The sequence below is a fragment of the Peromyscus eremicus genome, chromosome 12 (genome assembly GCF_949786415.1).
Source record: "Peromyscus eremicus chromosome 12, PerEre_H2_v1, whole genome shotgun sequence".
NCBI classification, from domain to species: Eukaryota; Metazoa; Chordata; class Mammalia; order Rodentia; family Cricetidae; genus Peromyscus; species Peromyscus eremicus.
In genome coordinates this window covers 40,373,427-40,517,605 of record NC_081428.1, presented here as the reverse complement: position 1 = coordinate 40,517,605, position 144,179 = coordinate 40,373,427, and the positions used below count along the sequence as shown (strand labels likewise).

At 37.0% G+C, this 144,179-nt stretch overlaps 1 protein-coding gene across 1 annotated transcript; it reads right to left on the bottom strand.

The window, feature by feature from the left end:
* Positions 1–54,616: 54,616 nt before the first annotated feature.
* On the bottom strand, positions 54,617–94,110 carry Zpld1 (zona pellucida like domain containing 1). Its single transcript, XM_059277762.1, has 10 exons — positions 94,002–94,110; positions 77,324–77,544; positions 74,260–74,441; positions 72,738–72,810; positions 68,404–68,501; positions 66,621–66,701; positions 62,103–62,274; positions 60,835–60,943; positions 55,201–55,230; positions 54,617–54,792 (listed from the first exon to the last, which is right to left on the bottom strand). Exons 1-10 carry the CDS (start codon positions 94,105–94,107, stop codon positions 54,617–54,619), a joined length of 1,248 nt encoding a protein of 415 aa, XP_059133745.1. The 5' UTR covers positions 94,108–94,110.
* Positions 94,111–144,179: the final 50,069 nt, after the last annotated feature.

The window sequence follows — 144,179 nt, the reverse complement described above, 5'->3', positions numbered from 1 at the left end:
TAGAAAGGATTTGATTTGACAGAAAACAGCTAGCACTTCCAGAAACACCAGATCCACACAGTAAAGAAGATTAGCCTGGTGCTGAGAGATGGAAACAGAAAAGCCACCGAGGCAAGCCACAAAAATAAATCTGAGCAATGCCCAAAACATGTAATAAAATTCTGAGGATGGCCAACATAAGTACGTGAGAGAGACAAAGATCAGTCTTTGTCTAGGATAGTAGTAGTTCCACTGAAAACAATGAGTGAATTTAAGAAGATACTAGGTACAAATCCCAATATAAAATAAGACTATATAGCTAAAGGATTGTAGGGAATGTGCTGACACCTACATGGAGGTAATAACTGAGAGAAGAAAATAAAATGAAATGATTCAGCCAGCCAATTTGGAATTATTGCAACTCCTGTGTTTAGTGACTAGGAAACACTGATACAGAAAGACACAAAGAGTAGTAAGGCATAACACTAGAAAGATAGACAGCCTGAAGCATTTATAATATTACAAAATAAACTCTCCATCCAATGAACCAGTGAAGAATTAGAGAAACTGTGAATCAATAATGCAGAGGAAGAAAAAAATGACATCATCTTAAAGCAGGAAGATACTCCTATAGTCTGTTCAATTCAAAATTAGAATGGAGAATACTAAGGACTTTAGAAACAGAGCACTTCCTGTCAGAAGGACTCACATATGTGATTGCAAACAGATGTAAGGGTATGCTCTGCTCAAGGAAGTGTTAATATTTGAGATGCATGGAGTGGTGAGAGACAGACTCAGGAAAGAAAGTCAAGGAAACATGAAAGTACTGAAATAGTAGAAAATCCAACTCCATAAATAAAAGACATAACAGATTGTCAAGAGAGAGGGTGGAGTCCTAGGTGCTGAGTCTTGCCTCCTTTTGTGGAGAGAAGCAAAGGAGCAGAACTAATGAGAGAGAGAGGGAGACAAGTAAATGAATGAAGTAGATGTCACAGAGAAAATATTGGGTAAAAAGGAGAGAGAATTGGAGGTATGGATGAAAGGAACAGAGTTTTATAAGAAATAAGGAATGCATGATTGTGGTGCTTATAATTGTTTTCAATGTTGTTTATATAAGTGTAGCTACCCATGGTCTCTACTAAGCTATTCTTAAAAGATATACACAGATATGCTTCCTAGTAATCACGACTTTGTTCCATCCCCTCCCACTCTGACCTAGTCTGCTCTGTGACATCCTCTGACAAAAGTATATACCACCCCTATTGTGACCATTTGGGGGTCTAGATCTTAAGATGAACTGCAGTTGTTGTCTCAAATTGCATGTCTTAAGTAGTTCTAACCTACCACGTAAGAAATCAGCTCCCATTTTCCAGCTACCATACAGAGAGGTCACACATGGAAGAGAAGCTCAGAGGCCACACAGAAAAAGAGAGCAGTCAGCCACCCTAGTATCTGAAACAAGTTGTAAGACCACGCCTCCATCCAGTAGATGATACAGAGCTGGGGTTCTCAGCTCTTGCATTCTTGCAGAAAATAATTCAACATAGAGACACCATTTAAGCATGAATTTACTAAGCAAAAAATAAAGCGATAGTATATGTGAGAGAGCTTAGACAGACTGACCCAAGGATAGGTAGCAGTGAGAGATCTTGAACTTGCCTACTTTTGTGAGAGTTTTTATGAATATTTATGAGATGGGTGGCATATTTAGGGGGTAAGGTGAACCTTTCCCTTCTCCCAAACCACAGTGAAATGAATCTCCCAGGGTATCCCTACTCGTGATCATTTTGAAAAACCCACAAGGGAATCAAAATGCAAATGATATAATGAAGTCCTTTCATTAATTCACTGGGAAAATCCTCTGTCAACTTAACAGGGATAACTTAACTGTAGCACAGCAAGTTTAACCACTCATGGTCATTGTGGAATGGTCAGCAAAGAAGATACAGCTGCAGTTTCCCTGGTTACTAACTCCTTGCATATGTGATCTCACAGGTAGTCATAATTTGACTCTAATCACTTGGGAAAACTGAAGCAAGACCAGCTGAGTCACGGCCAGTAGAACACAGTAAACCCACGGAAAAATGGAAACATGACAGATGCTAAAATGACTGCAGCATTGAGCCACAAAGTCTTACAGTAAAACCCGTCCCTGTGAAGCGTGGCACATTATGCTTCACAAGCCTAAGCCCTTGAGATATGAAGAGTAAACACTTGATTTAGGTGACTGCTGCCCGAGAGAAAGTTCTAACCATTTGTAGGAGCCATAAAGCTCAGCAGAGATCTTTGGAGAAATAAGAAGACAAACAAAGACAACGAGAAGAGAACATGGCGAAAAGTCGGAGATGAGAAGAAATTATGGAAATAGATTTCTCTTATTAAAATAAAACCTCAAATCTCCAGGATTTTATGCAGGGCAAAATAACCAACCCATCAGTTTTTTTTCCCCCTTGGAAGTCCTGGCTTTCCTATGGGGATTCTCTCTTTTCTCGTATTGTGGTCACCATCTCTATCCCAGAAGGTATGATATGTCCTTTCTTCATTTAATCTAAAAACCTCTGATCTCCTTCTCTCAGTGTAATTTAGATATGGAGGTCTGAATTTAAAAAGAGTTCTCACAAAATAGCAAGGTGGAGAATTAGACAACACAGACAAACATAATACTGATCCATCATTTAAAGATTGAGAGAGCCGGGCGGTGTTGGCACACGCCTTTAATCCCAGCACTTGGGAGGCAGAGCCAGGCGGATCTCTGTGAGTTCGAGGCCAGCCTGGGCTACCAAGTGAGTCCCAGGAAAGGCGCAAAGCTACACAGAGAAACCCTGTCTCGGAAAAAAAAAAAAAAAAAAAAAAAAAGATTGAGAGAGCGAATCTGGTTGAATCTTCTGACTGACTTAGAAGGCTCTGTTCTTAGGCCTCTCACTCTTCCTTGGCATCTGTTTTACCCCACGTAGTGCTTCAAGGAACAATGTATCAGATACCGCAGAGCACTACAGAAGGAAGCAGAAGTTAACATTCCCGTGTAAACGGAACTTAGAGGGGCATAGGTGATTGTAAGGGTTGACGTTGATTACCAATTGATTAAATTGAGAAATACCTAGGAGACAACCACAGTGTCCTTGTGGGGTATTTTTCAGAGACATTTAACTAAGGACAAGGACATGTCTTGAACATGAGTGATATCATCAATAGGCTGGGGATCCAGGTGGAATGACAGGGAAGAAGGAGGAAGCTCACTAGCAGATAGTGCCTTGCCCTCTGCTTACTGTCTACCATGAGGTAATGATCACTGTGCTCCAATGTGCTCCCATCACCATGCTACCCATACTACTCTGCCTTTCCTCAGGCCAAAGCCATGGATCTAGCTGACCTTGGAGTGACATTGCCTTTTTCATAGAGATGAAAAACTGACTAAAACAATGATGGTTTAGTGAATAGGGATATACAGGAAGTCCAAAAATCTTAGGTTGTGGCAGGTGGTAGTAGAATATTAGGGAAATTTCTCTGGTGGGACAATTAGATTCTAGAAAATGGATAAGAGTTAACAAGCTAATACGTGGGGGGAAAGTTTTGTCATAGTGTGATTTTGTTAATTTGACACAAACCTAGACATTTACAAGACATTTACAATTGCTAGAGCATGTTTAGAAGGTATAACACCAATCCACATTAAAAAAAAAAACTTCAGAAAAGCAGCAAATAAACTTATAAAGGAGTTTAAAATATGGAGAAAATAAGGTGTGAGAGGGTCAAATATAAAAGATGGCAATGAGAAGGTAGTCAGAGGCCTGGAAAGGAAGGTTTCGAGTGTTCTGATTAATACTTGGGATTTTATCCATCTGACTACCCTGAAGAACCATCTTAGATAACTGACATAACTAAATGAATTCTTGTGGGAAAAGATACCCGGGAAGGAGGATACCATACAAAGTATCGATGACTCAGTCATATTTTCATATCTGAGAATTCATATTTATGATTTGGTTGGTTACCTGCCTTCCTGATGGGACAACTACCTAACAAAAGAAACTTAAGGAAACGTTCATTTTAGCTTATAATTCCAATCCATACAGTACCTTGTGTTAGGGAAGTTATGGCAGCAGGAACAGAAGTAGGCTAATCACTTAACATTCATCATCAGGAAGCAGAGAACAATGAATGGTGTGCTTAGTATGCTGGTTTGAACAGGATGACCCATTTAGGCTCATATGTTTTAATGCTTGTCTCCAGTTGATGTGACTGTTTGTGAAGGATTAGGAGAGGTGGCCTTGTTGGAGGAGGTGAATCACTGGGGGTAGTCTTTGAGGCTTCAAAAGCCCACCTCCTTCCCAGTTCTCTCTTCTCTGCCACCTCAGCCTCCAGCTTGTGGTTCAAATGTAAGTTCTCAGCTACCACTGCAGCCATATGTCTGCCTTGTATCATGTTTCCTATCATGGTGGTCATGGACTTACCCAGAGGTCTTGAAAATTCTCTCCTAACTCATCAATACAGAACTAAGTTTCAATATACAATCACAGTCACACTTCTTAATTTTTTTTTCTGAGAGGGAAGATAAATGTAAGAAATGTTGTATTTACCATTGTCCTATGAAGTGCCCTGGGGCAGATGAATCATTATGACATTACTCATCTAGGGCTCTACATTGTTTCCCCATTTCTTTTTTGTATGTAGCCCTAGATAAAGAACACAACAGTGTTTCATCTGCCCAAAAGTTTAAGTGTTTCATTGTGCTGTCTTCATAAGCCCCCAATTTTTAGTTATTTCTCAATACCATTGACACAGGTTATAGGTCTTAATCATAAGTGACCACCAGGCCAACCAAAAAGGGCTGGATATGCAAAGTGCTTACTCTTCCTTCCAGTCCAAGCTCTTCCTAGCTACTAATTAGCTTCAGGAAACATGAACCATAAATTAATCTTTTGAAGCTAGTACACAGAATATCTCATCCATAAAAAAACCACAGGTCTATGTGGGCAAAAAAATGGAAATCATGTATTTCCATTTTCCAACATTGTTTGACAGAGGGACTATTTTCCTGGTCATGACTTACAGATGTCAGTAACATGCAAAGAGCAGATGAGAATACACAAACACCTCTGTCAGTTCGGCCCCAGTGAAAGATACTCGTTCCTTAGCACATTCACATAAAACAAAGATGCTGGATATAATTAGTTGAGCCCTAGCTCCATCACATGAAAAGACAGATCTTCAAACTACCTTATTTTGGAGATTTTTTTTTCTTTCTTTTGGAATCTGTCACTTTATGAACCATTCATCTTCACACTCCCTTTGCCTGGGGTATGATTAACAGTCACTTCTATAGAACTTGTTCAATTTTTCTTACATGAAGAACAAAATGGGAGCAAGCCACTTAATGGGATTTTAGAAAATTTAAATATTTATACCCTGAGGAAAATGAAGTCAATTCTATATGGTAATGTTGTAAATGAAGTCCTAATAAACAAACGACTGCATCATCTTACTGTCTCTTATGACAAATATTTGACAAAACTCGGCTAACTCTGCATTTTAATACAGTAGATCAAACTTTGAAGGGCAGCTCTCCTGTCATGGGAACTTAGTTTTGGATGCTTGGTGGAAACAAACACAATATTACAGTTGAGTTATGATTACAATTGACTAATTGCAGTCCGGCCCCCTAAAAATCTGTGTGGCTTGGCAGAGCTCCGGTGAGGCATGGTGTGAAGGTGGAGAGGAGATGCTGAAGGGAATCAGGCTGCAGAGGACTTGTTGACTTCAGTGCCAGCCTCAAGATTTGTGAGGTCAGGAGATCAGAGTAAAATATGAGGCTCCCTGACAGCAAGCTGTTTAAACCTGACCTTGCTCGCCTTGGAGGATAACCAAGGAACTGATTGTGCTGCTGCACTCTACAACTGTCAACAGTGAGGAGAAACAACATCAGGCTGGCTGGCGCAGGCAGTTCCCACCAGGGAGAGCTATGCCCACAGCCATGCCAGACAGCAGAAAATTCATCTACTCGCTGCCTTGTTACCCACAGGCCTTCCTTCACCGAGGACGCAGTGTTTCTTTGAACTTGGCTTTTCCTCCCCCCCCCCACAAAATTAACATATTTCTGCCATTCACTTTGGACACAAAGCCCCTCCTATCACAAGCCAGCTTAGACAAGGGTTGTGTGCAGCCCATTGTGGTTCTCTCGTTAACAATGCCTCCCTTTGTCCATGGTGTATCCTGGGTGAAGAAAGACACCAGGAAAAGGCCGGCAGGATTTTTTAAGAACTCTGAGCAATGGAGTAATGAAATGAAAAAGAAAGCATACATTGTTTTCTTTCCAAGGATAATGAAACAAAATAACACTTTCAGGAGAGCTGATAGATGTCATATAAATTATCAATTTAAAAGCTAGATTGAAAGATTGAAAGTTGGAGCTGTAATGGGCCTGGTATTGAATTATTTTATTATACAAATGAAGGAAATGGGGATCCAAAAGCACTAACCATGCCAAGGTTACAATGGTCATAGTAGATTCCAGCCCTGATCAGCCCTTCTGACTCCCAACTCAGGTCTCTTTGTAATGCATTACTATACTGGCAATTTAAAATAAAATGACATGCAAGGCATTTATATGAGCCTTGGTGATTCATGTTAATCAAGTCAAGATCCCTCTAGATGAATTACATGGGCCATTACTCACTCCACTGATTTTTGGATTAGAAAAATAGTAATCACTGAATTGTGCTTGGAAGTCTCAGGAACCCAAAACAGTGCGCTTTGAGAGCTTGGAAGAGGTATTCCTACACAGATAATTAATGATCTGTCTACTGAGTCAAACTGGGGTAGAGTAGGCCCTGTGCCTGAGCTCTCACAGCTTCCTCTAGGAGAGTCCAGGGAATGAGCTGACCATGACAAACACAGCCCATGGCCACCACCATACATTGTGAAATCCCCCTAATGAAAATGACTAAAGACTACATTTGTTCACCTTCACAGAATAGGCAGACTTGTTGTCTCAGAACTTTTCCTGGATGATATTTACAACTTCATGCCTGAGTCCCATCCATTGACCACATAACACCAGGAAATTGAGGCTAGGCAATAGAATTATTTCCTAATAAGTTAGTCTATAGCATTCATGGTCACTAAACTTCTCTCTGAAAGTCAGGAAGAGGGTTTAGTGCTGGAGGAAGCTTCACCTACCAACCAGTGGTTATCAGAAATAAATAGATCCTAATTGTTCCCCTGGAATGATTCTATAATGGCAAAATAAGGGGTTTTGTTTTGTTTTGTTTTATAAATCTATGGGAATTAGAGTGTCTTCTGCACTGGAAGGGGTAGATATATTCACTGTAATAATGTGACTCTATTATTGTCCAGAATTCTACATACTGGGTAGGGATCTTCTAGTCTCGTTTTCTCTCTGCTCAGAGAACTGAGCCGTTATGAGTGTTTTTCCAAATGAGGAGACAAAAAGCAATTATATCATTTCTGTTTCATTTCAGCTTACTTAATAAAGGAGAAACAAGAGAGTTTGAAATTAATTGCAAGAGCTAGCCTAGTTCTGGGTAAGTTAATGAGTAGCTTTTATGAGCCATAATTTTTATTTATTTATTTGTCCAATTAATTATTTATTATATACATTGGATATTGCCAGTGTGTAATAGCCTTCTGGGTGCTTTTAAAGCTGTAATTACCCAAAAATGAGGTCTTTCCTTACAACTTGTAACCTAATCAGACTCTGGAAACCAGAGCATCTACATATGGAGCAAATAAAATTGCTGAGCTCTCGCTCTCAAAGTGAGATTTCAAGGAAAGTTTTCACTCAGTCGAAGCAGCTAATCAAGTCAACGAGCAATCAGTCACCTGCTTCTTTGAGGACACTGTGGCAAGAAAGTCAAGAAGAGGAAGAAACATAAGAGCTGCTCACATATAATCAGCAAAAAGGATGACTATCCTCCAAAGGTTCAAAGGTCAAGCCTAGTCCAAGGGGAGCACTGGGATACTACTTGGGTAGCACTTGGGCTGTACTGGGTGCTGTGGGATGTTTTGTATGCTGTGAATATGTGTTGCTCTGATTGGTTGATGAATAAAATGCTGATTGGCCAGTAGCCAGGCAGGAAGTATAGGCGGGACAAGCAGCTGGAAAGAAGAAGGAGTATGAGTCAGGAGATGCCAGCCCACTGTCCAGGGAGCAGCATATAATGGTACACAGGTAAAGCCACAGAACACCTGGCAACATATAGATTAACAGAAATTGGCTGAGTTTAAGCGTAAGAGGAAGTCAGTGGTAGGCTTGAGCTAATGACCAAACAGTTTTAATTAATATAAGCCCCTGCATGTTTACTTGGGTCTGAGCAGCTGCGGACCAGGTGGGACACAGGAAAACTTTCAGCTACACTAGAATGTAAAAGAGTAGGACCTAGTAAAAAGTCTACACAATTTAGGATGTGCTCTCTGAAGGAATTATAGGCCTCCAGCTTGTGCTCCCCGCTATCACCAGTCCTCTCCTCTCAGTCTGTCTCTCTCTTCTTCCTGGCTTGAGTTATGAGCACTCATTACTCCTACTGACACCACCTGGGTTTGAGTTCAAACATGCAAGCTATAAGATAAATGAACTTTTTCTCTTTGTAAATTAATTGCCTTGGGTATAATATTTTGATGATAGAAAGAAGATTAGCATATTCTCAGTAGCTACCTAAATATATTCTGTTTCAAAGCATCATATTAATCCACAAACAAGGCCTTCTCATCTCCATTTCCCCATTCTACAGATAACAGAGCTAATTAATGGCTTAAAACTTCAGTTGTTTTTATCAAGCATTTCCCTATTAGTTATATTAACCAGACATAACATGTGGTTCCTATTTTAGATAATATTAAGAAAATCAACTTACATTTACAATGGCAAAATGAAGTAGTGCTTTTTATGTTTTTCATTATTTTCTCATTAAGGAAAATTCATGTAATATAAATTAATCATTTTAAAACATTGGTTCTTCCACAAAATTTAATTTGGTAGTTTCCACATTTGTGATTCTTAACAAACTTAAGACCTACTGGGATACATAATTTCTAAGGCTCCTTCATTACCCCACATCCTATTATTCTGTGAACCATGATTTCACAGTAAAAAACTAAAGTAGAAAAAAATTCCTTTTAAAAAATGTAAATTAAAATATAAGAACATGAGATTTAAACTTGCATAATGATACAGACACACTTTAATGAGTGTAATTTTTAATAAAATAATTTTTTAAGCACAATTCTTCCAAGGAAGGAGAAAGGAAAAGATTCCAATTGAGGCAGCAGATAGAGCATAGAGAATCCAAAGCCAATTGATAAAAATGAGCATTTTCTGAAAAATATAAACTGAAATCTTTATATTCTATTTTGTGACCAAAAACATCATCTGTGTTTTGTCTTCATAGACTGAATGCATGTCCCTGCTTCCTACAGTCAGAGTACTGGCTTCTCTAAAGGTTACAGACCAGGTATTTTCCATAAGGAGCCCCATTCAAAAAATTGTCCCAATTAAAGTATGTATATATGAATATATATGTGTTCATATGTATGTATATAAGTATATATATATGTGTGTGTGTGTGTGTGTGTATGTGAGTGTATGTCTGTGTATAAATATATATGCGATAATGTTTCCCCCAAACACCTCAGTGCCAGGCATTAGAAATCTCTTTTTGAGCTGTTGTTCAAGGATTTTCAAGAGTTAGAGATTCCCTTTCTCCGAAACAACACATACCATTGCCACGCCCTTGGTGCCTTCCACAAAAAGAAAAGGCTTATTTCAGAAGAGTCACCATATGCTTCAGAAATAGGATTTGGAGAAATCTATCTGGGTATGTCCTGGAGCCTCTTCTCTGAGGACTAGCTTTCATAGTTTTGGAATGAGCCATGTAAGTTCCCAGCAGAGAAAAGCAATCAACTGTCCTATGCAGCAGTGATACCAATGAACCAGGGCAGTGACTAACATGATATTCCAAAAGATGGATTGTAGATGAATTTCTAAATAGTCTTATTAAATAAAAAACACAGAGCCAAATATAGGGGTGAAAGCCTTAGAGATTAGGGAAATAGTGAGAGCCATCAGCTAACCTTAACTCACCATGCCACCATAGCCTCCCAAAAGAGCTACTTCCTGTCTAACCAGGCTTTTATTGCCTTGCTGTTGTGCCCTCTCATTGGCTCTTAGCCCAGCTACCTCACTTCCTTGTTACTGCCTGTCTGTACAGACCTCCAGGTCTCTATGGTTGGTACTGGGATTAAAAGCATGTGTCACCACACATGGCTTTGTTCCCTAGTGTGTCCACACAGCGACCCTGCCTACCAAGTGATCGGTTAAGGGCATGTGCTACCACTGCCTGACTTTTGTGTTAATGACTTGCTATTACCTCTGATCTCCAGGCAAACTTTATTAACATACAAATAAAATATCACCACATTTCAGCACAAATAAAAGATCACCATGCCGGGCGGTGGTGGCGCACGCCTTTAATCCCAGCACTCGGGAGGCAGAGCCAGGCGGATCTCTGTAAGTTCGAGGCCAGCCTGGGCTACCAAGTGAGCTCCAGGAAAGGCGCAAAGCTACACAGAGAAACCCTGTCTCGAAAAACAAACAAATAAACAAACAAACAAAAAAAAAGATCACCACATTTTAGCACAAATAAAATATCATCACAGTGGATGACAGCATTTATATCCTGGGGTAACCAATAGTCACTTAATTGGATTTAAGACCTACTCAATGGAGGGAATTCATGCTTGGCAGTATAAATTTAACCAACTACCCATGACTGGTGAAACCATAGAACTTAGAGGAAAAACTACCACGTTAAGTTTTCTAAACCAGTATAATCTCTAACTTCCTTCTAAACATTTATTCTTAGATCCACATATACATATAGCTCTCATCCTTCATAAGGGAAGATTCTTTTTGCAGTATATAAAGACCATTATTGAAATCCACAATATTGGTCAAGACACAGAGATAAACTGACCATGGGTTGCCTGCCCCAATAAATACATTCACAACAAGACTCCCACAGGTTAAAGCTCAGAAAACATTGAGGAAGAAGGGGCAGAAAGAATTTTAAGAGTCAAGGATGTAGATATTTTTTGTGAGATAGTCCTTCTTAGAAAAGAAGTTAAACTTTGTTGAGTAGTTGGCCAAAGGGGTCCCATAGACTTTCCCCCTGCAAACATCACAGACTATTGCCAAGGATATTGATTATTCTCCACAACCTGATGATAAGGCCTTTTGCTGATGACACTACTTACTTGTGTCACTAAGTATGGAGAAATTGAGATGGTATGCAACACTCTAATTCTCTAGCTCCATCCTACTGACTAATGTTCATGGTGTTAGAAGGTACTTTGCATGCAACCTGAAGAAAACAGTAATAATTAGTATCACCTGGCTACAGACACTGTGACATACAACAAATAACAGTAAAGACCTGCCTGCATGCTATACCAGTGTGGTAGTGAAGCAAATTTTATTGGAGTAAATAGCCACCTTTGTAAACAATTGAGTTTGGGGACCATTCCTTGAGCTAGAACCCATATCTGACACTGGTAAAGTGTCCAAGAATCTAGGATTCAATAGTTTGTGAGCTATAGGGGAAACCAATTACTATAATTCTCCTAATGGAGCATATCAATAACATGAATCCTAATAACATATTACTATACCCTTAGATCAGTACATCTTTCAGGCCTCATAAAAGAAATTTCTTCTTGAAGTAAATGTTAATTAACACAGAGACCCACAACTGGGCCACGTTCAGAGAATGAGAAACTTTGGAGTACTCAATCCTAAATGGTATGTCTTTATCAAACCTCAAGTCTTAGGAATCTATACAGAAGAGGAAGAAGAAAGATTATTAGAGTCAAAGATTGTGGATGACTCCAAAGAAACAGTGGCTTCAAGATACAACAGGACTGATACAGATGTGAAGTCACAGACACTGGAACAGCACGCACATGATCGGCACAAGTTCGAACCAGACAAAATTCCAGCACAGAGAAGGGAGAGTAAACACAAAACCCTGCCACTTAACAGAACCTATTTGCAACTGATACCTGCTGAGAAAGGAAATTCAGTTCTCCAGTGGAGTGACACTGGGTATATCAACCATAATCCCAGGCCAGTCCTATGCCCAGGAATAGTTGGTCAACACAAAATGGATTCCATGTTGCTATTGTTTATGTGAATTTTGTTTTGATTTTGTTTGGTTTAATATTTTCTTTACCTTTTTTAATTTGTTTGTTCTTATTTTCATTTCACTATGCAGTCTATGATTCCATGACTCTGGCTAAGCTTTGGACATCTCCAGCTAGGCTGCTGTCCAGGAGCTCCTGCTTCTGCTTGACCATCAAGACCTACTCACTTTTCCTAGTTTTGAGAACTGGAGAGCAGTTCCAACAAACCCAAAATTCCTACAGGAGTCATTAGGTATCCTCTTACTCTGCCCAAGAAAAATTTGATTAAGTGTCTCCCATTGCTTACGTCATGGCAGTGGCAGTCTAGTGGAAGGGCCATTTTCTGCTACCATAATTATACTCTCACTCTTTCAACCTCCATTTCAAGACTTTTGCTATGTGTTAGTTATTGGTTTTTTTCCAAACAAAAGTACAGAAGAAGGGTACAGGATATGAGACATGGCCACCACTGAAGCATGCGCTCATCATCTACTTCAGCATTTGCCAGCAATGGAAGAATTTTTAAAAGTCAGACTGTATAGGGAGAAAGTTGTCAAGTGGTAGTCCTATATTAAATTTTGTTCCAGTAAATGTGACTAATCCATTGTTTGTTTATTTGATAAGAGCTAATGTGAGAGTGGTCACTGGAGATCAGAAAATTCAAGTCCATAGTCAGTTGCATACCCAATGAATCACATAAGATGAACAAGAAAACTTTTCTCATGTGAGTAGTTAAAGATGGATCAATAACTAAATGCTTTTCTTAAATGACAGAAACTTTTTTTTTGTCTAAAGTCTACAAAAGAAACAGAAGGACTCAGCCAATAAATAAGCTTTAGGAAATGAGACTGCTCACTAAACCTGGTTGTCAGGTGAAAATTTCTTGTACTTGACAAAGTGGACATGTTTGAAATGTTTCTAGTCCAGTAACCAGACTGACGCATGAGCTCTTCTTCATGATCATACCATCTCTTTTAGGGAGGGCTCAGAGAAAACATTTCAATGGGACACAGTGAAGTCTCCAAGGCTGAAATGCACCTGGTACTTTTCAGAACCTAGAAAGCCAATGTGTTTAGGATGAATTTTGTGAATGAAGAGCAGTTGGTGTCACGATGGATTTACATGTCTATTTCCATTAAATTCTCAGTCAAATGGGAAAACATTGATAGTTTGTGGTTTCTGTGAGTAGAACAAAATAAAAAATGGCAACAAGAGAATGACATATGATCAAGCTGGCCAAGGTCATTTGTATTTGTTTCTAGGTACGGTACGTATTCGTCTTTTGTGTTGACTACCAAGACACTCCCTTATTTAAGTATAAGCAGTATAAAGCACTCTCTGGTATGTTCCCTCTTCATGCTATTTGCTTTCTTCATTTGACATTGTATATTTATCTATTTCTAATAACAAATTAAGTACAGCGAGGTACTGACCACTGTGTTTGACATAACATAACTCCAAATATTAGTCTCTTCTTTCTCTTGAGTTACATATTCTACATTTTCTCTGTGTTACAGAGAAGACTCCTAAAGGTAACTTTAATTAGAAGAGACAGTCAGTCCTTCAAGGGAACTTACAGAGCCAGGGCAATAGGCAAATGTGAAAGATGGGAAAATGTTGACGAAAATGGGGTACCGTTCTTGGACGTTAAAATTCAAGTAAGTTTTTCTCTGCTGAGTAGTATTCCATTGTGTATATGTACCACATCTCTGGGAGTCCAATTAGCGAGAATGAGGAGGGTTTATATGAGCGAGAATTGTTGAGACCAAGGTCGGATAAAGCACAGAGACAAATAGCCAAACAAACGGAAACACATGAAATATGAACCAATGACTGAGGGGTCACCAACTGGATCAGGCCCTCTGAGTGGGTGAGACAGTTGATTGGCCTGATCTGTTTGGGAGGCATCCAGGCAGTGGGACCGGGTCCTGTGCTCATTGCATGAGTTGGCTGTTTGAAACCTGGGGCCTATGCAGGGTCCCTTGGCTCAGCATGGGAGGAGGGGACTGGACCTACCTGGACTGAGTCCACCAGGTTGATCTCAGTCTGTGGGGAAGGCTTTGCCCTGGAGGAGATTGGAATGGGGGGCGGGCTGGGGGGAAGGTGAGGGGGGCGGGAGGGGGGAGAACAAGGGAATCTGTGGCTGATATGTAGAACTGAATTGTATTGCAAAATAAAAATTAAAAAAAAAAAAATTCAAGTAAGTGCACAGATTTAGCAAGTCAGGGAAATGAGAGTCTCAAGACTGTGAAAATGGAATGAGAGAAAATGGTCCTTGGCAAATTCTTGGGACCAGGTGAATTTACATAATAAATTTAAAAGGGATAAGCAGCCCAATATCTTGTCCATCAACACATTCCCATGCTGTAGCTGAGGGATACTTAGGAACACTTAAGTATATTAGTGTGTAATGATAAACAGTAGATGCTTCAGAGAACAGCAGGTGATAAACCAAGCTATAATTATCAATCTCATGAGAAAACCATAGAGAGAAGCGAGTCTACATTGTTTTGTGTTCTGTGAAGAATTAGAGTGTGGCTTGAGCTTATACTCATCACATGTACACCAACATGGACAAAGAATAGTCATTGCTTAAATTTTTGGAATGTTAAGTAGGAAAACAATGGTGTAGGCATGTCTAGCATGGGAGAGGGCACAAAATGCACTATGGTAGACCAGTGCAATGGCAAAAGGCTCTTTCCAAATTATATCAACAGTCTGTGTCAGATCTGATGTGGCTTTAACCTTTGGAACATTTTTCTCTGTTCCAAGAGCCCTCCCAGCCTTGTCGTGGCATTGTTCTTTATAATTTCTACTTATGACATAGGCCTAGCATTAAATTATTTTTTTCTTACCAAAGTCTATTTGAACTAAGGGTCAAATGGCTCGTTGAACCATTTAATGAATTATTTATTCATGTCTCCCAACTTCAGATAGGATTGGAAGTTCATTCGGTATTCATTCATCACAACACTACAAAAAAATAAAGAAAAAAAAAACCTTAAGTTTCCAGCAGCTTTAAAGAAAAGGTATCTTCCAAGTGCTTGCTCAACTCCCGGGTAAACCTCAGATTTATCTCAGAACATTACAAAGCCAAATTCTGTCATAGGAAGTCTGAAGACACAGAGTCCACTTGATTCGCACGGTGTGATTGCTAGGCTTAAACTGAAGTTCATCCCCAAAAGGGTTCACAAAGAAGGATGTGTTAGCTACTTTTCTCATCACTGTAACAGAATACCCAACAGAAACAACTTAAAGAAGCATTGATTCTGGCTCACAGGCCAGGGAATATAAGATACACCCCATTGTGTTGAGGAAGGCCTGGTGGTGGGAACCAGCTCCTGTCTGGCATGGTGAGAGTGTGCAGGAACAGCAAACACTAATCAGGAAGTAGAGTTCTGGGTAGAAATGAAGTTGGTCAATAACTCTCAAAGCTTTCCTCTATGGTTCTATTTCTGACACATAGGATCTCTGTCCAAGAGGTTCTGTAACCTTCCAAAATAGTACCACCAACAGGAGACATAAACCAGTGGGAACTTTTGCTGCACATTCAAACCATAAGAAAGGACAATTGTAAAAGATAGGTTTTCAGCCTTTTTGTCCTCACACTCAGGTAATAACTGATTTGTTCCATGAATCATATGATAAAACATAGCACATGCTAGTATGAGACAGCATGTTCTTATGAAGAAACATTTCTGGCTTTGATAAGAAATGATTGGATAATGTGGGTCCTGGTAACTGCAGAGCAATCCCAGAATTTTGCTTTCCTATATCTTACAGGTGAAAAGTAGGTTTTTTACCTATAACCACTCTTCTATTTGAGACCTTTCTATCTTATGCACATAAATAGCTCTATGTGTGTATGTGTGTGAGTGTGTACTAGCACATGTGTGACCACACACACACACACACACACACATACACCAAGGTTTGTACAAGACAACAAACCTTTATCACTGAGGCAGACAGCAAGTTAAACGGATAATTGTAACAAAATAGGAAAACCTGAGAACAAATCATGCAATGTGCTTGGATAAATTAGACTTCTGTAGAATTTTTCTGAGTATATGGTTTCCAGTGAGATGTCTTAATGGTTTTGTTGGACAATCTCATTGTCCAGTAATGTAAGATGAGATAAAAATCACCTATAAAGAATGACATAGTGTGGGGAAATGTGGGCCAGTCAGTTGCACAACATTCCTCTCTTCCTGTCTTTTCTGTCCTCCACAGAAAGCATACTTCTTTTCCTGCTGGCAGGGAGTCTCCAATTCTCTGCTCACCCACCAAACAGATGAATTAAACACCAGAAACCTCAATATATACTGATTTTCTTATTATATTCATAAGTAATAAATAGTTTGAATATATATTTGGACCTGCTAGTTTTTCACCATGATGGATGAAATTATTTATTTCCCTTTGGTGAATTAAAGGCACACAGTTCCTTAACAACCTAGCCTGAATCCAGCCTCATAAACATTCACTATAAGCCTTATTTGGAAAACTCTAGTGTTTTCCCTTCCTTAACCAGGCTATAAAACTTGGCTCTCTCTTATTTAATGCAACTCTTCATCGCATTACCATATCCTGTTCACATAAACAGTATAAATAATTTTTTTTAAAAAGAAACATTACATTTGTGGCTTTAATTCATAAAAGTTTTATAAAAACATAGCTAATTAATACATGAAAAACTCGAAAATGCCATGTTTTCCTTACGTTAGCAAATGTAATTCTTTGCCAAATCTGCGTGAGAATTTTTTTGTGACACTTTAACCCCATGTGTTAATTATTTTGTATTAACACAAGTAATGTAACCACTAGCCACCTCCAACTCCAGAATAGAAAACATCAAGTCCTTGCTGCATTAGGAATGATGAATTTGATAGTCAACAACCACCATAATTTTTTTGTCCCATAAGCAGAGACAAAATTCAAATTCTTTAAGTAGCTGAGACATAAACATTTTGCCTAAGATTACAAGTAAAATATTTTTTTTTAAAAAAATAAGCATCTCAAGTGTGTAAAGCACTTAAAGATTTTAATCAAACCAACCTCTAGGATATAGTGCATTGATGCAAATATCCAGTGGTAGCAGAGTTGAGACCAAGCGGTCCTCATGACACTTTACTCCTCCTGACAGTGTCCCCCCACATGTCTTGATGGCAGCTTCGTTTTCTGTGGTTCAGTTACCTGTGCTCACCCGAGGTCCAAAAATATTAAGTGGAAAAAATCCCAGAACTAAATAATTCATACATTTAAATAGTGAGCTCCTCTAAGTAGCGTGCTGAAACCTCAGGCGTCTTGTTGCCCTAACCTGGGACGCAAATTGATCATTCTTCTGTCCAGCACATCCAGCTTATATTTGTTTCCCTGCAGCCACTTATTACCATCTCCATTATATCTCTATGGTGTGGCTGTAAAAGTTTCTGTTTGAATAAACTTTATGCCAGTTAGTGACCCCAAAGTATAGACACAATGAGACTGGCCACTTCCACATCCTGTAAGTAGAGAGGCAGAAGTTTTCAATTTAATAAAGAAAGATACAAATGTGTGCTGAAATTGCTACAGCCTTTCTTTGATAAGAAGAACCAGGACAAAACGTGATCTGTGTAGGGGTCAGGCCTATCCAAAGTCTCAGACATCCACCAGGCAGCCCTAGACTGCAGTCCCAGAAAAGACATTAAGACTATTTTGTAGTTAGTGAGAAATCTAAAGGAAATATTAACCAAAGCAAAGGAAGCCTATACCATACACTGCCTATATATCATTTCCTTTCTAAAGGGTGTGACTATGAATGAAAAAAAAAAACAGATAAATACACACTTAACTGCAATCCTATTAAACAAAACAGCAAACAGCAAGGTCTAAATTCCCCTAAAAGAAATTTAATTAGCACATTTTGAGTAGCCCTATCCATGCGTACTAAATTCTCTCTTGAATCATTCTTGATTTCCTTCAAGTATTTATTGTCAGTATTAATTAATATTCCTCTTATGATCAGTGACAGGCCCCAGATTAACCTGACAAGAGGGAAAATGACATGGCTTGAGCCAGCAATCATTGTGACATACATAGATGCTGGGCCATCGAACTGCATTGTTGAACATAATAGGGAGTTTCGGTCTCTTCTGCCTCTGCCTCAGTCTCCCTCTCCTCACCTCTCTCATGTCTGTAATTGAGGACTAATATTTCGTGTATTGCACACAGCATAAAATATATAAGCACAGTATTTCTGTTAAATATAACACAAATGCCATTACAGAAACAGTTTTGATTGATTTAGAACAAAAAAAAAATCTGTTTTTTCTAATGTCCAAGAATTTGTAAACTAATCCTCTCCCAAATGCCCTATTTTGACCATGCTAAGAGGCCCTATAGTGACTGATATGAGTATGCGATTAAGAATCTTCATATACTAAAGAAACAAAAACGCCAGAAAAAGATAAAGGAATGCAGTCAAGAGAAAAACTTACTCCTTAGTTAATAGAAGAAGGAAAATGGGGCTTTTAAGTACATCTTTGGACATTTATACAATGACACTGTATTGTCTTTTTTTTAACTAAGTAGAGAAATTGAAATTCTTGATAGGATGAAGTCACTCCTACTGGAGAATGCCTTCTGGTGTGCACAATTATAAAACTGGGCAAAGGTATGAAGCCACTGCTTTTAGGCATTGGGGAGCAGAAAGTGTGCTGTAAACCTTAAGGAAAGGCAACACTCTTGAGACAACCTCTCCCCTCATCACCTCAGTTTTCTGTCTGAGTATAATTTTCTTAGCATAGCTTGCCGAACTAGAGGCCAAAGAAATACGGAGGTACCACTAAACTAAAAAGGTAGAAACAATGGTATGATGGTAATCAAGGAAGCTGGATTATGAGGGCCAAGCTATCAGTCCAGAAGAAGCTGTGTAGGAAAAACCTGTTTGAGGGTCCTTGACAAGTCTTTTTGTAAGGTCTGAGCTGCATATCTGCTAAGTGAAACTTCATCAGACTGACCATGGGTTCAGCTGACTAGACAGCTGCAACAAGATTCGTAGTTCAGCAGTAGAGGCTGAATGGCACTGGGAGATAAATTTATTGAGCAGTAAGAACCCAGATTAAGATTGTCCTACAAGGTACCATATGGACTACCCCAGACCAGATTAATAAAACCTGAAATGAAGCCCTACAAAGACCCTGTAGGATAAATGTATAAAGGAACTCAAGTCTTAACAAGTAGAAGGCCTTGAGAAAACTTTTCATGTTATTGCCAGATCTACACTTACCAAGTTAAAACTATTCTTATGCAAATGTAAGGTATTCAATGAATAATTAAATTTCTTACAAAAGTAGACATCAAGACACCTAGGGAAAGTGAATAAAAGTATTTTTAATAATATATATTCCAAAATGCTAGTGTGAACTAGAAAGAATAAAACATATGGCTAAAAAATGTGGCAGCCAGGGGATAAAGCAGCCCACGGAAACCAGTCTGATGACATATTTGATGTCTACCTTATCAGGGATGCTAAGGGAGCTATGAACAACTCTACATATAAAGGGTTGTTTCCAAAATGTCAAGAGCACTGTGTCACCAGTACTAGAATGAAAAGAATGTGAGCAGAAAGAAGAAACCTCAAGGGAAGGTGGAAAAATTAGCCAGCTGGAAATTCTAAGGCTGGGAAGCCAATGCAGTGAGAAAGTATATTCACTGAAAGAACTTAAAAAAAAATGGTAATTCACCAAGAAGGACTCCATGAGTCTGAAATAGAACATATATCATCTGAAAAATGGTAAGAAAAATAATTAGAGAAAACTGAACACAACATTAGTGAGTGGTTGGATGACATAAGATGTTTTTATTCATGTACAATTTAAGTTCCAGGGGCAGAAAAGATGATGTAGGTAATGAACAAATGGTTAACAACGGTCATGTCCTGGGATGTGTGCTGGTAATCCTGGAGCCAGGACAGGAGAATTACAAGTCCAAGGTCATGAACTCAAGAAAAGAACATAAAGAGAAAGGTGGGAGAACTGGAGGAATATAGAACAAATAAGGGTTTTCCCAATTTTATTTTAAAAGACAGATTTACAGACAAAAAAAAAAAAGAAGAAGCTCAGCAAATACCAAAAAGAAGAGATACAAGTAAAATACTTAAGTATTCCTTAATGAAACCAGTGAAAAGCAAGTATAAAGTCTTGACAGAAGAAAATACAACTGAATACCTTAAAATGATACAAACCATAGTTAATTTCTTGTGAGAAATATGAACATCAAAAGACAATGAAATAACATTTAAAAAACAGAAAGAAAGAACAACAAACATAAAAGGCCAACTCAGAATTCTATACCCAGCAGTTTAGAAACAAATGAAATAAGGCTATTTTCAAATGGGTACAATCTCAGATTTTAAAATGTCTTTAACTTCTATCAGACTATTACTTCTGGAAGCATAAAAAGAGTTTGCCTTGAGTAAAGGAAAATAATACTAGACCAAACTTAAATTTGTAGGAAGGAATGAAGTGCTGTGCAATCATAAACATGAGGTAAACTCTGAATCCCTGGTCATGGTCTCAATCTATTCAGGCTGCTGCTGTCACAGACTACCAGACGTTGGGCAGTTTATAAACAAACAAAAAGAAATTCTCAGAGTTCTGGAGGAGAGGAAGTCCAAAGTGCAGGCACTAGTAAGTGCTCATTGTTTGGTCCTAGTGAGGATTGGCTTTTCTATAAACCTCTCTTCTCACTCTATCCTACATAGCATGGGGGCAAAGGGACTTCTCGGGCTGTCTGAAAAAATGCTTGAGGACTCTGCCACCAGAGAATAAGCGCTATCGAATATCTGGTCTCCAGAGGTTAGAATTTCAGTGAACTGGAGATGAGTGTGACTATGACAACTGACAACACTGAGTTTCTCAAAAAACAAACTCTAAAATAAAAAATGTGGTACTGTAAGACAGTGCCCACATTTGCAGAAGACAAACCAGTGTGAAAACAACAGTACTGGTGATTGTGTGCTAGGCAAGAAGTATACTGTTAAAAATGTATGGTATTTATAAAGTAGGAAACTGGAGTTTTAAAACAGTTCCAAAATCAAATGTAAAAAGAAGAAAGCCATTACTAGTAGCTTTACACAGACTCTAAAGTGCTATTTAACATATTCTTCAGACCAGAGCAACAATAAAGTAAAAATAGGAAAAGCTCTGTATCCTTAAGAAAATGAAGATAGAGAGCATGTAAGCTTTAAACTGGACTATTGAATTAACCTCACAAAAATCAGTAGAGTAATACCAGAAACTAGAAAGTGAAGGGGAAAACTGAACAACACATGGAAGACACCCACCCAGTCACATTAGTCTCTACTGTACTTAATGTAAGCTGAGCATTCTAAATCAAAACTGGGATGCCACTTAGTATAAGATGCTAGGCCCAAGAGAATGCACAGAACCCTTCTCTACATATGTATTCAAAGGAAAAGAGGAAAGAGCAAGGAGAAGAAACATTATAATTACACTCCAAGTTTAAGAAAGCTGGAATAGCACTGCTAGCAACAGTAACATAGCATTGCAAGAGACAGGTATTTGGTGATGGTCAGAAAATAAATGTAAACCCATTATTTTTGCAGCTGAAGAACCTGTCTCTGACACTTATGGAACATCACATGCAACTTTTCCATAACATGCAGCATGCAGCATGAAAGATCTTATGCTGGGCAGGAAAATGGTTCTCAAACATTTCTTGTTGGATATTATTAAATCTAAAACTTCTTGGTGTATATGTTTGGTGAATGCGTGTATATAAATATATGTGGATGGGCTCGTCCCTGCAGGTACACGAGAATAACAGAAGTTGATGTCAGGAAGTCTTCCTTAGCTGCTCTCACCTTATTTACGGAGACAAAGTTTCCCACTGAACCCGGTGCTCATAGTTTTGACTAACCTGGCTGGCAAGTAAGTCCTTAGAATCCTCCTGTGTCTGCCCACCAGAAATGGGTTATGGATGTTTGCCTCTACCTCTAGCTTTAATGTCGGTACTGGAGCTCCAAACACTGGTCATTGCGCTAAAATCTTCATAAATACTTACTAAGTAGAAATGTACAGATTATCAATCATGAACAATTAAAGCATGAGAGCCAAGTACAGAGGCTCACACCTGCAGTCCCAATACATGGGAGAGTAAAGCAGGAGTATCACAAAGTCTAGACCAGCCTGGGCTCCACAGTAGGTCCCTGTCTTGGAAGAACCAAAAATATAAACTATAACTATAAGTATAAATAAGATATAACAATGGTTGCTATAAGTACATTATAAATATAAGTAATAAAATGAATAATAAAGGTTGTCATGTTAGGTCCTGTAAGGCATTAAATTGATGAGAATGCCATGAGCACTTTTATTACAATTAGTTTTGTAACTTTGATAGAATATGTACATTTGTAATAAAATAATAAATTAAATAACAAATTAAAATGAATAATAAAAAACACAGAGGTGGTTTTACTGGTGAATTTTACCAAATATTTATGGTATAAATATTAGTTTTCCTTCCAGGATTTTGTTGGAAAAAAATAGCAAAGAAAACATTTCCACGTTATTTTGCAAGGTCAACATAACATTTATGAAAAAATAAACAAACAAGAGTATCATTGTAAGAAAATAAAACTACTATAATTGCCTTCACGGCATGGACACAAAAGTCCTCAACAATCTTCAGAAGTCAAGTTTACCCACTCACAGTCGTGTCCTGCCTGAAGATGTGTGAGTGAGTGGCAAGTGACAAATGTAAGATGGTCCTTAATAGTCGAGAAAATATCCTGTTGTTTAATGATGTGGCTGACCCCACAATATCATAATCTCAATAAATCATAGAATCAACTTTTCAGTGTTTACAAAAGAAGAAAACCTGTTAAGAATATGTTTGCGATTATTTTGAATCTGTATGTCATTTTTTTCAGGACTGGACACCCTAACAATGCAGTTTGTGGAGTTCTACAGCAAACAAACCTACTGGGTTGCAGCTGTATAAATCTGCACACACCAAACAATTGTGTATGGAATGTAATTCTCACTAATAGGAAACATTTAGGAGTTAGTTTAAAGAAAGTTGCAAAATCCTCTGCAACTTGAAAACACTGTTCAAACGAAAGAAGATGTAACTAATCATGGATTAGTGGACTCAATACAATCAGGCTGCCCAGCCTTGGTAAATTGAACTATAGATTCAACATAATCACAAACACAACCCAATGGGCTTTCTCCCCTCAAACACTGAAAAGTTGATTCTATGACTAATATTGAAATACAAACTCCCACAAGAAGCAAAAAAATCCCGAAAATAAAGTTGGTAATGAATTTAAAGGCACAGTTATCAAACTGATGGCCTGAGCATATACATCGTCATACAGATCAATGAAAGGGAATAAAAAGGAAAAATAGACCTATACGTACAGTATCAACTGGTTATCCCAACAGATGCCAATCTAATTATGAAATTCAGACATTAATTGATGAAAGCATATTTATCATTTTCCAAGCTCAAACGGGAATTGGTAGAAAGTAGGAATGGTATGAAATCTGCAAAAATTTTTGCCTATTTCATAAGGACTTTTGTAACTGACAAGAAGTGGTAGGTAATTAAGCAAAACTAAGATTTCTCCTGTGACTTTTTCACAGTTTCCAGTCTTTTATTGACTCCACAGTCACTCTGTCCTGCTATTGGACCTAAAATACCAAATTAAAGTTTCTCCAGTTGACTTCCAGACAACTGAGAGTCAAATTGCTGATACAATGGAGAAAGGGAATGCCTAGTATGATAGGAAGAAGGGAAGAGAAACTCACTTTTTTACAAAGCAGATGGATTTAGGCCCCACTTACACACTTTCTTGGTTGGTGAGAGAACCTTCTAACAGGAGAAAAAAAGTGTTTCACTGAATTAGATCTAACCTGCTTCAGTTATGTGTGAAGGACCCTTAACAGAAAATTGATTTTTGTTTCATATCATAAGTAAGTGTGAATAAAACATGCTCTTTTGTCAAATAGATCATTTCTAATCTAAGTTATTTTTAATTGCAGGAGCTCATTCTGGTAGAGTCACTTCTTAATGAGATTTAACTTGATTTGAGTAAGAAAAAAAATTACTCCATGGTGCCTCATTTGTTCCCGCTCATTTGAATAACAGCCAAAGTAATATTGTCTCTGTGAGATTTTTTTTCCAAATGGTGTTTATGCAGCAATAAGTTATTGATGTTAACATTTTCTGTTAGTTATTTTTACTACAAAGCTAGATATTTCCGAAGTCCATTCATTCCTATTCGATAAACAGGATGGGGTCAAGGTTAGGAGGACCAACATTGAACTTACTCAATTTTTTTTTTAATATCTCCCCATGAAGCTCTCACAATTTAATTTTCATCTCATCATTTTGTTGATAGTGTGACAACTTTTTAAAATGTGCTTCTTCCCCAACAACTAAAACACAAAGCCAGAACAGAGAAAGAACGCTGTGTTGCCACTGGGTGCTTTTGAAACACAAAGGCTGCTACTGATGGCAGATGGATTTTTGTTCTGAAGAGCTCCATCTCTCTCCTCAGCCTCCTGCCAGCACAAAATTAAGTGGAGCTTTGGTAATTAAATATTTCAGTGAATTTAGGTTGTGAAAAAAATCTAATTTCGACCCTGGATCATTTAGCATTTATTGTCCGTGTGAGATAAAGGTGGGTGCTTTAATTTGAACTATGCTAATCAACTTTAAAAGCCATTTCAGAAAACAATTGTAAATCCTCTACAATAACTCATCCCCTCAGGACCAGGCAGGAATCTCCTGCTTCCTTGACATTATTTCACCAAATACATGAACAAATGCTTAGAACATTTTCCTCTCCATTCTTCACTTTGTGCAACTCAGTTTTATAAGAACCACATTGGATTCAATATTCACTGGTTCTTTTACTTCATTCTTTATTAATGGGCAATGAGTCATAGAGCAAAGCACAGTACATAGAGAGTCCATCAGATGTAAAGTCATTTACATACTGTTGAAAGTAAGCATCTATGCACTGTGGGTCCTGGTGCGCCCCCACCATTGCCATCATCACTTAAGGAGAATCAGCCATCATCAATAAAATGATTCAAAACTTAACTATAGCAGAGCTAGGACATTTTAAAAGAAGGATTCAGTTCCTGGAACCTTTGAATTCAAATACAAAATAATGAACTGTGAGTTTGAAAATTAGTGTGTACATCCCACAGTAACTTTTAATACCCCCACAATTAGATTGTAGTGGATAGCCCTCCATATAAACTCAGAACTGGAGGGAACCCATTGCAAGAGAGTCAAATGGAAGAGTGAAAACTGTATAGTTTAGAAAAAATTCTGCCCAGAACTTGACTTTCAAAACCACAAGCCTTCAGAATCTGAAAGCCATCCTTTGCCATGATTGTAAACTCTCCCTTGTACAGCTGCTCTAGGAATTCTGTAGCCCTAAAGCCATCCTTTCAACTGCTGATCTTTATGGATACCTTCCCCTCCCTTAAGTGTGTGCCTGGATTCTGATGGCAAGGGAAGTTGGACCCATGCCTAAAAGTGGCTGTAATGGGCTTGCTGTGTATGTGAGAAAGTCCTCTTTCCCTCAATCTTCTTCCTCATTAAAAGTCCCTGTTACTAGCCTGGATATGACATTACTTAATTATAGATAGCTTATTATAAAGTGGTTTTTTTTTTCCTTCCAGAATTTAATCACCAAAGTTGCTTAGTCAGCAACCAATATAATATGATGATGCATTTTATCTTTTATAGCACAATTAACTATGAAAATACAGACAATCCTTGGGCTTTAAATATTTTGTAAATACCAGCACCTAGAGACTGTACCAAATGTATCATATTATGCCAGGAGTTTTGTGTGGGGACTACTATTGTGTCAAGTTCTGGGACAAATTTTTTAATACATCCTCGACTACCCTGTGACATTGCTAAGTTGAAAGAGGTGAAGACCTCTCTTCAGATTTGTCAATAACTTGGGCTCCTCAGAGCAAGAAGTCATGCTGTCTTGGGTGGCAAATGTTTTCAGGTATTGTCTAAGGACACCTGCTCTCCCACACAGGCAATCATCTCCTGACATGCAATATTCTTGGCAGAGTGAAGTCACTAGTCAAGAGGGAAGCTGAGCTTGGGTGTGATGCTGCCCTGATTAACAGGAGAAGGAAAGAGGCCCCGTGTGCACACAGTCCCATTGTCCAGTGAGTACAGAGTGCCCAGAGACTCATTTTAGAAAGATCTTCTCACTACACCCCAGAGTCTATTACTTTGAACTGATTAGGAAAAAAACAAATAAATTTCATCTCAAGACTAGATTCCAAGGTCTACTTACCCTGAACCTTCCACGAAAACACTATTGACACTCAGTTATGTTTTCTCAATGTAATGATAGTAAGATGATCATGTGAGGTGTACAGACTGTGGTGAAGGTGCCAGTGGTGGTAACTGTGTAAAGTCTCTAGGTCACAATATTATGTTTAAAATACAAGGCCTTCTGCTTATGTATGTGGAGTTTCTAGTACAACTCCTAAAAAAAACCTGCCTAACATAAAGGTCATATATAGGGTGACAGTTCCCCTCTTTCATAGTCTGCACCAGACCAATGAAAGTTTGTCATGTTTTACTACTTTAAAAACTGACTAAATGTATTATGTACAGTAAGAGAGTTCATAATCATCCTTTTACACTGCTGGATTTTGTTGGGCATCATTTAAAATGTGTTCTATGTTTCTTTATATTTGTGTGTACAGCGTATTCTTGAATAATGACCATTTGTCAGGATTGTGAAAATAAGTTACTGAGTATTGTTCGTTTGTATTTAAAAAGAAAAACAAACACACTCAGTTGCTTTTGTGGTTTGGTTTTGTCTGGTTCTGTCTGGTTTAATGCTATAAATGGAACCTCCGTCCCTGTGCATGTTAAACACGTGTTCTACCACTGAGCTATCTTCTCAGCCCTCCACTGTTTTTTATTTGGTTTCAAAAACCAGGACACTCATGAAACTTTTGTGGCACTACAATTAAAATGTATTAATCTTTGTTCCATGATAATTATTTTTATGCTAGTACATGTCTGTCTCTCATTAGAGATGGCAGTCTTGTTGGAAGGTTGCTGGTGTAAATGCTTTCATATTTCTAAACACCAGTGGATAAATCTTAATTTAGATATGTCTCCAAAGAAACTTCAGGAACACTCTGAAGGTATTCTCCTCATGTAAATAATTATGGAAAGAAAATACCACTTACAATTTGTAGTGGAATGATGTTTTCTAATGTAACAGTCTTCGTGTTGTGTGTCATGAGAGCAAAATCACGTCTTTCACAGTGAAGAGTTCTAAATTTGAAATAGAATTTACAGAATCCTTTTATGCCATGAGTGAAAACTGGAATCATTATCTTAGCAAAGTTAATGACTGATAGATACAATCTATGTCTTTATGCTTGAGCTGTGCTATTCCAGAATCATTGTGTTTCTGTGAAAATATACTGTAATATGAAGCAGTGCTAAGCTGATGATACTATATGTTAATGTTCACAGATTTACTGAGATGTCACACTGCTGGAGTGATTAGGGTTGCTGTACATAATGTCATGGTGTCAGCAATGTTGATGTTGGCTCAGAAGCCATTCAAATTAACATTGCTCATGGCATTTTTACATGTAACAAGATGTTACTCATAATGGCAATGTTGAAGAAAATACTTCTTCTGTAGGTGTCACACAACATCCCAAACTGTCAACAAAACAGATGAAGTAGAATTTAAAGTCAGTTTCTGGAAAACAAAAAGATGAAGCATTAGAAATTATGCAATTATTCACAAATGACTGTTCCAAAACATGTGTGTTTATATCTTTACTGCAGTTTCAGGCGGTGTTTACGTTATGAAGACATAACTCCGGTGTATGCCTTTGGGTTTTATAGTCTTCTTTCCGACATTAGCATCAGGAATTCAGTTTTGAAATAAAAGTCATTCTCAAATTAGGCTGATGTTGTTTGTTAAAATTAAATTCAAGTCCAAAGCCCTAAATGGCTCTGATAGCAATTACCCATAATCAAGTACTAGAATGGTGCAATTTGTAGAAACTAAGATGACAATTGTTTTTAAAAAGAGACAGTTGCCTAAAACAGATAACATTGTAATGCACATACACAGGCTACCGCCATTTTGAGAACTTTGTCAACAGTCTCCTGCTTTCCCCGTTGAAGCAGAACAGGAAAACATTTAAAATAGGCATTCATATAATGATATTTTTTGCTAAAACATGTACTTATATCAGCTCATTTACAAGAGCTCTTATTTTCAAAAGCCCATTTTATAATGTAATCTAACTTGGTAACCAGGGCATCTTTGTAGCACTGGTAAGTAAAAAAATAGCATTCCCATATTCCAACTGAATTTAAAATAGATAGATAGATAGATAGATAGATGATAGATAGAGAGATAGATGATAGATAGAGAGATAGATGAGGACAAGTCATTTCTCTAAGGTCACTCAATGAGAAACAGCATGAAACTCAATCAGAATTCACAGCTCAAACATCTGGAATTCTGGAAACACATCCCATGACCTTTCTGAATTTTTACTTCTCTAAGTATGTGTAAATAAAATCCCATCCTTGCACAGCACTTCAAGTTCACAGAGAACTCAACGTGTAACATCAACCACAATCTTCACTCTCCTGTGAAGACATTTTTATCCCACTTAATGCAAAAAAAAAAAAAAATGAGACTTTTAAGAGATGAAGATACCTTTCCTTTGTTTTTCAAGACAGGCTTTCCCTGGGTAGCTCTGGCTGTCCTTGAACTCACTCTGTAGACCAGGCTGGCCTCAAACTCAGAGATCTCCCTGCCTCTGCCTCCAGAGTGCTGGGATTAAAGGCCTGCACCATCACCACCCGGCGAGATAAAGAGACTTTTCCAAAGTCACAGCCCTGCTCATTGGCAGAGGTGCAGCATCCTTCAAAGGCATCATTCTTTCCTCTCCTCCATAATCACAGCTTGCTTCTCCTAGATCCTTTCTGGTTCCACCTGTACAAAGCATATTTTCTCCATAAAGATCTATCTCAACACTACCAGGTCCACAAGATCCCTGTTGCCTAAAGTTTCCCTAAGTAACTTTGAGTGGAGGATACCTGCATGCAACTATAATACAAAACTTATCTGTATCTCTAGAATAAAGCTGTTAAGAGAAAGTTCTAGTGAGCCTTGTACAGCAATCATTCAAAGAATGTAATCATTCAAAAAAGATGAATTAGTGAATGGAATAACTAAAGGAAAGAATATATATGTATATAAATATAATTTTCACATAGAAAACTTATAATATAGTAGTTAATAGAATTTAGAATATTATCTTCTTCTCCAGGCTAGAATAGAAAAAAAACTGGCACATCTATTTTGGCCTGAGCATAAGAAAAAGCAAGGCTAATGTTCAGTTGTGGCAAATAACAAGGTGAGAAAGACATTCAATTCCAAATGAGTGTAAACTAGACCAAGAAACCTAGCATTCTCAAAATTCAGGACAAAGGGAGCAGGCAGAGGTAAAACCTAAGTTCTATGAAACCTCATGTGCTGTAGTCACATCACAAACCCAGTTTCCAATATTTTTTTATGAACCCAGGGATGTTTCTTTCTCTTTAGCTACCCATCTCAGACCATCCCAGTGCACTCCCTGAATAAATTCCCTTAATGTTTACATTGTCAGTCCAGTAGAAATTAGGACAGAAAAAAGTATTCCATGTTTGTGAATTCACTAGATATTAAGTTCTTCAAGAGTCAGACCTTGATCTTCAACATCCATTTGTCTCTAATAATTCCTGATTACTCAAGACGTGTTTGTAAAATGAAATTCCAAATCCCAGAGTACTACAGAGGGAAGGGGTCTTCCTTAACAGGTCAGTGTGTTCTCTTCCCAAGATGCTTTATAGGATGACATTAGTTAAGTTTTCCTTGAAGAGGTGAAGCCTTGTATGACAGTGTACACAATGAGTGCTCTCTGAGATAGATTCACACATGCTAAACTCGAACTGGAAAATAAAACCTGTTACAACTGGTTAATTTTAGTGTAAAATATGCCTGATTTAATTTCCTCGATTTTAGCCAAAACATTTCTTCTCTGAAGACAAAATAATATATGGGAAGTCCAACAATAATCAAAAGGTTACAGGGTGAGAATACAGCTGAAAATTGGATAATGAATTGACATCACTATTGCCCTGTAAAGATGGTCTTGACAAAGAGGAACATTGACCATCATTATTATCAGGTCTCCTTCACTCACCAAACTGTACCAGTTCAGGTCAGGTCTCTACTTGCCTCCTTAACTCTCCTTTCATATGCCCTGGAAGTTGTTAATGCTCTTTTAATAGAGTCATTTGATTTTTGTTTATAAAAATACGTCTTAATGTAGTTCAGTGAGTTGCTATCAAATCTTGCAGGCCTGGGAAGGACTCTGCCTCTTTGGCAATTTTATGCTTATCTCTACTCTGTTTATTGACTTTAAAATATAACTCTCAGAGCAGGTAGGGCAATTAGAATTTCTTTACCTCAAAGTTCCTTGGAGAGGCCCTCCAGTATGACAATGTCATAACAACAATTAGATAATAAAGCAATTAATAGAGAGAAGACTGTTTACCCAGAGGACTTGGCTGAATAGCAAGTCAAACTCTGTCAATGTCAAGAGAAACATGATTGCTCTTGGGTCTTATCTGGGGCCATACAACTCTCCTGATCCCATGAATGATATCAGCTTACTCTATTTTCAGTAGAGACCCAGCCGAGCTAGGTTCATGTTCACAGACAAAGAGAGTCAAAATGCCTTTGCCCTCCACCACAAATCAAGTGTCCTTGTTCATCTGTAGAACTGCTACACTAACACAGTGAGTTAGTTCATGGAAATGTTGGCCAAGCACCTAGTATCTAGTGATGGCTTATATGTGCCCTCTTTCATTGTTTCTAGTCCTACTATCACAACCATGACCCAATCCACTCAAAGTGTATTCAGAGATTCACTTTTAATGACCTTGACAGCTAAATTCAGTATTCCCAAGACTGGGATCATATCATGGGCGCCTTTGGGAGTCCAAGAAATCAAGACTGACATATTGCCTTCTACCTTCATAGATTCCTCACAACTGGAGTCTACTGATCATTCTCACATCTGTGCCTTCACAGGTAAACATTGATTTCTTGATTTATGCTGTGATCTACAGTGCTATGCATACTGTGTGTTATAATGCTCTTGCTATGCAAGTAAGAATAGAGGTTGGGACAGGGTTAACCCCAAGATCTGATATTTTCCAAACCTATTTTATTGTTCCCAGCTGTCTGTGGTCAATGTAATCAAATTCCAAGTTATGACAAGGACAAGACGGTTTTTAATGTCTTAATGTTATTCAGAACTGTATGCATTACCGTAGCATTTAAGAGTGACATTTAGAGAATGAAAGGATGCACCATTAGGAATTATGGGTCTGTATACAAATGAATACAAATGCAAACAGAAAATGCCTTGGCCATTCCCTATTTCTTTCCCGAGTCTCTGGTTTATGGGTGAAAGCTTCATTGGCCACAGAAACCATTTTGGAGGGATCATTACCAATTGCATAAAAGTCTGACAGTCAAAACATATTAGGTGATTGTTGGCCATAACTTACAGAAAAAGCAAGCATAAGTGGAACAAAGCTGAGATGTGTAGATTATTGCAAGACCCTGGATATCAACAACGTATTTGAATCCGGGAGTTTACTGTTGCCAGTTTAGTGTGGCTCTGAAAAGCACTTCAAACTCTGCTGCTGGATGGAGTGCTCATTTGATGGGTAAAAGATTTTTGTGTTCTTTCCTAACAGATTTAGAATATTTTGTCTTTCCTTTGCTGTAAAACTGTTCTGTGCCTCCTTTGTCCACCCACGAAGCCATATGCTCTTCTACCTCACCTGAGGTGTTAGCAAGTAACTGGAAAATACTTTTATCTTTACTCTGGAACTATATCTCCCCAAACCAGCAGAAATGCTAATTTGTTTTCTTAAAGAAAGAGTCTAATAGAAAGATAAATTACCACAGGGGTGGATAAGAGTGGCCTTAGGAGACTGTATAGCATAAGCCTGATATGGAGTATCTAAGTGGACATTAATTACACCCCAGAATTCTCCAGCTTCATTTAATTTCTTGCATTCCAAATGGTTTCTTTAATGTGGCGCCCTGGTTATATTCCTTATGGAAAATAAAAGCATAAGATTATAATCAAAAGCACATAAATCATATAATTAATGGGGACTCAGAAGAGGCAACATGCTCACTGTCATGTGCTGATGCTTGTCTTAGACCTGGCCCTTACATGTGGTCCTTAAATTCAGCTGAAGTTGAGGTTGGTAATCGTGACTTGAATTACTACTATAATTAATGATAAGATTCAATCTCTTGAAAACCATAAAATGGCCATATGAAGTGTTTTTAGTATTATGTAAACAAAATGGACTTTGGGCACTCAGATTCAGGAAAAAGAAAAACAGTTGTTTAAGTCATTTGTCAGTATCTCGGGCAAACTCTGTGGTTGTTCCATGATCTGTTGATTGGGGCTCATAAACAGTGGAACAATCATGTGAAACATAGGGTACCAGAGTGTATGCATGAGAGATGCTTAGAGTGCTTTAATAAGACACAGAATCTGGGGGTGGAGGAAATGTTTTCTTGGATGTTTAAACTTGTTCTTCATAAAGCAGTTCAGGGTAGTGAGCACTGTGAGATGACGGACCTCACACTGATTTACTTCAGCAATAGATAAAAGACCTGTAGCCTTCTAAAGTATGTACTGAAGACTTTCTGCAGAGTGGCAAGACAGACAATAAGATGAACTCTACTCTCAATCTTGCACAAATAACGTTTCTAATTTTAACAATTTTGCACTGAGTTTTGGGGTGACCCTGATTCTTTGAGAGATAAAGAGATATTCTTTCTTGAAAGTCACATTTTTATCAATTTCAATAAATATAAAAAGAGTGCTAATATTACTTTTATAAATGTTTGAAAGCCATTCTTGTTTCTTCCTTCTCAATAGATATCTTTCTTTGATGTCATTCATCAAATTTCTAGAATTTTCTAGACACATTTCAATGCTAATAAGTGATTTAAATGATTCCAAAGAACCAAAATTCAGTTCCAATTCATATACGGCAGTGTATTTCACTTGAAGCATCATTAGTAGAAGGACACCAAGCCTTGCTATGGTACACCAAGCCTGTGGCATATGTCCTAAACTTACATTTCTATTGTTACAGATGCTTTATACTGGAATATACTTATCTTTCCTGGTTGTACTCTTTTCCCTAAGAACTTGGATATAAAGCACAGAGTGTTCATGCATCACACAGTAGGAAAGAAAAAAAGGGCTTTTTTACTAAATGGAAACCATGCCTATGAATAATTAGAAACCCGGAAATAGCCCAAGATATAAAGAGCAGTAGAAATAGATGTAGAGAAAGAATTACACAAAGAGAGTGAAACTGAGTTAGAAGCAAATTTTAAGGTTGTTATTGGACCACTGGAGCAGTTTGAATGCCTAATGACTTCCATTTCTCCACAAGACCTGGTCCTGTGTCTGCTAGAAGTTTTCAAATACTTCCTGGCTCTTCTGAATTCTGATCAAAACTTCGTAGTGCCTGAAGAAACCTGTGTACCCAGTCATTTCATTTGTGCATCTTGAAAGAAACTGAATGACTAGGAATGCATCAATAGAATCTACCTGTTGGTATCTGATTTAAAATGGATTTATTTTGAAGTCTGCAAAAGCCTAAGGTATCACAGTAATTAGAAGAGTCCTCCCAACACAACATGCACATTATACTTCAAATGTTAGTAGGGCAATCTCATTGTCTACGTGGGACAAGTATTGGTAAATTGCAATTATCCACTCAATATATTTCCAACATTTTCTGGAAGGATTGGGGCATAATTAGAGTATTTTTTAAATAAATTTCTGTTGATGCTATTATTTCTTTCATGACTCCTTAGTATCAGCAGAACTATTTATCATTCCCTGCCAGAGCATGTGAGAAGGGTTGGGTAAATTAGACGACAGGATGCTTACTCTGTCTGCTGGTTGTTGAAGTATTTATCAGTGTACTAATTAGAGCCCTGTTTATGAGGCTGGGAGAGCTCACGGCCAATTTCTCACATGGCTCCTGTTGGTGGGCAGAGTTTACAAAAAGGATGGTTACATTTGCTGTGCCTGTTGCAGCTCAGCATTGATATTTTATTCATTTTATAGCTAGCAGCAGTTTTTCAGGCAGTATCTGTCTGCAACAGTGGATGCAGTACAAATACCAATGTAGCTGCGATATGTTTGCTCTGTTACATCAAGTGGGAAATCTGAAAAAAAGAAAAGCCTAAATAATTTGAATATCCTTGCAAACCAAATCTAATACACCTGTAAACCAAAGTAGATGAGTTAGGTCACAGAAACAAAAGCATTCCCTTCATGCTTCTGCTTGATCACATGCAAGGCAGGACTGATAATGTAAGAGAATAAAATCATCTTCATAGGGTCATTTTAGGAACTCAAGGGACCCAGGGGGAGAGGGGAGTTAAAATTTTATACTGGCCCTTTGGTTCCTGCCAGGATTCTGCTTTGATTTAGTATGTTAGTCAGGCAATCAGCCAAGAGCACATGCATTTGTTTTGCTCAGCATAATTACTAACTTCAGAATGAATACACTATTTTTCCTTCAGCCCATCTATTTTTATGATTAAATCAAGATTCAAATCAGGAGCAATTGAGATCAGACTTTTCTCACAGTAAAGATGACTAGTTTCTATTGTTCGTTGGTGTAAGACTCATCATCATTAGCTGTTGACAAATTTCACTCCTTTATTTTAAAAATCAGATGATGTTGGCTGTTTTTAAATTTGAAAATGAGGAAATTCTATCCTGTCAATTACTTTATGAAAGATTTGACGTTCTTTCTAACAGCATCCAGTCTTTCTAATAGTAGCTAGTCATCAACAGTATAATCTCTAAGTGGCCCTCTGGACTACATCACTCACATACTTCATAGTGAATTGTTGCTTACAGGAAGGATGAATGAAGACTCAAAACAGCTGAAGTAGATCTCACATTACTGCCCAGTTGACAGACATGACAAACATTATGATCATGCCTTTGGTGATAGTGAGTACCAGGCATTTTCTACCTCAGTCTCCGGTGTTCAACATCTCCCCAATAAAAACAATTTACAACTAAAGAGAACCAAAAAATACTGAGGTAGAAATATGATGCAAACATGAAGAAAATAGTCATGAACAAAACGTCATTTTCATATTACTCTAAATATCAAACTGTTCAGATCAAGTTAATACAGGGTCTTATCAATAGGTGAAAAAAATCTAAGCATCATGGGTGTCCTTCTTTACTGTTGCTGAGTGACAGTGGGGTTTGTTAAAGGTCTTACAAAACACTCCAGAAGAAAGGCTTGAGTCTACCTTGACACAGAGAATTTTGTTTCTACCTCTCTCTTCACCTAAGACTTTTATCTTAGTGAATTCTAACTAAGTATCAAAAGGATATACAGGCTAAGAGAAGAACATTAAAAAGACAAGGGAGTATCAAAGCCAACCTCTGCCCCCTTTGGATTTAGGGATCCTTTTTAAAATCCAGCTGGCCTTTATCTTTTGTTCTTTTATTTCCTTACTGAAACTCAGTTTTAGCAAATTCATTACAGAGAAAGTGAGGACTTTTTCTCCTGCATTAGTACCATCTTTGTGAATGATGCATCACAGAGTGTTGTGGAGACTTGAGCAAAAATGACTACTTGAAGTTTGCTTTCTAAGCCTCTTGGAATATGTTGACAAAAGAGAAGGAGAAAATACGGATGTATTTTAAAAAGTAGAAAACAGGTGAGAAAGAATCTGAGTTTCACCAGGGAGGGCTAAGAAAGATGAATAGAATGCCCGCAAAAAAATAAATTTTCAGGTTGAGTTATAAAGGATAGAAATGATAGAGATGTTGAAGATATGAAAATTTTCTCAGTCAGTATTTACCCACAAAAAAGTCAATGTTTACCTACTTCCACAAGGCAAGAACAGTTACAATATATTTAGATGAGGAAATTGTTCTAAAGGGCAGGAGAACCAAGGGGAAGCAAGATATCAAGACAATATTGGAAGAAAAACTTCTAAAGGAAGGGGGCACACTGTGTTCATACTCTGGGGGCATAGGAAGGTTTCCAGCAGAAGAGTAATGTCAAGCAATAGCTCTAACAAGTCTAGCAGTGCTGTTTAAGATGGATTGGGATTCATAACGCCTAGAGCTAGAGATGCCAATTAATTACCAGAGTTCTAGTACTTTTCAATGAATTCTATAAATAAGTGAAATTTTTATCAAATTTAAATCTGAAAAAAATCATCTCAAACGTCTCATTTGACTAGGATCTGATTTAATAAGACATAAATGTGAGTCATTAGAGCAGTGGTTTTTAACCTGTGGTTTGTGACACCTTTGGGGGTCAAATGACCCTTTCACAGGGGTCACATATCAGATGTTCTTCATATCAGATATTACATTCAATTTATAACAATAGAAAAATTACAGTTATGAAGTAGCAATGAAATAATTTCATGGTTGGGGGGTCCCAACACATGAGGAACTGTACTGAAGGGTCACAGCATTGAGAATGTTGAGAACCTGCCTTAGGAGGACTAATTTAAATTACCTGTTTACTATTAGGTACAAACAATGAAAATTGATCAGAAATTTCATCCCTAGTGGCTCAGCTTAGTCACCAGGGACACACTGACATCAGGACACACTGACAGACCTTGTGCTGGGAATTTATACCAAATGACATCAGTAGATCCTGACCACAGCTTCCATGGCCCCTCTTCTGTTATAGGTGAGGAAATTGAGTGTTGGAAGAGATAAAGAAGTTTGTCCCTGGTCATACAGCTAGTAAATGGCAAAATCAAGACCTGACTGAATCTGAAAACTGGCAAACGTCTTCACATGTACTGTCTTCTAAAACCCTAGTTGGTGATGGGCATCAAAGCAACCTCTTCATGAATATTGTCACATATTTATGTAAAAACATGTAGGACTTTGTTTATATCTTCATGCTCTAGTACTAGATATTCAGATCTTCCAAAAATGTAATTTGACAGTGTTTAGATTATTTAATATTTGGTTTAAGAGAGACACTGTTTTGTTTTAAGTTGTGATCAAGGAGCTGTCAGAATTAATGATAATAGCAGGAGACCCCACCAAAAGAAACATGAAAATCATTAGTCACACTCTATTTTTTATGATGATGTGCACATACTGAGAAGTTTTTCTGCCAAGTTGCTAGAGCATCGAGGTAGAGTCACTTTCACTTTCAGACATGGTTCTATCAAAAATCCCCAAGACTTAAGTGACAAAAATCACTTTCCTTTTTGTAGACTAAATTTTCTTGGTCCTACCCAGTCCCACACAGGCAGCAGCCGGTTTTATAAAATAATCACTCAGAGGCTTGATATTAATTACAAACTGGTCTATGACTCAGGTTTATTGCTAGCTAGCTCTGACATCTTAAATTAACCCATTTCTATAAATCTATATTTTGCCACATGGCCATGTAACGTGTTACTGCTGGCATCTTGTTCCTTGGGCAGCTGGATGGTGCCTCCCTGACTCTGCCCTTCTTCTCCCTGTCTGTTTGGATTTCCCACCTGGCTGTTACCCTCCCTTACCATAGGCCAAAGCAGCTTGATTAATTAACCAGTGGTAGCAACACATATTCACAGCATGCAGAAAGACCATCCCCTTTTATCATTCATTCATGCCTGGCAATATTTGCAACAAAGTTATTGGATACAGTCAAAGAAAAGGTTTCCAACGTGCCTGACTTTTAACTTTGCTGCATAAACTGCTGTGGGCTAATTCTGGAGCCCAACATAAATGTCTCAGGCCACTGAGACCACTTAGAAGGTCACTGTGCACTAAGTAGGCCAGAGGTGACAGGGAGTGATTAAATGAGCTGTCCAAAAGGCTTGGTATCAGCATAAGAATGAGTACCTCACTTGTCTCCTTCTCTGCATTGTTCTAGTGTTTGAATGTAAACATGCACAGTGCCAACAGAGTCTGTATGAGACCCGTCTGTACTACAACTGAGATCGCAGCATAACTATTAAAGATTCTTTTTCTTTAGTTCTTTATCATCACTGCTCTTAGTTATGCACTAATAATATTTGGAATGACTCTAAGAAAAGAAAGATGAAAAGTCTTCAGTTAAATTCTTATGAGAATATAGGTTTCTGGTTCAAATGGAAAGGCCACATAAACACAAACATTGGAGAAACAATAAGGATTTTTGTCTTACAAAATGTTTTTTTTTTCTCTTGTCTAACCCTTATACAGATGCCACTTTATTTAACTCATGTATCTGTCTAAGGTTAAGGAAGGGAATAAAGGACAGACTGTGACAAAACTGTTTCTCTCCCAGGAAAGCACTAACAGGGGAAATATCTATTTAAAGTAGATTGTCTCTTTGGTTAAGCAGAAAATGAACTTTCTACAAAGGGTTGTGGAACCCCACTCTGGTGGAATTGATGGTAATTAAAATCTGATGGTAGAATCTAACCATTTAAATTGGGCAGATAGGATTGAAATCGGAGCACTTGACAACCTCGAAATGAGGCTATAAGAGTTTCGCTGCAAGTGTGTGAAATGTTTTACTCCCTCTCAATTGAAATTAGTATTGCAAGGATGAAATGAAACAGTTTCTAAATTTATATGTCTTTTCATTAGTAATAAAATGATACTTGTAAAGATGTACATCTTACAATATATAATGATAAAGAAAAACTGGCAGAAAATCTAAAGCTTTTAATAACAAGCAAAGATGATTAGATATTTTCTCTTATGAGATTTTGTTATTGCAGATTTTGTTATTATATAGAGCCTGAAAAAATGTAATGTGGTAATTTAAAGTTTTAAATTTAAGTGGCTAGTAAATTACCAAGTTACATTTTTTTTCTTAGTTTAACTGAGGGTCATGTAGGTAAAAATGTTACTCTGAAAACCAAGTACAGAAAATTTCATTACAATATACATCTTGTACATGTAATTATATTATTTTATTAAAATTAATATTTTAATACATACTAAAATTATTTAACAGAATAAATAGATAATTAATTTTTAGTTGTACAAAAATTAATAATGTTTTTAACAAGGTCTCTAGTGGAAGAGAAATTAGGATTTGCCAAAGTGAAAGTAACTGTTTTAACTTTTGCTCAACAATCTTTGTAGTATATTACTCATTCCAACTACTGTGTCCATTATCAAAGCTGCCTAGTATATTGCTCCTCAATGAACTACTAGTTGTCCAATATCATAGAGGATGTGATCCACCATCCATTTCTGTCAGGTTCTGTCATGTTCCAGAGAGCCACCAAGATAGTTTCTAGACCTCACTGTTCAAACAAGGTCTAGATCATTGAACATGACACTGAATTAAAATACATTAATAAGAAAATGGTGAAAACTCCATTAATAAAAGACAAACGTATAGGACTCTGTGGTTAAGAGTGCGTGCTGCTTTTTCGGAGAACCACATTCAGTTCCTAACGTCTATATTAGGTGGTTCACAACCACTGATAACTCCAACTCCGGTAGAATGGATACCCTCCTCGGGCCTCTGCAGGCACCAGCACGTTTACCAGTGCGCACACAGAAATACACAAATAAATATAAAATAAATCCTTTGTAAAAATTATATACAAAAAAGGTAAACATCAAATTTTATTTTATGTCAATAGCTTTCCTTCTAATTGAAATTGTTTCCTGAGAATTTTTGATGAATTATAATACATTTATATGTTGAACACAAGCATGCACACACACACACACACACACACACACACATGCACACACACACACATACATGCACACATATACACACACACACACCTTTTAATATCCCTAGTTTCGGAGGATTTTGATTCTCAAGGAAATGTATGCTTAGCTCATATTAAAAGATTCATAATGTAACCACATAATTGCAAGAAAAATCATTATTCCAAAAGATATGCACAAGGAGGAAGAGACGAGACCCTGGGCTTTAGCTTCCTTAAAGTTGAGGATAGGCAAATGTTCATGATAGACAATGGATTTATGTATTTTCCTATAGAAAATTGAGAGCCCTGATCTTGACAAGAGACTTGGCATAAAAGTAAGCCTAGCTTAGGCCAATGATGCTATAAAAAACAACCATAAAATTTTTCCATATATTTAATAGTAAAATTATGCTCAGAGCCCAATAAAATGAGCATAAATATCTTATACACATTGATTATACAAGAGAGTACTCTATGCTATAAAGTATACATGCTGCACATAAATAAAGCTGTATTATCCTATAAATTAAACTACTTAAAATTAATATGCTAGCTATAATAAAGATTAAACATTTAATTAACAATATTTTTGCTTGCCCTCTTATAAGTTTTATGATTTGGATGGCCAGGGTATTTTAACTTGCTGTCTAGAGATGCTTAAAGTGAATTCTTTTCAAAGCATTGCCTATTTTAATCACTTAGTTCAAGTGGAGAGAAGTCATGAGCATGCTCAGCAGACTGAGTCATAAAAAAAGCAGATATTCAATGTGTAGAGGAATCCTCACACACTGGAGGGGTAACTACACATCTAAAATTCATAATGTAACTTAACACACAAAAACTAAGATGGGGTCTCAACTAGCATAAAAGTCCAAAGGGAATAGTGATAGAGATGACTCACAAGCAGAATGTTCTAACATTAGTAACACTTTTCATCTGCAGCACATGATTCCAGCTGAGCACCAACTGATAGAAATAGAGACAAATGAAAAGGCTAGGCAGGTTGTCATAAAAGTGAATAAGTCAGGGATCAGAAATGAAGTTATGACTGGTGACACTGAGAAAGAGTTCAGCCTGATGGACATGCAGAGGTCCAGGTAATTTCAAGAGACTCAGTGTCAATGGGTCCAAGAGAGAGAACAAGATAAACAAATGTAAGCTCCCCTCATCCCCTTTGATGGAAGAGATAATCCTGAAACATAATCTATTTTCTCATCACTGGCTTTACAGTAACCTTCAGCTAGGTAGCTCAGAGCAGGGACAGACTGGCACATCCTCTAGAAGATTGGAGCTCAAGTGCCCTAACGTGATGATCAAAACAAAGTTCTTGTTTTCAGAATCTAATCTTTATATTAGCTTATTTGGTATACTAGAACAATAACAACAATAAGTTGCATGTTGTATAAACAAAAGAAATATATGTCTCACATTTGTGGAGACTGGCATCAAAGATCAAAGCACTTGTAAATTCAGTGTCTGGAGAGATCCAGTCTGCTTGCCTTTTGCAATGCCTACTTTAGTTCTTACTGTTGGGAGAGGCAAATATACTCCCCAGGATTCTTCTATGAAAGAAGATCTTCCAGACTGAATTTAGCCAAGCTGTACAGTACCTGCATAGAATGTATGAGACCCCAGGTTCAATCCTTATTATGAAAAAAAAGCAAGAAGAATTTTCCAATTTGGGCAACAGACTAGTGAAGATCAAGGAAGTTTTGCTTCCCAAGTCACCTGTCAAAATCTCACTACTCAGATTTATATTGATTTTTTTCTGTTGCTGTGATGAAATGCCTTAACAAAAACAAACAACAAGAACCTCAAGCCCGGTCTATGGTGTTGTACTTCTTCCTCCTGCAGTTTCCAGAACCTTCCCACACAGCACCAGCAGCTGGGACCAAGTATTCACACACAAGGAGTCTAAGGGAGACATTGCTTCCTCAAACCACAATTAATTAAAAATTAATTTCAAAATTAGACTTCAACACAGAAATTTTAAGAGGACACAACTGTTCAGACCACAGCAGTACTGGAGGTATAAAATGTTCCTTACAGCAAATAACTTTGGTGATACACAGTACAATGAAGCAGTGTCTAAAACGTCAGTTTAAGCACTCGAAAATGCATAAACCTTTGTGAGTGTGCTCTTTCTAATTTGTTTTCTCATTTATGAAGTAATTTGCTCTTTCCCCTTACCTCACTCTACTATGAGTGCAAAGGCTGCCAGAGAAACGCAAAAGCAATGTGATGGAGAACGTGGGGAGAGAATCTGTCACTGTCACTTTGCTTTGGAGCGATGTGATCTGCAGAGGTGTGGATGGACCAGTAGTGGGTCTGCCCTGAAGCTTGTCACTTCACCATTTGGAATCATGTTCACTACCTTGTCTTATTTACTGCACCCTAACATATGCCCCGAGGGAACTACCATTCCATTTCACAGATGAAGAACCTGATTTGAGCATTTGTAAGTTATAAACACAAATCTGTGCTCTCAATCAACAGAGGCAAGGGTCTTCCTGGACCTAAGATCTCTCACATAGCGTGTCTACAAAAATACTTGTTCAGTGAATAAATTAATGGGTGAGGTTTCTCCACCAATGGACAGTGATCAAGAGCACAAGTAAAATAGGGAAGAGAAGCGAAGTCACAATAGAGTCGAAGAATGAAGGCACCAGTAGTAACACATCCTCATTGCGTGTTGGCGATGTTCTGGTCACTTGGTAACCAACTCATATGACTCATTCCTTAGAAGACCTTGCAAAGTGAGGTAGTAAAAGCATTACTATATTTTCACTTGTTATACACAAGTAAACCATAAGATATGCCTCAGCCAGAATTTAAACTGTGCTAGGCTGACACCACACCCCATGGTTTTCAAACTTCCTACAACGCCACATAAAATTAAATAAGAAGTGACAATAGTGACAAAGAAAATGCGCAATAATAAGAAGGTTAAGAGTAGATCAAGAAGCGTTAGGTTGCTATCTACCATATGCTAAATCTTAATCTTACATGGATTATCTTTAGTTCTTGTATTATCTCTAAAAGTTGTTGTGAAACTTTCACTCAGGATGAGAATACTGAAGTTCAAAGAGGCTTCCTAACTTTCTCAAGGTCAAGCAGCTAACAAATGATAAAAATGTGATTCAAGCCTTTTCCAGTTCCAAATCATAGACCCTTATCTATCCAATATGATATTGTTAGAAGTCAAGCCTACACATCTAGAAAACTAAAAATTTTCATTGTCAGCATCAATTTGTGTTTCTTAGCCATGTGCTAAAGAACAGAGAAATCCAAGTATTTGTGTTTTGATCAGTGGCTTTTCTAATTTGAGAAGTTGATTTCTTTAACACAACACATGTATTGTGACCTCTAAGAATAAACAAGGAACTTAAGAGAACACTCTCATCTTACCAGGTCAATGGAAACATTCCTAGTGACCAAGAAGTCACAGATTTGTGTAATCAATAAGGTGAAAATGCTGTGCAAAACAGAGTAGATTGATTTCATAATGAAGACATAGTTCCAGTTTGTGACATTGAGTAGAATGTACCCTTTTATCTCCTTAGGGGCACACAGATGGTACCATTGCCTACGGTTCTCTCTTTTAACTTTTTGGAGTTAATGCCATTCTTATTTTAGAAAGTTCTGGCAGACAATAGAATTGTGATTGAATGCAGTTGGTTTATATTTTGGTGAGTGTACAGGCAAAATAAACATGGCCAAGAGGTAAGAGCAGAAAAAAATTCCTTGCTTACATCAGGTAACAAGAATGTGGGAGTGACTGCCAAAGTGATGTCCTCCTCTCACAAAGGAAATGAAGCCAAGAATTTCCCATTAAGAAGTCTATGTGTACTCATGCAGGAAAATACTTTAGAGACAGGCATCTTCCTAAGGATGTATGGTTAAGTGCATTCCCTGAGTACGCTAAGTTTAAGGCTACAGACAAAGCATGTAAGATCGAGAGAGGCATGCTTTGTTTGGTAACATGGAACATATATGTGAAAGGCTGAAACAGCAGGCAGGAACACTTTGGAGCATGTTCATTTTGTATCATAAAATGATAGTTCTAGGCATGCTCCAAACAGCTTTAGTTGAATAATGAAAAGATAGTTTGAAAATAACATATGAATTTGACCCCAAAAGTGAATACTTTCCCTAGAGGCTAGGAGAATCTATTGAAAGGAGAATTAATAGAAAATATGGGATTCCTGAGTTGCATTTTTGACCAGTACTCTGACAGCAGTATGGGTACCAGTCATGAGCACACATTGGAGAATTACTAAAGTCTGTAGTACAAGACAGAGTATGTTTTATTTGAAACAGAGACTCTCTATGTATCCCTGGATGACCTGCAATTTGCTACATAGACAAGGCTGCTTTTAGGCTTATAAATGTCCACAAGCAAACCAAATGTTGTGATGACAGGTGTGAGTTACCATGCTCAGCCAGGCCCTGAAGTTACTGCAAGTTTCTATTCACTTTTCTTTACTTCAGACCGATATTTATGAAATGATACCATCTATCAGAAGTGAACAACATGCCTCTTAAACAAGCTCTCAATTTCTTGACTTCAAGTATATCAAGGCCTCCAGAAAGTTCCAAACACGATTTGCAGCATCGATGCATTCCATAGTGAGTTCCAGATTTTCCTGAGCTTAGGAAACACAGATGCTGATGTCAAATAAGATGAGAGTCAAAAACAATATTGTCCATAGCTTTGTGAATTATGCATATATTGTACTAATTTTAAATTCCTGGGGGCATGTCCTATAATCAATATGATCTAAGAGGCTTCCTTTCTTCAATATTGTAGAACTAGTTCATTTACCTGTCAATAATCAGACAGAAATAAGGTTTAGCTCATGTTTTGCAAATGACTTTTAAAAAAAATTTCATAGCTTCACTGTGAGCTTGAGTCTTTTAGAGCTGTCAGAACTGAGACAGGCAAAGCAGTGACTGACTGTTTCACTCTGACAGTTCCTTTGGAACAATTATTTAATGTGAACATTATTTAAATGTGAGAGTGGGATGACTCTGTCCCAGTGTGGTTTTTAAATTTTCAGTCTCAACATCTTATCCTCCATCTACATTTAAAGCAGCATATCATTCTTTGCTTCCTGCCTTTCATTTAGAGTTAGCACAGAGCTTACATATTGGAAAAAGTAATTTTGACTAAAGAGCCAAAGATAAACACATTGCTGTGCTATCCTTGGCTCTGTTATTCTCCTATCCCATCTGAAGGGGAAAATGCTGATTTTTTTAAACTGAAGCAAAATGTGATTGTATTTTGGATCTGTACAGTTGACAACTTAAAAAGCCATGCTGTCTTCCCAGCTTTAATTTAACCCTGTAGGATACTAATAAAGCTACTTTCATTGGCTGCCATTTTAAGGAAATACCTCAACCTGAAGAGAAGTTAAGTAGATGCTGACACCATTGCCACTTTTCTCTTAGCCTGGCAGAAATGACACTTACATCACTGTGGAGGAACACTATAGCTGTGTTTACAGTGGAGTCCTAGACACACACTTGATATGAAGATGAAGTGAGATGAAATGCATAGTAAATAGTTGCATGTTTACTCTAAGAACTGTGTTGTGTTGAAGTAAATGTATAATCTGAAGAACTGATGTACCTTGTTCGCAAGTCATTTTTTTTTTCAAGAAACAGCAGCCAGTATGTACTCATTCTGGAAATTGCTTTTAAGTACAAACAGTATTTATTACATGCAGCTACTTTCAGCCCTAAAGGACAATGGGAACAAGATTATTTGAAACAAGCAAACAAAAACTACAATCTCCAGCATGGAGGATTTTGTTGGTTTTGAGAGGGGAAAATGCCTAGATGATGATTCTAAACATTCCATCCAATGGCTCCAGAGAGTATGGGCAAACATAATTTTTATTGTTGACATAATGAAGATGATGATGCTTTTCAACCACTTCCCAGAGCACAGTTCATTTTCTGTGTGTGCCTGGTTGTGTGGCCCTAATGCTGGTGATATGGGGAAAATAAATGCATAGATGAAAAACAGTAAGTCAAGTACCTCATTCATTGCTCTCAAAAGGCTCCAGAGTTCCCACACCTGCTTAGAATGCTGCCATGGTGTAACCAGAAGTACACTGCAGATCATTTATGTGTTGAGTGAAATGTTAAAATTGTTCAAGGATGAACAAAACCATTGAATTTCAACAACCTCTCAGAAAAAAAAATGTTCAGAAATTTGATTTCTTGGCTTATACACCTTTAGGTACTTTTTTTTTCCAGTAGGTGAACCTAAATGAAGTTAAAAACTGATACAATAATAATAATACAGGCAAAATACACTTCCAAGTGTTTTAATTATCAGACAAGTAAAAAAGGTTTCCATTTTAAATAACCTGTATATATTCTCAAGAGCTATAGAAAATGTATTACTAAAACAATTAACATTTCTTGGTTATAGTTATTTCTATCAGCTTTATTCTTGTCTTTTCTATTTGAGCTCATATTATGATTGTGCATGTATCCTGTATTTATTTATTTATTTTTTACATTATAGCACAACAGTTTTCTAGTCGATAAAAAATCTTATGTAACTAATTTTCTGTGGTTTTTATATTGTTATTATTTTATCACACAAAACTAACATACTACATCTAAGACACAGCTAAGAATTCTGTATATAAGAACGTATATCATCTAATATTTCTGTAACCAGTGCAATAATGAACAGCTTTGAATATAAAGCAGCCTAGCTAACATTTTAAGGCATGAGTAAATGATGACACATTTAAATTGGGTCCCCAGATAGGCTGGTCCTCTATACATGTTCAGTAAAGACTATATTTCCCAGGTCTTGCTGATACAGTTGACTACATGACTAGGTTTTGCCCAGTGTGTAAGGAAAGTGCCCTACAAGAGCTGCCAAAGCCCTTCCTTAAACCACACATGCTTCACATCTCTTTTTTTCTATGTTCTCCATTTTGAACCATATAACAAGGGCTACAGGCCAGGAGCAGTGAGACAAAAGGAGGGTCAACCTGAAGGTTCTATACAGCAGGCTCCTGTGCCAGCCCTGGAAATTACACCAAAACTCCATTTTATATTTGAGCTACTGCATCTTGTAACTAGTGTGTGCAATAGAATGCAATTCTAGACAGTAGAAATGAATATATTTATAATGAAATAAAACCAACATAGTTATCCAGCACATAGTAATAGTATGTATAGTAATGCCGCTACATACTAAATCCAATTTGGGGTAGATTTGCCATCTATTAATGACACAATATCTATGAAACCACATTAATCAATAACATCTAATCAATCCTCATCTTTCACAAGTATTGGAATATGTAAGAACATTTGTTCCAAGTAATGAATGAGAATTTGGTAAGTGGAAATACTTAATATTTAACTCAAGAAGGTGAATTAACTAATGAAACAAACCTGGAAGACAGATAATCCCTCAAATGTATACAAATAATAATATGCTTTAAATTACTCCCAAGCAACATTTCTACTATGAAATCATCACTATAATATATACCATATAAAGTATTCTGTAAATAGTAAGTATTCTCTTACACTATTTTCTCTTTATATTACATATAGATTTAAAGGTATCGTTTATGTAATAGAGAAAGGTAAGTGATTACTTTGGGGTTCATAATTTACCTAAAATCAAGTATATAAAAGGTGAGATCACACTTGGATTTTATAAGGCTATTTCACTGTCATCCCCATATAGTATCAAAGATACAATTTGGAAATTTAGCTTTATTTTTAATTTTACAACTTTTATTATTAAAATATTCCATGAAATAAAAACATCTCATAACAAATTAACCAGATATAAAACCCTTTCAACTCAATGAATTCTATACAGATAGAATGGGTATGCAGAACAGAAACCTATAACTTAATTTTAATGTGAAGATTTTATTTTAAGAAAGACATTATCTTCTATGTTAGTAAGTGTTTAGATTTCAAGTGCTTGGGGTAATTTGTTGTTGTTGTTTTGGTTTGGTTTGTTTTGTTGTTGTTGTTTGGTTGGTTTTTTTTGTTTGGTTTGGTTGGTTTTTTTTTATTCTGAAGCTTCTAAAGACAAGATTGTTGCTATCCACAAAGATGAGGCTTTCAAGGACTTAGTGTAGCCCATTCATAGTTCTTTTCTCTCTCACGGCCACAAAGTCAGGAAATTTGGGGATTGTAAGGTAAATGTTCTCTGACAATCTATAGGAAACACAACCTAAGTTTAAACATCTTATAAATTTTATTTTTGAAGCTGAAAACGTGGCTGATGTGAAAATGACTACTTCAAATGCAAATTTGTAAAGACAAAAATCCTGTGTTTCCTCCTGTGCTAACAACCTGGTAATACTAAACCAGAAAGCCAGAGTCACAGTCACACACCCACAGAGAAGTCACCTAAGGGCTACATAGCCCAGCTCCCCTTCTGAGGAGGAAAGCAATCTGAATCAGGATGAAGAGATTTCAACCACATGATGTTGATGTTAAAACTGAAAGTACCAAAGAAAATGTGCAGTGTGATAAGGATATACTTTATTGTCTGGAAAGTATTCAAATGTTGTAAATAAATATAATAGGGAAAGTCACCATCTTTAAAGATATATTTGATAGATAGGTAGGTAGGTAGATAGATAGATAGATAGATAGATAGATAGATAGATAGATAGATAGATAGATAGATAAAGGATAGATAGAGAGATGGTAAGTTTAAAACTGTTTAAGGAATTTAAAAAGAAGTAAGATTATGGGGATCTCTATGCTATGCAGTTGGTCGATCTTTTTGTTTTATTCTCAAACTACAGCTCTATTTTTCTAATTCAAATTACAGACATATGTAATATATATCCATATGTACTTTGATATAGATAGATGATAGAAAGATAGATGGATAGATAGATAGATAGATAGATAGTAGATAGATAGATGGTAGATAGACAGATAAATAGACAGACAGACAGACATAGAGATAAATAATTATCCAGCACATTGAATAAACAATTCAATGTATAAGTACAAAGAAAATGGAAACAAGATTGGGGAGACATCTTCTAGATTGGCAAAATGCAAACCTAGAGAGATCAGTCAATGGATTTGGAAGCCAGTGGGGTAGTGGAAGACAAATGTTTTCATAGATAAAACTGTGAGTGTAACATCAAATGTGTGCACACTGTTTTAGCCTAGAAAAGAACCTCTGCAACAGTATGTTAATTAAATAAACATACCATTCTATTGATTTAACCATGCTATTTGTTGTATTTTAATGAAATTGTGTTACAGCTGTAGAGACACAAATCATTTAAGAAAGTGTGTGTGTGTGTGTGTGTGTGTGTGTGTGTGTGTTCCATTGACAAACTAGAAGGAATTAAAAATTTAATAACACTTTAATAAGAGAGAGTTAATCAACTTTGCTCCATATTGTACTCAGAGTTTGAGGTGAGATATCTAAAAGTACAGGCTTCATCTTTTTACATTTCAAATGGGCTCAATGTCTTTCAAAAAACAACAAGGTGTTTTCTTCTCTGTCTACTACACCTCTATGGTAAAAAAAAATAACAGCTTTTAAATAATAGGCTGATTCTAATTCCCAAGAAGTAAATAATTACTAAAAACATTATTTTCTCTAAGGCAAATTTTCATGTAAGTCAATTGTTCACAACTTTAAAAACACAGGTGCAAAGCTACATAGGAAAGAAGAGATGGCTTCATGACCTACACATCCTTGATTCAGAGGTGACAATTGTTAAGCACCACGCTTCCAGAATTTACTCTGTTAAGTTGATTAGCCTAACAAACAAGGTAGAAATGGATTCTGTCTTGTGCAATGCTAACACAGCTTTGCTCCTAATGAAACCAAACCTCAAAACATGGACCCCACTGCTTTTGACTGCAGCTACACATCCCAGCAGAGCTGCTCTCTTCTTCATAGAAAATGAAAGGGAAAATTGAGGTAGTCATGTTGGTAACGTAGGTGAAGAAAGAAATATCCAGATTCTTGAAGAATAAGTGAATTGGAGCTTAAAATCATAGTTCTCAATTTCCTTTCATGGGGGTTTAAAAATGAAGACACTTAGCAGGAATTTCTAAGTGTTATGTCTAGTACCAATGAGCACAACTGCACCCCCAGCCCAAACCAAGTCTTTCCTTGCTGTTTGAGAAAAGTGCGTTAATCGAGGCTATTTTATTTCTCTTGCGTTACTCTCTAGTGTGTAGCTGTTCCAGCTTTGACTGATACAGTTTGCCCAAAAGCTGTCAGGCAACGCATGCTCACAAACACGAAAATATAATGTTTTATCTGGTTTCCATTTACCCTAAGCCTGTGCCAGAGACGGGCTGCATCTTGTAGCATAAAGGTAACAGCTATCAACAATTCTAGGTCTGTATTCTCCAAGAACTAATTTGGGATCCTCTACTCATGATCCCTTATATCTAGATAGTATTTTAAACTACTCTAACAGTGTTGTCAAATTTCCTAACATGTTTTATGCATGCATTTTCTAATATCCCAGACTTAGTAGGGACTTTTGTATTTGTGTGATACATCCAGTCAGTTCAGAGCCTGAGTGGAACAAAAAGCAAGAGGAAAAATTTCCTTCCTTATTGCCTTTCAAGCTTTGACTTTATTTCTGTCTTGCCTTTGACTTGATGTGAGACATTAATTCTTCCTGGGTCTGGGTTATGCTTTCTGATTGCAGCTACACCATCAGTCTCCCTGGAACTCACCTTCCCTACAGCAGGTTTTGCACTTGTTCAGACCCCACAAGTACGTGTCAATTTCTTTTTAAGAACTATATAACTTTCTATTGTATATATATAATGAAAAAGTTATATAGTTATATATACATAATCACATTACTTTCTATTTTGTATGTAAATACTATTCTTGTGCATCATTATTTATGAACGATATATGTTAGTGTTTCTTCTTTCCCATAGAATTCTGAGGAATATTTAATCTTATCCCTGCATTTGTTTTGTTTGCTAACCAAGTCTTAAAGTTCTTTTCCAATGTATAAATTGAGATGGTATGGTGATATTCCCCAATATATTGTGCACCCTAATAAACTTATCTGGGGTCAGAGAATAGAACAGCCTCTAGATATAGAGACCAGAAAATGGTGGCACACATGCCTTTAATCCTAGCATTCCAGAGGCAGAGATCCATTTGGATCTCTGTGAGTTCAAAGCCACACTGGAAACAGCCAGGCATGGTGACTCAAGCCTTTAATCCCAGGAAGTGATGGCAAGAAGCAAAAGGGTATATAAGGCGTGAGGACCAGGAACCAGAGCCTTCTTAAGCTTTCAGGCTTTTAGCAGCAGTTCAGCTGAGATCCATTTGGATGAGGACTCAGAGGCTTCCAGTCTGAGGAAACAGATCAGCTGAGAAATTGGCAAGGTGAGGTGGCTGTGGCTTGTTCTACTTCTCTGACCTTCCAGCATTCACCCCAATACCTGACTCCAGGTTTGTTTTTATTAACAAGACCTTTTAACAATTCCTGCTACAATATGGTTTGTGTACAGGTTTCCCTACTTGCAAATGATTGAATAGTTTCATTGCCAAAAGCAACTGATCTATGGCCAGCTTAATTTTTTTACTTATTAATATGGAATGAAAGTATATATGTTCAGGTTCTCCATTCTCTCATAATTCTCTCTGGCCAAGTAATGTGAGAATTCAAGAAACTATGCTGTATATATCTTCACATCAGGCTTTAACTTCTGCTCTGGTCTGGCTTCTGATGGCTCACTGCTATGAGGCTACACAGAGTGATGTTATGTGTTCCACATCTCCCCCAAGAACTCTCGTAGCAGTGGTGCTCCATAAGCTACTTCCTAGGACTAAAGAAGTCCACACCATGCTCAGGAAGAATGGATTCTCCCTGAGTCCTGAAAAGGAGTTCTCTTTAATCCTGTGTCACTTCTTCGCCTTCCCTAGGGTGGACGAATGCCTGGTGGAACCTGGTGGATCTGTAGTTACACAGAAGCTGAGTTCCTTTCCTTTCCAGCTTTTACTACACCCACCAAAGTATGAAAGTCCATCTTCGTCAGAGCTCAAGCTCCAGGCAAAGGGTAGATCCTTCCTGACGGAATGTTAGTGAAGGACCCCAAATCAGACCGGTGGCCAGGTACTAGGTGCTGCTAGGACAGACTTCATTTGTCTATAGATTTCACCCTCCTTCCATGCTGAAGCTTAGTTTAGAGTCACTCTTTCTCAGCATTCATGAAAAAATAAAGATATAGAGAGTAGAAAAAAGAAACATCATCTTAAATAAACAAGTAATATCTTCAAAATACTCATTTATAATTATTTTATTAATTTTGTACATGTCATCAGACCTTACCCCTGACGCTCAGAAAAAAAAAAAAAAAAACAGTTTGAGGTATTAAAACTGAAAAGACATTTGCACATATTTATAAGGCCTTCCCACTACAAAAACCAAATAAAAAACTGAGTGTAACTAAACAGAACCTACATTTTGGGGGTTGTGAGGGAAAGCTGAATGAAGTGAACCTTGCTAATTGCTTTATAGCTCTTCTTCTCTCATTCATGATAAAAGGGCAGCAAAAGGTAATATGAGACTTAAGTTGTTTCCAAAACGATGTGTGTTGATTATTTAGTTCTATGAAATAAAGTGTAGGATTCAAAGGTCAAAAGCTGAAGCAATCCATTCAAGCTAAGCACTCTTAGCACTCTTGAATTCTTAGCAAAGAATTCAAACAGACAAACCAGCTTCAGTGATCCAGTGTCTGATTCTCAGAGCTTCAGTTTGAATACCTACTTACCCTGGACATCTGAGATAGATTCATCACAGTATTTCAGTATTGTCCATGTCCACAGAGGGTCATACAATGTGATGGTCAGCTAATCATGTTAACACAGATAGAGGGCAGAATCAAAGACGAGATTGACTTTTTAAGTGATTTAATTTTTGTTTAATGTTGAAGAAATTATACAGGATTTGTTTTTCCTGGTCCTATTTCACTTTGTGCTCCCACCTTGAAATAGGAAAGTTGAGGTAATTATATAGCTAATTATTGTAATATAAACACTTGCTCCTGAAATATTCAAGCAAATTGGAGAAAGGGCGGTCCTTTAACTTGGTGGTTGATTTAATTATTATATTAATTTGCAGTGTACATACTTCACTTGAAGCAAATCTAAAACTGGAATATTGATTTATATATTGCATATTAAAATCTGTCCTGAATAATGGGGTCACAAATGATAGTTGGGACATCAGATTTCTACAGTTAATACAGCACTACCAGTAGCTGCACACACCAGGCTTTGGTGTTTGTCATTGAATTCTTTTATTTGTTCAGTTGCGGGAATAATTTGAACATAAAAAAAAATCACTGTGACTTTTATATTGCTTTTGTGTTAAACGTGTATTGTTTAAAAATTGGCTTTAAAATATTTTTGCAAAACTGTTAAAGGATCAAATGCTCTCACTATTTCATACTAGGGGAAGCTACTGTTCATTCCATACTGAACATAACATCTAAAAAAATGGCATCTTATATAGAAAGCCCCTTTGGACCATTTATTTCCCCACTTGGCATAAAAAGCTTAGGACAAAGGAATGACATTTTCATGTTGGCTCCTAAAATGTTCTGCAAACTTCCCTTGATCTGCATGTCCTCTTTGTTCTGGGATAAAAAGGATGCTGGCTTGTTAGAAAACTCTAATGGGAGCATCATGCTTGTATGGTGCTGACAATGTCCTCTTCTTATGCAATGACTTCTAAATCAAGAATAGCCTTTCCATAGTGCCCTTGCTGCTGGACACACAGAAGCTGAGTGTTTACCTGGCAGAAGGACCAACCTGTGCTGATGTTCTCATATGAACCAGGACCAAGGTCTCACAGCCATTTGTATCCCAAGGAATAAGTTGCTTGGGACACTCTGTATTCTTTGGACATTAACAACTACTTTTACTATTTGTTTTCCAAATGTGTTTCCCAAGAGTATTTTAGTTTTGTTTGGTGTTTTCCTTTTAAATAAATGTCATCAGGAATAAAAATCAACTCATGACAAAAGTAAGTCAATAGAAATAGTAGTTAAATCTCAGGTGCCCCATTAAAATGTTGCCTTAAGCTGGAATTACCTGTAATAAAACAAAAGTAACTTCCATTTTGGGAACAGATACACAATTTAATATTGTTGTATTGGGCTTAACTACGTAGCAGAAAATGCAACAAATTCATTTTTCCCCTGTGCTTACATTTACCTCTTACATCAACAATCAACAGAAATTACAAATAAAGTGAGAAATGACTGACCTTTTAATATCTACGTCCTGGATATTTGTATTTATTGTCAATGTTCCCATTGCTGATGGGAAAATAGGGTTGGCCACCTACACAGGTGGCAGTAGCAACATCATCAGAATTCTTTCACTATCTTAACACTCATGAGCTACAGCTTGAAGTATATCTAAACTGAAAAAAAAATCTCAAATGTGGCTAGCATTCAATTTAGATGGATTTCTGACCACAGTCACATGGAGTAGTCAATGAAGCCTTCTTCTGGGAGCAGAACCAGTCTTTGTCACTCAAAAACAGGATTTCTCACACCATTCAATACCAAGCTGCTGGATCCCTTTCTGTGTAGCAGGGTCAGTGAGCACAAGAGGAGGGAGAAGCTCATGACTCCTAGAATGACCATTCCTGATATCAGTGAGCTGGTGATGGCATTCAGCTGGAAGGGAGGCACATTCAGGGAACCTGTAAGAATCGTACACACTGTTATAACGTCTTCAAAATGTATTTGTCTCACCGCCATCCACTTTGCTCCTACAAATTATCCCTCACCACCCTCTCACAGCATCACACTGGAGTATGCAGTAGCCTATTAACTATATTTCAACCCAAGAATTAAAGTATTGTATAGATTAGAGTTTGATATCTCACAAACAGGCAAAACAAGCCAAAATAAAAGCTAAAAATTAAAAATTCTATAAAAATTGACCAACACATCACATTATGGGTTTAAAATTCCTCTGTGAACTGTTAATTTAAAATGCAGCCAACTTGTGAAACTAGATCTCATTACACTAGCTGACTACAGTTTCATAAAACAGATCACCAAAACATCTTGAAACATTACAAATATTTATTTGCTAATTATCTTACCAAGCTGTGAATTGTTGGTTGGAGTCTCATCTGAGGAGAGATAAGAGAAAAACAGAAGTGAAAATGTCTCCCCAAACAGTTGCTTTTTTGAATTCTAACTCCATGATTTTGAAACTTCACCCTACTTCTTTTCTTCACCAACCCCTTACCCAAGCTACATGGACAACTCATGAATGAGACATTCTGTTTTTATATTTCCTACTCCCCATGTACCAGATTTCATCCTCAAATCTACAAACAAAAAAATCACAAAACATATTATACTGTATTCTTTCCTGCCAATGTTGTTTCATCATGTTCTCTCTGCCAGGTTAGGAAGGGCAGTAATTGTTAGCAGCTATTACATTTTTGTGGACTTATAACCTGCCATTTGTTATTCTGTTACAGAGAAATATTCATTATTTCGTGTCACTCTATTTCAAGTGTTGCCAATTTGCCTGATATAATCTGCAAGAACATCATTCTGTGATCCAAGATGATATATTTACTCTTAATAACTAAATAAAAGGCCAACTGGACTCCCAAGCTTGAGCTGAGGTTCTCTTTGTATCGGCTAAGTGGAAGACTGAAGCAGTTAATTTCCACTTTTCCTTAGTGGACATGACAGAAGCAGTGAGCACACTTTCTAAGTTTCCCCATTTTTATTGAGCAATTTGCAATCATGTTAAATTAACCTTTAAACTGGCAACCAGAGTATTTCATATTCATGTTAACATGTACTCGTGTGTTTGTGGTTGTTATTTAAATCATAAGATATATACAGTTGACTACAGATTATACACATTTTTACAATTAATGCATGTGTAACTGTGTAGAACCATGGAGTTCATAAAGCGCTACCTCCATGTGCTGTCACATATAATCCTCATGATAGCCCTGTGGCTTAGATATTATTGCTACCCCCATTATATACCTGAGGAAACTTCCTGTGTCATTGCCTCATGGCAAAGTATTGATATGTTAAAATCAATACTGCAGTTCAGAGTCTTTTTATCTAAACTAACATAAACTAAGTATAGAAAATAGTTCATAGCCTGAAGTATTAATCTCCATAATCAAAAATATTTTCTATACTTGGCTCTGGGGGATTATTATAAAATATCCAATTCTATTTCTTTTCAGACACTTGACTGATAGCAAAAAACACAGCTATGTTATCAGGTCCTGAAATACAGATTTCAAAACTAATATGGCACCCACTCAGGGAACTCTTTGCAATGCACATCGGCAATCATTTTGGGGATGCTTTACAATGTGCATTGGTACTCACTCAGAGGATGATTTACAATGTGTAGTGAATTGTAATAGGACAAAAAAGAAAAATGACACTCACAAGAATATCCTAACCTCTTTCTAACAATATAACCTCTTTCTCTCCATATAAAGGTACTTCCTTTCTCATGGAAATAAATAGGATGAATGGACTGTGGCAATTCATCCAAAAGACATCAATGTCCTGTGCACTAGATAATCTGGAGTCTTTTTTATACATTCTTTTGGGGGGTACATTTAATTCCTTTAAGATTACTTTGAATAAAAAGCTCCATTCCTATGAAGTGTCCAGAATGAGGCAGAGATGCTATGACTAGATAACCCCTCCCTGATACACATACACACATCCTACACACTATTTTCTGCATCCTGAGGTTAAAAGAATATCAAAACAGCAGATTTATGATATTCCTATTACTACCCACTACTGAAAAAGGTAATATTCTGGACACTCCCATGAACACTTTGCTATGGACATAATGTCCTGTGTGTTAGGACCAAACCCCTCATGTCAAGTGAAAACACTAGTTCCAGGTTCCAGAGCAGGAAAGATTAAAGCATTGTACTGCTGTAAAATGGCTGAAATTAAACCACGTACTGTTTGAACGCAGCTTGAAACTGCATTTGAATAATAGATTCTGATAGAGAATTGCCTTTCTGTTTGTTGTTGATGATATTCTCTAATTTATTGTGTTGTTGTAAAAATAAAAAACAAAACAAAACAAATGAACAAACAAAAACCACTGTCTAGCCCCAAAGAGGAAGCCGATGAGCAGATGTTTTCCTGGAGTGTTAGGTCACCACCGCTTCTGTGTTCCACTCCAGTCCTTTTGGTCTTGGAGTGTACATATATGCTAAAAGAAAGGCATGAAGCCTGAAGGAATTAGGTAAGTTTGAATATTAAGCTCAGTGAGCTCCTCAAAAATATATACAGCTGTCTGAGGATTCACATGCGAGAGGCAACACAGTAGCAGTACCACAGCTGTTTAAGCCAGAAATAGCATATACATTGCTACTACGTGTTTTCCTCTCCTCTAAAAAGCTGTACTAAATGGAAAATAAAAACATCACTCACTGGAAAGATATACACAGAATAAATATTTCCCTTATCTCTATCAAACTTTAAAAAAATGTTTAATTACCTATGCTGTAAAAACAAACCCTTTATTTTATGCTTTAAAAAGCACTGAACTTTTAAAAATTCCCTTTGTATAATGCGGGTTAATAGTCTATCCCTGAACTCTACAGACCTTAAGAGCAACGTCATGGGTTAGTTTCTAGCAGAGTGCCTGTCCTATGCACAGACTAAATATGTGTGCTTTTATCAATTATTAACTACCCATAAAACTCAATGATGCTATTTTTAACAAGGGTTTGGCTTTGGATTACTCATAACTTATGTTAACAAAACAATTGTTATTGTTTTCTAGCATTTGTACCAGAATTATTTGCTACAAGCAATTGTCTACCTTAGAAATGTCAACATTTGGAAGCTTTTAGTAAGTACACTGCAGAAACTTTGAGGATTTTACATCTCAAAAATACGAACATTTTCATAAATCAGCAGACAAAAGGGTTATATTATCAAGCAAAAATAATCAAAACAGATTTGATTTTATTAGGAAGCAAAACCAAAATAGTATTCTTAAGAATTTTCAACTTAGTGGACTTAACCCAGACCAGACATCTTGAGTCAAGGAGTGGCTCATTGAGTACATTGAGAAAAACTTCCAAGGATCAGGACTTTGGAGAGAGTAAACAACACCTGAATTGGGCTTGTCTATAGAAAACCCATCACTGGACATGAGATAAATTTTAAATGACTCAAGCAGAAAACTATAGTGAGACAAAGAAAAGGGGATAGCTTTGGCTGGAAAGCCAAACAGGAAGTTTCGATGGGATTGTCGAGGGTAGACACGGCTTGAATTCTGTATTCTTGTGGGATTTTTAAGAGTGCATGGATCTTATATTATTACAATGTTGATATACTGAACTGTAAACAATGAAGCCGTTTTAAAGACCAACATCACCCTACTTATCAAAATAATATCAAAATAAAATGAGGTAGAGTGAGAGAGAAGTACTCAACAGTGTGTCAAAGATCTGAAAATGATCTTTCCAGCGTTGGTCAGTGGGAAAAGCTAAGTTCTCATGTGTAAGATTAGGGACATGCTTGAAGTGGAAATAGATCATAAACCAGAAAGGAGGAACTCTGAGCATGGTAGCAGAGGTACTCTGCTAGGTCTCTCATGCTTTAAGGATAGATACTTTGGTAGCTAGAGAGATAGCACATCAGTTAAATGTGTTTGCTACTCTTCCACAGTATCCAAGTTATGTTCCCAGGACTCACAGCACATGTGTTATACAAACAGAGAGAGTCTCACTCACACTCATAAAAATGTTTTTAAAAGAAGAGATATTTTAAACATCTAGACAAGGGGTTGGTGAAACCTAGAAACTTGGATAGTTAGCTTTAATAGAGTTTTGAGGGTCTTAAAGGTTTTTTGACTTTTAAAAATTATCTTACACTAACAAAATATTCCAAATTTATGATGTTTAAATTTTCTTGGGCTGGGTGAGAAGGAAGCAGGGTCACTAACTAAAGCATCTATTCAAGATGGACACAGATGTCTCTTTCAAAGTTCTTTACTAATGGGAAAGCGACTCTACATATACTCCATAAATATAAAAATAGTTTTGTTTTGCCTACCCTGAAGCATTTCTTATTACTGGAAATAAGAGTTAGATTTCCATCCAATGTAATTCCATCAGCAATTTCTTATAGACTTGGGTATTTCACAAAACCCCAAACAATCATTTTCAAACCATTCAGACAAATCCTCAGAGAGTAGAGACAAAGTTTGAAATTTCACATTTAATAATTTTCTGCATTATTTAAAGGTCCCATTAGCTTCCTTTTCAATAATGGTATGCTTATATAAACACAAGGAAGTGAATAATTAACTCAATTTCGTGCATTTTTTTAGGCTGAAAGTACTTTTTTACTTAATTATTTATGTATTTCAGGCAAACTTCTTTTTTTACTATTAGGTGACATTGGCAGAAAGGTAAAGACAATTTAATTGAAAGATAATAACAGCCTTACAGCTAAAACAAAATTGAGAAAACATTATTAGCATATAAACCAAACCAAAATTGTTCTCTTTACTTTTTTTTAGAACATTTTGCAGTGACATCATAAAGAATCTTGAAACCTACCTTTAAAACCTCTATGTTTTAAACATGAAGAATCTTATCTTAGAGAAACGCAGTTATTAACAGTCACGTGGCTTTTTAGAATAAAAGCTAGACCTAGAGTCAAGTGTGGTGAGCTTCAGTTTTAGTGTTGTTTTACTGCGTGCCTCTTTTATCCGGTCAATTCTGGAAGCTTCTAGCTTCATACATAATTAAATCCACATCCATCCCTTTGTTGAATCTGTGCAGTTTTGTGCATAAACGTGTGTGGAAAAAAATATTTGTGTCCATGAGAATAGATGTGTATTGACCCTGTGTCCGTCTTCTCATACAAGTGTGAGAATGTGAATGTGCTCACTCGGGAAAGAAGAAAGCAATGAAGCAGGTGATATTCAAACTGGGCAACTCAACCATGTTTACTAGGATAGTTTACAAGGACATAGAGAGTGCACAGAACAAAGCCGTGTTTCTTGGACAGCAGGTTAGAGAAATATTTCCAGAGAGTGTGACTTTAGAAAGAAAAGTGTTGCTTTTTTTCTTTAAAGATCCTATCTTTTTATATATAACTGTCTACATGTGCAAGTGCACACATGTATGCACAAGTGAGTGCTAGTGCCAGTGGAGGCCAGAGGCATCCTGTAACTGGATCTGCAGTTACAGGAGATTGTGAACCTTTATGGGAGCTGGGAATCAAACTTGGGTATTCTGCAAGAGCAGCAAGTGCTCCTAACTGCTGAGCCATCTCTTCGGCACCAAGGAAACTATCTTGTAGGATCTTACTTCTGTGTGGCTGCCAGGCTTCCGACAGTGCCTCCTGCTGGTCAATTTCAATAAAAAAAAATTAGATAACAAGGGAAATAGTGGATATAGTCCATACAAGGGAAGCCACAATGGGAAGAAATTAAGCAGGAAATGTAAATTGGAGGCATAGCACAAAATATTTGCACTGGAGGGGAGCGGGGCGTGTAAAACACAAGAAATGTGGGGAAGACCCATTACCTCTGGCGTAGACACTGAGTAAATGGGAAACTGCTGTGATGTTAAAATTGTTCAGCAGTCTCCCTGCTAACTACTGCTCTTTAGAAACCTGGAGTTCTCCTCGGAGACCAAGTAGCTGACCATTTTGGATTCCTCTCCTGCTACACACAAATGGAGGGGCGTTCTTACCGCTCCGAGTGATGATAGGACCCGCAGACAGCACTGCGTTTCCGGAAGAGCTCTGAGGAACCCAAGTTGTCCTGCCCTCTGCGTCTCTCCTTTTCCTGTGGCCGCAAATCTGAGGTGTTAATGAAAACAAATGAAATTCCACACGCCAGCACAAAATTGTTTCTCTATGGCCATTTGGAAAGCAGATTCTTTTGGAAGACACACCACATGTTTAATTTTATTCATTTCCTTCTGTGCATTTATTTAATTACTTTGCATATAACGACTACAGTGTTTCTTCTTCTGGCTTGGACCACATTTCTTATTTCCTCCCTGTTGTAATTGCGCACCGGCTCATTAGTTTACATAGCTCAACAGCTCTCCTGAAAACGAGCTGTGTTTATCAAACTTTGCTACGTTTATTTCTCTCAAGCCTTTAATAAATTCTTCCCTAAAATGTTGGTCAGCACAGACCGAAGGTAATGTGGACCCTGCATTTACCTCCATCTGATGCAGCGAGTTAAGACCAAAGAAATCAATGAGTTGAAGAAATAACTTCATATTTATACATAGATTGGGTATAAATATAAACATATTAAAGTTAATTTAAATTTGAAAAACTGCTTACATTTGTTCTCAGGTTAATATTAATGTAGTTCTAGGGGGGCTGTCTGAATAAAAGTTCTGAATTTTTTAAAATTTACTACTCACTACATCTATATTTTGATGGTGGTTTCATGTTATTGGATCCAGATCTTTCGGGAACTTTAACTTTTAATTGAAAGGATTCCTGAAACGTGTGGCGCTAATACACCTTCTAGAACGGACCTAACTCTCCTCTGTTTCCCTCGCTCTTCTGCTCCTCCCACCCTGGTACGTGATGGATTCTCTCTCACACTTGATCTTTGCCCTGCTGGGGTTCGTCCATCCTCAGAATCACAAGCCAGACCATCTTCTCTGTCTATCCCTCTAATTTGTCTTCTCCTTTCTCAAATGACACTCTCTCCCTCTTACTACATCCCAGGTACTCATCTGCCTTTGCTACTCCTGTTTTAGGCTTGTTTTTCAACCATTCTTTCCTGATCCTAAAATATAAGCCAAGTGAATTCAAATCCATGATAACTACATCAACTCCGTCCTCATCTTGGCATAAAGTAAACATTTGATAAATCCTTACTGGACGAACAATCAAGTCATAGTTCACCCTGGCCTATGGCTTTCCTGAGATCTGGTAGTCGTTCAGCTTAGAGTAATTCAGAGAGATAAAATACAGTTGCTTATAAACATACTGGCATGAGGAGGGGACAGTCATCAGCTCTGCAGAGCTTCGTGAGGCAGTGCAGGAAGACAGTGGACATTTTCTGATTCTTGTGTTTCACAAAGCGGAACACTTCAAATGAAAACCGGCCCCGCTGGCTTCTGCCATTTTCAATGACGGTGGTCTGAGGATCTTTGTCGCAGCTGTATTTTAAGGAATGTGAAAACAGGACATCATTGCAAAGTACCAATCTAGGACTTGTAGATTAATTGGTGTGGTACAAAGGACATCCTCATTGTATTATAAGCCAAAAGGAGCTGGCGGTGATGTAAACCACGGAGAGAATGTAAATAAGTAAATCAAGTAGTTATAACAAATGTAACTAGAGCATAAAATGTGAGCAGAGCCGTTGCTGATCACAGGATAACGTGTAGTTTTATGAGCACCATACTATCCCAGAATTCAAAAGTCCAAATAATAAAAAATAAACAACACAAAATCACACTCCTATCACCACACCACACCTACATATAAACTTTATAGGAAAGACTATTGGATTTATTTTGTATTCTCCCAGGGTATATGAAAATAAGTATATATTCATATAAGAATATATTGTTACTATTAAATTAGTAGTTCATTCTACAGATCTTTCTACATAAGTATTTAAAGAGCACCCTCATTATTTTTAAACAACTGTATAATGTTCCAGTGTACACATATGCTAGAATTTATTTAGTCAATTCCTTATTTAGATAAAATTTATTTCTTTGACCATTCATTGTAATGAAAAAACTAATAAATACCCTAGAAGTACATTTTAAATGTGTATAAATATTACACATATCTCTAAGATAATTTAATATATATTACCACATTGTCTTCTATAAATGTTTCATTTTGGAGATATATACATATATGATATATAATACACATATATATTAGTGATTTGTTCTCGGCTTGATTTGTAGTAATGAGGGAATATGTCCACCTAATTTTAATGTACACTGTTCTTACTATGAATGAGTTTATCTATCTTTTCCTATACGTTGTGAATTATCTACTTTCTTTGCCAAAATGCAACTGTGGCTTGGGCTTCATCCTTCTCATTCATTAAAGATTTTCATGTATTAAGGAAAATGACTCCTGATTTGATACACATTTGCAAGTTGTATTTTGTTGTTTGGCTTTATTCCAAGGTATTAAAAGTGTTTTATATATTTTGTTCTGCTACTGCTAAAGCTGAATTTTATGCATTTAAATTAATAATCTATTTGGGGTTTTACTATGCTGTAGAGAGTGAAGTATAGAACTGATCCTTTATTGTTCAGGCCTTTTCTTTTCATTTTTAATTCCTGTTCATCCCCTCACACTTGGGGCATTGTCCACTACGAGACACTGAATTCTCCTGTTCTGAGATCCACTTCTGAACTTACCACTTAATACTAGCTGTTTGTTTCTAACACAATACTGCATCCTTTGCTGGTTCTAGAGCTTTTGCTGTGGGGTCTAGTGGACCATGCTCTCTGGTTTCTATTCTCACTCCCTACCTGACATTTTGCATTTTTTATGTATCAGAAAGCTATTTTTTCTTTATTACATTAGCCTGTGACTATTTTTTCTTCCAAATAATTTTTTCTTTAATATATTTTAAATTGTTAATGTACTTTATTTTTAAACTCAATTATTAATTCTGAGTTTTAGAATGTCCAAATGACAAGACATTCTATTTTATGATATTATTATTATAATCACTGTCTTAATACACAGACTATTTGTGTGTTGTGTGTGTGAGAGTATGTATGTGTATAAGTGTGTATGAGTATGTGTGTGCACATGTGTGAGAAAGAGTGTGTGTGCATACACACTCACATGTCTCTGTGTGTGCTTATGGATGTACACGCCCATAGAGTCCAGGGGTTGAGCTCTGTTGCCCTCCTCAGTTATGCTCCACCTTATTCTTTGAGACATATTTTCATTCTCTGATATCAATTAAGTTTCCTGAGGGATAAAATCTCCAACTTCTATTGGATTTTTGACTATATCTTTCTCAATTTCTTCTAGTTTCCACTTTAGGAAACCTTAAATTTTACCTAGCATATCTTTTCAATAACAATAAGTCAATATGATTTTTTTTCAGTTTAGTAAAGTACCCTTAAATTGTATTTTTAAATAATGTTCTATTATTTTGAATCCTTTAGGAGGAATTTTATTATAATTTATATATTTTGTATATTATAATATGCACACAAATGCACATATGCACACATAAGTATATATTTTTTATTCCCTTTACCTACCTTTTTGTCTGTCATTTCTACATTAATCTCCTCTTTTTGTATTTATAGTTGTTTCTTTTTATTTACATTTTTTTTGTCTTTCACACTTTATGCTCTATTACCATGTAGATCTACTCCTGTGAATATATTCCAGTCACATCTTCCTTTTCCATCTTAAATTTGTCCAATTCCCTTCTGATATCCTCAAAGCCCTACATTCTGTTTTTCTATTTTCATTTTCCCAAGTTCCTACAATTCAATCGTTCTTGAAGTTCCCTTTTGATAATTTTAAAATCATTGTTGAGATGTTCAGTTACAAATGTTTTCTGTTCTATATTTTTTTCTGATGAACTCATATTTAAAACTCTTTTTCTGACATTTTCAATTTTTTTTCTTCTTTTAGTGCATTGAGACACTGGAAAGACATGCCCGACCTTGACTGTGGTTTCTATCTGACGTATTTGGATTTAGCTGAATTCTCTCCTTGCAGAGACACCTGAAGCAAAGCAGAATGGTAGTAACCTTCTTCACGGTGGCTGAAGCTCAGGGGCTCCATGCTTCAGTTTTATAATGATAGAAGCATTTAGCCACATTGCAGTTCTATAGCTGAATTCTCTCTGCCGGTCTGAGCTTGAAGAAATGCAGAGAATTAATTGACCACCCTGTACTACAAAGGTAGGGGGTCACAGTCACAGGGGAGTCTTTGCCTTTCTAATGGGTTCCTTTCCTTCCACTTAATGAGATCTACTACTGTGGAGTCTCCAGGATCTCTCTCCAATGTCATTTCTGATGCTCCCCATCCCTGGCAGCGGAGGTCCAACATCTCCAATTCAGAAAAGACTCCTTCTGGCCACATTCCTTAGAGTTGCTTCTATAATTTGCCAGCATCAGCATCCATATTTTACCCTTTAAAATTTCCACTAAGAAACCTGAGATGATTTAGAAGTTGTCATCATATTTATTCCATGTCTTGTAATTCCATATAGAAATGTTGGAAAACAAATATCAAATCAAAATTACACATAATCCTTCCACTTATAGATGCCCACAGTGAGCGTTTTGGCTTATAGTGTTTTCTTTTAGATAAATGAGTCTCAATTTTTCTTAATACACTTAAATTTTTAATTTTTAGGAATGAAAATATCAAGAAGATGAAAGGGCAAAAAGATATAATAAAATTGCTTATTTTTTCCATTTAATAAGTCACCACATGATAGCAACACCAGTGTGAACGTCCTGGCTTATTGGTCCTCTGCCATTCACTTGGTCATTATTTTTATTGCTGTATATGCAGTTTAGTCCCATGCTTTACTATTTCAATCAAACTGATAGACTAGAATATCATAAATACTGCAACATACACTTCTCAATTTGGAAAAATGGAATCAAACAATGTGAACTCTTTCAAGCCTTTTAAAACACACTGACATCTTTTTTCTCCAAAACTTTGCTGGGATTAACATTTCCAGAACTCTAATATATTAAAACTGGTAGTTTGGCCATACCCTCAGGACACCACCTTAACCTTGATTAACCAATAAAGCATTCTTTAGTTTCCCATTATGTTACTCCCATCATGTGTCAATAACTGCAGTGGTCTGAGCCAACTGCATTTTACAAGCATGACTAGAAGACATTGCTTAACTCTCAGGTCTATTCTATTGTCAGATAAAAATGCTGAAAGGGAGCTGGAATGATTGAATGCTCTTATGATCAATGTCCCCTTTCCCTGGACATAGATTGCATTCACTCTATCACTGTCTAGTGGGGAACAAAGTTGAAGTTATTGGCTCTGGTATAAAAGGAGTAGCAGGCTATATTGTACTTTCATATTAAATACTGATAAATGAACAAAAGTGCTTTGGGTTCTAAATTATCCAACCATTACTTTAATTTCACTGTCTTTTTGACATATGATAAGATGGCATAGCTGCCAACAAACAATACCATCTGGTTTCCCCTCTTTTATTGAGAATGATAACCTTACTGTGCTATTCCTAAGACAATGAAGTATCTCCTATCTCCTAAACATGAATAAAACATTGTTAGTGAATGTAATTTAGTTGCGATTCTCATTCTATGACAGCCTTATCAGCATTTTGTGTTGCAAACTGTCCTTAACTTTTGTACTGAAGACTACAAGTTCAAATTGCAAAAATTTAAATTCAGAAGGTATAGCAGTGCTGTATAATTTGTTTGTCTGACCAACATACTCCATTTAATCATCTATAACAGAGTCTTTAGTTTCAGAACAAAACTTAGACACTTACCTAAGGAAGAGATCATACCGAGTATCATCATTTGGGTTCCCAGATGGGGTTGTGTAGCAATAATCCATTAATACATTCCATCTGCAAAGAGAAAAAAACGTGATCTGGTGTCCGAGTCCTCCCTGGAGCACTGGTAATTAATGCAAAGAAAGTATTAGCCAAATTCTTACCACATGAATCGTATTTTATTACTTGCTATTTGTAGAAGTTTCTTGTTCACTAAGAATTTCTCTAAAATCTACATATTTAAAATTCTGCAACAGTTGTCAAGTAGGATGGAGACTAATGTCACAAATAACAAAAGATAAGGCAGGAAAATGATTAAAGCTGGAAGGAAAAAAACTAATGCACAGATAAATTTCCATTTATCGAAGTTACTCTAACACCATAAAAATATAGTAATAATAAACACAGAAAATGAGTTTGGTGTATAAATTGACTCAGTAGGGGTAGAAGTGGAATTTCCTGATGACACTTTATTAGAAGAAAGTGATGAGGCGGGTACATAACTTTATTCCACAGGGTCATATTGAAGTAAGGTTTACGAATTTCATCATTCCAGATCCGTGCATTACAAAAAATTAAAACAACACACTACCATCAGTAGTAAATGTCAATAATATGAGAAGAAATTCCTGCAGTTGGTAAAATGATTTTAAACAGTTGCATGTTGCATAATCCATTGTTTAGAGACAGGGGGAATGTGAAGAGGCACCCCATTTCTAGGGTATACCAATCTAAGGTATATTCTAGGAAATCCCAAATTTAAAACATAGTATATACCCCCCAAATAAACCATCATGCATTACATAGCATTAACAGGGCTCAATTAGCTCTTTGGCATTTGAGTTTTCTTAAAAGATCCTTTTCTTTGCTCTTTTTTTGTTTTGTTCTTATTTTAAACAGTGGATAGTTTGGGGGGCCACTGGAAGTGGGATCAGAATTTATCCCTAGTGCAAGAGCTGCCTTTTTGGAGCCCATTCCCTATGATGGAATACCTTGCTAAGCCTTGATACAGCAGGGAGGGGCCTGGCCCTGCCTCAACTTGATATGCCAAACTTTGTTGGCTTCCCATGGGAGGCCTTACCCTGTCTAAGAATGGATGGGGAAGAGGGGAGAGAGGATAAGCAGCAGGAGGAGAGGGAGAGGGAACTGTGGTTGGTATGTAAAATGGAAAAAAAAACTTTTAAATTAAAAAAAAACTGTGTCATAATATGATTCCTTTTGGTTCAGAGGGATTTTTCTTGAGTTTTGTTATTTTTCTTTTCTAGAAAATTTGAGTGAATTTATTAGACAGAATTTTCTAGACAGTTGGCTTGTCTGTCTGTCTGTCTGTCTGACTGTATGTTTGTTTGTTTATTTCAGACTTCTCTCTGGAAACCCATATTATTTTAGCGTTGACTCTTACAACAGTCATTGTGTGATTTTAAACATGCACACCCAGGGGCAATGCACAAATCCCAAGTGTATCAAATGGCATTAGGTTTGTCACCTTTCTGATGAAGAACTATAGAACATTCTGGCGTCCCAGAAGATCTCCACCTGGCCTCTTTCAGTCACTGCTTTCCATTGTTTATGGGAAGTCTTGTTATTTTTCAATTAATGACATAAAATGAGTAGCGCTCCCTTAGACCTCATAGTTTGTTGTTTACTTTTACTAGCTTGACTTAATGGTGTGGCGATGACCGTCATATTTCAAGTAATACTTCAGAATGAATAAGCTAACATTATGACTGAGGAAAGATAGGTACTTTAGCTAATCAAGATATGAGTGCACAATTACCTTCCATCCAGATTAGTAGCTTGCACAGCTGCAAATACTTTGGTTTTCAAAGGTAGTCCTATACTTGGGATAATTAATTGCTCTCTGTAGGTTGAATCCTAATGATGAAATAATAAACAATCCACGTTATTATCTTTCTATCAATAGAACATTTACTATTTGAAACTGTTAAAGAAACAAAGAGCAATCAAATCAACATATATCTACATAACTGATTCCAAAGAGATTTACTTTACCTTCATCTTGGCAGAACTTCTCCTAACCCACATGAATACAACAAGTTTATTTCGGGGCATAAATCATCTTTGTTTCCATGATTTCATCACATATGGTTGTTAATGTTCAGTACAATAAATTATACTCAATAGTTAGTGGTTACTATTAATTTGTTTAGTATCCAATTACCAATATTGAGTTGATTTAAAATATGATTTCATTTATTTATATTAGTCACTAATTTCAGTTTTCTTTAATTAAATGTACTTCAATTGAAGCATTTCACTGTTGGAGTGTCAGGTGCTCGTTTTTTGTAATCTTTCACTTATCTATAATCCTTTCTGTGACCATCTAAAATTACCAAAATTTATATTAAAGTCAGAGAGAGAGAGAGAGAGAGAGAGAGAGAGCGAAAGAGAGAGAGAGAGAGAAGTACAGTCTCTGAGTTGTGAAAATGTCTGCTGTAGAAGTCTTGTCCAAATTTCTTTGTCCTTATTTTAGAGCAACTCTGAATAAGGTATTCCTATCATCCCCCACGTAGTAGTAGGTTAAAGCAGATTAAATCAGATATTAAAAAGTTGCATCTCTAACTTGATAATAAAGAGAAATAAAGAAATATATAAAATGCCAAAAGAAAAATTCCTTGAAATCTAAGTAATCATATCATTTTACTTTCAAAAACTTGTTTTCCAGAGTTAGTATTTCTAAAGAAATTGCTGTTTTATGGTAAAATCATTTTTAACGTTCACTTTGAAATTTTAGTCACCAAAGAATATGGAGAATATTGTGTTTATCTGGCTGGACAAAAGCAGCGTATTTAGAATTTATAGCATTAAAACAAAAAGATGTGGATGTTTGACATCTGAAAGAATTGCATCCACGCAGGCACATTCCATTCCTGAAACAGCCAGTTATACGAGAAACTGCATGTTACATCTGGGGAAACATTAGCCCTGGTATTTCTTATTACTGTCTACATTTCTGTGGCAAGTAGCAATGGCTTCTACAGCCATGGCAGAGAGCTCGTATTTCTTTTTATGTTTCTGGATTCCTTTTCCTATGACTTCAAGTAAATTTCAATTCATTACCTATCTTGTTCCTGCATCTTATGTTTGCATTAATATTGTCCCAAAGAATGCTGACTTCCTTCACAAGAAATAAGCTCATAAAACATTTGTAAACGATATACAGCCCCTTTGTGGTTGGGTCATGAGTCATCAAATTTTTTCATCACTGTTTGCATGGCCCTATTTATTCAGCCACTCAGCAAACACTAATAGTTGAATACAATTCAAACACAAAAGGCATCCTTGCTTTCTATTTCCACAACGGAGAAAACAGTTGCTTTTGTATTACACAAAGAGAAGGCTACAATTCTAGGTAAAATAACTTTCATACATAGAAAATTCATCATCAATAAAAGTTATTTTTTATAAATGTAACATTCCCAAGCACATAGACTGTGTCCTATTATACATAAACACAAAAGAAGGAAGAGGGTTCTGTCCAGACAGTGTGCAGCTGTTTCTGTCCTAACAACAAATGAGAGAAAAGAGTTCAGCAGTAGGCATGTAAAACAACTTGAAAGGATGCCTAGGGACTTACAAAAAAAAACTTCTCTAGGGGAAAATAGAATTTCTAATGGCTGTAAAATGACATTAAAATTTAAATGCTACAATACAATTACAATTGGGTGACTAAATATTAATATCCCAAATAAATAATAAATGTGGCTTGGAATCAATTAATGAAAGTATTCCAACATTTTCTTTTCTAAAGGGAATTCATAATTTTTAATGTCTTGCTCTATACCAAAATAATATGTTAGACCAGTTTGCGGCAATGATATTTACATAAGACAGCAATGAATGAAGCATGTCCTTATATGAGCCATAGAACATACAATAGGAAGGGTGAAATAAATGTAAATGGTCACCTTAGCTAACAGTAATGTCTCCACACTAGCTCATTATTTTTAACAAATAAACCCTACTAGTAGAAGACACAATAATAGAGGAAAATATTTACAGGGGTAGGAGGGTGTGTTGGAACGTTCTCTCATTTTTTTTTAATCAAATTGTCTATAAACATAAATTTGCTCCAAAAATAGTAAATCTGTTAATTTAAAATAATTTAAAATCTAGCATAGGGAGAGTTCAGTGGTTAAAGGTCTTGCTGCACAGGATAGGGATCATTCCCTCCAAAGACACATAAATGTCAGCAAAGCATTGTAGCCCACTTGAAATTCCAGCATTCAAGAAGCTCAGACAGGGTAATCCTTGACTATTCAAGGAATACTTAGACTAGCCCCATTGACAAGCTCTGGGTTCAGTTGAGAGATCCCGACTCAATAAAGTGGGAAAAGATAAGAAGACTACTGGCAATAACCTTCTGCACATACACATATCCACACACACAGAAGAATACATATACACCAACACACTCCACACACAGACACACATAAAAGAATGAAAAAATTATTGAAAATTATTGAATTTTAAAATGTAATTCATAAGAAATTTCTAAAGTTCAATTTTTATCTTAATTATTAATATTTTTATTGAAAACTGATTAAAATTCAAATTTTAGCACTCTTTCACTTATAATATGAAAAATGATTGCCTTCTATTAAAGAAATGAAATATAAAGATTATTATTAAGTTATAGGCTTTTATTGGGCACCAAGAAAAACTGTAGGAATATGCTTGGGTAACAGGACTGTCACACTATTTTTAGTGGTAAAGGTAAGTTAACATGAAGATTGTCCTCATATGTACCATCATATGTAGTCTGATTTTCTGCTTTTACAGTGGAAAAAAAGTAGTTTAATTTCACAGGAAATAAAGATACTATTGAGTGGCATATGGATGTATTTTTCACTATATTAATAACGGAAATTCTCATCTCTGCTTCATTCAGTAACCTTGAGTATTGTTGACTCCAACATGATCCACCTCAACTCTGTCTCAGAAAGTTTACACACAGAACTCAACAGAGAGAAATCTTGTCATTTGAAGCTATTTTTATAAATATTGCACACAAAAAATAACAAATATTTAGCCAGCCTCTGAACAAAACATTAGTACATAGTTGCTAAATATACAGAACCAAGTAGATCGGTAGAGTCTCTTTGCAGAAGAAAGTTTACAAATGACAGGAAGGCAATCTTCAGTTCAACACATTTTAATGTGTTGTTTAGAACTCTGTGGTGTCAAACTACAAACTTATAAACATGATTTTTAAATGCCTTTGGAAAATGTCCTACTACAATATTTATAGCTCATTATATTCAAAGGATAAAGCACTGACTTTTAAATCAGTTGCATGAATTATAACTCAGGGCCATGATGACATGAATAATAATGCAAAAATCAGATTCATAATTTACAAAAATGTTGGTTGATAGATTGAAAAATTGATATTTAAATCAGGCATTTAAAATGTATGAATAAAAATTTTAATCAACATGAAAATATCATTTGGGGGATTAATGTTATAGTTATAAATAGAAATCCATGTATTTTTCACGTGTTGCTGCCACTCTTGATATTTACATGATAAAAGTTTAGACAATGCTATGTCATCAATCCAAATTATTTCAGATGTGACAGAACTGTCATCAGCCAAAACCCATGTTCAAAATATTAACACATTCATCACCAATGATGCCTCCAAGAGAAGTATCATTTGAACTGTGTGTATCATCTCACAAAACCTTTATTCCCCCAAATCTTAACTATGAAGATACACACACACACAAACACACACACACACACACACACACACACACACACACACACACACACGTGCATACACATATACACAGAGAGAGAGAAAGAGATGCAAATAAATGTAGATGGGTTCTTGGAGTAACTATTACAGAATCACATTTATGGTATGAAATTTCTATCATTTATCAATTTTAGAAAATTTAACGGAGCTTATAGTGCAACTTTATAACTAAGATACATGAAAATGAAAGTAAATATGGATAAATGTTACCAAACTACATCAGGGTTAATGTGACTTTCAGTGGGTTTTTATAGAAAAGCTATTCATATAAATGATTCCTCACAACAGTGAAAGGGAAAAATAACGTCTTTCACCCATCAACTTACGTTATAAAGGAGCAAGTTCAAAGTGCTGACAAATGTTCCATTGTTCTCTCTCACAGAAATAGCAGCTGAGGACCTAAAACCAATTCGAAAGAGGAAATGTACTAATGAGATTTTAAATTAAAAGTTTTATTTATACTCAGATGTTAGATTTTAGAGAATAAACTCTTGAGTTAGCTTGATACACTTTTAACTAGGCCTTCAATAGATATAGTATTTAAATCATCAAAATGGCAAGCTATCAAAAAGTAAGGGAGCTCAAATAAAGACAAACTGTCATTTATGATATTTCTATTGATAAAGTCATCTATTTATTTGGCATTACATATGTAAGATATTTGGGGCTGGAAAAATTTCATTTCCTAAGAACTTAAATTTGAGGCAAGTAGATTGTCATCAATTTCACAAGACATTCTATGAAGTCAGGGATTTGTTCAACTTTTCTCATGCTAGAACAAACAGTATATAGTAAATAACAGGGGTTTAATAAGCATTGATTGAATAAATTAACACATTCCTTAGATATGCCAGGTGAAGATAGAATGAGGGATGCATCCCCCCATGGCTTTATCCTTTAGCCATGGCTTTTCCACATCTAAACTTTGCTTTTGACAGAGCATACCATCAATGTACTATGAAAATGTTCTGTAGTTTTCATGTATGCATTTTTGGAAATGATCAATAAGGATGTGGATATATTCTATAGCTCCAGTCCTTGTCTAGAATTCCTTGGGCCTACTTCATGGCATACATCTGTCCTCCTCTGCAAAAGTCATGAGAACTCAGAGTCTGGAATTATAGAAGCCAACAGTGAGGGCAAGTGGCAGTTGGGTCAGGCAATGTAGCGACCAAGTGTCCTATGCATTGGAAACACTGCAAAACTACATAAGCACAGGGCTTTTGAGAAAGGAAATAAGACCAATACAAATGGGGGGTAGGCTGGGGGAAGGGGAGGGTGGCGGGAGGGGGGAGAACAAGGGAATCCATGGCTGATATGTAGAACTGAATTGTATTGTAAAATAAAATTAAATTAAATTAAAAAAAGAACAATACTAAATAGATAGATCATAGGTAGGTAGGTAGATAGATAGATAGATAGATAGATAGATAGATAGATAGATAGATAGATAGATAGATAGATAATAGCTGATTAGTTATTGATAGAAAATTAGCTATATAGAAGATAGATAGATAGATAGATAGATAGATAGATAGATAGATAGATAGATGATAGAGAGATGATAGATAGATGATACAGAGAGATGATAGAAATAGATGATACAGACAATATAGATAGATGATAGAAAGATAGAATATAGACAGACAGATAGAGAGACAGACAGGTAGACAGATAGATAGATAGTAGATAGATAGATAGATAGATAGATAGATAGATAGATAGATAGATGTTAGTTGGGTCAGTGTTGCACTCCATTACATTGTTTGAGTGTGACTACAAGCCCATTAAAAATATGAAGCAAGCATAAAGAAAATATGAGATAACAAGAATAAAACATGAACTCACGAAGCAAGTTGGGTGTTATTAACCAGGTATTCCAATGGATAACTACAGCTAAATTTGTAAAGGAGCCCAGGAAGATAGCTGATGATTGTTGGTGGGTCTGGAGTATCAATATATCCTGAAATATTTCCTATCTGTACTGAAGTTGCATTTCCAGAAGCACCGACACCAGGAATTGTGGACACCTGTTAGGACAGCAAATCAAGTTCAATGATTAAATGTTCGTAACTGCACATAAATGCACTTCACATGCAAATAAAGCATTTTGACCACCTTTTCTCATTTTGGTTCAGCTGTAACCTGCTTTAGATTTGAAAATATACAAAACTTTATGAAATGTATAAATGATAGTGTGTCTTTTAAAGTCAATGGAACCTTATATGTGCCAAAGATACTTGACTTCTACTTACTTTATAAGAAAGGAAAAAATTACATATGCAGAAGTCTACAATGAATTTCTAAAAACCTCATTGATAAATCCCAACTTTTCTGACATGACTTAAAAGATTTGTCTTGGCTCTGTTTGCTACATGACTTTTGTAGCTCCAGACTTTTCCATGTTATTGTTGTTGCTGTTATTGTTGTTGTGTGGATATGGCATGAGAGCCACAGAGCACATGTGGGGTTCAGAGGACAACTTTGTGGTGTTGATTCTTTCCTTCCACCTTTCAATGGTTCTGTCAGTACAATACAGGTCTCTGGGCTTTACCTGCTGGGCCACCTTACCAGCCTGTTTAGACTTCCACACTGGATACAGTGCTCCTTCACCAAAGCCCTCCTTGCTCTGGCATACCCCCTCAACCACCTCTCCTTTTCACCTCATCAGAACCCATTACTCATGTATAACACTACGTCTTCCCAAGTAAACCTTCTGACTTGCCCACATGCATTATTTCTCTCTGCAGGACATGGGCAGCCTGTTTGCTTTGCATCCCCTCAACCATCCTCAGAATACCCGGTGGTCAGAGTCCATTTGTGTCTTCACCACAGTGCCATGTTGTGGGTCTTACAAATAATTTTTGAACAAATAAATGCAAGTCACAAATCTCCTAAGGACTATCCTTTCCAATGTTTTCTTTGGTAGATCAAGGAGATTCCCATTCTCAGACATATTTCAAGGAGACCATGAACTCCCGAAAGTTATAGGGAATGTTGCTTACATTTGTGTTTCCTAGCACTGCTTAGCTTTCACTGGATTCCCCAATACTACTAAAACTGAAAAACTATCATCTTCGGAATAATAATGTTTATGATTTTCATGAAACCAAGGAAGAACACAGTTGTTTTCTCACCATGCCAAATATCACACAACATTCACTAAATACTTTTAGGAGATAGTTCTGTAAGAAGTAATACTAGATCTTTCAATAATAGGATAAACTTTATGCATGATCCTAACAGTACACAGGCAGGGCTAAGGCAAAGATCTAGCTGTTGCATGAGGGAAAATCAATAGGAAGAGAACTTTCGTTTTAATTCCAACCTACTGATATAGTAGTCTATCTACTTTTTCTGACATAGGAATGTCCTCCAAAAAGGCTCTAATGCTGGTGATACCAGAGATAAAATATGAAAATTAAGAAAGCCTCTCTTTCCTCCATCATTTACCTGACTTACTAGGTGAGTATATCAGTTCTGTAACACACACACACATGTACACACACACACACACACACACACACACACACACACACACACACACACATTTTTTAATATCAGCCAGGTTTCCAAGATGTGACAAGCACACATGTGTGGAATAGCATTTCCCCTGTCTTTTCTCCAGAGTTCTTTTCTATCTAGCAAGGCAACAGTGACTTCAATCTATGAAAGTGAGGCTTTGAAATACAGTGGGAGGATGGGAAATTCTGCTGGTTCCTACCTGTACTCCCTCCACTAGGAAACAAAACATGCAATAATCAACTAACCGCCCTCTCCCTTAGGCCTGCTTCATAACCTCTGTGAACACAACTCAGAGAGATGAATAAATGTTTTTAATAAAAAGAGTCAACAATACACAATCTGCAGGCTTGGAAATGGTCATGGGCACAATATTCTAACTGCCCTTTGGGATAAGATAAAGAAGGAGATTCAAATAAATCCCTTTCCTGTCTGCTAGCTCCCACCAAATCTTAGAAACCATGGCCTTAGAATAACCAAGCCTTTCTTTTTAAACCCTAGCAATATTTTTTTGAAAACTGAAAGCCAATTTTTCCTACTTTACTCTGCTAAATGATTATGTGTACAGCACCACTTTTGTTAGAATTTATTGATAAGATATTTGAGCTACCTAAATAAAATATAGTACTAGATGAAATTTAATGTAATTAATGCTCCCACCACATATTATTAATTTCAATTAATTTTCATTCCCTGGAGTGTCAATTTCTTCTTTAATTCTATTTTTGGTATAGGGTGAACTAATAAAATAGTAAATTATATTAATTATGAATTCTCAGTCAGGGTAAAAATGTTCAAAGCACTGCTTGGGTTATCAAAATAACTGGAAAGAGGTGCTGCCAGAATTGCATGGGTAAAACTGGGTATGATAAGTATTTTTAAATGCAAGGGGCAGTCACACACCAAGAAGAACTTCACGCAAGAAACACAGCCTTCTTACAAAGTATGAATGGCAACTAGTCAAGGGTAAACGTGAAAAAAAGAGTCCAAGTTTTTCATCTATATTTAATATTTCTTACTGAACGGGGTCATTAGAGCTAGATCATAGCAAAAGGACAAAAACTGTCTTATAATCTGATGCATCCATAAAGTGTAGAGTATGGCTCGTGGTTAGAGATGTCCATCAATGTCAGTCTAACAGAATACTGCTTAGAGTAGCTCAGCCCATCACATGCCTCTCCACGGCCCAGCTCCTATCAACACAACCATTATTAGAAGACAGAATTGTATATTTGGGAGTTCAAACTTCAAACAGGCAAAAGAAAGTGAGTTGTTTGGCTTTATTGGAATTTTCTTCCTGAAGACAGATTGGGCTCCTGATTATTTCATGAAATGGGAGCTTGTTTATTTATGACCTCAGATATAGCACAGGATTTCATAGTAATCTTACCACTAAGTTGTTTCCACAACCCTCCAAGGTGCTGAGATTAATGATGAAAATGACCACTGCTGGAAAGGTGTTGTTATTGATGAAGCCCCTGCAGTGGGAATCCCCATGCCTTCCATTCAGTGCCAAATCTGTTTCAGAATAACCCGAAAAAAGGACTGTGCAAAAATTAATCTTCATTGTAATGGCCTGCACTCCACAGTAGACACTGATGTCTCTTTCAGCTGAAACAAAAAATACATAAAAGCAAAAGTAAGTCATAAAACACAGTAGAACACAGGCGGATGACTTGAGTGTTCCCCAGTTTACTTACTGTCTCCTTCTGAGTCTTGATCCAATGTGCAAGTCATTACAAAAAGTAGCCATGAAAAATAGTCATTGATTTAGTTGTTTAAGGGAGAATTTTTTGACTATCATAAGTCACCTCTGTTTCCTTGAGCCTAATGTTCAGAGGGTGTGCATGAAATGTCAGTCTCGCACTGTTGAATGACAGGAGAATTGAGTTGGGGAAATCAGGTTACTGAGGAAATTTAGGACTAGAGTAACTGAATTATTCAGATCTCCTGTCTAACGTGAAGCAGTACAAATGATGTGTTTTCTCAAGAGAAAGGAAGCAGTTAAAACCTGCCCTCCGCCAAATTATTCAGCGCATTGCTATTCGGTAACTCATGCTATCCAGGATATAGAAACAAAAGCCATCTTGAACAGGCCCATTTTATTTAGCCAACAGTAAATCATATTAGAGAAAGAAAATGAAGAATAGTGTAGTGATACTGTGTACAAAATGCACAGCTTGCTTTAAGAGAAATTTTTCCAGTGATTATGCATGCATTAGTTGGGCATAGAAAAACAAAACATAACTTGCATGGTTCCCCCTGGCTCTGTTATTTCAAGAAGCATTTTAGACATGAATAAGCACATGCATAAACATACAGCACACATACATACACACACACATACACAGAGAGAGAGAGAGAGACAGACAGACAGAAAGACAAACAGAGACAGACTTTTCATGCCTCTAGCCAGTCTTCTACAAATAATAAAGAAAAATTAATAGAAAAAGGATAGTTCACAGGATAAGTAATTCCTAGCAGCAGATTTTACTTTCACTGGGCATTGTCCCATCCCAAGACTTTATTTGAAAATGGGATTGCTACAAATTTAATTAGTTAAGTGATGATGAGGTCACTGCAGTAGAGTGAGCTCCAGTGGAATATGGCTGATGCATTTAAAAGACTGAGGAAGAACATGAGCTGGTGACAGAAGAGCAAAATGATGTGTTTGGGAGCCCAAGTACACCAAGACTGTCTGGGCCTCACCAGGCTACAGAGGGACAGGAAAGGGTGCTTGTCAGACCCTTGATGAGAATGTGGCTACACCCTTATCTTGAATTTCTGGCCTTCAAAACTATGAGATGATCATCCATGGTTTTAATTCACCTTGTGAGTCAACATGTGCCCATTGTTTTAAATCACTTCCTAGGTGATACTTTGCTATATTAGTGCAGGAAATGAATACAGTAAGTTCATGACCTTTTACATGGCTTCCCATTAAAATGAAGAATCTGAGACAGGTATCAAATTTACACAATGTAAAAACAAACAAGAGATGATTGGACTACTTTGATAAATTACCTTGATTGTTTAAGAAAAAAAAAAAGCTCAATAAAGTAAAATGGTTTTGACATGTGATATAGAATGTTCATCTGAGAAATATGTAAATCTCATTCAAGATATTCTGCAAAGAATTAATTTGCTTAAATAATTCAATCTTCAACAGGGCGGTGGTGGTGCACGCCTTTAATCCCAGCACTCGGGAGGCAGAGCCAAGCAGATCTCTGTGAGTTCGAGGCCAGCCTGGGCTACCAAGTGAGTTCCAGGAAAGGTACAAAGCTACACAGAGAAACCCTGTCTTGAAAAAACAAAAAATAAATAAATAAATGAAAAAAAAACCAACCAAATAATTCAATCTTCTTAATAGTGTCAATAGTAGATATTTTTGAAATATGATTCTCTATACTTTATACTAGTCAAATGAACTATATTTTGAGAAAGTGAATAAATCAATGTGGAAGCTTCCATGTTTAATAATAATTATAAACTCATTACAATTATATTAAATGACCAAAAATTTTGTTGTGGACAAAACAACAATAGTAGGCTAGGTGTATTACAAAAATTCTAATAATTCATTCATAAGTGGATACATAAGATGAATGAAAATATGCTTTGCCACCACTGAAGATAATAAAATCTACTTAATTTGGGGAATATCTCTCCAGCCTTAAGCAATATTAACCATTTAATGTAACCATAATTTTTAAGTGGTCCTTTTTTGTGGTGATATATTGTGTACCCTAATATACTTGCCTGAGGATCAGAAGACAGAGCCAACCACTAGATTAGACAAAGAGGTCAAGCAGTGGTGGCACATACCTTTAATCCTGTCACTCTGGAGGCAGAGATCTGTCTAGATCTCTATGAGTTCAAGGCCACATTGGGCTGCATGAGATTGATACAGTCTAGGAGAGAAACAGAGCTGGCAGTGGTGGCATACACCTTTAATCCCAGCACTTGAGATCTCATGCCTTTGCTTGGGAAGCACACACGCCTTTAATCCCAGGAAGTAATATGGCAGGGCAGAAAAAGGTATATAAGGCGTGAGGAAACAGGAACTGACTCTCTTTGGGCTGAGGGTTTCATAGAGGTGAGAACTAGTGGCTGGCTGTTCTGCTTCTCTGATCTTTCAGCTTTCACCCTAATATCTGGCTCTGGGTTTTTTATTAAAAGACCATCTAAGATTTGAACAATGCTCTTTAATAGAATAAAAGAGTTTATTTTAAAGGGTTTTATTGAGTATCTGTAAACCACTTTTGTCCCTCTTCTTTTGGTGTAGTTGGAAGCACTTTAATGCAACTGTCAACTTCTTATTTAGAGCCCCACTTGTTGATACCTTAACTAACTCTGCAAGATTCTCCTTCATCTTTCACTGGCCTCACTCTATATTCAGTTCTCTGTATCATGCTTGCTCCCCATGTTTGTTAAGCAAAATATTTTTCATGTGTTTAAAGGGATTATACTGAGTGATAGATGCCAGAATGTGTTTACCTCCTAGGACAGAATTTTCTAGCACAGGAGCATAAAGAATGTTTGGGAGAGTTATAATGAGTGGTCCAGCTGGGATCTATAAATGTACCTCAGGTTAAAATGCCAAGATTTCAAAGTTCATCCTTAAGATTGGCACATCTTACTACACATGCTTTAATCCTCAACAAGGTACTGTAGGCTCTTCCCATACCCAGGCTGTACCTGAGTAACCCTGACTCATCCTTCAGGTCTTAAATTTTACTTCTTCTCTCAAAGGTTTTCCTGATACCAAATACAAAGTGTGCCACTTTGGTTTTTGCTATCATACAGTGTTAAAATTATGCATGCATTTTTATATTTGTCCAATAAACTGAACGTCCCAGAAGGTACCAAATCTATTATATTCACCAAAGTACTCCATTAAATGCATTCAGTCTCTTTAAACACAAAACATTAAAAGTCATCTCCTAGGGAAACCACTGCTTAGCTTTCCTCAGCTCACTCTCATTGGGTCAATACTCAAGTGTCATGCAAAGAAAAGTCATCCATGCCAGTCACTGACAGTCACAACTTCCTAAAAGGTTAGTTATTCAAACCAGTGTTATGCAACAGCTGGAAAAATCCATTATATAAAGTGTTGGAGCAGTAGACTGCACTGAAGAATTCATATTGCTTATATCAACTTATCTAGGAAAACAGGCACAATAGCATGATCCACAGGAAAAAATGCACAGGGTATATGGAGAATGGCAGGAAAAGCCAAAGTAGGAGAGATGAGCTCATTCAGAATGGGTTCCTGGAGAAGATGGCATTGAGCTTAATTTTGCAGGAGTTAGTCATGTAAAATAAAAGAGTGAGAAATAAAAAAAAAGCAGGGGTAGTGTGAGTAAAAAATGAATTTTGAGTGTTTGGGATGCAGACAGTACCATTTTCATCATGATTTTAAAATACAAAGAAAAAAATCTCAGGAAATGAAGCTATAAGGCAAGCACAGTTAAGATCTGGGAAACCTTCACATACAAAATGGTCAGTCTCTTAACAACAAAACATCCACCTAAAAGATCGGTGGAATCTTCAGCTATTAATGAGTTTATTAAGAGTTTGCTTTATGCTCAGTGAACAAGTGTAATCACATTGCTTGATATATTATAAATGTACCAAAAGAAGTACATATGAATCTACATGTTCAAAGAAACAGAGTTCCTTTCCTTGACTTAAGCCAGCCAGAGTCTTCAACCTCCACACCTCTGTTTGAGGGGCTTAATTGCAGCTTAGAATTCACCTTAGCAGATGGAAATTATTTCTGTGCCCAGATGTAAGCTTGTTTCCATTTTCTGTTTTGCTGCTGAAGCCTTGTAACACTGCAATGGAACTGAATTCACTACAAACTGATTCATTCTACTTGAAGATCTGGAAACAAATGAAAGGACTTTTGCGGAGGAAGAAAGGAGATCTGTTCAAATCTATTCTGGTCTTTTCTAAAGACTTTTGACTGTCCCTTGGAGAAACACATTTTCCCTTTTTCCTGGTTGTAGATACTAAAGGCATCCATTCAGCTCAACTTTACAATTTGGGAAACTTAGAGAGGAAAGAAAAGGATACTTCAAGTTGCCAAAGGTTGCTGCCAAAGGAGGGAGATTTTTCCAGCTGTTCCAGTTATTCAAACACTGGTTTGAATAACTAACCTTCTGGGAAGTTGTGACTGTCAGTGACTGGCATGGATGACGTTTCTTTGCATGACACTTGATTATTAACCCAATGAGTGTGAGCTGAGGAAAGCAAAGCAGTGGTTTCCCTAAGAGATGACTTTTAATGTTTTGTGTTCAAAAAGACTGAATGCATTTAAGCCACCTGCTTACATAGTCTGTGCACAGTTACACTGTCAACATGCCAATGTTTCTCATGGAGATTTAAACAGGCTAAGTGTCTCATTAAAAAATTGAAATACATGTTAATCAATCAAACTGGTAAAAACAATGCTCTGTATTCCTTCACCTATCAGTGTGGCCATGCTGTAGCCTGATGCAGATTTACTGAAGTTATGCAAAATATAAATGTGCCATCACTGTGTCAACTTTCTAACTCTGACTTTTTTATGTTCTGATTTTTATGTTTGACTCTTGAGTGTCCTATGACTTAAAAACATAGTAAAGACTGACCTCCAGAACTTCTTTTCACACTGATGCTTCTGTTATCAGGTAAGCATTTTGAGCGATTGCACGCACTGATTAGTACAAATTTGCAGCCAGATTTAAGGATATTTCTATCTCAGTATCAGGAGATACAAGGATACAGATGATTTGATTAATTGCTCTCATCCATGTTCTTATAATTATATAATATAATTTGACAACATTAAGTCTTCTGACAGCACTGAAAGTTGATGTAGATCTCCAAGTTAAAGATTTGGGGAGGGAAAGGGAGAAGAGGAGAGAGGGGAAACTGTGGTTGGGATGTAAAATTAATTAATTAATTAAATTTTTTAAAAGTACTAAGATGAGATAAAAATGAGTCAGGCCATCACAAGCTAGGAATTTGTGGCTTCATCTGTATGTTGCTGAATTGACACAAGTTAACTCTGAAGTTTGTTCAGAAAAAGAGCAAAGGCAGCTCTACCTATTAAATATATGTATAATGTCCTGCAAACACATTTGCTAGTATGTGTGGTCTAAAGACAAAAGTGCAATTACATTTTAAAGGAATGGGATTTTACTCATGGGAAAGAAGTTGTACATCAGCGTTATTCACACACATATGCACATAAACACACACATACACAAACATATATATATATACTGAGGTCCATCATGTCTTTAATCCTATTTATATGGTAAGTATAGTCTATGAACTCCCAATCAGAATACATTTTTTATACATCAGGAGTTAGATGGTTGGCAGAGTGATGGCAAATTTATACTTTACAGGATTTAATCAATTTGCATCAGGCTAAAGGCATGATGACTGTGTAATGAGTATTACGTGACTATGTAAACAGGTGTCTGGCTTAAATGTACTCAGTATCTTTAAACAGAAAAACTGAAAGACATGTTCTAGACTTTCATTCTAGAACTATTTTTGTTTTAGACCATGATCTACTATACAAAATTTACCAGTACATAAAATCTAGTACATAAAAATCATGTACTACATTTGTTCTAAGCCAGAGGCTATTATAACCTTATTGTATCCAAACTAAATGCTATCTCATGTCAATAAAAGATTCAAAAGTACATTTGTGATATACTTATTAGGTATCAGTCTCCACAACATACTGAGGATGCTCCATTATTTCAAGAAGCTTATGGACCGTGGTTCAATAAAGGAGAAAGTGGAAAAATGGCCCCTCACAACATAACATGGCCTGATGATATGGAAGCACTTTGTAAACACCATTTATCACCTACTTTGGTCAAATAAGGATGTTTGGAAAGAGCCTGTCAGTAAAAAGTGAAATAATTTCAACTGTCTAAGGCTTAGAAGGGATTGATTAGGTGACGGCATGAAGAGTAGTGGGTGTCAATCACAATCATTTTTAGGAGGTGTGTGGTAGCTGAGGAAATTATTCCCTGAGATAAAGGATTCAGGGAAAATAAAAGAGGATAGAATTAGTTTTTGAGAGGCCAGTGTCCATCTTGTCTTGGAACACTCAAGACAAGATGGACAAAAGGTAATCAGAGAGAAGAGGAAATTATTTTCAGAGAGGAAAGAGCCAATATGCTCATTTCAACTATAAACTGCTCCCTATAAGCTCTATGAACAGTGAACTATGCTGATAACTGGAACTACTCAGGAGAACAATCAGGTAAAAAGAAAAATAAACTAATAACAGACAAAGTAACATCAAAGCTGTCCTTTTCTGTGACTATCCAGTATCCCTGGTTCTCATCCTATGCCCCACTCCTTATTGCTTTAAGAATGAGGCTATGACATCACTTTCCTATTATCTATGAGTGGATATTTGTTTTCCCGTTAAATTATAAACTTACCAAAGGTTCTAGATTTTCTTCCCAGAGTGCCTAGCAATACTAGCAAACGTTTAATTTATACCATGAATGTGCTGTAAATCTTTCACAAGCAACACTCATGGTTACTAGCTACATAGTATGAGGTTCTAAGTTTCACAGACAAGAAAATTTATGGAAACAGACAGATCCACCCTGACTGTCCGTACCGCAGTCTGTGTCTGACAGCTGCTAGAATGGCTCTGTCTGCAGAGCCATTAGGAATCTTGTTGGTAGCTACTATCTGGTTTCACGTTGAAAAACTTAAAATAGTATGCATTTCACAGGATTTTGCTATTTGTTTCGGTGCTTTTATTAACTTTTTTAGTGTGTGTTAATCTTGGCAACTTGTTATCTTGCCTCCCTTCTAGTAGTTTTAAAATCATTTTCTCTTCCCATGGACATATTTGCTGATGCTTGTCATCACTACCAGCAGCAAGTAAGTGCCAGACAGCCAGTTGTGGATGTAGATGGTGCTGACATGGTGACTTCGATATCTCAAGCCAGCAAGACCATCATGAGTTCTCTAAGTGTCACCCCTTACACGTTATGGAAGAAGTGAATTACCAGGGAACCTCATTAAAATACAGATTCTGCTTCAGAAGATTTTAAGTGGGGCCTGCACTTCTCACACCTCTCATAAGCTCCCAGGTGATGCTGATGTGACAAGTCTCTCAGTCAATTCAGTTGCTAAGATACAGCTAATTATTTTGATTGGGCAGAAGCTCTTAGGAGGATTTTACTTGGAGAAACTAAGCATGCCCACCAAACATATATTGGTAGGATGCAAGATACACAAGAATACAAGAGGAAAGGTACAAATATGAAAGCAACAAGAGAGAGAGACAGAGAGAGAGACAGAGAGAGAGAATATATATATATATATATATATATATATATATATATATATATATATATATATCCCTTCTTAGTCCAAGGAGCTATTTCATTTTGAATCTGAATGAAATCAAGCAGACTTGTCTTCAGCCTGAGCCTACTTCTGCTTTAATATGCTAGGAACAACCCAGGTGACAGAATTGAGAAAGGGACCAGTCTCCCTTTCTCATCTTTATACCCCTCCACAAACCACAACAGAACATTCCACTTCTAAACGCTACTGCGCCAAGTGGAGAGGTGTTTTCAAAAGTGGTGCTGTTAGCAAAGACGGTGCGTTGTGATCAAGGGACTGGAAGAACTATATCTACTTCCTGCCCATGGGGGACTCTGGAATGGTTGGTGATGTGCAACAGAGTGGATGGTCAACTGTGAGCAGGTAGAGGCTCCATACACTTCAGATGCCAGGATCATGTGAACATAATCTTACACTTACATTCACAGGCTGATGTGTATGTGCTGAAAAGAAGCATTGGTGCAAAGTTGACAGGGTAAACCAAAGCCAGTTGGGTAGAGAACAAGGGATATTTTTAGCACACAGAAGAATGGCTTTAGAGTTTCATAGAAAATTTCACCGGAAAATCACTTACCTCCTGGACTTCAATAAACAGTCTAATAATAACTTGTGCCATCATCATAGACTTTAAGAATAATTTATATAACATTTCTCTTTTTTCTATTCCTAAAATAAAAGCGGTGGATTTTCACACTATCCCAGCTTACAAATTACCTAGAGAACAGATGTGTGTGTTTCTTTAACTCATTTTTAAAGTTATATTTCCTTTCACAAAGTTTTTATACAAGAATGAGGCTTTGGTACTAAAACAGCAAGAAGTCCTTAAGGGGTATTGATATTTCATCTACGCAAAATACCAGCAGCTGATGAAGAATTTAAAGTGGATTAGGGATTCGAGTTTCCTCCCTATATTGAACAGGTTTCTCACCACCTTATTTTTTCATAGCAACATCTGTTTCTCGTTAGCAAACACAAGCTGCTGTTTCCTGGGCTTTCAGATATTCATGTAGAGTCTGAGGCAAACTCTGAAGACTTATAATCACATTTGCTGCTATACTGTGGAACCAGAGGAGTCTGATAAACGTTTTAAGGCAGAAAAAAAAGGGAGGAGATACAGGTTTTATTTGCACAACAGAAGTACAATTTTCATGTAGTTAATAATTTTGCTGTTAAGGAGGGGAGGGTGAACCCTGAATTATTCAGTTGCTGTTCTTGCTGACTAATTGCTCTCTCCTTCATGATGTTTTATCATTATCGACTAACAAGAATGTGACCGGTATCCAGTGCCTGAATCAGTTCTCTGGCCTCATCTGTTGAATAATTATGGTCACAGGTGCAAAGCAGGAAGCAGGCATTCCCTTGACAAACGGACAACCCAAGAACTGCCCCCACGTAGGATGGCAGGAGAACTGGCTTCCTTTATCATCACTGAGGACCAGACATAGTCCCTGAAATTAGGATTCTACTGGCTGCTCCTCTGAAATGGAACAATGCAACTGTTAAGCCAAGCTAAACACAAAATGAGTTCATTTTGTAGAACTTACCCATTCATTCTTTCCATGGAAAAGGCTAAACAAATATACTCACCATATGGCTTTTTGATTCTTTAAAGAGGGGATTTTTTTATGTATGATTCTTCATCCTAGCATCATCTTTTAAATTTGCTATCCAGAGTTTGTTTGGGGGCAGGGGCTTCAACATTCGATAAAAGTGTCCCAGCTTTGTATCACTGTTGAGTGCTAACTTGACAGTGTTAGACAAAATCTAATTCTGTTTTCCTACTACAAAATGAGGTTTAAAAGTGCCTTTGCTTTTTTGTTGTGAGAAATAAAATAAGGATGTACCTAACACACGAAACATGAGACCTATTATTGTAATTGGTGCTATTTTAAATAGAGTGTCAAGTTTAAAGCTAGGAAACACTGATTTGCCCAAGATTTCTCATAACCATTTAGTTTCCCCTATGTCAGAACATAAGTGTTCTAGTCCCCAGTGGTCTCTTTGGTTGTGTCCTTATCATTAAGAAATTGTGCTTCTTCACAAAGCTACAGATTTTGTCTGACCATTCCCCACTACTCCTTTTTTAAAGGCAGAGGCTGGTTCCAAAAGGTATCCCTCAATCTGAAAGGCCAGGGCTCTTATCTCTAAGCTTCACCTGTCCAAATACAACTTTCACTATCTAAAAGTTAACTGTCTGTTTAGTTTTGGAAGTGTGTGAGTATCGTCTCATTGGCTCGTGAGTCTGTTCTTTGTCATTAGCTAGGGTAGCAAAGAGTTCACTACTTCTAAAATTAGATGGTATTTCTTTAAATTTAAACAAATTAGGACCATGGTGGTTATCTTGGCCTAAGAATAAATGGCATGGAAATTAGAGAAAATAGCTCCAATGTCTTGAAACAGCAGAGGTCAGATAGGGCGAGAATAATTCCCATCTTTATTAACATTGCTTTGCATTTAGATAGCCCTTCTCTTTTGCCAGACTCATTCTGATTCTATCTCAGTGCTTAGAATCGTGAGTAGATCCTGAAGCTCCTGGTGACCCCAAGAAGGATTCTGATGTGGAAAAGAAATGGAAAGTCAAAGGGCAATGAGCAATTAACTTTTGGGCTTTATTTGCTCACTCTGTTCTTTCACAAACAGCCTGCAAAACAAGAGAGGGTATGAAGTACTACTCATAAAAGCCTAAAGCCTCTCCAGAGACTTTTACTATATTTGGGTTTGAGGATATTTTGTTCCTTTAATACAAAATTTAAATTTTAACCATGGGTATATGTGGGTGATTGCATGTTAGTAGGTACATTTGGAAAGATCTGGGGAAACAGCCATGACAGTGTTGGCATGTGTAAGATTGAAATGGGAAGTTTAATTGGTCCTCTCTGTTGAAAATTAGAGAATTTCTTCCTCTTTGTTCTTAGAATATTTACTTTAACATGGAACTGTGAGTATTTATGTCTCTTTGAAATGTATACAAATTCCTTAGAAAAAGTAGATAGCCCTTGATTAACCTTGATGACCCAGGGATGTCATTACTTAGCAAGGGAGATAATGACGTTTCTGTCTCCTAGACACTGTGAGGAAGGAGAGGCTTTAGTGTAAACTTTGCTTCAAATGGCAAAACTACTCTAATTATAAGGATATGGAAGATAAATTTTCCTCTCGATGAACCTGATTAACTAACACAAGCAACCAATTAGCACATAAAGTTAGGATATATGATTAATGGTACTGTCAGAGTCTTGCAATAAGGACAGATATTGTTTGTCTAAACATACATGCTATGGCTGTTTCACTTGGTTAAGAGTGCAGAAATCTAGTCTTCACACTACCCATGCCATTGATGTGGTACTCTGATGAATGAGATTAGTGTTTATTCAATGCCAAAGGTGTTTTCTTCTTTTTTTTTCCCCCTAGGTAAGGTATAATTTTTTTTTTAATTTTTTTTTAAATTTTTATTTTGCAATACAATTAAGTTCTACATACAGGCACAGATTCCCTTGTTCTCCCCCCTCCCGCCCCCCTCACCTTCCCCCCAGCCCGCTCCCCATTCCAATCTCCTCCAGGGCAAAGCCTTCCCCACAGACTGAGATCAACCTGGTGGACTCAGTCCAGGTAGGTCCAGTCCCCTCCTCCCAGGCCGAGCCAAGCGACCCTGCATAGGCCCCAGGTTTCAAACAGCCGACTCATGCAATGAGCACAGTACTATGCAGGCACAGAGGAGTTTTAGACCAAGAGATTCTATTTTCAATGACAGTTTCCAAATACATGATTGTCATTTAATAAAATAATGGACTTTGAAACAAAGCAAGAGCACACAGTCACTTATTATTAATCATAGATGTACATTGGGTTCATAAGTGTAAATACAGATTTCAGTCATCATACTTAGAGACCAACCCTATGTACTTAGGGTGAGATAATGAATCCCACAACTACTCAAAGTGATTTTTGTTGTAAGTGGTCAGTAGATACAATTAACTACTGTAAATGAATGTTTTAACATAGTTCTTTAGTTTATACCATAGAATAAATATAATCTTTTGCTGTCCTTGTGACTTTGTGGCCAATCAACACATTTTATTCTACTTTGAGAGAAAGAAATGGTGTGGAGTTCTGTGGGTGGGGCAGTGGAAAGGATCTGGGAGAAGCTGAAAGAGAGGTGACCATGATCAGAATATAATGTATGAAAAAATGTATTTAAAAAGGGGGAAGAATAATATAAACACAGCAAGGAAGAAGAAGAGGAAGAGAAGAAGAAGAGAAGAAGGAGGAGGAGGAGGAGGAGGAGGAGGAGGAGGAGGAGGAGGAGGAGGAGAAGGAGAAGAAGAATCAAAGGAGGAGAAAGAACATGGAATTACATCAGCCAAATTGTCTCTGTTGAGCCAGATTATCTCTGTTGAGCAATCTTTTGAACAAGTGAGCCTCTTTATCTAGCCAAGTAAGATCCTGTCTAAACTGCCCTACCTAGCCATCTGGTCTCTTAGCTCTCACAAAGGCTACCTCCCATTGCCTGATTTGAGGAACACAATCAGTGCCTCTGCCCTTCTCTCTTTGTGTCTTTATTTCTCCCTTTCTCCTTTCTCCTAAATAAAAGAAACAGTGTTAGCAATCACAGGGTAATGCCTATACCATTCTATACTTTCTCTATTACATCATTCATTTCCTCCTTAGTATTTCCAGTATCTGAGGACTTTCCATTCTGAGAGCTCAGGGCTCAAGATCTAAAAACACTCCTAACTTAAATTTCTGACTTAGGCTACTCTTCTTCCTTCACCATAAAAATAATCTTAACAGTATCCTTTTTTGACAAACCTGCCATATTTATGCCACCCCCACTTTCTGTTCACACACCAAACAGAGATTCAGTTTTTACAGAGCTATCTTCTCTCTGGATGTCCCTTCTCAGACCCAGGTCTGCACTTTCTACAAGGAGAGAGACAATGCCACTATCCATTCTCCAGAAAGTTCCCCTAGAGCTATTATTTCCAAATCCCAACTTTTTTTTAAAGCATGAAGTATTTTTATTTTCCACATTAGCTGACAACATCAACACCAGTTGCCCATGGGCAAAACATCATCTAGCCTTCCCTTTCTCTTCCAAATCAAATCAATCTTAACCTCTGCTGAATCCAACAGAAACATTTCTCTTAACAAAGGTGTCTCCTATTTACTCCCACTGCCAGTCCCTTCATAAGCTTTCTCTCTGCCCATAGTCTCTTCTAACTTGACTCTTTCACTTTTCCAAACAACACATCTTTCATAAAACAAAGCAGACCATATCACACCTATCAAAAACCGTGTTAAAAAAAGATTCAGTGTCTCTTGTCTGCCTACAAAATAAAGTAAGAACATTTCCATTACACTATATACCAGACAGCATTCTTGCCAAAACAATTAAACATAATTTACTCAAAACTGCAGCTCTAGTTAGTTCACAGGGTTTGCAGGAAGAGCATGCTGACAGTGCCTCTGACTTGCATGCAGCTGCATCCAGAGTGTCAGAATCCTATAGATTCGATAGTATAGGACAAATGACCAAATTAGAGGCAACTCGGCTGAGCATTAAAGCATATCAAGGAATTATGAAATGTATTAGATATGTGCATAAAGCTTAATGATTTTTAAACTTATTTCCATTAGGTATGCATACCAAAGCATGAAAAATAAGTTTACTTTAAAATAGTCCAGAAATAGGAGTGGAAGGGAGAGATGAAACAAAAATTATAAATGTGCATAGTAAATAAATCTGTATAATGAATTGAGATTTTTTAAACTATTCTTACTTATGTGTGTGTTTGAAATTGTCCATTCTAAATATTTTTTAAATTTACTTTATTTATTTATTTTACATCCAGACCACAATTTCCCCTCCTTCCTCTCTTCCCCTATGCCTCACACTCTCCCAATCCACTTCTCTATTTCTATTCAGAAAGGGACAGGCCTCCCATACGTATCAATAAAGCATGGCATACCAAGTTTTGGTAAGACTAAGTATCTTCACTTGTATTAAAGCTGGGCAAAGCAATCAAGTATGAGGAATAGGTAGGTTCCCAAGAGCCAGCCAAAGCATTAGGGACAGCCCCTACTCTCCTTGTTAGGAGTCCCACAAGTAGACCAATCTACCCAACTATCACATATTTGTAGAAGACCTAGGTCAGTCTCATGCAGACTCCTTGGTTGTTGATTCAGACTATGTGAGTTCCAATGAGCCAGATTAGTTGTTTCTGTGGGTTTTGTTGTGATGTCCTTGACTGTTCTGGATCCTACAATCCTTCAGGAGTTTCCCCTAATTCTGCCTAAGGTTTGGCTGTGGGTCTGCATTCATTTCCACTAGTTACTGGATGAAGGCTCTCTCATGACAACTGGGAGAGTCACCAGTCCTATCATAGGAGATGGCCAGTTCAGGTTACATATCCATTATTGCTAGGCATCTTAGCTGGGGTCATTCTTGTAGATTCATGGGAGTTTCCTTTGCATCAGTTTTCTACCTGACCTTGAAATGCTCGCCTCACTTTCCAGTCTTCTCTTTCAGTATTCTCCCCTTCCATCCACCCCCCAACTTGATCCCTCAAGTTCCCATTCCCACCCATCTCCAGTCCACCCAGGAGATCTCTTCCAGTTCCTCTTCCCAGAGAGATCCATGCATTCCCTCCTTGGGCCTTCTTTGTTACCTAGCCACCAAGATTGACAATTAATAGATGGGACCTCATGAAACTGAAAAGCTTCTGTAAGGCAACGGAAACTGTCAATAGGACAAAATGGCAGCCTACAGATTGGGAAAAGATCTTGACCAATCCCACATCCATCATAGGCCTAATCTCCAAAACATATAAAGAACTCAAGAAACTAGATATCAAAAACAAATAATCCAATTTTAAAGTGTGGTACAGAACTAAACAAAGAATTTTTTTTTTTTTTTTGGTTTTTCGAGACAGGGTTTCTCTGTGTAGCTTTGCGCCTTTCCTGGGACTCACTTGGTAGCCCAGGCTGGCCTCGAACTCACAGAGATCCGCCTGCCTCTGCCTCCCGAGTGCTGGGATTAAAGGCGTGTGCCACCACCGCAACAGAATCTCAGATGGCAGAGAAACACTTAAAGAAATGTTCAGTATCATTAGCCATCAGGGAAATGCAAATAAAATAACTCTGAGGTTCCATTTTAACCTGTCAGAATGTCTAAGATAAACATACACACACACACACACACACATACACACACACACACACACACACACACACACACACACACAGAGTGACAGATTATGCTGGAGAGGATGTGGAGCAAGGGAAACACTCCTCCACTGCTGGTGGGAATGCAAACTTGTACAACCACTTTGGAAATCAATATGGTGTTTGATTTCAGAAAATTAGGAATCAATCTACCTCAAGATCCAGCTATACCACTCTTGGGCATATACCCAAAGAATGCTCAATCATATCACAAGGACATATGCTTGACTATATTCACAACAGCTTTATTCGTAATAGCCAGAACCTGGAAAAAAACCTAGATGCCTCTCAACTGAAGAATGGGTAAAGAAAATGTAGTAATTTACACATTGGAGTATTAAAAACAGTGACATCAAGAAATTTGAAGAGAAATAGATAGAACTGTAAAAATAAATCATCTTGAGTGAGGCAATGCAGACCCAGAAAGACAAATATGGTATGTACTTACTCATAAGTGGATATTAGCTGTAAAGTAAAGGTGCTTTAAAAGAGAATTTATTTGTGACATTCAGTGCTATTAAAACCTCACCTTCACACATTCTATAGATTCACCTTTGAGAATTTGCCACAATGATCTCTATATCTTGCCTCACAGGCCAAGAATCCAGACAATAGGTCTGGGTTCATGAAACCACTTGGCCACACTCCAGTCTCACTTCAGAACTCTTGCTTCAACAAATGGAACACGTACTGATTGCTCTATTCGGGTTTATTACTCTCATGTTTTCTGAAAATGGGAGTTTGGCAAGTATGAAGAGTGTAAATGCTGGCCAAAGGTCTTGAAGTTCACATGGTAGACTTGGAAAAGCAGTTTCTGATTCTCTGATCATTACTTTGTAAATGTGGAATGAAGATGATGTAACCCTAGCTAATGAATAATGACACTTACATAAGATACAGAATACCTCTTATTTAAGTGTTGGTTTATTGACCTAGGACATGTCCACAAATATCACAACTATTATATTGGTAAGTTTTTGTAAAATTCATTCAAAAGTTGACCTGTCCAACTTGATGATGACAAACATTTCATTGAAGCAGTATTTTGGAAGTATCATATAATATTTCACAAGTATTCCCTTAAATATGACTCCCAAATAAATATACTCTCATGTAAAGATAGTTTTAAAAGTCTAAATTAAGTTGAGAAAAAAGTCATCAGCTAGGCAAATTTTTGAAGGAAATTAGACTCACAATTTATTGCCCACTGGCTAATATTTTTTTCATATTTGTGAGCAGTCATTATGATATTATTAACTTTGATGACCACTCTGTATGTTAATGTGGATATAAATTACAATTCCAGAAAAACTATCTTGATCTCATCTTCCATTGTTAATATCCACTCAATGTAAAGGGATAGACCTCATTTTCGATATGTATTTAGATGATTGACTATTCACACATAACTATTCTTCCTAGAAGCAGTTAGACAGTTAGATGACGCCCAGACTCACCAGGAAATCTGCTGTGGAGGTTGGCATCACAGTTGTAACTGTTGAACTGAGCAGACCCTGGAAGTACTCTAACCGCTAGAAGGAGCAGCAACCATATCCGTTCCATGGCAAATCCTAGAAAAAAATAACAAGTAAGTGGACATCATCAGCCATCACTTTTTCTTGCTGAAAAGACTGAGTCAGATCTCAGCCCTTTGTTGCATAAACAATGTGTAGCTATCCAGTCAAAGCCAGGGTATCAGAAAAAGTAATCATAAAAACTGAGGACATAGATTTTGGATAGAATGGATCAATATTTTAATCCCTTGACTTCAGTTTGGTAATGGTAAGAAGGCTATGTTTTTATACTAAAAGAACTAATGTTAATGAGGAAGAAAAAAACTTGTTGTGAATAGGATGAACTCAACCCAGTATCAGCCAGTTCACAGCACACTTAAGCAGACTAACAAACTTAGAGGCAGCAGTACATGTATAATATCTGGGGTAAACAATCTGGGTATTCAAGCATTCAATGCTCTATTCTGAGAATGTTATCAGTATTCTCAATGACCAAGTAACATCCAAAATATCTTTCTTTCAACACTGCAGTTCTAGACTATTGCACTGTCTCAAGAATCAATGATTTGTGTAATATTTTCCCTGGAAACACAAGAGTCAAGCAAAAGATTAGGAAAGCTGTGTGTGTGTGAATAACACTGCAGTTGCTCCTATGAATGACTGTTCCTTAATGAGATGTGGAGACTAATATCTTTTCACAAAAACACTGAATTCCTAGGATAAAGTAAAGGAAGATGTTCTGTAAGATGCCAATGTGGGTTTGACAAAATAAATGGGCATTGACTGAATGTTCAATAATGTTTCCTTGAATGAGCTTTTATTGGCCTAATGAAGTTAAAATGGCTTCCAGAAATGTTCAATTTATTCCCACAGTATAGTTTGTACACTGGAAAAAAATCATTTCAGTTAGTGGTTTAGGTCTACACATGAAAGGCACAAAGAAAACAGAAGTGTAAATGTTTATTCAGTCAAGTGCATTTTAAAAGCTTTGAGCTTTGGGAGTAAAAACAATATTTTAACTTCCCTTAAAGATCTGACTTGTATGATTAATTAAGTCTTCAGCAAAAGGAAGGAAATGTGCCTCTCTTTTGAAACATCAGTTTAGAACAAAAAGTTTATGGTGAACAGAGTCACTTTGGTGAGGATGTGGGAAAGGAAGATATAATTTTACTCTCAAAAATAGACTGAAAAACATAATTCAACAAGAGCATTCTTCCTTTGGCGTCATACCACATCGCAGGCACAGGCCTCATTACTTTGGTGAGAACAACCGTCTAGCTGGTTACTTCTAATCCCTTGGGACACTCCATAAACAAAGAGTACACAAGAATGGCTGCCACACACTCTGGGTTCTGCTGACCACATCTACATCACCATGGTCTAGGTCCTCAAGACACTTTAAATAGAACAGAACAAGCTCATTCTTTTAGATGCTTGAAGATGGCTAGGAAAAAGAGCAGGACATTCTGAATGGGATGCTGAGCTGCCACAGCCTTATTACTATGGATCCTATTAAGCCTCAGAAAGTATGGAAACTCTAAATCCACACTGTTTTCTCCCAAAAAGAGAGTGTGTCTGATGGGTCCATGGCCTTGAGATTTATCTGGTTGGATTATTTTTATTAGACTGACACATCATTAAGCTTTTGTTTTAAGAAGCAAAACACAACTTCCCAAGTGTGCACTCTGCACATGGGTGTGGCAGATGTTTGCCTATACCTTCTCATTCATATATTATATTTGCCTGTACCTTCTCATTCCTTAATGAATGGATGAGGTTGGGATCATTACTTTATTGTACAGAGGAGGAAAACTGAGTCTTGGGAAGTTTAACTGACATGAAAAGAGAGTGAAGAAAATACAATTCTATCCCCTGTGTTTTCTTTCTTTCTTTCTTTCTTTCTTTCTTTCTTTCTTTCTTTCTTTCTTTCTTTCTTTTTTTTTTTTTTGAGACAGGGTTTCTTTGTGTAGCTTTGCATCTTTCCTGGAACTCACTTGGTAGCCCAGGCTGGCCTCGAACTCACAGAGATCCGCTTGGCTCTGCCTCCCCAGTGCTGGGATTAAAGAGGTGCACCACCACCGCTCAGCTTCCCCTGTGTTTTCTGATAGCAAGCCTGCTGCATGAGCTACCTACACATCAACAGTTACAAAATAATTTAGGTGTCATTTTCATTTCCACCCATCATCATTGGCCGTTTCCTTTGCATTTTCAAAGTTTGCACTCTTTAATAGATCTTTTCTTCTGAGAATGAATAAGCAAATTCGGTGTTAGTACTGCAAGTCTGAAAACAGATATGGTCTCTTTGAGGGTATCTCATTATGAAAAAAACATAAAAATATTAGACATATCTGTGTTATTGAAAATGGATGGATACTGCTGCTAATTGAATCAGTCTACGAGCTCTAGTGAAAAGCTTGTTTTACAACTATACATCAAATCTGAGGCTGTCCAAAGGAAACCTCTCACCATCTTTATTTTTGCACAAATGCTGCAGCATCGTCCAGGAGATTAAAACTTCTGGCAGTTTATTTTTTTGATGAAGAAGAGGCAGAAGAGGGAGGCAGCTTCTGCTAAGAGAAAATACGTTTACGTTTTGTATTAGCAAATACAGATTCAGGGTCTTCTCAGCCATTTGTTGAGTTTGTCATTTCAAAGCCAAGATGCTGATCTGAAGACCTTATCCCTAAATTCTGAACACACAGAAAGCTTTGAGATTATAGCGCAGGGCCACCACACACTGCTCTACAAGTTCTGTCCTGCATAAGAGTCTCCAAAGAAAAGGACAGTGAATAGGTCTGCACTCCTCAACTAAGCATGTGTCCCAGACCAACACCAGACACAACGGTGTCCCCTGGGTTAGTGACAGCCGTTCATATCTGACTCGCATTGTTTAATTTCTAGTGGTATCTGGACTGACCTGAGCTTTAGTGTTCAAGTATAATTAGTACATCTCCTGTATAGGTGAATATATATATATTGAATCCACATAATATTGGTAGTGTTTGTGGTATTTTTAAGACTTCTAGAAGTCCTTTGTATTCTACTCACAAGAGAAAAAAAAAAAGCTTTTAACTTGCAAAATTGCAAAATTCCTATCCACAATTCTGTCTCCACCGTTCCCTATTGCATAGGAAACTGGAGCCTCTACTTGCTGTAACGGGAAGGGAGATTCACACTGTGTTTTTTCTTTTGTTTTTCTATGAAATGAAATTAGTTCACATTCATCACAGGGTTGTGTCCTGTCTGCTTAGGCTTCCCAGCTCTTCTTATTGCACACATGGGTTTATTTCTGTCTTAATTTAGGTATAGACTGATATCTGTGGACCACCTGGAATGCCCTGAAATGTCTTTTTCTGATTTCGGCTCCATGGAACTCTGCTAGATACTCTACAGAAGATCCTGCACTCTTCTCCTCATATATAAATGCAGCAACCAGGACACCTACTTAGGCAAGAACAGTAGTTTATAAAATGGCCTCTAACAGTTACAATTACAAATACCAAGGGTATGCATAAATATTAGTAACTATGAAAATATACATACACAGGAGATTTTTGCATCTGACTTAGTACTATCATAAACTTAAGATCAAAGCAGAAGAGGAAAAGAAGATTGTATGTAAAAATGGTGGGTTTTAAAGACATTAGAAGCCAGACATGGTAAGGTACATTTGTAATCCTTGCAATCAGGAGGCTGAAGCAGTAAGATCATCATGAATTCAAGGATGGTCCAGGCTACATAAAAAGACTCTGTTTCAAAGAGCCAAGGGAAAGAGAAAGAAGTTGTAAATGTCAATTTAACAAAGAAATCCTGACATTTCTTAAACTGGTACTAATAGGTATTAACAGCTCAGTGGAAGCATCACATAAATGATTTGTTGCCCCACATATTTACCATATTACAATTCCCTTTTAAAATGGGAGACTCTTCAAAAGTATACGCTTCTAATTTGCTTGCTTAGGACTGTATAAAGAGAAATAAATAAAGCCTTACTTCTCATTTAACTTTATATAAATTAATATAATTATCTCATAAATACCATTCTCTAGATTTCATTACAAAGTAATATTCTGAACCTTCTTTTTGTTTAGACTTGGTGTGTGCCCACCAGAGAGCTGTGCTTAATATTTAACTACTAATATAGATTTAATTTTTACCTATGTCATAAGACTTTAATTGAGTTATACAGGGTCACGGATTTAGGAAATGGCAATCCAGAACTCAAAATTCAGATTGACCTTTGCAATGATTATAGTGCAGTTTGATTTCATTGGGGTTTTTTCAATAAATAAAATTAGTGTCCTTCTACTTTACAAAAAGTAAATTATATTAATAATGTATGCTTAAATATGCCCTGAGCAAAATGATTCATATGATTGAGGCAAAATATTTCTTAATATCTACATAATTTTCATAACTCTATTTCATTTAGGCAGTGGGAGCATGAAGAATATCATTCTTTTTACAAATTGACTTAATGAAAGTACAAATGAGCTGTGAGGGCTGAGTGTATAACAGAATGTTTTAAGCACTTCATACATATCTTTTAACCAAATGGGTAATTTATTCTCTTTATTCTGGGGGAAAGAAAATAAAGAATTTGAATTGTTAACAAACCAGCTCAAAGCTAAACATCCAGCTTGTAACAGGATTTATGCTCGAAGACTCTAGAAACTGCCCCCAGCTGTTATCTGAGATCCTAGCCTCAAAAATGATGCGCATAGCACCAAATCAAATGGAATTTTTGAATTTACAAAGCACAGTGGATCAATGCAGTATTTTTCTTTTATTCATTTCTCAAATAATGATTGAATGTTTTCATGTAACTGGTACTATGAGGGAAGGACAGAACTAATGTACAGCAATGGTGGAGGGCCGCACAGAACTTACATTTTAATAAAAGAAATCAGGGGACAGATCTATGAGTACAATATAAAATATGTATGTAATAAATGCTATGGGTAAAAATAGATGAAGAGTGAGGAATGAGGAAGTGGAGACGGAGTTCTGAAATTGTATATGATGCAGTCAGAGATATATCATCAATCCATAGGAACAGCTGTAAGTTATAAACAACCGGTTCTTTCTGTCCGTAACTCATACTTCCTTTCTTTCTATTTAAGTACTACTCAAATTTAAAAAGAAAGAAAAGACATTTTCAGCTCATAAATTATTCTCTAGGAATAACGTAGACACTTTGAAAAGCTGCATTAGCTTTTGCAGATGTATGAAGGTAGATACTAAGTGGTGCCTGAGAAAAGTAACCTGAAGTATTACACACACACACACACACACACACACACACACACACACACAGCCCACGCCTCTGTGACCAAGGGGTGAGTAGGAGGGGAGTGAACATGCCTGAGAGTACTTTCATCTGCTCTTATGAAATAACTTTGCCAAGACAAATGGGTGCCACAATTTACCAAAGTTCATGCTTTCTGAATGGTATGTGCTAGATTATATAGCTGGGAAGAAAAATGGAAAATGCAAGTGAAGTATAATTTCTTCAAATATATAATCAACAGTCTAAGACTGGTGCCTTTTTCAACAAACTAAATCTGAAAGTTTGAAACACACACACACACACACACACACACACACACACAATTCAAAAAATTCTGTAGTGTCCTCTCTGACATCACCTCCTCCGCCCTGCTTTGCCGTCTACACAGGTGTGCAGTCTCTGGCAGGCAGAGGCACATTCCCCAAGTTTCTGCAATATCTATCCTGGCCTCCTCCCCATGGAACATCTGAAACAGCTCAGGAAGCTTTGAAATAACTGGAAGCCAGTGTTCCCAGGGAAAGAGGAAAACAGTTGTGTGTGTTTCAACAGACATCAAGGTTTGAAGTAAGGAAATGAAGGGTTACTCTCTTCTCAGTACCAAGCGTCAGGACCAAGTAAAGAGGCACTGATGTTTCCCAGGGATGCTCCTGTCTCTTTGAGTTATGAATCCTGCTGACACCACCTTCCCACTAGGGGGGAAAAAAAGAAGGTATTTATTCACCCTCCAAAATCACTGTTTTTAAAGTGCTGGAGACCATAGTTGTCTAATAAAGAAAGATGGCTCTTGACAGCGTGTCTAGACTAAAGCTCTATATTGTTTATTTTTATTATGCTTGGACACTAGAGGCAACATATATATGAAAATGAAAATATAAAACCTTCAACTGAAACATCCATTATTATGCACATATATATTCTTTAACATAAAGTGTCCTTGTCTTGCTAAACAAAGAATAAAACCCACCATGCAGTTTCAGAATAATGCCTCAAACAAAGAAGGAAATGTGTGTCACCACCAAGAGCACATTGCAAAATTTTATGTCTCTGAATGTGCTGATGTATACCACAAGGAAATATGGACGCTAAAGGCTGCTCCTATGAGAAGAACCTATGCCAGCATTCTCTGACCCAGAAGGAGTGTTCATTTATTTCCTTCTGCCACTTCCTTCATTTGTCTGTCTGCTGAGGGTTTCCTCAAGTCATCTAGTGATTGATTAACTGATGCCCAGTGTTTAGTTTAGAACATCTATTCTGGTACCTTAGTTTGAGGGAAGTAAAGGAACTGACAGATTAAGTTAAATCACCTTAAAAGTTTTTTTTTTCTCAATAATTCAATGAGGTTTTTTGCAGGATATTTGTATATTTATTCATTCTGAAGGAGCTTTGATGCTATGCTAGTATATTGACTTCCTCCATTACATGAAGTATAATCATAACCAATTAATAATAAAATGATAATTTCACTGATTAGCATAATCACTTCTAAATAATTAGACAATTGACTACTAGAATGACTATTAAAGAATGAAAATATTTATACTATCTTAGTAGAGATGATTTACATAATATTTACCAGAAAGATACAGAGAAGGCATCAGCCAGAAGGCTACTGGGATGAATTATTCCAGCTGACTGTAATTGATTTCTCAATCATCAAAAACATTATTGCCAACAATACTAAATAATGGAAATATAGCCGCGTGTTTTGGCTAATCCTTGACTAACTCTATAAGATTTTTTTTCACTATTTTAAATTTCTGTGTTAATCCATTCACTGTTTGTTTATTACAAATAATTATTAAACATTTTATTTAAGTGTGAGACTCAGAGTTCTTGAGGTGCAATGATGAGCAATTAGGCATGGTCCTGACCTCCACAGCATTTATAGACTCAAGAGTGTGTCAGCATCGTACTAACAATCACATTTCTGAAAAGGTGATTAAAAATGCAGTTGGTGATGCTGGAGGAGAAACATAAAAGGTCCTTTGAGAAAGACAAGTGGAATAACCTGGCTTAGCTGGGGATATCAGGAAGGGCTGGTCTGAAGAGTCTGGAGTTTAGAACTAAAGGACTGAGATTCAAGACTGGACGTGCTCACTTGGAAACAAACAGTTAAGAATGACTGTAAAATTCTGGGATTGGCGTGTAAAAATGAAAAAAAAACTTTTTTAAATAAATTAATTAATTAATAAAATTCCAAACGAATTAAAATTTAAACTTAAAATCTGGAAGGATAAATTGGGGGATTCATGTATTTGATTGAATATTAATCCTTAAAATCTTGCAATGTATTTTCCAATATGTCAATGTATGCCATAAAAAATGTCTCACATGCACACAAATGTTGTTCTGGCAAGACAACATTTCAGGCAAAGGTACTTGCTGCCAAACCTGATGATCTGAATTTGAGCCCAAGACCCACATAGTATAAAAGAAAACAGAATCTTACAAATTTCCCTTGGACATCCACGTACCAAGCAACAGCACGCACACACACACACACACACACACACACACACACACACACACACACAAGTAAAATTGTTGTAAAAATTTTATACTAGATATAATTGTGTGTGACAGTTACATTGGAATTAAACTCAATGAAAGTGAATTAGCTTGAATTGTGTCCGTGTTTACATAGTAAATGAACCCAGTAACTAGAATAATGGGAAGACTATTTATGCAGGTTGTGGTAATTGTGGTTGAAATTGTTGACAGGAAATGCCAGTGTGGTGTGATTGGCATTAGTATATACAGTATGTGTTTATGCTCTTAGGATGTTTGGGATCAAAGTTGAAACACTTTGGCTTCATCATCATTGTGTTAACAGAGGTAAAGATTCTAGAAATTATTTAGAGTATATGATCTAGGTGCAATGAAAGATTCCTTATTTTTTTTAAAAAAAATGTAGTCTAGGTATCTAATAACTTTCTCCTAGCTTCCAACTGATATTTGCAGGTATGTTATCTATTTCCTGGAATGTGATACATATGTCACAATTATTAACAAAACTTTGTATAAACGTAACAATGGGTTGGAGTCTGTCTCTTTTCTATGCTCATTATCAGTGTGGTCAGGCAAAGTCACAAGATGGACTTATATCCATTACCTCAAGTATGAAGTGTGGCGCTACAGAATGATGTCAGTCTAAAAGGAGCCTATAAACCCCGGAAGCTCTAACAGCTGCAGGAGAAAGATCACCTGCGCCCGTTAGCTAAAGTTAGACACTACGTCGGAAGGCACTGGTAGGCTGCTTTTTCCTTCCTACTGTGACAGTGGATGAAGCTGTAGATGGCACACCCAGAAGATTCTCATATTTACTTTTCATTCTAAGAAAGAGAATCGGGAGGAAGCCCCCAGCCTACTCTCCACGGAGCTAAGGAAAGCATTATTAGCCCTTTCACTTTGGGACGGTTTGATTCTTCCTTCCACAAACAAAAATGAAATAAAATAGTAAAGTTTAAATTAGATGAAGAAAAACATTGCCATTGGCTGTGTGTGCTTATTTATTGTCTCCTTGCTGTGACAATTTTGGCATTTTTCCTCAAATGGCTTGAGGAAGCAATATTCACAAAATAAAACAGGCCACTGGTAATTTGTGCTAATACTTTATTTTGCCTAAAATACACATTTAGTCCAGCTCTCATTACTGTACCCGGGTTCCTATATTATTTGTTAAGTTGTTTCCGGGGACATAATAATAAGGTTTGTGGCCTCCCTCTGCATAATAACGGGGAGGCAAACAAGCCACCTTTATCCATTAGGCACAGGAATTGATGGCAGGTGACTAAACACATGACTGTGAAGAATAGTCTGAAGGAAGAGAAGTAAAAATCAGCTGCCAGAATATTTCTAAAATTCAAAACTTGGCTGTTTGCAAACAGCTCACTAACATACATGTGATGAAATGATAATGAGAAAAAATGGGATCCACTGAAGTTGCAGCTATCTGGGGCAAGTATCACTTTACACATACATTATTTCGGGTAAATGTTGACATCAGAGAGAATCTGAAATTTAAATCTCTATATTTACACTTCCTTTCTATGTTTTTATTACATTTATTCAGTGTGTATGTGGTGTGTGTGTGAGAGACAGAGAGAGTGAGAGAGACATGTGTGTGTATGTGTGTGTGGTTGAGAGAGAGAGAGACGTGTGTGTGTGTGTGTGTGTGTGTGTGTGTATGTGTGTGTGTTTGAGAGAGAGAGGGAGACGTGTGTATGTGCATGTGCGTGTGTGTGTGTGTGTGTGTGTGTGTGTGTGTGTGTGTGTGAGAGAGAGAGAGAGAGACAGACAGACAGACAGACAGACATGTGTGTGTAGGTGTGTGTGTGTGTGTGTGCATGTGTGAGAAAGATAGACTAGTATGTAGGGGTGTGTGTGTGTGTGTGTGTGTGTGTGTGTCTGTGTGAGAGAGGTGTGTGTGTGTGCGTGTGTGTGTGTGTGAGAGAGAGAGAGAGAGAGAGAGACTGGTGTATGTGGGGGGGAGTGAGGGTCTTGGGAACGTGTCATGCCATGTGTATGGAAGTCAGAGAACAACTTCCAGGAGTGAGTTCTCTCTTTCTTCCACAGAGGTCTATGATCCAACTCCTGTCAACAAGGCTGGTGGCAAGTGCCTTCTCCCACCAAACTATCTCTTCTGCTCCACTTGTTCTTCTTACCAAACACCATTTGGTTTTATTTTACCATTTTTTTTAATTTTTAAAAATTATTCATTCATAGATCACTAAAGATGACCACTGTATCAAATCTTTAAATTCAGTTAAAATGACAATCTCATCAAAAAGAAATAATTATTACTCCAGACTTTTAAGTAGCAACTGTATTTCTCTTTACAATGGGCCATCAAAAAATAAGTGTGTGTGAACTGTACAAAACATAAACGATTAAGTTATTTCAATGTTGTATATTTGAAATGTCTCATACAAAAGCTCAAAAGTAAATAATCTCCAAGTAACTCATTCTGCAGCATCTCTGGCACACTGCACCTTCCTTTACCTCTCACTATCTATGAAATAAAGACCCACATGATCTAAGTAAGTAAATAGCTTTTATAATGATGTCACACAAGTTTGCTTATGGCATTTCATCCTTTAACTAGCTGAGCTAGACAAAGAGGTAGAAATTAGGCTAACTTATTTCCAGGATCAAAATCAAGACTGTCAAGGTTGGTATAAAGGTTCCAACAGAGAGGAGGGGTATTACCTCTTAAGACGGCATGTGAGGTTTAGAGTCTGGATAAGATGAGCCTAATCCTAACAAAATTATAGTCCTGCAACAGCCAGAGTTGAGAATATAGAACGTAACTCCAGACATGACGCTCCTGTCTCATTAACAGCAGTGGCTTTGGGGATCTGAAGGAGCAGCCCAGCTCTAGACATAGCTGTGGGCCACAGCAGGTGTGATAAGCTCTCCAAGTCAAAGAACTCAGTGGCAGGCAAAGTGACCATGGGTGGAAGTGAGCACAGAGATGGCAATGTTTGGCTGTGGATCAGACTGCAGACAACGCTGTATTATAACTAGGCTACTGGCACATAGGACAAATTTACACATAAATCATCATAGACATTGAGATCTCTTCTTTAGGAGCATTTACTTGACGGTATTTTGGTGAATATTCTACTAAGGACAGTGTGAAAACAAAAGCTTATTATGACAAAAATGTGTCTATAAGAAGACACATAAAAGATGTCACTGGTGATAAACAGGCAATTAGTTGCTAAATGAACTGCAGTAAGCATTTGCTACACTCCATTCACTGGACAGCTCCCTTCAAAGTCAGCTTACAAGAGCTACAAGAAAAAGAGCAAGGATTGGCTATTAAAATGACTACACCTGCTTGTTTCTTGGTTCCATTTGCTTGGAATATCTTCTTCCATCTTTTTACCCAAAGGTGCTATCTATCCTTGATGGTAAGTTGTGTTTCTCGGATGCAGCAGAAAGGTGGATCCTGTTTTCTAGTCCAATCTGTTATTCTGTGTCTTTCTATTGGGGAATTTAGACCATCAGTTAATATTTTCCACGTGTAGGAGAATCCCCTGGATAATGTACCAGTCTCCACCCCCACGAAAATGCAAATTCCCTAAAAAGAGAGTCTGAGGAGATGTCTTAGTAAGAACACTTCCTGTGAAGGCAAGAGGATATGAATTCAAATCCCCAGATTCTCTGTATAACCCAGGCATGGTTCCTTATGGCTATAATCCCAGAACTCGGAGGTCAGAGCCGGGCAGAATCCAGAAGTACAATGACCAGCCAGCCTACCACAAATGGCAAACTTCAGACTTATTAGAAGACCCTATATCAAAAAATAAGGGAGAGGGATAATGATAAGACAGGATGAAGAGATAAATGTAATCAGAATATATTTTATACATGTAAGAAATTGTTAAGGAGTTAGCTAATTAAAATGTAAGCTTGAAGGTGATACAGGAACACATATAACATGTCCTTCTGTCCTGTAAATATGCATGCACAGGCATACACACACACACACACACACACACACACACACACACACACACACACACAATTTTTAAATCCCTAGATAATTTTAAGCAATGCAGATTTCCGTCTATCTCCCAGTGGTTCTAGCAAGCTTCCAGAGCTGAGACCCACTGAGATAAGACAAACAAGATTTTACTATAATTCAGATTCTCTATCTCTATTTTGAGTTGTTGTTTAAAGTTTTTTTAAGATTTCTTTTTATTTTTATGTATATTAATGTTTTGCCTGTATGTATATGTATGTGCACTGCATGAATGCCCACGGAGATGAGAAGAGCACATTGGATCCCCTGGGACTAGAGTTATAGATGGTTCTGAACCACCACCATGTGAATTCTTGGGAATTGAATCCAGGTCCTCTGGAAGAGCAGCCAGTGCCCTTAACCACTGAGCCATCTCTCCAACCCTTAGTTTTTTTATTTTTTTTTTGTTTTGTTTGGTTTGGTTTGGTTTGTTTTGGTTTGGCTGTTTGTTTTCTTAGTAAATAAACTTTACTTTTACCCAGAGTTAGATTCTGAAAGCAGCAGTTCCAAGAAAGGGCAATACTCTCTATCACCACAACTCAACAGCACAACCCTGCCAGAACCAACCAAACAGAAACACTCACACTTATGGAACTACTAGGAATATATTTTTATTTCTTTGGTATATTTCTGGTCAAAAGTAAAAGCCGTTGAGTCAAAATCATCTTTATAGGGAAACAGGTGGAGAGATTTTTTTCACCTCAGGTTCTTCTCCAATGTAAATCTTAAATGATTTTGATTTCTTCAGACTCTGACAATTCACACCGAGCTTCATAAATTCTATTGTTGTCTACCTGATCATGTCAAGTCTATCACTAGTGCCCTTCTCCTTTCCGACATCTTTCAGAAGAAAGCCCCAACTCTGTGACTTTGTGATCTGGCTAAATAAACAAATAAATTCTAACCTGTCCAACCCCAAGTTTCTGTTTCCCTCCCTCCATCCTACCTACTCAAGGATTCTTACAGTTGCCAGAGATAAGAGTCTATTCTGTACATCTTCATCCTGGCTCACTTTGCTCCCTCTGGATGGAGCTCTGGAAGCAGATACTCCTGCCCACCCCCACCGCCACAAGAATGTCTCTCTCTATCCCACTTGGGAGTCTTTTACACCTCACTCTTCTTTCAAGACACTTCTCCATCAATGCATCTCCTTTCTTTCTAAAGCTGAAAGTGTCTTTTTCTGTGTTCCTAGAAAAGTCTGTGTCTTATTCTATAATAGTAGTCCTAAAATTGTACTGCATTTGATTGAGAATTTCTTGAAGTCAGTATTATTAGTAACTTGGTTCAGGGAATTAATTCTTTGTTGTGAGATGTTTAACATCATCCTTGGCTTTTAGCCATGGTATGCCAGGTAAGCTCCCCTACTCAAGCTGTGACTCTCAAAAACTCTCGAGGCATTGGCGACCATCTCCAACAAACAACAGTCACCCATGCTGACATTTGTTTTCCCTCCTAATAAATCCATAAGCTCCTGAAGAATAAAAATGTGCTTTCATCTTTGTTATTTAGGAAATATCAGAGGACAAGGTGGGCTACAGACTCTCACAAACTCTTTGTTAATGGATGAGTGTCTCGTAACCCAAGGAAACGTGGAAAATTAAATGAATCCATGCTTAGTCCTTGTTAAGACAGTACTTTAGTGTTTAGAGGTCCATCACTAATGGAATTAAAGTTTTCAATTTTATCTAAGTGTTATATTGGGCTAATATGCCTTTAATATAAAAAAGGAAAAAGAAATGGAAATTATGATATACAAATTGAGTTAAAATTATATCAATTCATAAAAAAATTGATGAATTAAAAATGACTTGAATTAGCCGGGCGGTGGTGGCGCACGCCTTTAATCCCAGCACTCGGGAGGCAGAGCCAGGCGGATCTCTGTGAGTTCAAGGCCAGCCTAGGCTACCAAGTGAGTCCCAGGAAAGGCGCAAAGCTACACAGAGAAACCCTGTCTCGAAAAACCAAAAAAAATAAAAATTAAAAAAAAAATGACTTGAATTTAGTTGATAAACTGATCCACTTTTTAAAAAATATACGATTAATATGTTCTGTACTTTGATTAATTGACTCACTTAAAAAAATTCTTCAGCTAGTATTTCTGGTGCCTCATAAACAATATCAGCACCAGCAGAAAGAACCCTCAAATATAAATAGCACTATTTCTTACTAAGTCTTTTTTCTCTCTATTAATAGTGTTGGCATGCATTTTGATAGACTTGATAAAGCAAGGATTTTAGAGACCAGAAATATATAATTGCACTGTAATTTTAAGATTTATTCAAAATAAATTTCTATTTAGAGCTTACATGTCAGAATTTAAATCCATGAGTGCAAATTCATACGCGTTCCAAAGATAAATAAATTCCATGAACGATTTTAAAAATCTACAAAAGATTAGAATTCCTAAAATTTGCAAAATTGTTATAACTTACTATATGTAAATTTTCATAACTTGCACTTGAAATACAAAAGTTGGCCATGAATTTTTTCCCACACCATAATACTTATCTAATGAAAGATGATTTAATATGAAAGTGCGGTTCCTGAGATACAAATATTGCTGTCCTGTGGCAGAATGATAATATGCTTAGCTGAGACACAGGTGGGGATGTGGCTGGATACTTCTCAGATAAGCACATTTAACAAACCGTCCGTCCTGAGGTAAAATAACAAGTGATGTTCGCTTTTTCCCACTCTGTCAAATGATGCAATTTTATATCCAATGAGGGTCATGTCAGCAAATGCTTCAAGTAAGCTTTCTTTTACAGACCCTTAACTTTGCAAACAATAAAGCCACTTATTTTCTCTCTCAGCTTTCATTTAGTGAAAGTCAAAATAAAAATATCTCTTAGGGAGTGGATCTTTAGAGTCTGGATTCTTTAGACACAGGGTGACAGAAACTGCTAACCTAAGTTATCAAGCTTCAGCTTTCGTGTCCTATAAATTGAGCAGCTTTGGGGTTCTTTTAGTTTGGTTCCATTTTTAAGTGCTATTTTTCTAAAAAAAAAAAAAAAAGAAAAAGAAAAGAAAATCTTAAAGACTTACATGCATAATTTTCTATTTTACATTAGCATATCATTTTGTGAGTTCTAAACAATTAATATTTTAAGAGTCATTCAACTATGACCAAATTTTGCCCATAACCTACTTTTTGTATGGCTCATGATCTGTGCAATTGCCACAGTTTTGAATGTTTAAAAGAGAAGTGAAACAATAACCTCTCATCTAAAAATGCAAAAGCTACATAAAATTCAAGTTCAATATCTATTAAAACAGTGTTACAGGAACACAGCTTATTTGCATGTACTATTTTCCATGGCTGCCTTTGAGCTACAGTGACAGATATGAGTAGTGGAGACAGATACTTACAAAAAAATGAAATATTTCCTATCTGGCCTTGTATGGAGGACTTCACTGAGATGACAAAAACAATTAGTATATGACTATTTACACAAAACTTCTAAATACAGAGTTTAGGAATTATATATATAAAAGTTTAGTTCAATAAATACATTTTATTCATTTGTTATTATTTTTTTGTAAACCTCGATAAAGGCCACTGGTCATTAGCCTCATCATGATTTTTATTCAGCATTTGGAACAGCAGTGTTGAACTGGCTGGGTGGCTGGGCTGCTTCTTAAAGGTACCTCTTTTCCTCATCACTGAAGAAATGGGAGTGGGATGCTCTCTAATTTCCCACTTGACATCACCCTAGACAGCTTATCAAAATGAAGAATAACTCTTAAGTTTGTGAAACTCAGCTTACGGTTCTACTTGGCTGTGTCTTGGCAAAGCTACAATATCCACTTCCCAGATAAACCATTTTGCAATGAAAACAAAATGCAGCAACCAAAGCAGCCCTAATTTATTGTCTTGACCTAGTTTACATCCCAGTTTAAATCCAGAAACACAATGCATAAATTTGGTAAATTAGCCAACAACCGGAGTTTCTTGCAAGCAAGTATTACTAATGGGTTTTTAAATGATACAAAGTATTATCAGTCTCTCCTAATGAACTTAATGGTGCCCGGGCTCTTGAAAGGGTTATAAAAACACGAATCTTTGGTTATTTAAGGTTTGATGCCATAACTGAATAGATTATAACCCAAGCATCTGCCCTTGATTCAACTGATCAAAATCTACCTTTAAAATACAAATTTCTAGCAGTAAACTTCAGTTATCATCTACGTATCATAAGCCCTATTTAAGAGGAAAAAATAAAGCTTAAATGTCTTGAAGTGTGTAATTTACTGAAATATCTATCCTGGTATTGTTACTGTATTAGACAACTATTAAGAATAATGGGTGTATTTTAAGGACATTTCAGGAAAAAAATCTTTAAAACAAAATTGCATACAGCATATTTCCAAATTTTATATTTTTCTAAGTGTTGTTATTGTAAATAAGAATTTTAAAAATCACTTAGGGACATTAAACACTTAAAACTAGAAGCCATGACTCAAGAGTTTTGAAGTGTGTCACACTAGGAAAGGCCAGTGACTGAAAAGAAAATAAAGACAGATTTTCTCTTATGTATGAAGAGAAATCCTAGGAGTTTAGATTAATTCAACCTCCTTGTTTGTGTTGCAAATATATTTACAACAACAATTAAAAATTGTTTTACTTTAACCCGTAAAGTGAATTTTATGAAGAGAAGCTGAAAACAAAAGGATTATTGCCTCAAATATGGACCTAAAAAGTAACACTGCTTTAACACACACAAAAAAAATCTAGTTCTGGTAAGCGTCAAATGGAAAGAGACACAGGAAAGGAAGGAACCTTCTAAGAACTAGAAATCAAAGGTATCCCATCAGTCATGGATAAGTTCTCACAGGTCATGTGAGATTCCAGGTTAACACTTAACAATGTGAAGCTGGTAGTTAAAATTATTTTCATTTAGAAGAAAATCAAGCCACAATTATTTTCAATTATCATATCATCTTTGTAACTAGAGATGATGCCGCCCATATCCAGCCAGCTTCTCTAGTGCATTAGATCCTTAGTAAGAAGTCTCCATTATAAATTTCCTGTTTCCTTCCACTACCCAAATATCTCTGGACTATATTAGAATGGGAATGGAAAGGGACTAGAGTTTATACCCAAAGTATGATGGTGTGGAAATCCTACACAACTTAGGATCTCAATGCCCCCCCACAAAAAAATTAAAGAAACTGCCGAAATAATTGGTCTCTTTTCAAATATCAACAAAATAATCACAAAGGACTGCAGTGCACACACACAAAAACAATCTCATTTTGTATCTACCTTTCTGTAGTGAAATACAGAACTTTTTGTTTAACTTCCTTTTGCTGCTTTTCCATGTTTCCCGGCCCAAACCCATCAATAGAATCAAAAACACTTTCAAGAGTTTTACTAATGGTTGTCCTGTGCGAGTAAAGAAAACATTATTAAATTCAAACGAGTCTTCCATGCTCACTCAGAGGCAGCATGAGCAGCCACTTTGAGTGACTTTCGTGCTGGGCACTTACCCAAGTCCCTGGATCTGGAGAGTCAGCTGTCCTCCATGTACCTGGTTCCCTGCATGTGACAGTGTTCAAATGCCTACCAAACTTTTTCAGAAAAGATTCCAACCTTCAAATGAGAGAAGAGTTGCTCGTTATGAAAAGTCTTTTCAAAGAGAGAAAAAGCTGTGGGTTTTTAGACGAGTAGAAATGCTTCCACGGGTCTGAGATTTTGTGAGTCTAATCATCACCAACATGAAACCTGAGAGGATTTCAGTGCTCATTTCAACTCTCGGGCTCCTTTTTTCCATACTTGCTTTTGATCTTCTATTTTACACTGCACAGAAGTCTTGAGTGGTATGTGTGAAGAGAGCCTTGGTCAGCCTGATGAGGGAAAGCCTGCAGGTCTAGAGAAAAAAAAAAATCGTAAAGTAAGAAGTTAGCCCAGGGGTTGAATCTGGAGATAATCTGCTTGACTGTCAATGTCCTGTTGTGCTTCATGAAAGATTCCTGGCCCTTTCAATGCTACATTTCATGTAGTGATGAAAATGAGATATGGAATATCGTTGTGAAAACTGGTCTGATTGGGCTAATAATGACTAAGAGAATGTCAATGCAAACAAATCAAACAGGACCCAATTGTGAAGAAGAAGAAGAAGAAGAAGCCAGACACTCAACAAGCTATATAATCTCTACTTTTGTTTAGGGGCCTCCAAACAATTCCTACCCCCACCAGCCTTGGGAGCCTTGCACCCAGCTAGCAGTCAAATAAGCATTCCATTCAGATTGCTCCTATGCTTTGTCTTTGAAAATAAAAGTGGGGCTCTGAGACTCAGATGCTTTGGGGATGCCTTTCAAGACACTTCAAAGAAGCCATGGCAAAGCTTTACTTTGTGTCCTGTTATTCCCAGGGATAACTACACAGGAAGATGAAGTTCATTGTGTTGATTTATAGCATTTCATCTATACTTAATAATAGCTCTCCTGAAAAGGTGCAATACTCAGCCAGTAATGCCACTGGCCTATACCTGTATAATACTTGTTTTATTCAATTGGCTCAGAGACTATTAACAACATTTAAGTTCTCAGTTACCTCCATGTTATAGGCAAGTTGCCTACAGCTATTGTGAATTGGGATTGAAGCTCAAGAGTTCAGCCTCTTTAAGTTCCTAGCCAATCTTCAGAATCTAATGCTTTCCCTAAACAGTAAGTGATTTCAAAGCTAATGTAACCAATGAAAAATGACAGCCCAAGGCTACTCACACTGCCTTCTACCTCATGTTTAATGTTCAGAAAGTTTGCTGTTTTCCACACTAAGCAAATCCAGGCTCTGTTTTACAAAGGGATGTCAGATCTTTAAACAATTTTAATATTCTTCTACATGAGTCAACAAGAGGTACAGAAATCTATTGATTTTTCAGATTCTATTAACATAAACTTCCTTGAAGGGCTAAGGATATAGCTCAGAGATAGAGGGCTTGCCTAACACACACCACATCCAGCATTCAATCTTTTGCCCTGTAAAGCAAACAAATACGTACATACATAAGCTTCATTGCATTTTTGGAATTTATTAAAAACAGACATAATAGTAGCAAACCCACTGTAGTTCTAATCATATTGACAGGGACAATCAGCTTTTGTTCATCTCTGGAGTCTCCTGCAGTTCTGCCTGTACACAGTGAGGCTTTTGAGCCAGGTGTTTCCAAGAGATGTTTCAGGTTTTACTTTGAAAATGTATCAGCCATAACCTCTACCATTTTAAGTCATAAGACGAAAATACAACCAGTTCAAGCAGCAATTGATAAATTCTGTCATCTCTAGAAAAAGAATCAGTTGCTTTAGTTCTGTGAGAAACAAGCATTTCATAAATATTGAATACCACTACCCACATACTCTATATGTTGGTTAGCTAAAAAGACCATAATTCCATTAGAGGCTTTCAGCAAGGAAAAGATAAAACAGTTGAGACACAGTAGCTGACATTATTTATTAATATTTTCCTTTGAAAATGTTGCTCACAACAATGTCACATATTCCACACAATTCTAAGAGAAAATTTTCCAGTTATATGTAAACTCTAAGCCCTCAATTAAAGAAATTTCTTGTCTTACAGGCTGTATTTCTTGGCTAAATGTCTCAGTAATTGTGCTTTCTGATAATATGCATATGCTTCTACCAGAGAATAATTTTACTCATATAAAATATTCATCAGCATCTGATAGCACCAGAAGTGGAGAGTTGAGCGTTATCCTGTCCAGAAAAGGACTTAATGATTCATCATCAGAAAGTGGCAACGCACCTTAGTTCTCACAAGATGTTGAATTTAGAGCAAGAAGGTACTCTGTAGATTTTAGAGCAAGACTCCTCCAATTAGCTGGATTTTCCCTAACATCCTTTAAAAGCCATTTAACTACACCTTCAATCAGTGAGTTACTCCAACTAGAAAAAGCAAGTCCAAATTCCTCCATGACACTGTACATGATAGTAAACTGTGGTTATGTAAGTTAGAATTATGAGGCCATTCTTACAAGAGATTGACATCCTTTGCATCATTTAGAATAAATGTCTTTCAGTGTGAAGACTCAAGCGATATTTGTGTCTTTAAAGCAAAATGTTAGCTCCACTATAAACCACTGTATTACAGAGAAACGTAACCAACTTGTAGTTCAATATTTTCATGTGATGAAATGTTTAGCATCATGTTCTGAATTCTTTTGTGCTTTAAAATGGATCCAAACTCAATCACAGGCAGCAGCTTATAAATACTTATACTTTAATTTTTCATTTAGGATAAAACATTCAGCCCAACAGCCACAAAGTAGAATTTTTTTAATTTTATATGTGTATTCATTGTACATAGTTGTGTTGCATAAAAATATTTTTCATAGTAATATTTTTTTATATTGAACATACCCTCAATCATTCCTTTTCCCCTCCCTCTCCCTTCCATTAGTCACCATGTTCGAAGACCCAACTCCTACAACCCATTCAGCCCAATTCCCTTTATTTTTATTTTCACCTGGTATAGCAGTATCTTACAGGCATAACCTAATGGTGTTTTTGCTAATGAGAGAGCCATAGGTTTTACAGATACTCACAAAGTTAGTTGTAGCACCTGAACTCTGTATTCAGAGTTAGCTCTGTATCTCAGAAGACCTTAGGCTGTGCATCATAGACAAACTATAAATTTCAGTGACACTTGAAAATGTGTCTAAACAAGCTTCATGCACAAATACAAAGGATTTCTCAGCTCAACAAGAAATCTAAAAAGCACTTCTGCTTTAAGGAATCTAAAAGCAGAATAAGCTAGCATCTATTTATTTGAAGCAGAGTCTCACTATGGAACCTAGGCTAGCCTCGAACTGGCAGCCATCCTCCTGAGATTTTGGAATACAGGTATACCCCTCACACTTAGCTCTCACTTTCTAGATCAGTATAAAAGTGTTACTCTGTAAATTAGTTAAGGAACAGACATAAAACTAAAATCATATTGTGTTTATTCTATCACGAAAGGAGAAAACGTTATTGAAAAACTCTTGAATTCTTAACTTTAAAGCATCAGTGAAAATACTGATGTATTGTTGCTCTTTTTTGACATGACACCTGAACTACTGTTTGCTTTTTCAAGTGTTTTTAGACACTACCCCAAATGGATAACTCGCTGGTATATGCTAGACACTTTCTTTGAAGAATCTGTGGTGACTACCGTATTTTTATTACTATTATCTCTTGGCAGTTGGGTATTTACACATGCTCAATTCCAGGAACTAGCTTTACTGGGTATCTGATATTGAATAATTGTAAGAAAGCTTTTAAATCCTCCCTGTATTTGTAGGGCATTTCCTTGTTTCTTGGATTACTTCAGCTTACTTATTTCTGGAAATGCCTGATCAAAACCATTAGACTAAAATAGTTGTAAATTGAAGTGCTGATGGTTATTATAGAGCAATTACTGTATCCACTCACCAGTATTGCCCTATTTGCCAATAAAAGTGCTGGAATTGTGGTTTATATTTCCAGTGACTCTTTGTTGAAAGCCACAAACTAGATTATGTTAGGGAAAAAAAGTCTAATCATTGTTTCTGTTGTCATAATAAGGCAACCATATTCCTTTTAAACTAAAGATTCTAAGCAACTTCTAAGCTAGAAACAGGATCTTATCATATTTAGTACTTATGGTAGAAATGTGGATATTTATCCTGAACCCTATAGATAAATTGAGTATCATTTCTTCCTTAAAAGAGGAATTATCAAGTACTAGAAGGGCTGGAAGGTAATGCAAGTTTATAATGTGAGCTATCCAGTTAACCTGCATATGGACATATCTCATGAGGAGTAAGAACCATGCCCCAGTGGAGAACACAGAGCCTGACTAATGGCAGGAAGCTTGCCTGAGGGCTGTGGTAGCTACACTCCTACACAAGTGGTTATGGAGGAATCTGTCACCCAACATTTCCAGAAATCCAATTATCCAAGAAAGCAGATCAAGGCTTGTGTTTGAACACATCAGATGTTATACTACTGCCTCATGTTTTTGAGTCATCTGCACATTGTTAGCCTGGAGTAGGCCTTTGAGCTTCTATCTTGCAAATTTTCTAAAGTCTGACAAGTCCATGTCATCATCTTACCAGGAAAAAAAAAACAGAATGAGTTCTTGCTAAAAATTCTTGTTCTTTTAGAAGAGTACCATCCCATTAGCTAACAGTGGTGCTCTCTTGAGCTGAAAACTGGATCTTAGGTGCCATTTATACATTCATTATTCTGAATATCCATTGGCCCAACATCAAACATTAATGTATGCCTTTGAATCATGTAAAATATGTGACATTTTGAAGGGAAAATAAGTCAAAATAGGAAGTTCCTGATGTCAGTTGTCTAATGGGTTGGTCATAATATTATAGCTACATTTTGCACATCTAGAAGAATATTAAATTGAAACTATTAACAGAACAGAGGATTAAAGATGATGAGCAAAATTAATCAGCTTAAAGTTTCTAGATTTGAAGTATCACTTTACCTACAGAACATATAGATGAAAATATAAAGTATGTGGAAAAGAACTCAATCTCTAAAAGTTTTTTCATGAATAGAATATTGCTATTCAATTTTCTCTGTCATCTTTATAATTTTTCTCTTCCTTTTAACCTCTTTTCATGTAGCCACTTTATAGAGATGAGAGTGATGTGTTTGTGTGCTTGTGTCTGTCTCTGTGTGTGTATATATATATATGTATATATATGCATATATGGAAAATGCCAAATAATTTTTGTTTCAGGGCAGCCATTTATTCAAAACATTTTACAGAGACAATTATCCAAAAGAGAGCTTTCTTACAGCACACTTATTTTATGAAGAAAATTAATAACAAAAAATAAGCCACTGTGAGCCTGTAAGTTGCAATGGAGCAAATTAAACGTATAAGATTTATTTCAGAACAACAAATTCTTTAGTTGTAAAAGTCATAGAATCACTTAGAAAATCATTTTAATAGCAGTATAGCCCATCTAGTTATTTCAATCTCCCCTAAGCATACTCCCATACACAGTCCATATGTGTAACATATTCTATATATCAACATGGCAAGTTAAACACACTGATTTGATCCTCTCCAAATTCCCCTTCTTCAGACAAAATAATCTGAGTTCTTTCAACAGCTCGAATCCTCTACAGTCTTATTTCACTGCTGGTAAGGATCTAATAAACGTATAGTCCAGAGTCAGAAGGTGTCACTACTACAATCAATGCCTCTCTAAGCAGATTTGCCAAAGGAGTGTGATGGTTAATTTTCAGTATTAACCTAGTTAGATTACAGGGTTATAGTGTCTAGTACTTGGCTTTGAACTTCCTGGTCTTCATTTCTAGTTTTAATCTAGTTAGATTACAGGGTTATAGTGTCTAGTACTTGGCTTTGAACTTCCTTCACAGTTGAATGGGTCATTGTTTTAATTCTCTCAATAGGCAATAGAAGTAAAATATAGATAGTAGATAGAATGATGTACAGTTAGTTATAACCTGTTGGAGGTGTCTTTATAAGTATACTAACAGAGAAAATTAATTTTATATGCACTATTACTATATTCTCTCCTGTAATTTTAAAGACAGTTTCTAATTTTCAATTCTCTGGGTCAACTCGTTAGTTTTGGCTGAAAATTCTTTGGAATCCTTTTCTAGTCTTCCATGTATTCACTGTCTGCTTTGCTTCAGCTCGGGACAGAGCATAAATTCACACTTGTTTCACCAAGCCCAGTTTTAAAAGTTCAATCCATGTAAGAACTGACTTTTAAGCAATAGTCAAATGTGAAAGTTGTTCACTATTTTGTCCAAGCATAAATAACGCTTTTGAATCCTACTAGACAAATGCTAATGCTCAAATTGAATGACACAGTTTATTGTTACACCACTTATTAAATCCTCAGAAGAAGCCAGCCTCTTTGAATAAATAACTCCAGGTCAGTATTAAATTGAGCCTGTGTACTCCAAAGGGAATTAGGCCATCTGTTAATCTTGAAGTGAAAAGGCTTTCTTCTAGATACTCTTATCTTTGAAGACATTGAATGCTGTTTGCCTCTAGCTCCCAGTCTTTCAGCCTATAGAAATGATACTCAATTTATCTATAGGGTTCAGGATAAATATCCACATTTCTACCATAAGTACTAAATATGATAAGATCCTGTTTCTAGTTTGTCTATAATAAACATTTTTATACTTTGTTGTTTGAAACTCAATGCATTTGTTTTTTATGATGATTATAAACAGATATACTAAGAACTTTGAAAGAAGGTTTCAAAAGCATCAGGAAGTCTCAGGAAATAAAGTCCTTTGAAAATTATATCCTGGAGAATATTTTAGCTGTATATAAGCAATTATTATGACAAAACATCAATTTTACATAATCTAATAACTGTTGTAGAAATTTAATGCTGAAATATTTTAAAACATGATGGAAATCTCTTGGGCCTTGTCTGACCACTCTTCCCATCCCAGGCCTTCTTTCTAAACTAGACATTTATAGAAACCCTTTAATGAACAAAGAATCCATTCAGACCTAAAGTCCCTGGGCCAATTTCCAGTCAACAGGTTTCTTGTATGCTTTTAGGTGCCAAGAAGCAATTTTTGTTTTTTCAAAAGAATTCTTAATAAAGAGGGAATTAAACGTTAAGTGGCTTCTTGACTTTACCATTTCTGAATCCCTGTGTTCGGCTGCTGAAAGGTCATTTCACTTGAGCCGTCAGCAGCCTAAGGGCTATAGAAAGTAAGTGAGTGATGTCATTTTCCTGGGTTTTCAATGGATGGATGATAAAAGTAGCTAGAGATCTCTTAAAGACATACACACTTTTTTTTTTTTAGCATCTCCTAATTTCTTTGAAAATGATGATTTGGTAGTGTTACACATTTCAAGACTTGATGGGAAATGTAAAGTTATAGCTATAGAATACTTAATAATGTATCCTAGAAAGAAAACCAAAGGCAAATCAATGCATGTATTTGCCCAACACAGATGCTAAACTCCACATTAAGCAATTGAATTCTCTGTGTATAAAATGTAAACTATCATTCTGGTCAGGGAAGCAGGCAGGCAAACTGCAGGTCTTCACCTCTTCTTCCTCTCCTCCAAATCTAATTCCCCAGTCTCATCCCCACAAACACATTTCCTTAGAACCCCATCTATCAGGATCCCAGAAGAATTTCCTACCGAGCAACACACTGTGATGATATTGTGTTCCCAAAAATATTGTACACCTTGATAAATTTATCTCAAGTCAGAGAATAGAACAGCCACTAGAGGCCAGAAAGTGGTGGCACACACGCCTTTAATCCTAGCATTCCAGAGGCCGAGATCCACCTGGATCTCTGTGAGTTCAAGACCACACTGGAAACAGCCAGGCATGATTACTCACGCCTTTAATCCCAGGAAGTGATGGCAGAAAGCAGAAAGATATTTAAGGCTTGAAGACCTGAAACTAGGGTTGGTTAAGTTTTCAGGCTTTCGAGAAGCACTTTAGCTGAGATCCATTTGGATAAGGACTCAGAGGCTTCCAGTCTGAGGAAACAGGATCAGCTGAGGAATTGGCACGGTGAGGTGGCTGTGGCTTGTTCTGCTTCTCTGATCTTTCAGCTTTCACCCCAATATCTGGCTCCAGGTTTGTTTTTATTAATAAGGACTTTTAAGATGCATGCTACAACACACAGTCACCACACTCTCCTAACATCCAGAAAGGACAACAGAAACCAAGGAATGAAACACCCACCCTACAAAGACAAGACCAGATATCAGCACCTAGAATTGCAATCTTCCCAAACCTATATGCCTGTGCTCCAACATGAAAACATAACCAGTAACAACCAGGACAATATGTCTCCAGCAGAGCCCAGAAACCCCACTACAGTAACCCCTGAGTATTTCAACATAGTTAAGCACAAGAAAAAAGACCTTAAAATAGCCTTTATGAATATAATTGAAGTTCTTAAAGAGGAAATTAATAAATCCCTTAAAGAAATCTATGGCAATACAAAATGGTGGAAGGAAATGAAAAAAAAATTTCAAAACTTGAAGAAGGAAATAAAATCAATTAAGAAACTCAAACTGAAGTAAATCTTAAAATAAAAAGAATTAGGATTCAAACAGGAACTTCAGAGGCACGTGTTACCAATACAACATAAGAGATGGGAAGAGAATCACAGACATTGAAGACACAACAAAAGATATGTATACCTCAGTCCAAAAAAAGCTCTTATCACTAACCATCTAGGAAATGTGGAACACCATGAAAAGACCAAATAAAGTACAATAGGGATAGAAGAAGAAGATAAGCCCATGCCAACAGCACAGAAAATATTTTCAACAAAATAAATAAAAGTAAATTAACCTAGCATAAAGAAAGAGGTGGCTATCAGTGTATGTGAACCATACAGAACACTAAATAGACTGTACCAGAAAAGAAATTCCCGTTGGTAAATAATAATCAAAACAGTAAATTACAGCACCAAGAAACAATATTAAAATCTGTAAGGAAAAAAGATCAAGTAACATATAAAGGCAGACATATTAGAATAACATCTGACTTCTTAATCGAGATTCTAAAAACAGAAAGGGCCTGCACAGATATGCTGCAAACAGTAAGAGACTAGAGATGCCAGCCAAAACCAAGGACCTGGCCAAAATTTCCATCACAATAGACGGAGAAATAAGGCATTCCATGAAAGAACCAAATTTAAGCAATATCACTCTATAAATATAGCTCACAGAAGACACTACAAAGAAGTTTTCAATCTAACAAGGTTAACTGCAACCAACAAAATACAGGGAATAAATCATCTCAAATCAGCAAACCCAAAGTGGGTAAACACACACACACACACACACACACACACAGAGGCATGCACAGATGCACACACAACAACAAAATAACAAGAATCAACAACCATTGGTCATGGATATCTCTCAATATAAATTCCCTAATAAAAAGACACAGACTAACATAGTGAATATAAAAACAAGATTCATCCTCATGCTGCATACAAGAAACACACCTTAATATCAAGGATAGACATCATGTCAGGATAAAAGGATGGAAAAAGAAATTCCAAGCTAAAGGACTGAAGAAGCAAGTTGGTGTAGCTATTCTAATATCTAACCAAATAGACTTCCAACCAAAATTAATCAAAAGAGATGGAGAAGGACATCTTATACTTATCAAAGGAAAACCCCATCAAGATGATGTTTCAATTCTTAACATCTATGACTCAAAGTCAAGGAAATGCACATTTGTAAAAGAAACATTACTAAAGCATAAATCACATTGATCTTCACACATTAATAGTGGAAGACTTCAATACCCCACTATAACCAATGGACAGGGTCACCCAAAGAAAAATTAAACAGAGAAATAATGGAGCTAATAGATGTGACAAATCAAATGAACCTAACAGATATCTATAGAACATTTCACCCAAACACAAAAGAATATAGCTGCTCAGTACCTCATGGAATATTCTCCAAAATTCACCACATACTCAGACACAAAGCAAGTCTCAACGGATTAAAATAAATTGTGTTATCCCCGTCAAGATGATTTTTTTTTGAGTTTCATCCATTTGCCTCCAAATTTCATGCTGTTATTTTGTTTAACGGCTGAGTAATACTCCATTGTGTAAATGTACCACATTTTCTTTATCCATTCTTCAGTTGAGGGGCATCTAAGTTATTTCCAGTTTCTGGATATTACAAATAAAGCTTCTCTGAACATATTTGAGCAAGCGTCTTTGTGGTAAGATGGAGCATCTTTTGAGTTTATGCCCAAGAATAATAACCCAGAACCAGAAAGACAAATATGTTATGTACTTACTTATAAATGGATATTAACTGTAAAGTAAAAAATAATCATGCTACAACTCACAGACCCATAGAAACTAAATAACAAGGAGGGCTCAAGGGGAGATGCATGAATCTCACTGGGAAGTGGAAATAGAATAGACACTGTAGGTGGATTGTGAGTGAATGGAGATGGAAACAGGGGGCATCAGGTAGAGGGAGGGTGGAGGGAAAGAATACTGGGAGAGACACGTGGAATTGGGGGAAAACTTGGGGGCAAGGTAGAAACCTAGTGCAATGGAAACTCCCAGGAATCAAATTTAGGGTGACCCTAGCTAAGAATCCTAGTAATGGTAATGGGGGATATGGAACCTAAACACGTCATCTTCTGTAACCAGGCAAGACTTCCAGTGAAGGGATTGGGACACCAACTCAGCCACAAAACTTTCAACATACAATTTGTCCTGCAAGATGTGCTGGGGTAAAGGTGGCATGGAAATTGTGGGAGTGGCCAACCAATGATTGGTTCAACTTGAGACTCTTGTCACAAGAGGGCGTCCACCCCTATACTGCCTGCAGGACCAGAAACCAGAGGCTGGATGATGGCCCAGAGACCTAGGATAGTACCAAACACACCCAGAAAAAAAAAAACAAAACAAAGCAAATAAACAAAAATAGTAAATGAAATTATTCTAATGATATTCTGCTATTCTCATATACAGGGGCCTGACATAATCACCATCTTCCTGCAGAAGGGGAGGAAGGATTGTAAGAGCCAGAAGGGTCAAAAATACCAGAAGAAAACCCACAGAATCAACAAACCCAGATTATTAAGGACCCACTGAGTCTTAGTTGACAATCATGCATGACGCTAACTCAGACCATCTGCATATATGTTATAATTTTGTGGCTTGGTGCTTTTATTGGACTCCTAACACAGGGGTCGGGGGCTGTTTCTGATGCTTTGGGGACCCTTTTTCTCCTTGGACAAGGGTTACCTTGTCCAGCCTTAATATGAGAGGAGGTAGCTGGTCTTATTGCAACTTGATGTGCCATATTGGCTTGATATCCCTGGGAGGCCTGCCCTTTTCTGAAGGGAAACAGTTGCAGTAGTGGATGGGGGGGGACTGGGAACAAAGGAGGAGGGGAAACTGTGGTCGGGATGTCATATATGAGACAATAAATTAATAAAAAGTAATTGAAATAATGACCCCGCATCCTATCTGACCACCACAGATTAACGCTGGATATCAACAATTAAAACAGCAGAATGCTTACAAACTCATGGACACTGAACAACTAACTCACTTTGAAATGAAAAATGAGTCAAGACATCTCCTAACCCATCAGATACACTGAAAGCTGTTCTAAGAGGCAAATTCATAGAACATTTAAAAAACATTAAAAAAAATTGTAAAGTTCTCATATTAATAACTTAACAGCACACCTGAAAGCTCAAGAATGAAAAGAATAAATCATACCCAAAGGAGTAGCTGGCAAGAAATAATGAAATTCGCCATGCAGCAGTGGGGCATGTCTTTACTCCCAGCACTCGGGAGGCAGATCTCTGTGAGTTCGAGGCCAGCCTGGTCTACAGAACAAGATCCAGGACAGGCACCAAAACTACACAGAGAAACCCTGTCTTAAAAAAAAAAAGAAAAAAAAGAAAAAAAAGCAATAATTTCAGTGCTGAAATCAATAAAAAAAATACAAAGAATTAATGAAACAAAGAATTGGTTCTTCGAGAAAATCAGTAAGATTGGCAAACCTTATCCAAATTAACTAAAAGATGGAGAGAGAGAGTATAAAAATTAACAATATTGGAGAGTAAAAGAGGGACATAACAACAGATACCAAATAAATCTAGAGGAACCTAAGGACATACTTCAAAAACCTGTAATCCCCCAAATTATAAAATCTAAAATAAATAATCATTTTCTCAATACATACCACTTACCAAAGTTAAATCAAGATCAGATAAACAATTTAAACAGACCTATAACCCATAGTGAAATAGAAGCAATAATTAAAAGTCTCCCAACCGAAAAATATCCCAGGGCCATATGACTTTAGCACAGAATTCTAACAGATATTCAAAGAATCTTTAATGGTAATACTCCTCAACTTTACTATGAAAGAGAAATAGAAGGAACATTGCCCAATGTTTTTTATAACAGGGCAGTTACCCTGATATCTAAAGCACATAAAGACCCAACAAAGAAAGAGAATTACATACCAAATTCCTTCATGAACATTAATGCAAAAATTATCAATTCAATGCATGCAAACCAAATTGAAGAATATAAATATATATATTTCTCTGGTTTCATACCAGAGATACCAGAGAACAAACTGAAAGACAAAACCTACCTGATCATCTCATTAAAAACAGAAAAGGCCTTTGACAAATCCAATACCCCTTCATGATAAAAGGCTTGTCAAGATTAGAGATACAAAGGACATACTTCAGCATAATAAAGACAGTTTACAGCAATTCCATAGCCAACAGCAACTTAAATGGAGAAAACTCAAAAGCAATTCTACTGAAATCCGGAAAAAGACAAGGTTGTCTACTATCTCCATACCTATTTAATATAGTACTTGAAGTCTTACCTAGAGCAATAAAACAACTAAAGGAGATACAAAATGTAAAGGAACAAAATGTATTGTAATTTGCATATGATACAATAGTATACATAAGTGACCCTAAAAAATTCCACCAGGGAACTCCTACACCTCATAAAAACATCCAGCAAAGTAACTGGATACAAAATTAATTCACAAAAACCAATAACTCTCCTATATACATATGACAAAAAAGGAGGAAAATCGTGGAAACAACACCTTTCATAATAGCCTAAAATAATATAATATATAATTATATATATTATTAATGATATATCATTATTACATATATATTATATATTATTATATATGTGTTATATATGTGTTATATTTATATAATATCTTGGGATAGCTCTAACCAAACAAGTAATAAATTGTATGATAAAAACTTTAAGATATTGAAGAAAGAAGCTGAAGAGGATATCAGAAGATGAAAAGATCTCCCATCTTCATGAAACAGTAGGATTAATATAGTAAAAATGACTATCCTACCAAAAGCAATCTACAGATTCAATGCAAATCCTCATGAAAATTCCAACAAATTTTTTCACAATTGAAAGGACAATTTTCAACTTCATGTGGAAACACACACACACACACACACACACACACACACACACACACACCAAAAAAAAAAAGGAAAAAAAAAACAACAATCATGAATAATACAAGAACTTAGGGAGTATCACCAGCCCCAATTTCAAGTTGTACTATAGCTATAGTAATAAAAACAGCATGATATTGGCATAAAAACAGACACCACATTGATCAATGGAATTGAATTATAAAGACCCAGACATAAATCCACACACCTATGAACCTTGATTATTTTTATTTAAAAAAAAATAGAATATACACTAGAAAAAAAGATAGCAACTTCAATACATGGTGTGGTCAAATTGGATTGCTGCATGTAAAAGAATCCAAATAGATTCATTTGTATTGCCCAGCATAAAATTCAACTCCAAATAGATCAAAGACCTCAACATAAAACCAGATACACTAAACCTGATCGAAGAGAAAGTGGGGAATAGCCTTGAACTCATTGGCACAGGAAAAGACTTTCTGAACAGAACACTATTAGCACAGATAGTAATATCAACAACTAATAAATGGGACCTCATAAAACTGAAAAGCTTCTGTGTGGCAAAAAGACACCATCATTCGGACAAAGCAGCAGCCTATGGAATGGGTAAAGATTTGTACAAACTACATATCTGATAGAAGGCTAATATCCAGAATATATAATGAACTCAAAAGAACTAGATGTCAAGGAAACAAATAACCCAATTAGAGAATGGAATACAGTTCCAAACAGGATGTTCAAAAGATGAAACACTTGAATGTTCAACACCCTTAGCCATCAGGGAAATGCAAATCAAAACTACTTTGAGATTTCATCTTACACCAGTTAAAATGGTTAAGATCAATAAAACAAGTTAACAGTTTATACCGGCAAGGCTGTATAATGGGAACACTCATACATTGCTGGTCTGAGTGCAAACTTGCACACTCACAGTGGAAGTCAGTGCAGCTCTTGTTCTACAAGATTGGAATCAATCTATCTCATGATCCAGCTATCCCACTCTTGGGAATATTCCCAATGGATTTGTCATCCTACCACAAAGATACTAGTTCAACCATATCTATTTCTGCGATATTCATAATAGGCAGAAATTGGAAACAACCTAGATGTCCTTCAACCGAAGAATGGATAAAGAAAAGGTGGTGCATATCCACAATGGAGTATTACTCAGCTATCAAAAAATTAAGTTCATGAAAATTGCAGGCAAACGGATGGCATTAGAAAAAGAATCAACATGACTAAGGTAACTCAGAACCAGAAGGACAAATATGGTATGTATTTGCTTACATGTGGATACTAGCTGTTAAATCAAGGATAACCAAGCTACAACCCACAGAACCACAGAGGCTAGGTATAAAGTAAGTGACCTCAGAGATGTCTATATGGGGTGGGGTGGGGGCAGCAGATTGAGCTCCTTAAGAAAGGGAAATAGAATAGATGGTTATGAGTGGATGGAGGACTGGAATTGGAGAACCAAGTAAAGAGGAGGAGGGAAGAGGGGACAAGGGGGGGAATATGGGGAGAGACAGCTAAAATTAAGGTTCATTTGAGGGGTAGTATGGAAACCTAATAAAATAAAAGCTTCCTGAAACATATACATATATGAGGGTGAAATAAGTGAACTTACCACATAATGAGGGAGACAGAGTCCCAAATGGTCATCTCTTGTCACCAAATGAAGCTTCCAGTAATGGGATTGTGTTACATCCAATAGAATTGTTCACTAAAAAGATCTCATGGGAACTCCCAAACATTCCAGGCTGTTTTCAAAACTATATGCTGCTCACTGCAAAAGACCTGGGTCCTGCAAACGAGTTTTGTTAGGGAAATGGTGGTACAAAGTTTGTGGGAGCAACCAACCAGTATCTGATTTAATTTAAGGCCCACTCAGGAAAATGATCACATGTCCAACACTGTTTTGTTTACAGAGAAGTTGACACTAGATTGCCCGGGGACCTAGGGTAAACCAAATACTACTGTTCTAAAAGCAAAAAAAAAAAAAAAAAAAAAATGGAGCAATAAAATGATTCCTAATGACATTCTGCTATGCTCATAAATCATCAGAGAAGCTCCTTCCTGTAGCATATGGAAAAAAGTTACAGAGACCCACAGCCAGACATAATACAAAAAGTGAAAGACCTTGGAACACTTGACCCCAAAAGGTATATCTCCATAAAATCACTCTTCTCAGGGTTCAGAGAACCCTGTGGAAAAGGGGGAAGAAATAGTAATGAGCCAGAGGGGATGGAGGATATCAAGGAAACCAGGTCCTCAAAATCAATACACTAGATGACCACATGAACTCACACAGACTGGGGCACATGTATAGGATCTGAACAGGTCTGCACCAGATGTCATCCAGAGTACTAAAAGAAGTGGACACATGTCCCATTCCCTAACCAAGAAGCAATCACCAATTAATGATTATGCAATTGAAACTTCAGTTTCCTCCAAAGTAATTTCAATGCGAAAACAAACTAATGATAAGAGTAGGTTAAGGGTAGGTCTCATGCCCAGCAATAGATGGCCAACATAAAATGAACTCATGGCATCTTTGGAGATTTCTTGTGTCATAATGTCATGTTGTTGTTTTTTTAACTTCATCTTGTTTTGTTCTATATTATTTTCTTCTCTCTTCTTACCCTACAGGTCCTTTGCATATATATCATGGCTTCTAGTTTAGTGTTTTTATGGGATTCCTGAGTGTCTGAATGTGTGAGTCTCAGCTTCTTGAACCTTCTCTTGGGCTCTTTTGTTTTGTCCAACTATGATGTGTTAGTTTTTGTTTTATCTGTTGTATTTTATTTTATTATTATCCCTTAGAAGCCTGTTTGTTTTCTGATGAGAGACAGAAAGGGAATGTATCTGGATGGGAGGGAAGGCAGGAAAGATCTGAGAGGAATAGAGGGTGGGGAAGCTATTATCAACATATATTATTGTGAGAAAAAAATCTATTTTCTGAAGATTAGATAGTTAAGGTTATAGTTATAGTTAAAGATTAGATAGTTATATATTTCCTTGTTAATAATTTCAGAAAAGAAACTCACTAAAGAGGTGTAAGTATAAATTTGAAAGACATTATAAGATAGTTCTCTGTTAGAAATATAAGTTAGGATATAAAGTAAATCAGGTACATTTTGGACTTACCAAAATAGGATAAATAATGGAATATTTTCTCTGAGTCTGTCAAATGCAAATGGACTAGACATTGTTTAGGTATTTATTGCTTATATATATTGTATATAGTTATTATACTTATTGTATATAGTTTTTCTTATATTAGTTATTACTTTTTTCCTTTTTTCTTTTTATTAGAATAGAAAGGGGAAATATAGTGATACTTTATTTGTGCTGAAATATGATTTTACTTGTATATTAATAAATAAAGTTTGCCTGGAGAGCAGAGGTCATAGAGAGCCAGGAACAGCAGTCAGGAGGTGGTGGCCCACGTCCTTAATCTGATCACATGGCAGGCAGAGTCTCTGTGTGGTCAAGACACATCCAAATGTGGTGACCAGAGCCTTTAATCCCAGTACCAACGATAGAGACCTGAAGGTCTGTATAGACAGGCAGTGATGAGGAAGTCATGTGGCTGGTTTTAGAGTCAATGAGAAGGCAGAACAGAAAGACAATAAAACAAAAGTCAGGCAGGAAGAAACTCTCCTCTGGGGAAGCAATAGCAGCGAGGTGGTAAGATAAGGTAGTCGTGACTCTCTGATCTTGTTGCCTGTTTACCTCTGAATTTGGCTCTGTGTTTCTTATTTACTAAGACTGTTTAGAATTTTGTCTACAATTTTCAATAAAAGGAAAAATGTAAAAAAAAAAAAAAAAATGAAACTATCAGGGTGAAATGCATGGATTGGCAGTTAAAATTGCTGCTCTTGTAGAGGACCCAGATTTGGTTTCCAGCACCCACATGGTAGCTTACAACCATCTTTAATTCCATTCCCAGGGGATATAGTACCCTCATCTGGCCTCTGTCAGTGCTAGGCATGCACATATTACACATATATACATGTGGACAAAATACTCACAAAATATAAGTAACCCTTTTTATCTTCAGGGTGAGATTATAACTATGCCCATCATGCAAAATATAAAAATCAGTTCACAGTAATGGCTCCATATACTCATGTTGAATCAGATCAATGCACAACCAAATGAAAAAATAAACAGTTTACATTGGGTGGAAGAATTCAATTATCAAACATGAAATAAAAACAGGAAGTAATGCTAAAAACTACTGCTTTTATGAAAGTGATCAGTAGTCTGGAAAAGGAGCTTTGTGCAGTTATAAGAAGACCTCAATAAAAGTTTTCTCAAACAACAATCAGTAGTGTTCGGCTTGTACAACCCATGTTCTCTGCCATCTTGGTAGCCACTTTTGTCCTAAGCATTATCCAACATCTCTTAATCTCTTGAACCTGTCAAAAATTCACATTTGAACCATGTGACCATGCAAGTTTACTCATGACTATTTATGTGAAACCATAGTTAAAACAGAGTATTTCATGAATAAACAACTTTGGTAACATTGCTTTGAATTACAACTTCAACAAGAAATAGAAACCCCATAGAGAAGGGATACTTATTCATGCTCATTCTGAGGATTTTTCTGGGGTTTTGTTTGTTTGGTTGGTTGGGTTTTTTTTTTTTTTTTTTTTTTTTTTTGGAGAAAATGTGTCTTCCTATCTTCCTATAGTTTTAAGAAATACAAGGGGGAAAACAAAACCAAGATCCAGAAGGAGTAAGAAACATATATTCTATATAATGTTAAAATTAATTAATTAATTAATTTAATATATTGATTATTTACTGTTTTCTGTCTTCATTTATCTAGTTGCTTACTTATTTATTCATTTTTGAAACATAGTCACCATGTAGCCCTGGCTTCTCAAATTTTCTGTGTGACCAAGAATGGCTTTGAACTTCTGATCCTCTGGACTCTATCTACCTAGTCCTCGGATTACAGGTGTGCACCACCACATTTGTAGCTTTTTTTTGTTTTTATAACTCATACATTGCAAGGAAAATATTTTGGCCCAGGATGTTTGTATGGCATTGTCAATAGCTGTGTATTCTGTTTATTTAGGAACCTATGATCCAATGTATAAGGCATTTAGGTTTTTAAAAATTCTTTTAAAATGAAATATGTGTCTCCTAAACTCATTGCATTATTACCTCTGTTTATGATTTGGTCATGGTGTTATTTTCACTTGTCCTTTATCTAAATTGATTTGAATCATACCATAAGTAGAATATATTTATGAATATGAATGAAAGCTTTATGAGGAATTCGGAGGACAAGAACCAAACAATAAAAGGGAAGCAATGATATAATCTATAATGTATCCGCAGCTGTAAGATGGACAGCACTTCCAGTAGCACCGACACAAAATGAAGAACACACATTCCTTTCCAGGCTGCTTCTCTTCATTAGTCTGTAAAAGAAAAGAGAGTCAAAAAGAGTGAAGAGAAAGGAATTTCTCCTTCCTGTGACTTTTCTAATGACCTGCTGAGAATTTATCTTTCTTTCATCTTAGATCGCAGTTTCTACAGAATTCAAATCTCTATGCCAAAGCTTTTCATTTTCTCTCCAAATGCATATTCACTTAATCATCCTTTCTAATAGAATACGAATTAATTTGGTGGCTAAATTTTAAAGTATTAGATTTCCATACTCACAGGAAACTTAAGAGTGGGAGTTATCTAGGTCTTCACGAGGAGGTGTAAGGGCAGTTCAATAGTTTGACCTTTCCAGAGGCCCACCTTTCTGATGGATGGGAGGAACCTGATTCAAAGGATCTTTTGTCCTCTCTATTTTCCTGTACTTCCTTCACAGGACTGAATCATGCTATCTAGAATGGCAATAGCTCTCCTGTGAGCATAGAATGATAGCTTTATACTGAGAATGGCAAAACTGAACATCAAAAAAATATGAAACCTAAAAATCATGGAGCTGATAAAACAACTGTCAACTGCCTTCCTCCAGGCCCTAATACATGAAGACAAAAACAATAAAATATTAAATTATTTTAAGTTTCTGTGGCAACTACAGCTGTAATGTATAGCTTTCCTTCAATGTGTGTTTCCCATATTCTTTGTTTCTATAGCATCTCACACAGACCCAAACTAGGTAGAGTGACCTCTGAGTCATTATTTCAGTCCAGAAGTTGAACTACAAAGCCCATGGGAACCAACGTATCATTATTACCTATAAATAAATAATAAATCTGCTTTGCCTCAGAACCTTATTTTAGTATTATAAAACATAATACATTATCACAAGGCTAATGCCTTTTGTTCATCATGTGAGCTAATGATACTGGGTATGGTGGTCTAGGTATGAAGAATCATGGAAGCCTTAACTAATTATTCTTTATCAATAAAAAAATCTGGATTCAGGTATTGGGGTAAGAGCCTGAAAGATCAGAGAAGCAGGGGAGCAGCCACCAGTGACTTCCTACCTCTTCTGTTCCTTCCTCCAAAATGGGCCAAGATCCTCTCTCAATCCCGCTTTACTACTTCCAGTCTCCTATCTGTCTATAGCCCTTGAAACCTCTGTGGTTAATTTGGGTCAGCTAGTGGCTAGCTTCACTCTCTGACTCTAAGCAAGCTTCTTTTGTCAGAACACAATCAAAATATCACATAACATTTCCCCATTTTTGTCTAAATAAAAAATGAAGGTTTTAACTAATATAGTAAAACTATATAAAATATACACAATAACTATATACAAATATGTATGAGTAATAATTACAATAACAATGCCCATGCTCGATGGATGGCTCAGGCTTATTACTAGCTAACTCTTACACTTAAATTAACCCATATTTCTTATCTATCTCTACCATGTGGCTCACGACTTGTTACCTCATTTTCTACACATTGAGTTTCCCCTGCATCTGCTGGTGTCTCTCTTGACTCCACCCTTCTTCATCCCAGCATCCTTAGTTTGTTCACCCCACCTATATTTCTTGCCTGGCTACTGGTCAATCAGCATTTTAATAAACCAATTCAAGTGACAAATCTTTACAGTATACAAGAGGATTATTCTACAGCATTCCCCCCTTTTGGTCTAATTCAAAAAGAAGGTTTTAATCTTAACATAGTAAAATTACATATAACAAAAACATTTATTGAGTAAGAATTACAGTTACAGTATTCAGTCTATTTGTATTTGGCAAAATTAAAGAAAATACTCTATTATTTATCTTATCTTTGTAAGTCCAAAGTTTTGTATCTAATTTACCTTTTATCATAACTAAACAAAATATAACTAGTTAGTTATGGATATAGTTATAGACTAGGTAGTTATAGTTATAGTTGTCTTCAACTCCATAAAAGACGTAAGAAGGAAATAATATTACTTGAGTAAGCAGGAAGTGCATAGCAAGGGACTTTAAAAATACGAGAAATGACAGAAAGAGCTGGCTGCCTGGTCAGTCACCAAAGTTCCCCTGCAATGTTGGAGTATCCATTTTTGGCCTGCAGGCCTTGAATAACTGACAGACTTTTCTGAAAAGCAGGGAATTTTGAAAGACTGTCCTGCCTCATCTTGGAAAAGTTTGGCAGTCACTGTCTTTTACGTCTTGCTGGTCCAGCTTAGACAATAACTTTTGCCTGCTTTTTCAACCCTTTTCCTTTTACTGGGTTGCCTTCTCCAGCCTTGATATGAGGGGAGGTGCCTGTTCTTATTGTAACTTGATATGCCATGTTGGGTTGATATCCCTGGGAGGCCTGCCCTTTTCTGAAAGGAAAGGAAGAGAACTGAACTGGGGTTTGGGTGGAGAAGGAACTGAGAGGGAAGGTGGGAAGAGAAACTGCAGTAGGATGTAATATATGAGAGGAGAATAAATAAAAATAAATAAAAAAGAATGTATAACAACCTATTAGCATTCTTTCTTTCTTTTTTTGATTTTTGGAGACAGGGTTTCTCTGTGTAGCCTTAGCTGGCCTGGAACTCACTCTGTAGACCAAGCTATCCTCAAACTCACAGAAATTCACCTGCCTCTGCTCCCAAGTGCAGGGATTAAAGACGTGTGCCACCACCACCTGGTTAGTATTGTTTCTAAAGGTCAGCTAAGCCTTCCTATATACAATGGACAAAGAAGCAGAGAAGGAAATCAGAGATACATCACCCTTTACTATAGCCACAAATGACATAAAATACCTTGGGGTAATACTAACCAAGCAAGTGAAGGATCTATATGACAAGAACTTTAAGTCCCTGAAAAAAGAAATTGAAGAAGATGTCAGAAAATGGAAAGATCTCCCATGCTCATGGATAGGCAGAACTAACATAGTAAAAATGGCAATCTTACCAAAAGCAATCTACAGATTCAATGCAATCCCCATCAAAATACCAACACAATTCTTCACAGACCTGGAAAGAATAATACTCAACTTCATATGGAAAAACAAAAAACCCAGGATAGCCAAAAGAATCCTGTACAATAAAACAACCTCTGGAGGCATCACGATCCCTGACTTCAAGCTGTACTATAGAGCTACAGTAATAAAAACAGCTTGGTACTGGCATAAAAACCGACATGTGGACCAATGGAATCGAATTGAAGACCCTGACATTAATCCGCACACCTATGAACAAATAATTTTTGACAAAGAAGCCAAAAGTGCACAGTGGAAAAAAGAAAGCATCTTCAACAAATGGTGCTGGCAAAACTGGATATCAACATGTAGAAGGCTGCAAATAGATCCATATCTATCACCGTGCACAAAACTTAAGTCGAAGTGGATCAAGGACCTCAACATAAATCCAGCTACTCTGAACCTGCTAGAAGAGAAAGTAGGAAGTAGTCTTGAACACATTGGCATAGGAGACCACTTTCTAAATAGAACACCAGTAGCACAGACACTGAGAGAAACAATCAATCAATGGGACCTCTTGAAACTGAGAAGCTTTTGTAGGGCAAAGGATACGGTCAACAAAGCAAAGCGACAGCCTACAGAATGGGAAAAGATCTTCACCAATCCCACATCTGACAGAGGACTGATATCCAGAATATATAAGGAACTCAAGAAATTAGACATCAAAATGCCCAACAGTCCAATTAAGAAAGGGGCTATAGAACTAAACAGAGAATTCTCAACAGAGGAAACTCAAATGGCTGAAAGACATTTAAGGAATTGCTCAACATCCCTAATCATCAGGGAAATGCAAATCAAAACAACTCTGAGATACCACCTTACGCCTGTCAGAATGGCTAAGATCAAAAACACTGAAGACACCTTATGCTGGAGAGGATGTGGAGCTAGGGGAACTCTCCTCCACTGCTGGTGGGAATGCAAGCTTGTACAACCACTTTGGAAATCAATATGGCGATTTCTTAGAAAATTGGGAATCCATCTCCCCCAAGATCCAGCTATACCACTCTTGGGCATATACCCAAGGAATGCTCAACCACACCACAAGAGCACTTGTTCAGCTATGTTCATATCAGCGTTGTTTGTAATAGCCAGAACATGGAAACAACCTAGATGTCCTTCAACTGAAGAATGGATAAACAAAATGTGGTACATATACACAATGGAATACTACTCAGCAGAGAAAAACAATGACATCATGAGGTTTACAGACAAATGGATGGATCTAGAAAAAATCATCCTGAGTGAGGTATCCCAGACTCAGAAAGACAAACATGGTATGTACTCACTCATAACAGGATACTAGATGTGGAACAAGGATGACTGGACTGCTACTCACATCACCAGGCAGGCTACCTGGAAAACAGGACCCCAAGAAAGACACAGGGATCGCCCAACGACAGAGAAATGGAATGAGATCTACATGAACAGCCTGGACATGAGTGGGGGCAGTGAAGGGCGAGGGTCGAGGGAAAGAGAGCTTGGGTAAGTGGGAGATCCCAGCTGGATCAACAACAGAGAGGGAGAACAAGGAATAGGAGACCATGGTAAATGAAGACCACATGAGAATAGGAAGAAACAAAGTGCTAGAGAGGCCCACAGAAATCCACAAAGATACCCCCACAACAGACTGCTGGCAATGGTCGAGAGACAGTCCGAACTGACCTACTCTGGTGATGGGATGGCCAAACACCCTAATTGTCGTGCTAGAAACCTCATCCAACTACTGAGGGATCTGGATGCAGAGATCCATGACTAGGCCCCAGGTGGATCTCTGGGAGTCCAATTAGCGAGAATGAGGAGGGTTTATATGAGCGAGAATTGTTGAGACCAAGGTCGGATAAAGCACAGAGACAAATAGCCAAACAAACGAAAACACATGAAATATGAACCAATGGCTGAGGGGGCACCAACTGGATCAGGCCCTCTGAGTGGGTGAGACAGTTGATTGGCCTGATCTGTTTGGGAGGCATCCAGGCAGTGGGACCGGGTCCTGTGCTCATTGCATGAATTGGCTGTTTGAAACCTGGGGCCTATGCAGGGTCCCTTGGCTCGGCATGGGAGGAGGGGACTGGACCTACCTGGACTGAGTCCACCAGGTTGATCTCAGTCTGTGGGGAAGGCTTTGCCCTGGAGGAGATTGGAATGGGGGGCGGGCTGGGGGGAAGGTGAGGGGGGCGGGAGGGGGGAGAATAAGGGAATCTGTGGCTGATATGTAGAACTGAATTGTATTGCAAAATAAAAATTAAAAAAAAAAAAAAAAAAAAAAACCCTGGAGCACAAATGCAAAGCAGATTTAGTCCCAACTCACTCTTACCTGAAATGTCCATCTCAGTTTTAGCAGGTTGACACACAGCCACAGTCACTGTAATTATCCTCGGGGACAGTTCCCACACCCAGTAGAGTTTAAAATTTTGAAACGAATGCATAGGCGAGGGCAGAACATCAAGACATTTGCACGTGAAAAGGCTCAAAATGAAAAAGTCAGAGTAAAATAAATCAGTTGGAGTACTTGGTGGCAAACGCCTCATTTTCCTGTTGTGTTTACCCTTCTGACCCAACAGAACAGTAATGCAGATCCTCTCTCTGCATTCCTGATAAGGTTATTTACACTGCATCGCCAATGAGTTTCTGGCCTGTGCAATAAATTCTCAGCTCTGAAATGTGTGTGAGAGTACAGACGCTGTTATTGGAAGAATTAACCTTGTAAATGAGGAGCACCCTTACTGAAGCTCTGGATTTTGATTATTCAAGAGCAACACAGGAATGCAGGCAGTATTCTGCAGAATTATAATGATCATCCTCACAAATTACCACTGACTATGAATAAGTAATAATATACTGGCAACAAGTAAAGAGCTCTGGCTTCGTTTTTTTTTTTATATGTGTGGATGCTGGTTTGCAATTTCCTATGCCATCACTGGAAAGAAATCTTGTGAATTAAGGTCTTGTTTCTCAGTAGTGATCTGTATTAGGAACTACTTGGACTGAGGAAAACCAATATACAGACACACAAGAAAAACATTCTGTTTTTAAGCCCTACTGCCTATTGCTCACAGCTACCAACATGCCCCAGAGACTCTTCCAAGGTATCCAGCCATCACCCACCTAAGTATCTTCAATAATACCTGCTAAGATACATCATGATAAGCTAGATAGACTATTTCATGTTCATTTATGACAAACTTATGGGAAGCTAGTGATATTAATAAGTTTCTAAGTTAATGCTCAAAACTGAATTACTTAAGATCACAAGATAAATATATTTTCTCACTTAGGAAAAATCCCAGCATTCAGCATTTCACTTTCATTTGAGCCAGGTTTTTAGCAAAGGAAAGCCCCTGAGGGTTGGCATGGACTTTTGCCTTCCTCTGCTTCTCTCTCCTCCAACTCATAATGAACTATGTCTCTTTTTTAATACCTTGAAGAAACACACAAAAAAGATTTTTTTTCAGGGAAGCTATAGCTGAGATCAATGTGATGATATTTTATTTGTGCCTTAATTAATAAAGTTTGCCTGGAGATCAGAGGAAATGGCAAGCCATTTTAAGAAAACAAAGAAGTCAGGCAGGATCTCTGTGTGTCCAAGGCCACACTAGGGAACAGAGCCAAGCGTGTTTAATCCCAGTACCAACGATAGCGTTCTAGAGGCCTGTACAGACAGGAAGTGCCAGAGCTGGCCAGGAAGAGGAAGTGATGTGAGGTGGTACTGTGTTTCCCAAAATATTGTGCACCCTAATAAACTTATCTGGGGTCAGAGACAGAACAGCCACAATATTAAGCATGAGGATAGGCAGTGGTAGCACACGCCTTTAATCCTAGCATTCCAGAGGCAGAAATCCATGAGTTCAAGGATACAGCCAAGCATGGTGACTCATGCCTTTAATCCCAGAAAGCCAGCCTTTAATCCCAGAAAGCCAGCCTTTAATCCCAGGGAGTGATGGTAGAAAGCAGAAAGGTATATAAGGTGTGAGGACCAGAAACTAGAAGCATTTTGGTTGGTTAAGCATTTGGCCTGGTTAAGCATTCAGGCTTTTGAGCAGCAATTCAGCTGAGACCCATTCTGGATGAGGACTCAAAGGCCTCCAGTCTGAGGAAGCAAGACCAGCTGAGGAACTGGCAAGGTGAGATAGCTGTGGCTTGTTCTGCATCTGATCTACCAGCATCCACCCCAATAACTGGCCCCAGGTTTGATTTTATTAATAAGAACTTTTAAGATTTGTGCTACAGTGATGTAGCTAGACAGAGAGAAAATCAGATGGCAGAAGAGCAAGGCATATAAGCTGAGTAGATAGGAAGTGTCTCTCTTTGGTAGCTGCAGAGTTGGTGAGGTAAGGTTGGCTGGTGGCTTTCCCTATTTCCCTGATCTCTCTAAGGCTATCACCCTTATATTTGGCTCCATGTTTTTTATTTAATAAGACCATTTAGAAATTCGTCTACAGATCAATATTAAAATTTTTTGCTAATAACTTGAAAGCAAAAACTCATGCATGTGATGCCCTGTCAAACTCACACATGAGACCCAGTAACCTGAGCATAAGAGGGAGTTCTTTCCTTTCTCCTAAATGGGCACCTACAGAATACATACTAAACACAACTACACCAGTTCCACTGCACATCATGGCATAGATGATGTTAAAATCTATCAGCCAGGGAGTGGTGGTGCATGCCTTTAATCCCAGCTCTCGGGAGGCAGGAGCAGGCAGATCTCTGTGCATTCTAGGCCAGCCTGATCTACAGAGTGAGTTCCAAGACAAGTTCCAAAGCTACACAGAGAAACCCTGTCTCAAAAAAAAAAGCTACAAAAGAAATCTATCAAAATTGTAGAGTTAAGATTTGTGTTTTTCTGTAAATTATATTTCAGAACAGAAATGTAAATATCAATAATAAAATAGGGGAGGGAGTTGGTAGATTAAAAGTTAGAACAATAATGTGAGAATCTTGATCATTTCTAAGCTCAATAATAGGCATGTAGGGAGTTCATTATACTATTTTATTTACATGTTATATGTTTTTAAGCTTTTTATAATAAGAGGTTTTTAAAAAGCCAGTTGCTTTGGTTGTACCATCGTCTCACAGTCAGAGTTCTGATTACTGTGAGACTCATGATTAAAATCCACTCATATCTTTGACATTTAACAGGGCAGACTGAAGGTATTGCACTCATATAGCCCTACCTGAAGGAATAGCTTGACATTGCTTAGCCTCTGGGACTTTGTTTGCATAGAGAAGGGAAATTAAAGAAACCTGCTCAGTCATCAAATATTATACAACTGGCACCAGAAAACCAGAGTGTAGCTGAATTTTTCCTGTGCACCAAATGTTGATGAATTTCTATGAGGTCTTATTAAATAAAAAAACATGGAGCCAAATATAGGAGTGAAAGCCTTAGAGATCAGGGAAATACGAATAGCCACCAGCTAAACCTTACCTCACCACCAGAGAAGCCAAATGACTCTGCATAGAGTGAGTTTTCTTTACATCACACTGAATAAGCAAGGCCAACCCAGTCCTCCTCTCTACTGACTTAACTTTGGTATAATCTATGATTTCCACAATTCCTAGATTAAAAATACTCCATTTACTATTGCAAATACCCCAGCTTAAATACTGATGTGTCATAACTGAAGGCTTTCTAAAAATGTTTGCACAGCATTAAAAATTTGCATCTAACCCACATGAAGATGAAATCGTTTTATAAGTAGAATTGTTTCAAATTGCATGACAGAGTGTTAGTGCTCAATAAGTGTCTAGTGAATTTGTGAATGACAGAAATAGTTAAATGAACAAAAGAACTTTCCAATAGACAAATATAAAATTAAAATGTAAGAAAAAGGCAATAAATGCTTACGAAACAAGTGTATTTTTGAAGACTTCACACTTAGAGTTATAAAAAAACACTTATTAAAGGATAATAATCTCATGGTGTATTTTGGTTTTAAGTATATATATGCTTCTAAGAGGAGATATTGGCTTAAGAGCAGTTAAGAGAAGTAATCATATCTCTGGGAAATGTGACCGCTGTCACATTTAAGACAGTGGTATGACAGCAGTTTGTTATATTTGATGCTGGAAAGAATTGGTTTTGAAAGATGTAAACTTTCAAATCTAAAATGAGACAAAAACAAAAGGGTTGTGAAGTCTAAATTAGCTAAATGCTTGTTTTTAATCTCCCCTTTGCTTTTTAGCTCTTCTGTACGGCATCTCCTGTGCCAAACATTAAGCAGTAACAGCTTGAGAATTCAAATAATTCTAACCACACGTAACAACAACATAGCAAGGCCAAATCTGTATTAAGCACTGTACATGATGGTTTTCTTTTCATAGCAAATATAGAAGGCAGTAATTATTAGCATCAAAGGCCAAATCTAATTGAAGATTTAAGCAAAATCAGCGGGATTTTCTTCTGTCATTTCCACGATACCTAAATTTCCAATCCCCATTTCAAACGAAGTCAGACACATTTAATATTCTCTTCCCAGAAACAGAAACAAAAATGTCCACCTAGCCTTCTCAGATGTCTTGTGAAGATAACCTGTCAGTCAAATGAATTACATGCCTACCATATGCAAAACATTCAGATGATATCAGAATAAAAGCCTCGTCACACCATGCACTTCACACAATTGTGTAGGCCTGTCAAATATTGCTGTGCCAGGACTTAAAAACATCTATGAAGACTGCATCTAGGAATTTGATTTCAGTGGAGATTACACACACACACACACACACACACACACACACACACACACACACACCACATCACATAGCTCATTGCAGAGGAAGAACACTGTCGCGGAAACTGACCATATAACCCCAATTTTCTCTCACTGGCAGATCTCTTGTGTTTTTTCCTTGATGGCTATAGTTTGTTTTCTTCTTTGAGTCATCTTAACAATGAATTTAGTCTTGAGTTCAGTTGGTCAGAAAACATCCAAGGAAGCCAAGGTCAGAGGCTCACAGGAATATGAAATTCATATGGGCTGCAAATTGTCCACACTACAGATTATACCCTATTAGAGAATTAGGTCACTAGATTCATGCTGGAATATTGTAGGTTAAAAAAAAAGAACAGCTTGGAGATCATCAAAAGATTCAAATCGTCTCAGCAGAAATGGAAACTCAGTAGTATGACCATTTTTACTGTTTTATTAATTACTATTTGGTTGTTGTTATATTAGGTTAAGAACTGGGAAAAAGAGTGGGACATAGCTATCTCATTTCCAAGTGAGGGCAATTAGACATGTGATAGAGGCACATGAAAAAGTATGAAATATAGCACAGTTTAAGGGCCAGATAAGTAGCGCAGTCAGTAAGTAAGGAAAGCCAAAAAAAAAAAAAAATAGAAAGAGCAGCTTTTTAGTGTATTCAGGAGAAACTTCTAGAAAGGATGACCTGGGAGCTAATACACCTGAACATGGAAAGGGCAAAGAGTGTTATTTGTAGCAGAATCCTAAGGCCCTTCCATACCAGGAAAAGCACAATGCAGACACTCTAGTGTGCTTAGGAGTCAAATGTTGTTTTATTCCAGTTTTATTCTGCTAAGCTTATGATTCATCCTTTAGTTGCAACAGGAAATGCGAAAGGCTATGTTCAGAATAAAACTTCCCATCCAAAACCCTGCTAAGAAAAGAGAACCAAAGGAAGCCATTTAACACAACTACTTCTCAAGGATTCCTAAGCTCCAGAAAGCTATATACTGTGGTTACCTTAGTGTAGACTCTTTAAAAAACATAGCTCTCTACAGTAGGGAAGGGAGGGTAATCAGAATACTTTATACATGTAGACAAAATTGTCAAAAAGCAAAATTAATCTACAAAAAAATTCAGCTGTGTGGCTTGACAATATATATCAAAATAAATAAGTAGCTCCATGTTCCTTGATCTAGTAATTCCAGTTCAAGGAGTCACTTCTATATGCAGCCACCCTTGAGCACATTAATACGTGCATGATCATTTATGTTGCAGATTGTTGTTTTTTGTTTGTTCGTTTGTTGTCTTTGCAATTGTAGGGGAATGAGCACACACTAATGGCCTATTGGCAGAAGTCATATTAATTATATTCCAGTCCTCCTATCTGATAAATACCTTCCAGACATGAAAAAATAAATCCTGGAAGTCTCTATATACTGGCCTGTAGCTTGCACACTAACATCTGGCACATAAATGATGGGAAATGGGCCTACGTATGAAGACCTAGTGGTAGGAAGTGCTCAGAGAGAGCAGCAGCACAGATTCCAGATGGTGTGTATCGAAGGAACGAACAGTCTCCAATGACTGAAGTGACATGGAGGAAGAGCTGGGGTGGGAGAGTAAGAACTAGGAACTTTCAAGTGTGGAGTCCATACCCACATCCCCAGCAATCATGAAGTTAAGACAGGGAAATAGAAGGTCAAGCCAGCTTGGACTACATAGTGGAATCCTATCAAAAACAGACAAAAAGCATTGAAAACTGGGTACAGAACCAAGCATGTCTGAAAGCCCTGAAGGTCATGGTAGAACTTGACATTGTATCCTAGATATGATGAGAGCCAGAGCAGTATTCTAAACAGACGTGACAACGTACACTTTAAATCTTCCTTAGGGAGTATGAACTGCATGGAAGTAACAGTGGAATGGGGATCCAAGATCAATGGTCACTGCAAGCCAAGAAATACATTTAGAATGATGGTAGCAAAGATGTCAGGGCTGGGAAGAGCTGGAGGAAGGGAAAAACATAATCAAACTATATGAAATTTTTAAATTAAAAAGAAAAAATGTTGGGGCTAGAGAGCTGGCTCAGTGGCTAAGAGCACTGGCTGCCCTTCCAGAGTATTCGGGTTCGATTTCCAGCACATACATCATGGCTCACAACCATCTATTACTCCATCTCCAGTGTATCTGATGCCCTCTTCTGGCTTCTGTGGGCACCTGGCACACATAATGCACAGACAGGCATGCAGGCAAAACACCCATACACATTAAAAAGAATGAGTATTTTTTAGTATAATGAAGTAAGTAATTTGGGAAAAACATTCTGGAGATAAAATACTGGCAGTGTCATATATTGTATTTTTATTGTCCTATCATGTATTCCTTAGAGAATATAGAATATAAAATTATGAAGTTCTAAATTGAAGTGTGTGTGTGTGTGTGTGTGTGTGTGTGTGTATACGTGTGCTCATGCATGCATGTGTGTGACAGCAAAAATGAGAAAGAAAAACACCAAAAAATATAGACCAGCAATTCAAATTTGTGTTTTAAAGATTTTATTTTTGTCATAGTTAAAAGCTGGTGGTTGCTAGTAACTGTGCTTAGGATGGGATACAGATTAACAGTTCATATTAAAAGCATACAGGACAGTGTCTGGCAAATTGAAGAATCACCTATGGCTTGAGATTTTCATGAAGAAGATTTAGGGAGTTTTATGCAAGGAAGACAGAGTGTAAATCTGTGTTTCAGAAAGATGTATCTTTGGAAATATTTCAGTAGGAGATCCCTCAAACTACATGAGACCCTGAGTGTGGTCTACAGCACTGAATCCAATTTTGAATAGATGTATATAGAGGTAACATATGAAAGGAAAAGGCCAGCTTAGAGATTACGGTGTTCTTCACAATATCTATATTAGATAGAGAACGAAGAGATCTCATTATCACCATTGACAGACTAAGGAGGAGAGGGCTCACCTCAGGTCAAACAACAAATCAAAGGGAAAAATGAGGCCAGGCTGCAAATCAAACTTCCTAGTCAAAGCAGACTAATTCTCTAGATGTATGCTGCCTACATTATTCAAATACAGTATGTGAATCTAGAAATTCACATGACCTTTTTCAAATATTAGAGCTCACTGCAACCCACTAGCTAAATAATATACCAAAGGTCAGAGAATAGGAAAAAATTGTGATTCCTCCTGTTCTGTTTTTTCTCCCCTATGAGATTTATTTTTACTAATTTCCAACTTTTTGAAAATCAAAGCTATTATTTAAATAGCATTAAACTCCTCTGCTGCTGCTGCTGAATCTCCATGTGTATATGTGTATAAAATAGGTGTGGGTGTATTCAAATAAACACATTCTTTTTGACTGTGAATGTGATCTGTTTGCATTAACTCAACAGTGCAGGAAACATTTCTAAAAAGCAATCATCACTCCCTTTTCTCCATTTTAGGGCAAGTAAACGTTTTTACTTGGAAGTATTATACTCAGCACTAATCCAACCCATTCTCTTACCTGCTGTGCTTAGAGAACTTGGCAGGCATAGAAGTAGAGGCTGGAAAGACAGTGCCAAGTTAACAAACCATAAAGAAGTTGAGCGTAAGTGATGGAGGGGATGCAGTGGTGGGAAGCTTTGAGGGAATGCAGTGATGAGAAGCATGAAGGGGACGCAGTAAGCAAAGAAGGATGCAGTGGTAAGAAGCACATGTTTCAGTCAGCACCACTACCTCTGAATGCTGCATCTCCCACATCCTACACTGCAGTAGTCTTGGGGAAGTTTATTACCTTCTTCCAGCCTCTGTGTTCTCAACTGAACTATTGTATTAGATTTTATTCATATTGTTATTGTATTTTCTTCATGCCAATGATAATTTTTTCACAGGTTTGTGTCTCTAAAAACCAATATGTCTTTTCATCAATATCAAACTGTCTTTTCATCTGACAGGCAGAGGAACCAGACACAGTACAGTTCTATCCTGTTTGGGGTTTGTGTTGTTATTGTTGCTTTGGGCCCATGGATAGAGAACTATTCTGCATGAAGTGTCTGTTTTCTAACTCATTTGAGTTTTTTTTTTGCATTGGTAGCATCACACACAATTTCATTTACTCTGAAATATGAATCTCTAATTGTCACTTAAATGTCTTCAAAACAGATTACGCTGTGAGGCTTCCGAGGAAGATTGCACACACAGAAGACTGCCATGTCCAGGTAAGGCAATTAGCAGTATAA

Coding starts and splice junctions, on each gene's coding strand:
- Zpld1 (XM_059277762.1), bottom strand. CDS start 94,107: ATGGAACGGATATGGTTGCTGCTCCTTCTAGCGGTTAGAGTACTTCCA. Junction 60,944..62,102: donor ACTGTCCCCTCCTCATGCCA/GTATGTTTATAA, acceptor TTAACACCTCAG/ATTTGCGGCCACAGGAAAAG. Junction 55,231..60,834: donor TCCTATCATCACTCGGAGCG/GTAAGAACGCCC, acceptor ATCTCTCCTCAG/ATGAGACTCCAACCAACAAT.